At 41.5% G+C, this 140,916-nt stretch overlaps 8 protein-coding genes across 16 annotated transcripts; 3 read left to right on the top strand and 5 right to left on the bottom strand.

Moving 5' to 3' along the window:
- Positions 1–1,957: 1,957 nt before the first annotated feature.
- On the bottom strand, positions 1,958–20,782 carry osbpl1a (oxysterol binding protein-like 1A). Of its 4 annotated transcripts, XM_041040301.1 has the most exons (30): positions 20,507–20,782; positions 19,374–19,435; positions 18,497–18,626; positions 18,340–18,425; positions 18,160–18,234; positions 17,906–18,017; positions 17,663–17,748; positions 17,023–17,167; positions 15,897–15,964; positions 15,760–15,804; positions 14,286–14,359; positions 14,042–14,105; positions 13,831–13,932; positions 13,601–13,723; positions 13,369–13,450; positions 13,058–13,164; positions 10,226–10,388; positions 8,262–8,448; positions 7,354–7,429; positions 6,709–6,843; positions 6,462–6,559; positions 6,164–6,346; positions 5,937–6,044; positions 5,657–5,746; positions 4,474–4,600; positions 4,072–4,185; positions 3,850–3,973; positions 3,677–3,767; positions 3,138–3,158; positions 1,958–2,604 (listed from the first exon to the last, which is right to left on the bottom strand). In XM_041040301.1, exons 3-30 carry the CDS (start codon positions 18,618–18,620, stop codon positions 2,502–2,504), a joined length of 2,913 nt encoding a protein of 970 aa, XP_040896235.1. In that variant the 5' UTR covers positions 18,621–18,626; positions 19,374–19,435; positions 20,507–20,782; the 3' UTR covers positions 1,958–2,501. The 4 variants fall into 4 exon arrangements, with proteins under 4 accessions (XP_040896235.1, XP_040896234.1, XP_040896236.1 ...); XM_041040300.1 differs by lacking the exon at positions 19,374–19,435; XM_041040302.1 differs by lacking the exons at positions 3,138–3,158; positions 19,374–19,435.
- Positions 20,783–21,096: 314 nt separating this feature from the next.
- impact (impact RWD domain protein) lies at positions 21,097–35,586 on the top strand. 2 transcript variants are annotated; one of them, XM_041040549.1, is made up of 12 exons: positions 21,097–21,134; positions 21,225–21,295; positions 22,364–22,492; positions 22,591–22,643; positions 22,769–22,831; positions 22,990–23,075; positions 26,249–26,377; positions 26,489–26,583; positions 27,275–27,348; positions 28,790–28,880; positions 33,044–33,178; positions 35,292–35,586. In XM_041040549.1, exons 2-12 carry the CDS (start codon positions 21,248–21,250, stop codon positions 35,349–35,351), a joined length of 963 nt encoding a protein of 320 aa, XP_040896483.1. In that variant the 5' UTR covers positions 21,097–21,134; positions 21,225–21,247; the 3' UTR covers positions 35,352–35,586. The 2 variants fall into 2 exon arrangements, with proteins under 2 accessions (XP_040896483.1, XP_040896482.1); XM_041040548.1 differs by lacking the exon at positions 21,097–21,134 and having other exon boundaries at positions 21,145–21,295.
- A 3,133-nt stretch (positions 35,587–38,719) lies between these two features.
- On the top strand, positions 38,720–42,740 carry LOC121183090 (histamine H3 receptor). The gene is made up of 3 exons (XM_041039942.1): positions 38,720–39,236; positions 39,816–39,982; positions 41,670–42,740. The coding sequence occupies exons 1-3, from the start codon at positions 38,999–39,001 to the stop codon at positions 42,525–42,527; spliced, it is 1,263 nt and encodes a 420-aa protein (XP_040895876.1). The 5' UTR covers positions 38,720–38,998; the 3' UTR covers positions 42,528–42,740.
- A 12,075-nt stretch (positions 42,741–54,815) lies between these two features.
- On the bottom strand, positions 54,816–68,125 carry LOC121183089 (protein-glutamine gamma-glutamyltransferase K-like). Its single transcript, XM_041039941.1, has 14 exons — positions 68,072–68,125; positions 63,985–64,274; positions 63,707–63,898; positions 60,881–61,132; positions 59,855–59,973; positions 59,644–59,751; positions 58,107–58,284; positions 57,873–58,011; positions 57,568–57,760; positions 57,070–57,223; positions 56,626–56,910; positions 55,947–56,107; positions 55,710–55,846; positions 54,816–55,604 (listed from the first exon to the last, which is right to left on the bottom strand). Exons 2-14 carry the CDS (start codon positions 64,271–64,273, stop codon positions 55,445–55,447), a joined length of 2,367 nt encoding a protein of 788 aa, XP_040895875.1. The 5' UTR covers position 64,274; positions 68,072–68,125; the 3' UTR covers positions 54,816–55,444.
- A 1,974-nt stretch (positions 68,126–70,099) lies between these two features.
- rabggta (Rab geranylgeranyltransferase subunit alpha) lies at positions 70,100–95,111 on the bottom strand. 3 transcript variants are annotated; one of them, XM_041040914.1, is made up of 19 exons: positions 94,958–95,111; positions 94,619–94,754; positions 94,387–94,459; positions 76,183–76,219; positions 75,920–76,030; positions 75,520–75,644; positions 75,205–75,392; positions 74,799–75,056; positions 74,558–74,641; positions 74,336–74,418; positions 73,957–74,052; positions 72,775–72,880; positions 72,634–72,685; positions 72,455–72,543; positions 72,214–72,302; positions 71,993–72,109; positions 71,762–71,875; positions 71,525–71,612; positions 70,100–70,719 (listed from the first exon to the last, which is right to left on the bottom strand). In XM_041040914.1, exons 3-19 carry the CDS (start codon positions 94,428–94,430, stop codon positions 70,571–70,573), a joined length of 1,830 nt encoding a protein of 609 aa, XP_040896848.1. In that variant the 5' UTR covers positions 94,431–94,459; positions 94,619–94,754; positions 94,958–95,111; the 3' UTR covers positions 70,100–70,570. The 3 variants fall into 3 exon arrangements, with proteins under 3 accessions (XP_040896848.1, XP_040896849.1, XP_040896847.1); XM_041040915.1 differs by lacking the exon at positions 94,958–95,111 and adding an exon at positions 94,839–94,856; XM_041040913.1 differs by lacking the exons at positions 94,387–94,459; positions 94,619–94,754; positions 94,958–95,111 and adding an exon at positions 76,569–76,689.
- A 2,459-nt stretch (positions 95,112–97,570) lies between these two features.
- On the bottom strand, positions 97,571–103,437 carry LOC121183831 (GTPase IMAP family member 8-like). 2 transcript variants are annotated; one of them, XM_041041109.1, is made up of 7 exons: positions 103,413–103,437; positions 103,220–103,304; positions 101,274–101,993; positions 100,414–101,112; positions 99,207–99,986; positions 98,964–99,098; positions 97,571–98,874 (listed from the first exon to the last, which is right to left on the bottom strand). In XM_041041109.1, exons 2-7 carry the CDS (start codon positions 103,233–103,235, stop codon positions 98,654–98,656), a joined length of 2,571 nt encoding a protein of 856 aa, XP_040897043.1. In that variant the 5' UTR covers positions 103,236–103,304; positions 103,413–103,437; the 3' UTR covers positions 97,571–98,653. The 2 variants fall into 2 exon arrangements, with proteins under 2 accessions (XP_040897043.1, XP_040897042.1); XM_041041108.1 differs by lacking the exon at positions 103,413–103,437 and having other exon boundaries at positions 103,220–103,401.
- Positions 103,438–108,944: 5,507 nt separating this feature from the next.
- LOC121183467 (limbic system-associated membrane protein-like) lies at positions 108,945–113,803 on the bottom strand. Of its 2 annotated transcripts, none has more exons than XM_041040552.1 (8): positions 113,769–113,803; positions 113,491–113,577; positions 112,767–112,805; positions 112,370–112,660; positions 111,186–111,485; positions 110,761–111,042; positions 109,727–109,811; positions 108,945–109,623 (listed from the first exon to the last, which is right to left on the bottom strand). In XM_041040552.1, the coding sequence occupies exons 2-8, from the start codon at positions 113,519–113,521 to the stop codon at positions 109,461–109,463; spliced, it is 1,191 nt and encodes a 396-aa protein (XP_040896486.1). In that variant the 5' UTR covers positions 113,522–113,577; positions 113,769–113,803; the 3' UTR covers positions 108,945–109,460. The 2 variants fall into 2 exon arrangements, with proteins under 2 accessions (XP_040896486.1, XP_040896487.1); XM_041040553.1 differs by having other exon boundaries at positions 113,491–113,571; positions 113,769–113,800.
- A 1,810-nt stretch (positions 113,804–115,613) lies between these two features.
- Positions 115,614–140,413, top strand: LOC121183336 (capping protein, Arp2/3 and myosin-I linker protein 3-like). The gene is made up of 40 exons (XM_041040374.1): positions 115,614–115,728; positions 118,589–118,683; positions 121,694–121,744; positions 121,849–121,908; positions 122,820–122,941; positions 123,101–123,195; positions 123,527–123,597; positions 123,722–123,795; positions 123,872–123,947; positions 124,063–124,151; positions 124,741–124,835; positions 125,500–125,586; positions 126,191–126,300; positions 126,401–126,478; positions 126,601–126,677; positions 127,222–127,326; positions 127,506–127,575; positions 128,510–128,591; positions 128,724–128,820; positions 129,032–129,086; positions 129,642–129,814; positions 129,931–129,999; positions 130,431–130,524; positions 131,343–131,441; positions 131,539–131,658; positions 131,744–131,857; positions 131,956–132,131; positions 132,291–132,378; positions 132,487–132,606; positions 133,843–133,909; positions 134,240–134,427; positions 134,743–134,822; positions 136,392–136,568; positions 137,087–137,285; positions 137,381–138,122; positions 138,249–138,355; positions 138,529–138,655; positions 139,149–139,220; positions 139,358–139,465; positions 139,776–140,413. Exons 1-40 carry the CDS (start codon positions 115,671–115,673, stop codon positions 139,814–139,816), a joined length of 4,608 nt encoding a protein of 1,535 aa, XP_040896308.1. The 5' UTR covers positions 115,614–115,670; the 3' UTR covers positions 139,817–140,413.
- Positions 140,414–140,916: the final 503 nt, after the last annotated feature.

The raw sequence follows: 140,916 nt of genomic DNA, 5'->3' as shown, positions 1-140,916 counted from the left end.
TAAGCTGTGTGACCTTTTTAGTCTTTCATAAATTCAGTTTGGTGAGTTTTATTTTATATGGATTTAAAATTAAAGAAATAATAATACTATCAAAAGACTTGACATGCTCTCAATCAGAGCTCTTTCAACATGCATTAGGTTCAGGCTGCTATTCTACTTTTGACCATGAGATGGCGTGCTCCACCTAATCTCTCAGTATGTGGTGATATAGGAAGCTCTTACAGTGTCTCTAATGTGGCTGCAGTGCTGGTTTAACATGCCAACTGACATTTCTCGGGCACAGATTAAAATCATCCCTCCCCCATTTTTCTAAGACTCATATCAGCATCTCATCACAAAGCAGCACATGGTTTGTGATGGTGTGTAGATCACCACTGTTACCGGCTGAAATACAATGTAGGAAGGCAAGTTTTGAGGTTTAGATCTACGAGTTTGAAGGTTTGCAGATGCCAAAATAATACACTATGATTAATAATCTTATGTGATGATATTTTAGAACTATGGAAAGACCACAACAGTAATTATCTTTGGTTGTATTGTGATGATGTAAACAACATTTACGTTACAGATTAATCAATAAACTGGAATGTGCGCTTGCACATATTTGATTGGTGAGCGCTGAATTGTGTTGCAGCAAAAGGTGAGCCGGATTCAGCTGTGATTTTTAGCATCCATTTGCACTGGGTCCCCCACTGTACTAATACAAAGGCCCCATTCAAATTAATGCATGCATTATTTCACACAGTGCTGTTCTCTGTACAAACACAGCTATGGTTCAATGCTGATTGCTAACATACAAGTCAGTTGCGCTGGGAGACCTAATTACTTTGCAATAGATTGGCCTATGCTCTGTGGTTTACATCCTGGAGGTGGATTTGCAAAATTGACCCTCTTTACAACCAAGAAGCAAAAAACATGACCTTGTGTTCAGCATCTCTAGTAGCTGCCTCAGGCTGTTCCCTGTATGTGCCATCTACTTCAGCACTGAGCACTGAAAAGGTAACAGCTAGCACAAAAGGGAGAAAAAAGTGAATACAATAAAGTTTGTCTGTTATTATTTTAACGCACAAACTGTATTTAAGTCGCTGCACGATTTAATTATTCTTGTCCCGTATTTTTTGAGCCCTTTGCTTGAGCCTTTGTTGTTGCCTTTTCATTATTGATAGCTATGTGATATATATATATATTTAATTTTAGTTTCTTTCATTCACATGCAAATTTTCATTCACACATACCTCAATTTCTTTTTCAGCCCCTGAAATTGCTGAAACGTTTTAGCACAGTGCCATTCATTTCGTGGTTTCCTCTTATTGTTCCCTGATCAGAAGCAACAGCCTCCGTCACATATGTTGCTTCAACTGTGTGAGAGCGTGAAACAGGGCAATCTCTTATGTGCTAGACTTATGCTTCACATGTGTGCCACTGGGATCTTTTTATACAATTTATATAACTGCAAAATGGGAGAGAAAGTGGTGGACTGGGTTACCCTTTGTCTATCTGGTCTCCAGGTTGGGAGCTGGACACAGGCCTGAGCTCCACTCTAAAAAAAAAAAAGAAGAAAAAAGAAAGAAATCATCTTGTTGCAGAAAACATTTGATCAATTCACACATTATTTTCAGATTCCTCTGAAATTTTTGTTGGATACCTAACATAAATGGTAAAAGCATAATGAATACACTGAAGTGTTTTATTTAGGTTTGCCATAAAATACTATAATTCTCTACATGGAGGCGAAACGCATTAAAATTCAGTATTTTCTACATCATGTGAACTTATTGTTCTCTAGCCAACTTTGTTTAGTCTAACAGACTGTATGATACACACGTTTTAGATTTTCAGCAAAAATATTAATAAACCTCTTTACAAAACTTAATTTTTTATGTGCATGCTATAAAGTGTGGAGCAGAACAGAAACAGGATTCAGTGGACAAAATGATAAAAACAACCAAAACATATGTGCTGGTAAATTCTTAATGTCAATTTACAAGTGTAACAGTGATATAGAAAAAATACTTTTTTTTTTGTTTTTTACAAGGCAAAATCAGGAGAAATAACACCCACATCAACCTCATATTAAATGAACTGTTAGTGGTCCGAATCCAGAGGAAATGTGAACACCATGAGGTCATTGACGGCTGAATGTGTGTAAAGGATATATACAGATGTACAGACTCAAAACACTATTATGAACATTTAAAATATGACCGATGGACGCTAAAACCATGAACCCCTGTGCATCAGCACCTCTCCATTGTGCTAAAAGTCCATCGTGAAGAGAAACAATCAGGTTTCAATATAAATACAAATGTTACATTTCAAAGCACTGTCAAACAACTTCACATTTTAGAACTTTTAAATATTGATTATTGACAGTTTTAACATTTTAAAGTAGATTAAGGCCACGCAGTTTAAGTACACTGTTTTCATATTGCTTGTAGTTAAAGTAGTTGTTCAATTAAAAAAACAAAAAAAACAAAACTGTTCTGTGCAGGAAATGTCCATTAGTAAATGTCTGGTAGCTGGCTGTATTTCCTGTCCCAGTATCCACCAGAAAAGAGCCAGTCCTGGGAGTTGTTGTAGGGGTTTTGTCCCTGTTGAAACCACCTGAAAACACGGCAGACACACACTCAGTGACACCAGGTAGAGAATCATAACTCAAACAAATAACAGAAAACGAGAAAGGACGGTCAGCCATGCTTCATCACGAGGTTATGGGTAATCTGCACAGTAGCTGACAGCTTCTGTTGTTTGCTTTTGACTCACATTGACTTAGTATAGTTATATATTTTGTGCATAAAAGCAAGGAGGGGAATTATTCAGGGGGCGGACTCCTGTGGTGTTTGAGTAATTCCATCTAGTGCCAGTAAGTGGAGCCACCATGCTGCTGTGTGTGTGTGTGTGTGTGTGTGTGTGTTTGTGTGTGTGTGTGTGTGTGTGTGTGTGTGTGGGGAAGGGGGGTGGGGTGGGGGGTTATTAATCACATTGTCCCCAAACTGTGTTATCAGCTGTGATTCTCTGTCATATCTTAACAGAAAGTGGGACACAATCAGAGTTAAGATTCAAATCTAGAGACAGCAAGGTCACATGATCACACCACACATTTCAGGCACACCAGTGAAACAGCGAGCAGCTCTAACCTCGGGCCCAGGGCAGGACTCCTTAACATCAAAGCGAAGATGCAACAAAAGAACAAGACAAGTGAAAAAAAAATGGGCATTTAGCTCGAGCATTTCAAAGCAACAAAGGATGAAACAGTAAAGAAAAAGATGATAAAGTTGCAACACAATGAAAGCTGCAGAGTAAATGTAAATTTTGCCAGTTCAGATTAGCATTTTAAACTGAGGATAATCTGAGCTGATCCACACTTAACTAAAGAAACACTTTAACATTTTGAGAAATATACAAAGTTGTTTTATTTTTTGTTTTTGCTGAGAGATGGATGAAAATACTGACACCCCTCCCACACATGTCCATTAAAATATGAAGAAACCATCAGCTGCTGGTTAGCTTAGCTTAGCATATAGACCATAATCATCAAGCCTGACACTGATCAACGCCCCTGTCTTAATATTTCTTAGAATTGGTTGGTCCTTTCAGTGACAAAGATTACAATTACATTTATGTCGCAATGAGAAGTTACTGCAAACAATAGCTTTTTTTGTTTTTCAGACCTCACCTTGTTTTCCACTCCTCATCAGATTTGGAGCGGTTTTTGCGAGCAGCTCTTTGTTTTTCCTCAAGCCTCTTCTTCTCCTCACTGGCGTGATCTACGTGGTAATATTAACATTCAGATTGCTGTTGGAGTATTATTTTAATTTCAGTTCCAGTGGTGTTATTAACGATCATTACCGATGTCACCGTTCTCCATGGCTCGTATATCCGGTCTCAGCCTGCAGTCCGTCAGAGGAATCACTCCCTCCATCTCCTTATGCAGCTCGTTCAGCTGCATTGCAAAGGATGTGAAGCTGTACATCTGGAGTTAAAGAGAGTTTTGTTACGTTAAAACATTGCAGCACTAATTTTGAGATGACACTCATGTGAATGCATATAGTGTGCGTGAATCAGTCAGACCTGGGTAGAGTTGGCTGGTCTTGGTGCGATTCTCCACAGCAGCTGGCTGCCAGGAATCACCTGCACAGTGTCTGCAGCTGGTGAGGGAACCTCCTCCTGATCCTCACTGCAGCCCTACAAACAGAAATAATGATGCACTGACAAGCCTACATATCAATTAAGTTCTCTGCAATATGCATTACTACAGTGCATTACTTTATGTTTATTTATAGAATGGTGCTAGTTACGAATGTTAGCAAAGACCTTCTGATATTCATATCAGAAGATATCATTTTATTTGGCTTTATGCTGTTGGTCCTCATCCTTTCCATCAGTTCAGCCATCAAACTGCATTATTCACACCATGAATCATAATAACAAACTGATGTGATCCCCTGCTGTTCAGGAGAAAACGGTTCGTACCGCTTTGCTGCCCTTTTTCTCTTCTGCCCCCTTCTTGTCATTTTTCTTATGTGCTTCAAAGCCAGCAGGGTCAACAACATACAGGCACTCTGTCCATTTCCCATAGAGAGCACAAAGCTTCTTTTTGCTGTGGGGGAAAAAAAAACACACACATACACACACAAATAGCTTCAGGCGCAAACATTAGATAATAATTTCAGTCATTTTTAGCCTCAGAAATTCAACAGATTAAAATTTCCAAGCAAACAAAAGCTCTAAAGATCACTACAAGCTCTTTCGTGTGCGGTTTCATAGTGAAGTTAAGGAGAAATTCAAAAGCCTGCCTCTCAGGCTCAGGCGATATCGACATTATGTTGATGAAATACACAGGATTTACTCAACTCTCTGCTTGTTATCAGCATCTCTTCTTACAACATAGCTTCCCTCAGTGTCATTTTGTGCATCTGTATTTCTGCATATCTCCCAGTGAATCTCTGTATCTCATATTGCTTATTCGGTCTTGTTCTCGGGGTTGTGCACGCTGCTTGTGTCCAGTCATTCATGTTGAGTCACTGGCTCTGTTGTGTTAGAAACCGCGTGTCCTCCATTTTTAACTGAACCATCTGCTCTTCTTTGTTTTTGTAAGTGTGTCTGCTTCATGTTAGCTGCCTTCTCAATTAGTTATTTTTTAATTTTCATTTTACACTAAAGAACATGTACTTCAAGAGCTGGTATTGATGGGCAATGAATTATTAATTGGGTGAATTGTTAACTGATAATTTGCATGATGATTTGATTTTATAATGGGCTCTGGTGTCACACTTACAGAGTTAGAAAAGAGCTCAGTGTGGTGACCCCGGGCCAACCTAATTTACTTTGTAAGTCCTGATTCACAAATGAAGCATATTTAAACATCTTACTGATTCATATTTGCTCTGTGAGTATGAAGGGATATGGTTTGGTAGGCATCATATAGATAAATCAGCTGTATGACACTGACTGTCGTCCTAGCTAATACCTTATCTTGTTGCAGTTTGCAAATAAGTGAAGGTTAATCCAGCATGGGGTGTGAATTCTGAATTAAAGGCTGGCAGGCAGGGGATATTTCAAAACTGTCCTCATACCACTCTGTGGAGTATTTGTACCAAAGTGTGCTCATTATTTAAATGACTTCCTGAACATCGTGCACCGCTGTAAGCCGTACCTTTTATCCAGAATATACCCTTCAACTTTGTGCAGTTCTTTGCCAAAAAGGCCACATGGCTTGAAATTCAGGAAGCACCTTTCTCCAGTTCTAGGAAAAAAGAGAGAGCAGCGACAACATGATTTCTGCTGACTGAGTCATACCGCTCATCTGCTCTTCCGCCTGGTTGATCAGACTTCCCCAAAACATTTACATAAGCTTTATCTGACTTCTAGCCACGTTTACGATCAGTGTTCAACAGACATTTTAGTTACTGGCAGTTAAATTTTTGTTCTCTTACCTGTGGTTGATCACTTCTACATTTCCATACTGCTCAATCCACAGTTGGCCCACAATGATGTTGTGAACACAACATGTAGGATTTGTCCATGTGTAGGCTTCATTGTACCTGCAGAGAAAAACAACAACAACGTGAGGAGAGTGCAAAAGTTCAAAATGGTAATGTGTGATAAAGTCGACAGACCGCTCATACAAAGGATAAACTCTGATGTCAGTAACATTTCTTACTTGGGCAGCTCCAGCGTGATGACACCTTTCGGTTCAGCTTCCACACTCTTGCCCCAGAATTTGAGTTTGGGGTAAATGGATCCATGAAAGACAAAGTCTTGTTTCAGGCCCTCAGCGTGGAAGGCACTGACCGGTGGGTGGTGGCTCACCTGCTCGGATATGAGCCTGAAGCCCAGATCCTCTCTAGGAGACAGGGGAGACAAGGGAGGATCACAGATGTACTGAATGTGTGGTGAGTTAAGTTCATGTATTTTAGGATACAGTCAGTGTTGAACACAGGCTCTTCAGTCCCACTTACCTGACCAGTTCATAAGTTTCTCCCAGCAGGGGGTTGAAGGGTTTACCTGTCCGCTCCCACTGGGAGGCCACCGCTGACACAGCAAATGCAGCCACACACTGCCAGCAGCAGATAAACATAAAATCACGCACAATCTTATGCACTAAACTCACAAGCAAAGATATAATGCGTTTAAAATATGGCTATATGGTTATTTGATGCAATTTAAGTCATTTTCACATGTTATGGATGTTACACAATGTACAACCTTCATTCTCTCAATAGAGTCTGAAGAGGCGTTGGCCTGGTGGATGAGGTATGTGTGCTCCATGTACTCTGTCAGACGCTGCAGGAAACTGAGCGGCTCGTTGAAAATCACTGGCATCGTGATCTTGGACAGTTCCTGAAAGGCACAGAAAGAGGAACCGAGAGACACGTTTTCATTTACAGAGAGAAAGTAAAGTCTTTTCACATGGCAATCCTTAATGTGTAATATTCACGTTGACTGTTGAAAAGGCTCAAAGTTGTATCTATTGTGTCCTTCTCTGCAATAAGAAAAAAAAGCCTTAGAAATATAATTTTCAACTACAGGATTAATGAGCATAATAGGTTTTTGACATTCCATGTAAGGATTATGGTGCCTGAAGTCTTTCAACCTAATCTGGAAACACAGAAACCTACACACTCAACACGCTACAACACATTACAGCCACACAGTAATGTACTGTTCTCTAATAATATCTGATAATTCAGAATTAATCCTGAGGGGAACAGATACTTCAGATATTTCACTAAAAGCCAAAAATGTGACCCTCACAGTAGCACTGGGTGTCAGCGTATCATCAACGCTGACATCCATAAAGCTATGTCGTTAGCGTGGCTAATAAAAACAACATGCGAACATTATTCTCACCATTCCGATGCAGTTCCTCAGGATACTCCAAATGCTGAAGTCATTTCTTGAAAACATCGGCGCGGGTAAGCTGGTTCTAAAAGAACACGCACACATTAATAATGCACAGCTGTATTACCACTACAAGGCGTGCATGACACACTGACTTTGTGCTACTGCTCCAAAAACAGACACTTTTCATTAGAGTAAATATACCAGATATATAATGGTTGCAAGTGTCAGTTCTTAGTCAAGTGACTATAGTGAAGGAAAGCCTTTATTGTATTGTGTGACATACTGGAACAAATCAACACAGGTGTCAAAGGTGGTCAGCAGACTTAGAATCATCCATCAGTAGAACTTATTTCCTCTAAGTCTAACGGATACAGAGGATGAGCTAAGTCAAACTATGGTAAAGGTTTTATATGTTGGAGATAATATACTTAGAATGACAAAAATATCACGTATAAACCATGTAAGGATAACATGAGGGATTAACATAATGATTAAGTTCAAAATGCACTCCAAAGCTGCTTCAGGGATAAGCCAACATGGGATCATACTGCAGACTGATTATTGCATTACACTGTGACCTTATCAATATTTAACAGCCCCAACACAGAGCTCCATTCTCTCAATACAACTCTTCCTCCTGCCTTTATCAGGCTGGCCCTGACTCTAAATTATTCACAGTATGAAGTGGAAAAACCTGAGGGAGGACATAAAAATGAAAACAAAGATCTCTGAGAAAACAGAACTCAGCAGTTTGGGAAACATGACAACCTGACACAGCTCTTGGATATATTACAGCAAGAAAAAAAAATGCAGCAATAATAATCTGATACGATGAGACAGGCCCTTTGTTGAGTTCGTTCATCTTTTGATGAGAGGTGGATAAAAGCACTGAGGGGGCATACAGCGCAGCTGACCTATGCTTTGTGATCCCATTGGGCTGAGCCTCGTCCTTGTCGCCATGGTGATCCTCCTGCAACATGCTGGTGGGGCTGCTGCAAGGGCTGCTTAACATGACAGAGCCTTCGTCCTCCTCCTCGTCCTCCTCAAAGGAATGGCTGGCCACCGTCTCAAAGCCGCTCAGGGAGACCTCCGAGTCCGATTCTGACGGAGACGGACACATGGAGACGATTCAGCGTGACCACAAAACGTTTTCAAAGCCTGATTCCAAATGAAAAGGTGGCCAGCTCTCAGGTAGGATAAAACTACCTGTTTAAGCGCATGAAATCAAAAGAGGAACATAATAAACTACCTCAAGCACATGTGAATATTCTTCATAGTTTATTAGTAAAACCAGTGTCAACACATGCATGATTAGAGACACAAAGCGAAATGTCGCCGGTTTTAGCTTCTTGTAAATGTATCAATTTCTGCATGTACATTATGTTGGAGGGTTAAGTTTTCAACTGTGAAACCCTAACCCTGTTTAAAACCATACCGGCCCGAATATAACTATATAAGTAATATAAACTTTTTTTCTGGCAATTAGGTGTGAAAAATGTGGCTGTTGTCTTATACTCGAGAACTAGACTATTGCATGTTCACAACACCAGATATTCTTTTCGAATGGAGAGATTATCGCTGTAATGCGATCTGCTACAGAGAGTGTTGCATTATGGGTTGTTTGTAGCCTTAATGCTGCTTGGCTAGTGAGTGTTTTTAGTCTTTCAGAGTCAGTCAGCTCTGACAGTGTTTCAGTGGCCCAGGGCAACCTACAGGAGTTTCTGAAGACTCCTGTCAGATGTTTTTTTTTCTGCCATAGAGGAAATAAATTCATGACAACTGAAAAAGAGTTCCTAGCATCTCCCGTCGCCTTTACTGAAAATCTGTCAAACAGCACAGAATTTCAGCTGCCACGGATGATAAGCTCAAAAGACGTGAAAAATGAAAATGCTGAAAGTGTCAGAGAAACTTTCCCAACAGGACAACTGCAAAAATGTTATCTAAGGTCAAAAAGTCCTTTGGAAATGGGAGGCGGGGTTGTCTTATAATTAGTATGATACTTGATATATTAATTGATATTAATACCCAGTATTTTTTTCCCACTAATGCAAATTAGTCACTTAACAATCATTACCATATTCATGATGTGTAGCACTTTCATTAAAGCAGAAGGCAGAAAAATAAAACAAAAAAAAGATTATTTTTCTAACTTCTGCTTTATTTCTTTACATTGATTCTGTTTATCTGTTTGAGTATATCACATGTGTATGCCTTTTTCTTTTTATGATTACAGTTTAATTTGAATGTGGACTGCCTTATAAATCTAGAATCTTTTAAAAAATAATTAATTATTATTAATTATTGAAAACACAAAACAAAACAAAGCAAATTCACAATCATGCTCAGCGGCAATGAATACAGATCTCCCATGCAGCTCTGTTGTTTTGTATTAGCGTTTCACTTTTTTCAGCCTTGACATATCAGCACTAACTTCCTTTCTTCAGTAGTATTGTTTACACAGGATGTCAACACATTCGTATCAAATAAGGTAAAACCTTTTGTTTTTATCTGATTAAGTTTAGATATATAGAACAAAAAACAAGCGCAAACTCCAGCAAATGCAGAAAGTTCTGTTTTGTAATCATTCTGAAAAAAAAAATCCTAAAGCATGTTTTACTTTTTTTTTTTTTTAAATGTTACTACACCATGCAGGTTTTTCATAACAAAAAGCACTCGTGAAAATTCTTTTTCCAACACAACCAGGCAACACTGGAGCTTACGTCACGCTTGATGAGCGGCAAACATACCAAAGACATTCACCAGCAGGTAAAAGTATTCCAGTGTCCTATAGGTGAATGACAGAGCAGAGAGTGTGAGCGGGAAGCTCGTCACAGAATCTCTTGCGTCTCCTGACGAGTTTGATAACTTGTCAACTCACCAGACACGGCGTCGTGGAACTCATCCTCGCTGAGGGCACTCCGCGGTGAAGATCCCTTGACGACGGATTGCTCAAGTTCGTGGTGCTCCGTGGCCAGAGTCTGCAGTGCTTCGGAGAGGATCTTATTCTTCTCTACCTCCTGCTCCAATTTCAGACTGCACACCTGAGCTCGCCACACACACACGCACGCACGTACGTACGCACACACACACACAAAGACAAAGAAGGAGACTAATCACTCTAGAAACATAAACCAGCCTGAATTCTATCTTCCACATTTGATAACTGAATAAGAGCTCTCCTGCCTACCAAATTCTTATTCCAGCTCTCATCACAAACAGCAGACATATGTGCGTGACTAGACTGATTGCGATGGCAGTGGGTCTGCAAGTAAACAGCATGTTGACTGACTGATCCTCCCCTCCGCACTGTCCTCTCATTATCAGACCCACAGAGAGACACAGAGATGGAGCTGAGAGGGATGAGCCATGTTTATCTGTAATGGGGGACAGCTGCCCTGATGCTGCCGTCTCAAATGGCCTGTCAGAGAACATGATTCCCATGGAGGAGAGGGGATCAAATGACAGGTAATGGACTCAGATATAAACCATTACAGCCTCCCTTTTACAGAAGACATTAGTGTTGGTAGTATGAAGATGTACTGATGTATTTCTGAAAAATATCACCTCATTGTTTCCCCTCATGTGTGAATACAATGTTGGAGACCACTGAGGAGGCAGTGTTTTAATAAGAACTGTCAAAGAAACAAAGAAAGGGAAAATTTATGGGAACTTATAGTACACAAGATGGTAACCAGGACCAGAGCAGGCAAGTGGGGAGAAAGTGCTGTGTAATAAAGACTGCAGATCACTTCCCATTATTGCACAATACTGAACTTTAAAGAGAAAATTCCTGCTGCTCGGCTCCTCTACAGGTGGTGCTAAAGTGCAAGCCAGCAACATTAAGTGTCTTTCCTTCGCAGGGAGAGGGGTGAAAGAACAGGCCCCGTTGCCCCATTCAGACTGCATACCATTTTGTGTTGACAGAGATATACTGTACATGTTGGAGCTACTCCTATTGAACACAGGCCTATTCATGGTGAGCTCTGAGATTCTGCGAGCCTTTTATCACGCACTGTGCCTCTGCAGATCACAGTTCAAAAGGCTGCACAGCTGAGCAATTGAGGCCCGGCCCAGGTGTAAACCCTCAAAGCACTGGACTGGCTGTTAAACTGAGAACATTCAAATGGTTTCTGGCAGCCTCTGCGCACACCAGCAGCGCCGCCTCCTCTAAAGATCCCAGAGAAATTCAGCTTCCTTGTTTGTGAGATGAAGCCGTGTTAGTGAGTGGGAGGAGAAAAGCAGACAGTTCATATACACATCAAGACTTAAATGGATTTTTTCCCAACACCTAGCGTACGTTTTAATAAATCAGGCTTTGTTTTTACAATTCTGTTCATGTCTTAGTCTGTGTTAATATGTAAATTTCATGTTTTAGATGCAGAAAATGACATGCGTCAGGCAGAGTGGCATGTCAGAAAGGACAGCTTCTGAGTATTATCATGAGAAGGTGAACATGCCTTGATTTACATATTCAACAACTCAAGCGTGCATTCATCAACACATTAAAACACCGTGGTGCATCGAAAATAGCAGCTCTACTATTTATCAGTTTAAACCATCAGCAGGGAGTAGACAGCGACTAATTTTCATTCTGATGTGACGTCCAGATAAAAAGCTGGTTCAGACTCACTTAGATCTTCAGTGTTTGCAAACTAAGTTTGCAAACACTGCACAGCAGTTTATGTTGTGATAGCTAACCGTTAAGAGTGTATAAGGTCATTCAAAGCAATGTTGAAAATACATAAGCATGACTGATTATGGCAATAGTTGAGCTGGAGACTCTTTAACTTATTTTATGATTTTTGCATAAATATGTAATAAAATATCCTGATTTGTCAGTCATTTAATTTGCTGGATTACCCAAAAATGGACATTTGTGTCCAGGCGTTTTATCCATAAATAGTTTCTAAACTGATTTTCCAGAAAATTACAACATCTATTTGACAGTATAAGATTTCATAAACCATAATTCAGGATTTTATGCATATTGCCCTCCCTTATTGAGTACTGTTTGTCTTGCTGTGCCAAGTGAATCAGAGTGCTGCTGGGCTTGAGGCCGGCATAGTAAAACCCTGGTAGCTCAGTGCTGTTTGCCTCCATGCTGACATATAAAGTATAATACTAATGCAATTTCACAACTTTTTACCCCTGGAGGGATGTAATCTACTCACTGAGTCCTTTCATTACAATCAAACCCATTGAATCACACACAAAGAAAACCCATCTGATGGTTTATAATCACTGCGCTGAGCTGCTTTCAAAAGAGGGTGTGAATGGTACCAACGCTGTCTTATGAAACTTTTGTTTTTACATCTTATTCTTTAAAAAAACATAGTTATATATCTGAGGGTCACAGACAGCAAGCATCCTGTTGATTACCGTATTTATAGTCTGCATTTATAGCATTGTTTAAATGGTCAGTTAAATCAAATCACAAATTTTCTTATGTGGCCATGAAAATTGGTACACTTGAAAAACTCTATATCTTTGCATAAACAATAGCCTGGTTACAGAATCCACAGATGTCAAAACAAACTATAGAGACTTTTAAATGTTGCTGAAATCTATTTTACCTCAACAGAAGTGTTAGAGCTGAATATTTCCAAATATTAGCACATTCTTTATGATTTAAGTGAACATACATAACAGGATTAGACACACACACATCCGAAAAAAGACAGAAATCTGTCCTGGGGAAGCTGACACTTACCCCTTCCTGTCTGGAGTAGAGACTGAGACAGACACTGAGACTGGAACTGGTCTCACTGGTCAATGCACATATTTCTTGCATTTTCTGCAGTATGGTGGATGGAAAGCCTGAGGGGACAAACACACTGATGTAGGACTGTGACTGAAATGAAAAGGTTTTTCAAGCTGCTTAAAAACCAGAAAGACAGCCTGAAGTCAAGATGAAGGTCGCCTCTAACGACAGAAACAGATGGTGCAGACTCGTAATGTGTGAGTGAAAAACAACAACAACAACAACAAAATCTTAAGTGACAGTGAAATAACAGGTTTTACTTTCTGCCAGCCTCTCATTTTTCAGCATGGACAGGAAAGCTGCCACCTCCTTCTCCAGCTTCTTTTGGCTGGCCTCCGCTGCCTGTTAGCACGGAGACGAGAGGAGATTTGCAGATGAACAAAAGCAGTGCAGGATGGGAGGACCATGCTTTCGAGTTCAGCAAAAGCACTATATATCATTATATGATGCTTTGTTATGACACAATAATTATGCATTTTTTGTTGTTGCCACCTGTAGTGAGTCTGCTAACTCCCCAAGTGACATCACTTCCTCCTCCTCCTCCTCGCTGCCCTGCTCTTGGGAGCAGTAGTGTGTGCTGTAAGCCGAGTGCTCCTCCAGTGCATCCAGCCACGTCTGGAAGACAATCACACATTTTACTTTGGTTTGTCATGAGACCCAAACACATCAGTGATTTAGTTGGCAGCATTTTAGAATCCTGCAAGAGGAGAACTGAAACGTACTTTTCTCGTCGCCTCTGGATCGTTTTTGGGCGACACCTTGAAGTGATGCACGCTGTCATCAAAGCACTTGAGGGTAAAAAGGCAGTTATCTTTGGCCGGGATCTGGAAATGAGAATATCAAAAATAATGCCTTGTGAAAAAGTTACATGCACAAATTCAATAAATCAGTCAAAAAAAAAAAATGAGTGTGATTTTGTAAATGTTAGCTTACCAAGCAGTGGGCGTTTGTCAGAGACTTACAGCCTTGCCTTCTGGTATTAGAAGCTGCATCTGACCTTAATGTGAGAGAGAAAGAGCTGTTTTGCTGAGGCCTTTCTTATTTTTCTTATTTTATCTTCTCTTTCTAACAATTTTATCTGTCTAATCAAAAGTGTGTAGTACTTCCATTTATCTTATGAAGGTCTTTCCACATGTCTGATTAAAGGAGCACAAATGAAGCAGGAGATGGCACCTACTGTTTTGAGTACCAGGACAAAACCCCATCCTGAAGGGTGACCCAGTAGGAACGCCAGCCAAAAAATCTGGAGCTCTGCAGGAAGACAAAAAGGAAAAGAATCAGTAGTTTGATTTTAAATTACTTCTATTATAGTTCAGTGTTCTTTTTTTGGTTTGTTTTTTTTAATGGGGGCTGAGAGCGAGCACAGCAACTCGAGAGAACACATTAAGTTGGAAATGCATTCACGAATTTGACAATACTTATGCTGCATTTAGAAACACATTGCAAATGCTAAAAACACAAGCAGATACAAAAAAAAAAGCCACAATACACACGCATGAGTGAGCTATGTCTAGGTTTGTTCTCTCACTGATTAGCTCAGCGGGTAGTGAAAATGAAGTCGGTTTTTAGGGTTTCTCAAATCTGTGCAGACGTAATTTGGAAGCTGCCGTAAAGTTTCTGACTTTTAAATAGAATCACATCAACATCCAAATGTTAATTCTGGTCTCTCACCACTCCTGTAGCAAAGAGTGTACGCTACCTGCTCGGCACCAAACAACAGACAGACAAAGTTAGAAACTAGTTGTCAACGTAGTGGAACATTAAGCAGTAGAGAGCCAAGTATTTGCCTTAGGAGATGATGGAGACCAAAACAGAGCTAAACGGAGAGTAAATAATGGATTTACATTTAGCAACTGTTGCTTACATCTCAGCCATTTCAACTAAAAAGGTGTGAATCACATCTGTGCTTTTCTCGTGCAAGTCAAAACATGTGCTGTGAAAAACAAAAGGGTGTACTATCACACTACATGCAGTATGTTTAACAGTTTGTACAGATCAGTCCTTTAGTTTTCATGAGATTTTGCACAACAGCCTCCATCACTACATGTTAATGACCCTGCAGTATCTGAGTAAAGCCTGTACTATCTTACATTTCTGATTTGATCTGCATTGTTCTGCCTGGGAATCACGTCGCAGGCCAATGACCCATCACTGTGCTGACATTCAATAAAGCAGTAAAGCAATCATTACCCAGATCCAATTCCCTGTGTAGTGATTCAATACTGAACAAGGTCTGAGACACATTTCAGCTTCTGTGGACACTCAGAAAAATTTCAGAATAAAAGCATAGTTTTTAAATAAGTAAATTTAAAACCCTGCTGATGTTTAGAGTTTTTTTCCTCAATTCTTTTCACAAACGCAAAATAATTAATACAACATTCACACGCACATTGTACAATGTCTCATGTGATAGTAATCTTAATTAAAAACACATCGACAGGCCTTCAAAATAAGCCATACTGTACAACACCAATAAATTCACAAAAAGGTGCAAAAGGAATAAGGAATTAAGGAACATTTTAACTTTTATCTTGTGCAGCAGCAGTGAAGGAAAAACTGAGTATAACATCTCTGTTTTGCTTGTGTTTTCTAAATCTGCGATGGACAGTGTTCTCTCTCAGTCACCACAGATAATAATCCCCCGACTTTACCTTCCACAGGAGTCCTTCGTGTTTCCTGACATGGTGGGTCATACCCTGAAATGCAAAGAGTGAAGAAAGTAAAAAAAAACAAATCAAAGAACAAATCAGAGTAACTTTGGGAAGTCAACTATCAGCTGAGCACTCACTCGATGAACGCTGCCTTCAAGGACCTGCTTCATTGCTGTATCGCTGGCCAGGTCAAACACTGTCTGGCCTGTGAGTTACGTGACACACAGGACAAGTGGGGGCTTTAGTACAACAGAACACACACATACATAAAGCAGGGAAAAGTACTGCTTGATTGAACAACATCTAAAGGCTGGTGACAACTGTTATAAATACCAAGGAGTCATTTACATCTAATCCAGCCCCAGCTTGTGCCTCTCATGCAATCATTGTTTTTTTTTTACACTTTTTGCATTGATAATAACATTTGAGTCACAGAAATAACAGCTTTGTAGTAATAAGACTTTAACTTTTCTGCAGAAATGATAGCTGGTCACTGAGTCAGCTGCTATTTTTGTTTGGGTGAAGAAATGGAGACAGAACTTGTGAAATTAGTAAAAAAAAAAAAAAAAGAAATGAAATAATTTTTTTGGTATCCACTGCGGTCTTTGAAGCGTGTGGAGATGGAGATGTTTTATAAAAGGGTAAGGATGTGGTTATTGCATGTTCTTCTTATAGATACTTTTCTCACAGAAGAAAAGACTTCAACTAACTAAAGTCTTTCTGTTTGTGCTCTATCTAAAAACAAATAGATAAATAAAAGTGAAGGGGTCACAAATGCATAGTTTCATTTTTAAAAGAGGCCAAGTAATTTCCTGGAACAGATGGACACTGTAGAATTTATCTAAAGTTACTCAAACCGGATTAGCTAGTGCATTTGCTGGGGACTACTTTCACCTGTGGATGAATACTTACTTGGTATGCTAGTGAACACTTTACTATTTTTAGAATTATAGCTGCCTGTATGTGGGACTGACTCAAAATAAACTACACTGTGTCTGTTCATGATAATGAAAGGACAGGTCACCCAGTGTGATGCTGTGGCTCCATGGTGTGTTTTTAATTGTTTTTGGACGACCGTAGAGCTCTACGGCGCAGAGAAATGAGACACACCAGGCGCTGGCTACACAGGGAATACTTGGCAATACAACAAATTCATTGTTGGTGGGTTTGGCCTTTTCATGAGAAATATATCAGATCTTGCCAGCCTTATCCTCTGAAGACAGGAGTCATTCGTGGCTGCCAGCTCTGACTGATGCTTCTTACCATTCTTGTTCTTGATGTTGGGGCTGGCTCCATTCTTGAGCAGCTTCAGGGCACACTGCCTCTGGCCTCGATAGGCTGCACAGTGCAGCGGAGTGTTACCCAGCAGATCTGTGCAGTTGATGTCCGGAGGCTTCTTCCTGCTGAGCTACAGCAGGACAAAAACAGATGGGTTGTCTGGACCCGTATCCTGCAGGCCTTTATTATTCTGACTGAACCATGACTCTTTCATTTCTCACATGTTGACCAAAGGTTGGAATAATTTACTCCCACTGGTCATTTTATGTTTCAAAAAAGTCTTTTGTTCTCCAGAGCTTTTCCTAATGAGGTTTTCATTGCCAATTCTGTTGTTGTCACTGACAATCACAGGGCGTCGTTGACTCTAGACTTGTCGTGACTTGTGAATATGTGAACATGTTTGTGGGTGTAACTGTCATTTCAGATACAAATAAATCTGAAATGAATATAACACACAAAAACACTCCCTTTCCCCCAACACATTAACTGCATTAATTACCCCCAGATTAGCTCAGGACCTGCCATATTATTATTAAAGAGATTTAAGTTCAGATTAAAGCACGTCTGACACTGTAATTTCATATCTTTGGGAGTTTTACACCAGGTATCAGTGTCGAGCACTAACCAGCTGAGTTAGGGTTGAAAAGTCTCCTTCTCGTGCAGCTTCCAAAAGTTTCTCCTCCAGCTTTCTCTCCTCTGTTCGTTCAGCCGCTGGTATCAGTACAAGGATGAGGAGTGCAAGAAAAAAAATGCATGACTTCAGAATTTATACATTATATAAACAACTTGTATGTGTGGATATTAAAACAGACAACATTTGTAACAATATGCTTTCATGAAATTTCTTAGACGACAACATGTCTCTCACCTTCCAACATGCTTCTGATCTCTGCATTTTGAGTGACATCTTTGGGAATCTGTGCTGTCCCATTGATGACAGTAGCGCATGCATCATAGTGCAGCAGCAGCATGACAACCTCCTGATCAATACGTGATTGATTGATTGATTGATTGACTGAATGGATGAATACATGCATGCACAAAATCATACTATCAACAAAGAGATGAAAAGATTAGAAAAACTTAAAGTCTGAATGGAAATGTGATGGCTCATTAAGGTACCTTTCTTCCTGTGAAGGCGGCTTTGTGCAGCGGTGTATCTCCGATATTATTGGGCAAGTTAACATCTGCCCCCGCCTGCAGAGTGTAACAACGCACTCGTTAACCATGCAGTTATCTAAAACCTACAGTATAGTGTGATTGGATTTAAAATCTCCATGTCCTCAAACAAAGAAACCTTACCTTAAGCAATTCCTCCACCACATCTCTGTGTCCAAAGTAACAAGCCAAGTGAAGAGGGGTCCATCCCAGGTTAGACTTACTCTTACCTGAGAAAGCATTACACACTTCATTACGCCAACACTATGACTGATGTTATTCCCATGTGGTAATCATGTACCTTTGCAATTGATGTTGATGTGCGTTTGTTCCCTGATCTTGGACATGAGGAGCCTCTGAATCCCCGGCAGATCTCCATTCCGGGCACAGTGGAGGAACTGCTCCTCTGGCTCCAGCTCCTCCATGGACCCCTGCAGAGGAAACAGGCCACGGTACAAAAGATGCTTTTGATTTAACTCAATATGAATTGAAAAGATTCTTTCCAGCAGCTGTACGAGGTTTATGCTTCTTACTGGTAAGTTAGACAGATGAGCCTGATGGTTTATGAGAAAATATTTCAAGAAAAACACTGAAGCAAAATAAAATAAAAAAAAAAGCAGGGCTTCTGCAATTCTGTGTGCCACTTTCATAAAGTTAAGAGACTCACAAGAGACAGATTAAAAAAAAATCATCAAAACTGAAGCAGCAGAGTCCAGGATATCCTGCCTTTTAGTCTAAGTTAAAAAAAAAAGTCTCATGTAATCTCTCAAGTAATCTCAGACATTATATAATCCAGTGGTTTTTTTAGTTGTTTCTGTGATGAGAAAACTGAACCGGAGAAGCTGCCTAATTTTAAATTTCTTAATAAGACATCATCCTTGTTTTTTTTAGGACACATGAGGAAAAAGTCACATGAGTTTCTTTTATCAGGTGATGAGGAAAATGAGGAGAAGGAAATAAGAGTTATTACAAAAGGTGGCGGTCACCAGAGCAGCCTGACAGGAAGCAAACGAGTCCACCCACTCCACTTTCTACAGAGTCCACATGACTGTTCTGTACTTCAGAACAAAACGCTGGCATGCAGAGACAAAAAAAAAACAAAAAACGCCTGCTTTATGTCATGTGGCTAAGAGGAAGGATTAATGAACCACAATGACAAGAGAAGACAAATCACTCACTGTCACTCTGACGTCTGCCAGGCAGAGGGAGGAAACTGGCACTGAAACAGGTTTACCTGGGACTGGAAAGCATGTGACACTAACGGTTACTCAGCCTGTGTTTTAACTGACCACTTCAGTCTCACTGAAAGAAATTCAAGAATTCCCTCTACGCACTGTCACTATATGATCACAGTACTTGCAAAGTTGTGTCTATCATCAATATTTAAAATCTCTTTTGCATTTTTATTCATTCATTATATTGATTTTCTGACATCTCCTTTGACTCTTGTTTGAGTTATGACAAGTTTCACTTTTCAAACGTCAAAATGTCAAATGACAAAATGTCCCGCTCAGTACAGGCATACAGTTCTTCAATGACCAAATGTAAGTGTTCTTTTAAAAATGCCTGTTAATGCTCTGTGCTTAAGTAATGAGGGACAATACAAGAATAAGATTTTCTCACAAGAGAAAGCTATGATTCGAGAAAGGTCAAAACCTTTAACACAAATGTGTAGAAGGACATCATCTCACGGTCCCTCAGGCTTGTCTCACAGCCCTCAGGGGCCCAACCCCTAGGTTGGGTACTCCTGGAATGAACTACCAAACTATATATTAAATAGCTACAACAGCAAAATACCACTCACACATTGTCACGTCAGTATTAACAATCTTACAATGTTATGTCGAATAATGTGTCAGAGACAGGGGCAGTACTTTTACCTCTGATACTTCATACTTTAAGTTCACTTGGCTGATAATATCTCTGTACTTCTACAGGATTGGGATTAGAAATGCAAGATATTTACTTGTAATGGAGTATTTTTACATTAGTGTGTAGGTATTTCTACTTGAGTAAAGGACCTTTGCTCTTCCTCCACCACTGCTGTCATGTAACTTTACGTTTACTTTTCCAGATTCTGAGGAACAAACACAAAAAATTATTTTTACACATCCATATGTATATAACACGCACCCATTAAGTGTATATTATACAACACAATTTCTTGGCTGCCCCAAATCCTTCCACCTGCAGGGTAAATTCATGATTTAAATCAGCTTAAACTGAAGCCAGATTTTTGCCTACAGCAGCTGTGACCAGGTGACATGTGGCATTAGAAAAACCCATAATGAGCAGCGAGCCGAACACTTACTGCTTCAGCCTTGCCCGGTCCTGTGAAGTAAAATCCAGAGCTGCTCTCACTCAGGGCCTCGCTGCAGCTGCATGTGATGATTTAAGCCCCCTGAGCCGCTTCCTGCCGTTCCGCGGCAGCAACGAGCGCGCGGCGCGTCTCACCTGCGACTCATCCCACCGTCTGTCACGCACCGCACAGCTCGCATTCACCGAGACGACCGACGGCGAAATACCGCTGTCTGTGTCTCTCTGTCTCACACAAACACACACGTACACACGCCTCTGTTTTTTTTGTTTACACTGACATCAGCTGATCTCCGCAGAGCGGAACTCACCAGGGTACAGCCTTCGCGCATTTCAAAATAAAAGCTTAGAAAGTTATTTCAAACGCAGAACACTAAGGTTTCCAAAAAAAAAAAAAAAAAAAAAAAAAGAAAAATTCAGGTCGGGCGCACTCTTACACATTACCTACAGTTTAAACAGAAAGAAGAAAGAAAAAGAAAAATCAGGCAGTTGCTTTGTTCATTACTCAAAGTTTGTTGAAATACTTTGTCCCGTGTTGAGCGAAAACGCGACACCCGGAAGATAAAACACACGCACCCAGTCTGCTTTTGCCCTGGAAGCAGTTTTTACCTCCACACACAGAGGTTGGACTTCTACGTGCAGTTCATGTGCTTAAAGTTTGATCTGTTCTGGGTTTTTTTTTTTTCCACTGACTTATTTTCACGTTTCAACAGATGTTTGATGATGAAGTGAACAAATGGCCGACATCATAAATCCGGAGAATGAAGGAGATCTGCAGTCTCAAGTAAGCTGTCTTTGCTTTGACAGCCTCTCTGATGAAGTTAAGACAACCTGGCAAAGCCAAACTGCAGCGGTTGGCAGTTGCACCAGAGGTCAACTGAAGACAGTTGAATAAGGGTTTAAGGTGCAGCTCAGGCATCACTGGCAACAAGTCCAGACAATCTGACAGGTCTGAAATTAATAGAATGAAAAAAAAAAAACCTTTTTGGAATCATAATGATGGTATAATTAAAATGCACATCCATGAGCAACTGTGCACAGACCATAAAAATAAAGAGGAATACACACACGCACACTGCAGGTTGCTCCCAAGGTGCCTAGATTCATTAACACATACGTATTTGTTGTTTGAAACTCTGCAGGTGCTGCACTGTGCACAGAGGCCACACATCAGCACAGTTCACCCAAAACAGTTGCGGGAAAAAAAAAAGACAAAACATGGATACAGATTAACACCATCACAAACAGACATAATTAGACCTGGAGTTTAGTGTGTTACAACAGAGCTTATTTTTACCCTGTGTCTTCCCTCTTGTGCACTGACATTACATTCAGGTCACAGCATCCAATTTTCCAAAAAAAAAAAAAGAAAAAAAGAAAAGGAATACTCCACCATCTTTGTAAAAGCTCAGGAGGTTGTTTAACAACCTGTTCTTGGTATTTCCACAATTGTCAGGGACTCTTCTGACCATCCGGATGGAAAATTACTTCATTTGTTGCGGCTCCATTTCCAAAGCAGGCAGCCTGAAATTTTATTTCTCTTTCCTCATTTTATTTGACAAAAGAATAATATTAACATTCTACTATGTATGAAAATATAAAATGTTATTATGTTACATAGATATAGACAAATATAACTAGTAAGAAAACCTGTAAATTTTTTTTCATACAAACTGAGCACACACATATATGACAAACTGGTAAAATTAGTTAAACACATTACGATAGGTTGATGCTTTCAGTACATCACTGATCCAAATGTTAACTGACATGACTTGATGGAATAATTCATACTTGAGGTCTACAGATTCACACTGATGCTTTTACTTTGATGTGGCTTCCTCCCCTTTAGATTGAAGAGGTCGAAGCTCTGTCTTCCATATATGGCGACGAATGGTGTGTTATAGATGAAGCATCCAGAATATTTTGCATCAAAATATCCAACGACTTAGAGGAGTCGAAACTGACAGCATGTTTGCAGGTAGAGGAAAAAAAAAACAATCTTGCATATCAGTCACACATGTCTGTCCCGGCAATCTGTTTGAAATCCAGTTTATAATTTTTTGTCTTACTGGTCAGATAATCCTCCCGCCTGATTATCCGAGCGCAGCCCCGCCCATCTACCAGATCAAGTAAGTCAATTTGCCTTTGAAATTTAATCTTGAGGTGATCTGTTGAGCTGATAGAACAACATCCCACTCAAAAACCCACTCCTCGTCCTACTCAATAACTCTCTGTTTGTTCTTGGCTTTTGTAGTGCAGCGTGGTTGCGAGGACTTGAGAGGGCCAAATTGGCAAACAGCCTGGAAAACCTCTATGTGTGAGTGCTCCTCATAATTTCTGACTTGACGAGGAGGTACTGTTGAGTGATATTAGCCCCAACAAAAGCCTTTCATGATTGTTTCTAGCGCAGTCTCTGTTTCAGTCTACATCTTTCTGCGAATCCACCCTCATATAGAAATATTTAAATTTCAACAGGGAGCATGCAGGGGAGAGCATCCTCTACCTGTGGGTGGAGAAAATCAGAGAATTCCTGGTGGAGAAATCCCAGAGCACAGAAACAGGTGAGGTGTGAAAAATGAAATTCATGCTTGAGGTCTGCACTTTTATGAGCAATTTATAATGACTTGAAATGACACTTGATAGACACTTATCAGTGCAACAGAGCTTGTCATATAACAGCGAGTGCAGGCACGTTTTTTGCACTCATTAGTTTCAATTGACCATTTGTGAAGCCCCCCTCCCCTTAGTTACTGTTGCTACACCTGTCATGTGCGGTGTGCAATGATAATGGTGACAAACAGACTGCTTGAAATTCATTGTCATTTTTTAAACAGTGGGACTTTGATTTCACGCAGGAGTGAACAAAATCAGGCTTCTCATTTTTAGCCAATAACAAAATGACTGTAGCCCAGCCTGCTAATGTTGATGCTAACACTCCTCTGTTTAAAACTGTCTCTATCTGTTTGCAGTTAATTCACTTTAAAACAAAAACTCTATTAAAGGGTGTTAAAAACCCAAATGATGGATACATAATTATATGATATCACGCTAAAAGACTGAGTCTAATCTACTGGCGAAAAAGTCAGAATCCTCCAGTGTAGAAGACATGGAGATGAAGCCCTTGTCTTATAAAACAGTATTATAAATGATAACGTAATAAAAAAAAAATTCAATTCAATGTCTCATAAAGCTAAAAAATTGTCTCTACATGACCCTTGAATAGTTTGGATGCTCACACAAAGATAGCAATATTTAGGTGGCTCTACTGCCCCTCCTGTGGCCTTGTCTGACGGTGTCCTCCATCTAACTGCTGCTAAGATGCTCCTCCATTAGTGATACAAATATCTGATGTGGTCCAAAGTTGTGGTAAGATGAACACAAAGGCCTGTGGAGGCATTAAAAAAAGCCCCTCTGTGTCTGACTTTGAGTGACTGCACTGAATTAAGATCAGTATCTATGTAATGCCTTCTGTTATCTTGGCAGAATCTTTTGAGGTGTAAAAAGGGTAAAAGATAGCCAAAGTAAAGATTTTCTACAAGTGTCAGTGTGAATCAGGTTTTCTGGAGGGGACTGGTCTGTCCTGCACTATCTATTATCGAGGCAGACGGCCTCCTTTGAGCAACAAGCCTGAAAAATATTAACCGTCCTGCCCCATTGTTGTGTTGCATAAATCGTCTTCTCTCTGCAATTCATGTGGTAATAAGTATGACTGGTCGCAGCACTTTAGCTCAGAGGAGCGGGTTTGACGGCTTATTCCCATTCAAATTACAGGGACACGGTAGAGAGAGGGAGAAAGAGAAGGGGGGAGTGATAAGGCTGAAGATGCACATTTCACTGAAAAGGAAATGAAAAGGGGAGTAAACATGACAGTGAGGACATGAAAAGTAAAGAGAAATAATGGGACTGATGATGAAGTTTGCTTGAATGAGACCGGAGAGAAAAGCAAAGGATGATAAAAAGACATCAGAGAGACCAAATATTTGCTCACCTAAATATGAAGGCCCCCTTACTTCTTTTTTTTTTTTTTTTGGCAGATTGTGTGCTTCTTTCTGCGCGTGTATATGCATCGCTCAGTTTCACATTATTACAGCAAGCGTGTTAGATTTGTAACCGCTTCAACTTTGATCAGGTCATTTTCATTATGGCCGTCTAAGATGTAGCAGGGTGTCTTCTGCTGAATAAAAAAAAACCAAAAAAAAAAACCACCCATTTGGTGTTTATTCAGTCCTGAGCAGTGTCTGCAGGTATTCCTTTCAGGCTGAAAGAAAAGCCCCAGCTTTTACTGTGTTGCCTGAGAGGTATAACCCAGGGCAAAAACAAAAAAGTCTGCAAACCATTCACTGCTGCTCCTTCATCTCACCTCATCACTTCATGTGCAAGGTATAAAACTGAATTCAACTCTGATGAGTGATGGACATTTTCATCAACCCAGATCTTGTCTCATCTGGACTATGGTGGCTGGACAGCAACAGAACAATGTTCAGAGAGTGTTTAGTAAAATAGAAAATTGAAGTATGGCTGTGTCTGAAATGTGTGGCAGTGTAACCACTTTATAGTTCCTGCACAAATTTCACAATGCAACAAAAACATCCTGCTAACTACCCCACAATGCAACGCTCCATATTTTATAGACGTGAAAATTACAGTTGTGCTGTCAGCGGTGACGCAAAATGGTGACAAGTAGCAAGTGTGTGAAATCTCACTCTGCTGCTCGGTTCTGAGTAAACGATTGTGTGTCCGTTATATGGAGAGCAGTGAAGGGGGAGGGATTGATTTCAGACACAGTCAAAACATTTGTGACTCATTTTTTAAAGATTTACATCCTCAGGACAAACAACTGGGGCTCGGGGCTGAGAGCCACAGGAAGGCTGGGAAAGTCGAATAGTACTGAGGCACATTGTTTTTAGTACTTTAACAGGATTTGTTGATAATAACAGAAATATTTACAATATTGCCAGCCTTACCTTTTAACGACTCGAGCCTTGTTACTGGATATTTCTGCATAAATGCCTGAATAATATATCACACGGCTGATATTATCAGCTGGTGCGATATTGGCTTATCACATTACATACTGATGCTGATACATTACATGCTGCAGGAAAATGGGCACACCTGTTTATGATTTTGTGTGACAGATATACACAGTTCATAAACATGCATAGTATCAGCTCATTTATGCTGTGCTCACATGTTGTTTGTTTCCATGACAGCAGAGCACTAATTTCAGCTCACCTGTTGAGCTTTTGAATCTGATCCTGCTGCATTAGCTTACAGTGGAAGTTGGACATTAACAGCATCAGCATCATTAACGTGGCCTGTGTGCGCACTGGCACTTTTCTCCATGGAGGTTACTGTCGTGATTAACAGTCCGACAAAAATAAATTAATAATAATAAATCACACTCTGCTGAGGCAAATTTAAAGGATCTGTCCTAAAAATGATATCAGCAACTTCACTGGTCCCAAAAATCAAGTATTCAGATTCTAGAAATTCGTGTCAAACATTAAGGATTGTCCGTCTTTGTATAAATCGTGGGAGCATTTTGGTGTCAGTGTCAAGGTTATGAAATGGTAATTTGGTAATAATTTGTTCAGTAGATGTCATTTTAATGACAAGCTGCCTGGCCTGGCTGACAACTCTGTGCAGAGCTTTACAGGCACCAGGGTTTGGATAACAAAAAAAACACAACCTTTTCTGTAACAAGACATTTTTTTTACATGACCTGCTTCAGTGGCTCAACCAGAAAAGGTGAACATGACGGCTGAGGAGGAGGTGGATGATGATGATGAAGACATACCTGACTTCAGGACTCTCAAACTGAACACAGAAAATGCACATCTCTTCATGGATCATGCAAACGGTACCACTCACTTTATAAAGAATCTGAATCTGAATTTTGTTGCTCTGGATTCAGTGATCGACATTAAGCGTGACACAGCTCGGGTGTGATGTGTCACATTTTATCATGTAGATGAAGAGGTGCCTCCAATAAAACATGGAAATACCATCACAGACCGACGCAGCACCTTCCAGCCTCACTTAGCCCCGGTGGTGACTCCCAGACAGGTAGAGCACACAAATGACTTGTTTTTTTTTTTTCAATGTTTGTTTGTTTGGTTTTTATCACCAAACAATACAGCAAAAATGACATGGTAAAAAAATACAGCTCCTAAGTAGGACGAAGTCAGTGTCTAAACAGTTGCTTTAGTGAATGGCCGTTGATTTTCACATCAAAGTGAATGATTGGAGAGAAAACCAGCAGCCAGAGATCTGATCGAGTGTGACAAATGGAGACATGTTTAGGTGTGTAATCATCTTGTAAGGGAGCACCAATTTACCAAGACAACTGGAAAAGATTGGAGAGGCGGAGGAGGGAGAGTTTTAAACAAGAAGTTTACTGTTTAAATGTATTTTTAGCCTTTCGAACATTTTTCTATTAAATGATTAAATGATTTTCCCTCACAAACAGTTGACTAATGCTGTTTTGTGCATTAGTCAGCAGCGTCAGACGGCACGCTGACCTCAGAAGTTGTCATCTGCACAGATACAGCATAATTTTCAGACTCACTTGGTTTCGAAATCCACTTCCTCTCCTTCACATTAATCCACTCAGGCTTTCAGTACGAAAGAAGTTTATATATAACACTGTGCTGAGCTATGTCACAGGGTAGAATTCGTGTCAGCAGGTTTCATCGACAGTAAGGATGTACAAGCATGTGAGAGTCATGATGTTCCCCCTATGTGTCATGTGTCACAGGTCAAAATGGTCCTGGAGAAACTGTACGAAAACAAGAAGATTGCCAGTGCCACTCATAATATTTATGCATACAGGTCAGTAATATCAGAGAGGAACATTACATTATATCCATAGAGAGGCAGTGGGGTCCAAAAGTCTGAAATATTTTCACATAAACCTGGAAATAGTCTGAAAGTTAATGGATTCAGAAACATTTAAAAACACAAGACATTATGTAAAATGTAAAATGAAAAAGATTTTTAGATTATTTCTAGGTCAGCTATCAAATTTAAGCAAATATGGGGCTTTGACCGACTTGTACAAAAGGTCTCATTTTCCTTCCATTAAAGCCTGCTCAGATGACACTGGACACACTGGATCTGATCTGTTCGTCAGAGGCTTGTTTAAATTACTCAACTTGCAACCAGTGCTCACCTGTTATAAATAAAGCTGCTAAGTAAGTTTGCAGCAGATCATTGCTCACTAAGTATCGCTGTGATAGCTGGAAAAATGGCATCAGAACGAAGCGAAAGTGCCAGAATCAAATTGTTTTTATAAGCAAAGAGGGGGTTCCTCAGCATCAAATCATGACCACACTGAAGATGGAAGATAGAAAAGCAACTTTATCACAGATAAAGAATCTGCTTAAAAAAAAAAAAGAAAGAATGCATGAGTACGACCAGCCAAGGCACTGTCAAAAGAAGGCTGTCTTGTGGTGGTCTCAGAGGACCAGTAGCCAAGGAGTCCTCCACAGTTCCCTGACCTCAATTCCATTAAACATGCATGGGGGGCATTTGAAGACAGAGAAATCCAACAATTCTGTGACACCACAAGAAGCTCTTTGGCACATTGTCAGATCATGCTGGGAGAATGTGGGTCAGCAGGCTTTGCACAAACCTGGGGAGTCCATGCAGCTCGAGTAGAAGCCGTGATTAAAGCAAAAGGGGGACAAACCAAATACCAAGAGATTCTGAAATTCATGTACATTTTTCAAAGATTCAACTTTTCACTCAAACTGCTAAGCTGACACTGTCATTTGTCTGTCACAAATAGATAGATAGGCGTGTCATGGCTTCATAATGCATATTATGCTAGCACCTGCAGGTTAGTTTTATAGTTTTGTCTCATTAGTGGAGAAAAACACGAGATAAGTAAAGAGATTCAAGGCCTAAATGGCCCATTACTGCAAATAAAGGTTAAAAAAAAGCACCAGAGAAAATGAATTCTTTCTGACAGTACTGTGTATTATTTGAATAGATGTGTGTCTTACTGTGTGTGTGTGTGTGTTTTGTGTTTTCTTATGCATGTCTGCCCGTGTGTGACAGGTTTCTTTAGTGTGGTCTAATGAGGTCGATGCCGAGCGGCTGATGCACTGCCTGGGTGGTCATTACTCACAGGGAGGAGACGATGACATTTAGACCACTTTAAAAAACTTTCCAGTGAAGAGGCTGCCGGTGTCACAGCGTCATTCTCTGACCAAAACGCTTTAATGTTCTCCCGCCTAATGCCAAGCTGTTGCGATTCTGTCTGTTGTAGGATTTTCTGCGAGGACAAGCACAGCTTCCTGCAGGACTGCGAGGACGATGGCGAAACCGCCGCAGGGGGGAGATTGCTCCACTTACTGCAGGTTATCATTTGATTAAGAAAACAAACAGATGACGCGTTTGCCTGCAAACTAAACTGAGTGTTGCACTTGTTACAAAAAACAAACAAACAAACAAAACATGTCAAAGGAACTGATGAATTAATCAAGGCTGAACACGCAAAGCTTTTGCCCAGAATTAATATTACAGCCACATTGTTAAATTTGCTCGCTGCATCCAACTTAATTTGGGCTTTTGCATCCTTAATTGGCATCTGTTCTAAGCTGCCTTGTTCATTTTCACAGTCTGCATAATTTGGCATCTCCTGCGGCTTTTAAACTGGGACTAATGTGAATAAGGAGCTTTCCACTGACTCTGATAATATGCTTAAACCTCATGTTTTCTGTGGTAGCTCCCATCTACATTTCAAGATGTGTTCTTGAAACACAAGGTAATATGTCATATTAAACTATACATTGTGTGAAATAGATCAGTGGTCATAATGATAGAAGAAAAATACAACCAGTGGCGCATACTAATTGTAGATTTTACAACATAAGAGGGGAAATTTACACTTTTTTTTAATATTTACTGGTGCTCCAGAATAACTAAGCTAGTCTTAATGAAGACGCAGGTAACATGAAGGACGTGGTCACTGAAAAGCCAGTAAAACCAGTATTTTATAAAGATTAGTACAATTTACACTCAGCTCACAGTTTTTAGGTCCACCTAGCTAAAACTAATGCAGTCTTATACAACAGTTCTGCAAAAAATCCTTCCTGTTGAATTTTATTGCCTTATACTGAGAGGCATTTCTAATATTTAGTCCACCTCATTTATATCAGTCCAGGTACTAATATTAGTAACACCTAAACAGTGTACGGTTCAACAGCACAACAGTGTAGGGCCCAAAAACTGATTCAAAAAGTTGATTCAACCCCTCTGACTGTTTCCACAAACACTGAACATTATAACCATCGTGAAAGGAGGATTTATTGCAGGTCTTTTGCAGTGAACTGCATTAGTTTTAGCTTGGTGGACCAGTTAAGCTGCCAGCTGAGTGTATGCTGTGTCCAGTTAGTGTGTAGTATGAAACTGGGACACAGCATAAGAAACCACAGCCATGCTAATGTATCTAGGCACAAGGGTGCCAGGAGCTAAATGCTAACGTAACCCTGCAAACATGTTCACAGTGACAATGCTAACATGCTTTTGTTAAGCAGGTATAATGTTTACAAAGTTCACCACCTTAGTTTAACATGTTAGCATGCTAACATTTGCTAATTAGCACTAAACACAAAGCGCAGAAAAAATAATTTCCAATTAATGTTGCGATTGACTAAGTGATTATTTTTACTATCTACTATGGAAGAGTCAAAATTCATTCATTTCATCATATGAAAACATCACCAGAATGTGTAAATTTCCATGCTGTGCCTCTACAGGGAAATCTGGCCCCACAATAGTAATTTCACACAGTTATTAATCTTTTCATTTCACATATAAAAGAGACTCTTGTCAGTGGCTTGTGCTGTCAGATGGCACCATGATTCACACACACACACACACACACACACACACACGCTCGCGCGCACACACACACCCCCGCATCACACTAAAATGTGCAATTGTCCACACACTTTGTCTCCCCGTGCAGTTGAATGAAGGCCAGTGAAAAGCTTGTGACAAAACAAAAAGTTTGCTGTAATCAGAGCTCGGCGGTGACTTGTAGTAGTTTTGTCATACTCATTACGAGAGGGTGCAGAGTCGTGTCAGAGCTTTTCCAGATGAGATTTATGACTCAAGTTAAAGTTCATTCTCGGGATGACGACAGTTGCTTCTTCCACTGTAACCCTTTTAAAGAGATAAATCAGTGTGAAAGTGAAGTGCATTGGATTCTTGGTGTGTGTGTGTGTGTGCGTGTCAGAAACTGTGATCTGCTGCTCTGAATTCAGATGAATCAAGCTGTCTTTGACTAATACAGTGTTCCCTTCCAAAACAGTCAGCCACTTAAAAAACACTCTGCACAGTCTCTAATTTGCTTAAATTATATTAGAGATAAATGAGAAAAAAAGGCTACAAGCTTATGTTCAAACATTCTAAGTACACAATTACATATTTCCAAAGGCTTTTACACTTTTGTAAATCTATTTTTCATGCTTCTTCTTGGAGAGACCTCAGTACCAGGAATCATTTTTAGCCTTGTGCATATGTCAGGACTCTTCACATTAAAGCTGCCCTGATACATATTTTTTAGATTAACAGTAGATTAGGTGATTGTGTGTAATGTGGAAAGTGATGCCTGTATTGATGAACCCACGGCTGGTGAGAGAATTATCACCAACTCTGCAGGTGTCCTCAGCTGTTCGCAGCACTGTAGTGTCTTTCAGCTTCTTGTTTTGGTTTTGAGGCTTGCAAGAGACTTGTCACTGTTTTGGCTCACTCTTACAGCAGACAGAAACAGCGACTAGGTGGTGAAAACAGTGGAGAACTTAGCAACTGAAGAGCCGGATATTTCACCCATGAGTTGGTAGAGACCAAAAACAGAGTTAAAAGAGAGTGAATGTTGCATTTACATTTGTCAGAAGGCCAGAGACATGACTCCAAATGAATGCTAATGTTGTTCTGAGTCTGTTGGATGTGTAAAAATGAAACAGTTTGCCAACACAGCCAAATCAACTGCACAAAGTGATGATATGTCACTATTGTGTTTACAGTTTGTTGCATTGCCCTCAAGTGGCCAAACAATAAATTGCAGGTTTAAATCCACACAACCAGTAAACCCAGTCAAAACATTAGCCAATACAGATAAGTGCAAACTTCCTTTCATAGATGCTTTTGTTAAACACGTGGACATAAGAGCAGATTAAACTACTATCAGGTCACTTTCTGCCGCTGATTCACCTACTGTAACTGGACTGATAGCATCAGGTCCACTGTCTCTTCCTACTGAGCAACACACTGATTAATCTTCCACTTGTGACACTCTCAGCATACTGAGCAATTTCCATGAAGAGACCTCTCCACAAGGCTTTCTTCCCATTTCCTGATTTAGATTTCTGCTTTGTGCCAGTGAACGTGGAAGTGTGCTGTGATGAATAACGAAGGATCTGATTAATAGTGTCAGCAGCCAGATGTGGAAGAGTCCTCTCAAATGACAGATTGCACTCGTGTGTGTGAGTGTGTGGGGAAATGCAGAGCCAAATTATCCTTTTAATGTTAAAGGGCCAGTGTGTAGGATTTAGGACAATCTGTTGGCAGAAATGGAATATAATATTCATAATTATGTTTTCATTAGTGTTTAATCACCTGCAACTAAGAATCATTGTGTTTTTGTTAGCTTAGCCTGTCATATCTACATAGGGAGTTGGTCATCTTCCACAGGTAACAGGATTTTTGAGATGTTGCATGGAGTTGCTGTTGTAGGTCAAGGAATGGGCTCAGGGCTTAAGTTAGCTGCTTGTTAAAAAATGTTCTGCAAATGTTGACTCCTGTTTTGACTGCTCGGTTTGCTGTTCCCCATTAGAGCTGAAGGTAACTGAAGAGTTGGGTGATAATTATCTGTGGGTTCATTACAAGGAACGACCCCTTTCACCTACATGTAGTCATTTGATCCTGTGTTAATTTGGTGATTAAAAAAAAAAACAATATCTTGCACACCTCAAAGTCTCAGTGACAGGTTTATGGGATCAAAAAAAAATACTCTCTTAACTTGTGATCCACTGTTAGTATAAAAAATATAAATTAGAGAAGCTTTCATCGTTTTTACGCTATTGTTTAATGTACTTTTTAAGGTGACCTATTTTTAACATGTCTTTTATTGGTTTGAGGACTATATTTTTATGTTTGAACCCTGGAACCCTCCGGTTTGTTGTGTAAATCTAAGCTAAACATGTCCTGCAGCTATATATTGAACACACGGAGATGAAAGAGAAAGTCAATTTTCTCATCAAGCTCTGTGGGAAACGGCAAACTAGGGAAATATCCCCAAATTTTGGGGTGTCAGGCCAACAGCATTAGACAGCTGAGCCTGGAAGAGACATAATGAAAATTCATCTACTGTATCACATCTGGTGTGAAATATCTGGCTGCTTGAAAATGGCTGCCAGGGAATGGTGTTTTGTCACAATTTATTGTTTTTGTCTCTCTCCTCCCTCTCTCAAATTCACACTCATTTCACACGAACCATGTCTTTCTGTCACCACAGATTCTGGACGTGCGTAATGTCATGGTGGTCGTGTCTCGATGGTATGGAGGTATTTTGTTGGGTCCTGACCGCTTCAAACACATCAACAACTGTGCAAGAAATATTCTGGTGGAGGAGGGATACACTGCGTCCTCGGTGAGACACTCTCTGGGCATCTCACATACTGCTCTGTCATCTTCCTCTGACACATCATCAGTCAAATTTGAGACTTTGCTGTCGGTTTTCTGACGTTGGAAACCACCTGGTATCTTGTCATTTTATTGACTTACATCCTAATGCTCCTCCAATTATCTGAAAGTAAAAGACAGTGGGGTTTTTTTTCTTGCCTCTCTGACAACCAAAGCAGAGTAAGAAAGCCAGAGTTACTTCAACAGTGTCAGACAGTATATAGTTACAGGTTACAGTGAGACATGCAGCGTGTCTGTTTGCCTCGCATTGTGTTTTCACAGTAACTACACAGTAGCTGTCATATTAGGAATATTGGTACATTTGAAGTGTCTGGTTGTCACATGTTCAGGAGATCAAACACTTTCTCTTCGCTTTCAGCAGCCTGAAGTTAGGTCCAGTCTGCTTTGAAGTTGTCTTTGTGTTCTGCGAAGTTATTCCATTGATAACATGATTGACCTTAAAGCTGCGGCTGCCAAACATAGATTAAAGGTTCTGGAAACCTACTCTTAAAAGTATCGTACTTCAAAACCCCATCAACTCACTGTAAAAATCCACACTTGATTTCATTCCCATTCTGACAGCAAAAGCTCATGGAATTATTCAGAAACAAACAGGTTGGTTTTGGTTGGCCTAAACTGACTGAAGCCTGTCTACAGCTTTTTGATTGATGGGTATGATTGATGGGGCAGTGCCATCATTCAGGCCTGATAAATTTCTGCAGCTGATGCGATCAATGAAAAAGTTTTTTTTCAGTGACCTTAAAATGGCAGACTGGATCTCTGTGTGGTGCTCCTGAGCAGATTAAAAAGTTGAAATAACACAGTGACGTGATGTCGAAAGGTTACGCTGAGATCAGCCAGACTTCGCGGCAATCCACTCAATAACTGTTGAGCTATAACACCAATGTCCACCTGTTAGTGGCAATAGAGGTTAAGCCAGGAGATCACCAAAGTCACAGGGATTAATCGTCAAGGAACCAAAGACATTTTCTGTGCCTTTATTGATAAAATTAAAGAGATGGGAGAAAATAAAGAGATCTGAAAACACGCAACCAGATACAAACCAGGGATGTTGCAGTTCATGGTCGCTGCTTTAAACTCTTGGCTGCCAGAGCCTGCCCAGTCCATCCTATTGTTGATGGACTGCCCAACACTTTGTCATTGCCATCGCTAAAGTAATGCTGCTAACCAAGACTCTTGGAAAGAGGAAGTATTTACAGGGAAACAAAATAAGACCCAGAATTGACCCTTGTGATATACAAATTTTTGTCTATGGAGAAAAGTTGCTGCTGGAAACATTGGAAACTTTCTATTGTCCTATCTATTATATTAAAAACTGTACAGTGCTTCTCAGCAATTTACCGTATTCCTGTATTTTCAAGATAAAGGGTAAATAAGAAACAAGATAATAATTCTGTGGAAGAGTGAGTGGAGGCAGTGTTGCCATAGGTCAATGCAAAAGTAGATAAAATCTCTGAATACTTGTATTGGATTCAGGAGGAAAATGGACTAAGAAAACAGGAGCTGAACAACCAGTTTTACACAAGAGGAAAGGTTTAAAAGAGGAAAGGTTGCTGCCCGCTGTTCTGCAGCATATGATTTGCTTAATAGACTCCAAACAAAATGGAGAGGAACATTTTTTCAGTGCTGATAAAGGGCACAAACCGTATGAGTTATGAAGGGGCTGAATAAATATTTCTTTTAACGTTTTAATATTTCAGCCTGCTGTATGTTAGAGAATTATCATTTATGCATGCATTTTGTCCAGACAAGCTGTTAAAGTGTCTGTGAATTAGCAGCCCATATTGTCATAATTCAATAATTCAAAGAGGAAGTTGATTAGGTGTACTTAACAATGCAGCCTTTGATGCAATTGCTGGAATACCTTACAACAGTATGGTGTGTGCCAGTATACAATACACTGTAAATTGCAGATTTCAGTTAGACAGGAAAGCACAACAGGAGTGTTTATGACCGCTCAAATATGTACGGAAATAACTGTGGCACCGTTAAGCGCAGTGCTAATGTAATAGATAATTACGAACCCGTTCGTTTTCTAATCCTTTCCTCATGTTTTACAGGATGAAGCCACCAGATCAGGAGCGAAGACCAAGAGGCCAAAAAGCAAGAAAACAAAATGAACTTCAAGAGAAGAAAAAGGACTTTTACTCAAACGCAGCTGTACAGTTTCTGCTGTTTAATTCAGTGAAAATGTTCCTTTTAGCGGATTCAGATGCGTCATAATGGAGACGAACAGTGATTTCTTGCGGTTACAAATAATTTATTCAAAATAAACTAAGGAAAAAAAAAATTGTAGGAATTTTGAATTGTTATTTCAGATGGTTGCTTGATATTCATTAAAACAATCAAACCATGGAGATTTGTCCAGAAACTGTGACCTTGACTTAAGCAGAATGCAGACTATCTTCATATCCATCAACAACTTATTACAAAACAGCATAATCATCACACACTTGAATGAATGTTTTAGCTCAGGAGGAGACAGATGATTGATATTTTTGCCATCCATTTTAAACTCTAACACTCCATTATGTCTTGATGCCGATACAAACCCTGCTCTTGTAAGTGTTAAAGCTGAATCTGCATCTGAATGAAATTCAAACACAATTCATGCAGCGTTTCTGAGAAATATGATCTGACATCGCAGCTCAACATCATGATGTTCTGTGAGTTTAACTCAGACAAACACTCTCATGCGCTCACTCACAGAATTCACATGCCCATTTTTCCCACAGCATTTATCACTTGAAGCCTGCTAAATATTCAACTTTTCACAGTTTTCCCTCAGAGCATTTACCTCACATCGGCTCCTGTGGGGTTCTGCCTCACCTCTCGGTTTTTTGGTGTCACTCGATCCCTGGAAAGACACGATCTGCATGTTAACCACTCTAGGGTTGGCTTAAGCAGCAGAGGATGGCTTTCTAAAAATATCCAGGGCTCATCTGTGCACTTGGCAGTTTGGTTTCTTCTGCTACAACACAGCTATTGTGATGTAAAAAAAAAACCAACAAAAACCTGTTGATTTTATCTGTGTTCGGTATCTTGAGGGAATGGAAACTGAGAGCATGATCCAAGAAGGACATTTTATCTGAATGCTAACGCAATAAGCTGAGATTCCTGCAATTTCCTACATGTCTGTGTACAAAGCTGCCTGCTCATTTCAGCCATTGAGTGTAATTACAGCTAATTCTCTCAGCAGAGAGTTGTTTCTCCCTGAAAAGCTGTCAACACACTGAACCCATCGTCTCAACCCTTAATCATATCTTTAGAGGCTTGTGAAGAACTCGTACAGCTAAATTCATACTCCAGGCTGCGGAGAACAGTTAGTCCACTGAGGAGATTTCAGATCTCATTCATACAGTTGTTCCTGCTGCTGATTGTGATAACGCACCTTGGGAGAACGAAGTTAGACTTTGGATTAGGTTTGGATTATTAGTCAGACTGAAGAGCAAGCACTAAAGGCAGCTGCAGGTCAAACAGACTCGAATAACTCTGTCAAAATAAAATTAAAAAAAATAAAAAACCAATCTGAGGTCATTCTAGCCAACAGGATCTAGCTAGCTGACAGTGTGTGGTAGCCTGTGATTTCACTGTCATGGAAAGTGACACTGTGAAAGAAAATGTGACACGAAATAAACGTGTCAGCAGGGAATGGACTATTTTGAAAAAACGTATTTGAAAATAAAGACTATGATGAAATAAAAATTCTCACTTTTTTCATGAACTAAATTCTTATAAAAAAATTAAATATAACACTCTGCTGCAAGCAACATGTAATCATCAGGATCAGGAGGCTGACAGACCCTGATGTTTAGCTGAAATTAAACTGACTTTTCATATTGCAGCGACCATTATGGTGTTATGGTTACTGTCTTTTTTTTAAGAAAATACCTCATCTTTTGATGGGGTACTTGGGATTCTAGGCTAAAGAATCTGGACTAATACAATCTTGAAGAAAATCAAAAAACAAAGGGATCAGATGAAGGCTGTCCCTCATGTCCTCGACTTTATCAAGTGGACTTGTCAGGAACTATGACTTCTGACTCACTTGACTAAATCGCTGAACTTGATGCTTGGTGTAAATATCTATGTGCTGATGATGACCGGCTCTGTGGAGACACCCTGCTGCCTGCAGCTCAAGTCATTTCATCTCAATCTGCTTCAAGCGTCTGGACCACTTCAGCTTTTGATTGCAGACTTAAACCTTTGATCAGATGCTGCGCGGACAAAGAAACAAAACGTCAAGTGCGCAGAAATCACCCCGGTGAAGACCGGAACTTGTCCGGATTTTGACACAAATCTTTGTCTCAGAAAACACAGAACCGCAGAACATTTTAAATATAATTTACTGCGTTTTGTGCGGCTTTCACCGCTGCCTCCATCCACTGCCCACTTACAGTTACAGCAGCACACAAAAAACAGCAGCCGCTTACTGACGGAGCTGCTCTGTCCATGCAACGTCGGACATTTTAAACAGAAAAATTAGACGAAATAAAATTGTAGCCTAGTATTTCCACAATAAACGGACTCTGAGAGCACGGAACACACCGCAGCAGCGTCCCTAACATTAGCTGCTCCGGTCCTCTGTCTGTATCAGCAGCGACCAGAAATCGGCAATGAAGTCATAAGCTAGCGGCAAAATATGCTAATACATGCTAATTAGCGCAAACATCCAGGTAAAATAGTGAGAAATTTACTTACCGAAAAACCTGCAACACAGACTCCTTCGACGGTCGGTTAGTACAGTCCACACTACAACAAGCCATACTGTCACAAAAACCTATCCAAACATTGGCAAACAAACACGGACACTGCAGCCCCTGTTAACCGCTGCGGGTAGCCGGAGGCCTCTGGATGTAGCCGCCTAGCCCAGCCGATGCTTTAGCAAAGAGCTAACTGCCAGTTCCTGTCTATGGGCTGTCACTCAACGTAACCACGCCCTAATTTAAATGTAAGAATTTTTAGCCTAAATAACACTAAAACGGTTGTGGTACAAAAAACGTCCCCCCCAACACAGTGTTCACTGAGGTGGAAACTATCAACAGAGACCAAAAACAAAAAATGTACCAGGCCGTAAATGTTTTTGTGTGAATTGGTTTTGTGTGAATTGATGAATAACGGGCACATTGTTATTGGCTTAAAAAGGAGGAGCACAACCATATACATATTTCAGCTGTGTTTTCCTTTTTGGCTGCTTTTTAAGCCATATATTAGCTTTGAATATCATATGTTCTGTTGGGTATGGTGCTGAGAAAACAGTCATTGTAATTTAACAGCTTGTAAACAGCTTTTTGAATGCATAGCTTTAAAAAAAAAAAAAAAAAAAAAAGCTGACATCCTTCGCGCTTATCCAAGACGTTGCAGTGCGAGGTTTATTTTGAAAATACGACCGGATATACCTCTTATTTTTTCACTCTAGCAGTCTTGACACCTGTGACAAAAGCAACTGTGAGCTCCGCGGAGCCCGCACATCCAGCAGGCAGCACTATCAATAAACCAGCTGACCAGAGAGAAGCGAGAGCACCCAAAAGGAATACAGTTATTATTACCTATTAAAAAACTCCAGCTTGTGTGTCTCTGTATCACAGACCTAATCTAGAAAAAAAAGGAGATTTGGAAAAGTGTTTTCATTTAATCACATGTCCTCAGTCATGATTGACTCCTTGGTAAAGTGGAGCGAAGGTCTTGGGCGCGCAGCTGGACTTGTTCCTTGTCTCTGTGCGGGAAAATAAAAAAGGTCTACGATGATTTTGGCTTTAAATTAACAATGGGCGCTCATATTCTGGAGTCCAACTCCAGCGGCAACTTGACTCCTGCGGTGTCTGAGGCTGGGACTGTCCTCCCGGGCTACCTGGTGGTGATCCTATCGGTCCTTATGGTGACTCTGGTTGTCGTAGTGGTGGCCGGGAACGCGCTGGTCATCATGGCTTTTATTGTGGATAAAACCCTGAGGAATCAAAGCAACTACTTCTTTCTGAACCTTGCTATATCTGATTTCCTCGTGGGTGAGTTGGTGCATCTTTTATCTTCTTCTTTGTGTCTCCTCTGCCACTTCGCTCAAATCCTATTGTTCCTGCTCCTGCTTCCTATGAATGAAAAAAAAAACCAAAAACAACAAAACACTAAAATGCTTATTGTGCACGCCCCAAATACATTATAATTTTCCTACAATATAATTATAGTGAGTCACTATTGTGTCCAGTATCTTGTTCATGGGGACCTTATGTCCTTTCTGCTTCATTCACGTGTTTTATTCCCTTGGAGTGTGGCGTGTATTTGCAGGATCCCTCTATTTTATTTTTTTCACACGCCTCTTACTGTGCTGCTCTTATCTGCAGCATTAGACAAATTATAGCCTTCTCTTGAATGAAACAACCAATGCAGGCTGCTTTTGTTTCTAAAATGTCTGTCATTTACTCGCTGCAGGGGCTCTGTGTAAGTAACATGCAGTAGCCAGGTAATTTTTTTGTCACATCTAATAGAGCTGACATCCAGACTGTCTGGAGAGGTGTGATTGTTAATACTGTATTTGTTCTGGGACTGAATCATCACGCAGTGTGTGTGCGTGTGTGTCTCGTTTCCAGGTGCATTCTGCATCCCGGTGTACATCCCTTACAACCTGACAGGCCGGTGGATGCTTGGTAAAGGTCTCTGCAAGGTGTGGCTGGTCATGGACTACCTGCTCTGCACCGCCTCAGTCTTCAACATTGTCCTCATTAGTTATGACCGCTTCCTGTCAGTCACAAGGGCTGTAAGTACAGGCTGTGGAGGTGCTCATTATCTCACACACACACACACACACATACATGTAACGGACATAACTACCACAGTCAATTCTAAAATGTGTCATTTCCAGGAGCAGTTTCCTCTGCAGAGGAACATTACTTACATTCACAGCTTTATTCCAGTCCAGTATTCCAGTCCAGAGTCCAGTCAAGACAGAACTCGAACTGCCTGGTTAATCTGGTCAGTATAAATGGTCATTGCACACAGTAGCAGTCAACTCTGCAGTCTATACAGATAAATATAATTCAGTTAAAGGGACACTGCTTCATCTGACACATTAATTGTACTTGAGGTGTACGGCTCAGGCTGTGTCCGAAATCACTCCCTGTTTACTACGTAGTCCACTACTTTCAAGTGTTACGAATTCTGGGAGTGTATCCCCTCTATAGTGCCCTCAAAACTTCCACAGCCGACCAGAAAAAGTGGTGGACACATGCACTATCTTCTTCTAACTATTTGACCAAAATTACCAAAATTTCAAATCAACAGCTGATAGAGATGACGCAAAACAATGACAGTTAGTAAGAGTCCGAAATTACAACTGATTGCTCACTACTGAGTAAACTGCTGAGTGTCTGTTATATGAGGAGTAGTGAATGAGTGAAGAAGGAGGTGATTTCAGACACAGCCTCAGTCTGTGACAACAGCTGTGTAATGTCTCTGTGGCTCGGGAGAAGCTTTTCAAAGGCTGTGTCCAAAATTCCTCCCCGTTATTGCACCACATTTACCCTCCACCATTTTGTTTGTGTGTCCGAACCCTGAGCGTGTGACTGTAGCCACTATATGGTGCCCTGAAAAATTCCACAGTCAAATGAAAAAAGTGGTGTCCACGGTATGTACTGTACTGCCCCCCTGTCTGCTGACAATCCCACAATGCAATGCTCCACATTTTCTAGATGATTTCTGTAAAAATAAAAAGCTGTAAAATTATTTTTGACCAGTAATGAGCAGGCTTTCTGTAATCTAAAATGGAAATGGGGATTGCTGTGCCTTTGTAATGAGCACTCGAGATTGGGGGCCAGAAGCAGTTATTAGCATCATGAAGTGGCTCTATTTCATTATTTATCGACTCAAAAAGTGGATTTTTTTTTTAAGGTGGCGCTTTAACCACAGTCACATTAGCAGCATCCGTGTCTCACACTGACATAACCAGCTGCTGCAAACGCGGTGAGACGCGGTGATTGTTTCAGGCAAATAAAAGATGAAAAACTACAACACGGAAAGAAGGAGAGAGTGGTATATAGAGGAACCCTGCTAAATGACAAAGGTTAGACTGAGAAGAGGTGAAATGAAAATGGAGCAAGCGAGAAGAGAACGAGCGACGGGTGATGATGAGGGAGGAGTGGATCGGGAGAAACCAGATGTCTCTTTCACACTCTTATGTTACATCAATGAATGTGGCTCTCAGCTCAAACATATATAAGAGCCTCATGAGTGGGTTTTACTTACAGCATCTCTCTGCTGCTCTGAGGCAGCACAATACAAACCGGGCTTCATTTGAACAAGACACTCGGAGCAGAAGCAAGTGCATTTGTCAGGCGGTTAGTCCTGTGTGTGAGCAGCTGTGGCTGTTTGAGATGAAACAGAGAGTGTTATTGTTATGTTCACGGTTTATCACTGGGAGTCACACTTGTGCCTCTCTTTTGGCACAGGTTAAATACAGAGCACAAAGAAACATGACCCGCCAAGCTGTGTTTAAGATGGTGGCGGTGTGGGTGTTGGCCTTCCTCCTCTACGGCCCTGCCATCATCTTCTGGGAGGCAATCGTCGGCCAGAGCGTCGTCCCAGCCCACGAGTGCTACGCTGAGTTTTATTTCACCTGGTACTTTCTGCTCAGCGCCTCTACTTTCGAGTTCTTCACCCCGTTTGTGTCGGTGGCCTTCTTCAACCTCAGCATTTACCTGAACATCCATCGCAGGAACAAGAACGGGGGTGCCTGTGCCGAGGACGACACCAAGACTCAGAGGAACAGTAAGCGGCACAGAGACAGAGGAGCCTGGTCTGTGTTTTTTGTCAAAACTCGGAAGGTGTCATCCAGCGAGCCCACTGCTATCTCTGCAGTTATCGAGGACGACGACATCCTGTCACCCTCCTCCAGCGGGGACCCAACTACCAGTCAGATATTCATGCAGAGGGAGAAGTTCTCTCCTAACAGAAAAAACTCCAGGTTATTTCAGCACACGGCCTCTTGCATGGCTCCTGGCCACAGGACACAGGCATCACGCCTTTCCCGAGACAAAAAGATTGCCAAATCTTTGGCCATTATTGTCTGCATTTTTGGGATTTGCTGGGCTCCTTACACTCTACTAATGATCATCCGTGCCACTTGTAGCGGTGAGTGTGTGGCAAACCACTGGTACGAGATCACTTTCTGGCTTCTGTGGCTGAACTCTGCCATCAACCCGTTCTTGTATCCTCTGTGTCACAGCAGCTTTCGAAGGGCTTTCTCAAGGATACTGTGTCCAAAAAGACAATCAGTGCAGCCTCAGATTGAGGCTCAGTCGTGTTAGATGAACTCAATTACACTTTCATGCTCGACGAATGCAGTAACTGTTGTTGGTCAAACACTGTAAAAACTGATATTCTGTTTTTCCAGAAAACAAATGTGGAGTCTTCAAAGTTCAGAGCGCCTGAAAAGGAGAGAATAACCTGTATTTGTTTACTGACTACTGAGTGTACTTTTATCGCAGTGATGTTTTATATCATTTCACCAGAAAAGCAGGCGAGGGGCGGGGTAAGTCAGCAGTTACCTGCTAACACTGAACCTGGCCTTCATTTTAAAAAGGCATTCCTGGTGATGTTCAAAATGTACAGCACTATAACATGAGAGCAGCATTAAAACTTTTGTACAATAATATCTATGCCAAGCTAGATGGTTGTAAGTGCAGTATTTATTCAAAGACTTGCCTGGTTTATACCAGACAAACTACTACTTGACTTCTTTGTATCCTAGCTATGAATGTGTGTTGGTGTAAGTAGCCAGTGAAAGAATATGGCTGCAGGCTTTGTAACTGTACATTATTGGTAAAAATTTAAAACACAGGTAGTGATGGAGGAATAGTTTGACATTTTGGCAAATACATGTTTTTTTTAAGACTGTAAGCTCAATAATGCTCTCATGTCTTTGGACTAAACATGAAGCTAAAACCAGGAGACAGCTTAGCATAAAGACTGGAAACAGGAAAACAGCCTCCTGGCTTTGTCTGAACGTAACGAAATCTGCTTACTGGCACCTCTAACACGGTGCTCACACTAGCTAATTTCAGGCATTGTTCGGCCGCTTAGCAAATGGAACGATGTGCAAATTTGCCCGAGGTGTCACAGACAGAAGCAAATATGTGTACACACAAGTTGAAATTGTTTGGACTTTAGCAAAAAAAAAAAAAAAAATCTGTGCAACTCCCGAGGCTTTTAAACAGCTCGTACTCAGACAAGAAAAAGAGTTCCTGTTGAGTTCTGAGCTCAGTCAGAGGCTGAGCTGAACACACACACACAGTTCATTGGCTGTTCAACATAGTGAACTCAGGAATGATACAAGGCAAAAATTTGCTTCACATTTTGTCTGAACATTCTAAGGTTCACTAGTTAACACATTACAACTTGTTTGTTTTTGATCCCAAGAAGACACTGTGCCCCATATATAGTCTTAATGCTGAGCTAGCTGTCTTCTAGCAGTAAGTTAATACTGTCCGGACTAATACGACTGGCATTCTCATCTGACAATCTGCAAACAAGCACATGAGCGCATTTCCCAAAATGTCACACTACAGCTCTAGTGTTTTGTGAGACGCTAAAGGTTTGTAATTGTTTCTGGTTCTGTGAAAAGATAAGATAAGACTGACATTAGTGGGTTCAGGCAAGGTGAATGCATGGAGAAGAATCTTGTGCTGCATGTATCATACTCAGTTGTTGTCTTAGTATGATACATACCTGGCAAATTATTGTTGTACACAGAAAATACTGATATAATATTAAGGAATAATGATGTTGCTTTAGAAAAGACCCTCGAAAGCCCAAGTTTTAAGACTGCAGTTAAAATCAGGAGGCCTTGTTTTGAAGAATGCTGTCAAGCTTTTATCATCTGATAACAAGTACAAGATAAGTGAAAGGCGTGACTGAACTGTAGGGCTTTGACCTTTGTTACATATTTCCAGCACAGATGAACAGAATCAAAATATGTCCGGAAAAGCATCCTTAGGGATTTAAGACCGCCAGGAAACAACACTATCGCTCTGTGCTGTGGGAATAATGTGGGACATTTTACTGGAGAGAAAAAAAAACAGACCCTTGGAGACGGTTGAACCCTGGGACACACGTACTGTAGCATCCAATTCATGGTGTTGAGAGAAGAAGTTATACTAACTGGATGGCTTTTATTTTCCCTTCTTCAAGCCCACAAATTTAACACTATGTCTTGAAAGTCAAGTATAGTAATAAATACTGTACGGAAACAGAAATACAAAGTGTGCAGTGTGTGTAAACTGTTTAGATGTCAAGTTCATAAGTGCCATTTTTAACACAGGGACAGATGCAGAAGATCAGAGCCTTTCAAAGCATTTAGCGACTTCTGTGAGCAGCAGTTCTGCTAAACTGTGGAAACACCCCCATCATCAGATTTTCCATCTCTACGTCTTACTGTGAATACAACATGCCACATTAAGTGGCTTTTGTTTTAACAAAGTTATTTCTATTCAAACACAATCCAGTGAAAAAAAAAAAGATTTTTCCTTTTCAGCTGTCCTCTCTCTCTCTCTCTCTCTCTCTCTCTCTCTCTCTCTCTGAGAGCTCTTGAGGATAAATAGATTTTTCAGCCTATGAGGTGGTGTTGTTCTCTCACTGACCCCATTTAATAATAATGGTTTAAATGTAGGGGTTATTGCAGGTGTGGATTCACATTTTGTGCCTCAGCTGAAAAGTGAAAATGCTTTCCCTAAACAGATGCAAAAAAAAATTAAGACACATGAGACATGAATGTCATAAGTGCTTCTCAAATGCATTTGTGAGAAAGGAAATGGACTTTTGAGTCTATTTGTAAAAGCCCCCCCCCCCCCCCCCCCCCCGCCCAACAAAAAATGCGCCATGTGAAATGCGAAATGTGACAAAGTCAATTTGGAGGCATTTTTTTCAAAGGTCATTCAAAGATGAGATGAATAGACTGTGGTTTAGGTGACCTGTGCAGAGACGCAGGTGGACTTGCAAATAGAAAACAAATTGCTCATCGCGAGTACTGACACTGTTTCTGTGCGCTGTGGGAGACCTAAGAACCAATATTCACAGCCTTTCAAAAAGAAAATTGGAAGCGGTTCACATCCTTCTGGTTCACATTTGGATCGCTCTGGGATACAAATATGGTGACAGTAATATAATTGTTATTGAACCAAATATCTGGTGAACACAAAACACAGATGAAATCCTCGAGGACTGGAGAGTGAATACACAGACCTCTGGCTTTTTGTTTTGTTGAACAGATGATTGTTAGAGAGAAATGCACAAACCAGGAGCACAAACGTTTCTGCTTCTCACTGGACAAGACGACATGTGTTTCGAAGGTGATAAGCTTCAAGCAAACACAATCTATTTGGAGAAAACTGAAGAAATAGAACACACCATGAAATTCCCTTAACACAAGAGCTGAATCAAACACGACTTTTTTCCATCTTTAATATTAGTGTTGTGCAGCAAATGTTTCAGTTTAACTAGTTAATTGCTGAATCCATTTTCCTGATTTGAGCCAACAACGTCTTGAACTTATAAGTAAAAACTGCAAACTTGCGAAACAGGTGAAAAATGCTCCTCCTCAACTTTTCAACTACATGCTTGGCTTTTATGACCTTGAGTAAACTTGCAGATTCTGCTCTCTAAAGTAAGAGCAGAGTTTCCCTTCCACAGGGTTTGAGCTCATCTGCTCATTAGTGAAGTGGTGTCAGGCTGAGCGACAGCCAGAGAAGGGACACAGACAGGAATTGTCCCTCCAATGACACTGGAGGACAGTTTCTAGGAAATAAAATATTTGTTACAAACCATGAGCCTCAATTGTCATTTTATGACCACTGACAACAAATAATGATTTATGTTTACAGCCTACGGTCTACAGCCATGCTAACACCACGTTTTCTTTCAAATGTAGCACCAATTGTAACTGAGTTTAGAGAGAAAACTGGAAAGGAAAAACAGGAAAATGTGAATTGATGTGGTATTCTGTTAGTTGTTAAAACTAATGTTAAAAAACAAAACAATGTAGAAGACGTAAATATGGCCTTTATGTTTATGTATTAATTGAGGAAGGTTACCGCCCACTCATCAGTTCACACAGACCTGATGTTCTCTTCTGCAACTATTTTTAATCTCTTCAGTGGAGCGGAAGCTTTGGAATATCTAAGTCAAGTGCTTTATGTGCGTCATGAGCTAAACATTTATTTCCCTTGGGAAGAGGTAGAGACCAAAAACAGAGCTAAAAGATGCTAATATAACCACTGGATAACTTCTGTAACTACTACATATTTCTTCCCACTGCCCCCAGGTGGACAAAAAATAATTTATTGGAGGTTTAAGAAGTATAAGGTTTATGATTCACAATCTTAGTTTAGCACGTTCGCATGCCAACATTTTCTAATTAGCACTAAACATAAAGTACAGCTGAGGATACTGGGTGACAAACCACATTATCGAACAAATTACAATTTGGAATAGATTAGGAAGGTTGTTTACCAAATGAACAAATGTCGACCTCATGGTGGCGCCAGATGAAAAGTCGGAACCACCAAAGTCAAAAGGATTCGTATTCTGGGGGCCACCTATGTCCAAATACCACATTTCTGTGCGGACCGCCATAGTCATTTTTAAAGCCACGATGTTAGCATGGCTAAAAATACGAAACACAGATAAAGAGCTGCAGTAAATTAAAATTACCATTCCTGGTGATAAATCTTATTGCATTCAAGATGTACTGTCTATGGCTTGATAAAGAGTTATTTGACTAGAAACGTCAGACCACTTTAAAAATTGTTGCATCTAGGCTTTCACCTTTTGACAGGACAGAGGAGTGCGAGATGTTCTTGGCACAAAATCTTTTTAATAAATCAGCATTATTTGCTTTTGTGTCAACTGAGTACTGAGATAGGCATCGCACGCATATTACAGGTGGAGCAGAAATAACTGCAAATACCCAGAGTGCATGTTGTGCACCCTTTTATTTATCCATCAAATGTCATGTTCAGTGCCCTGCTCAAGAAACACAACAGAAAGAAAGTTTCTCTTCAGTCGAGCAACTCAAACTACTTCAGATATTACAGCACCTATCAAAAGGGTTGTCTAAGGGGTTAAAGGGCAATGCTACTAAATTTTGTTACTAATTTTTATGAAGCCGTACTTCAATTGACCCAGAAAATACCATTTCCAGTAACATCATTACTAGGTCCCTGGAAAAATGAGTTTTTCCACCTCTGTTATCTCCATCAAAGTTTGCAACACCTGGGATTTTGCACTTCGTTGAAAGTCATTTTCCAGTCAGGAGACAATTTACAGGGGATAAGGTTCAATGGGTAATTTTGATTTGAGAGCTCAAGCAAGTCAATCCACTAATGTAATACTCCTAATGCTGTCCGTTCTGCATTTCAGAGAAATGTTGTTCCCAAATTTAGACTGAACCACCCGAGAGTCCAGATAAAAGAAAAATAAAATAATAAGTATGATCAGGTTGCCAAGCAGTGGATTTGACAAACAAAGCCTGACACCATAATATTGCTGCTGATGTCTGTGGCATTAATATGCATTTGTCTCCATTTTGCTCTTTTAAGACTGAGAAACTACGTTTCTCTATGCTATTGTTTTGTTGTTTGTTATTCTCTTATTCAGCCAAAAAACACAGAGATATGACATCTGGATTTGATAATTGGTTATTTTTCTAATGGCACAAATCAAGTGTTATAAAGGGTCAGCCTTCTGTTCCTCTTGATTACTGTCTGAGACCTTTGTCTTCTGCTGTCTGCAGAGTCACTGCTTAAATGGGCTAGAGCCTGAAAACACAACCAGTACTAGTCAGTTTGTCGTCTTCATTTATTTTTAAGGTTTAAGGTTCTTAAGACGGATCTGTTGGTAGGTTCACAGTGACCAGGGAGGACATGAACACAAATGTATTATCTTCAGTTATGGTTTATCTTAAACAGTTTTCAGGTATATAATTATTTTCTGTGCCCTTCATAGTTCTATGTCTGCTAACCTCTGTCCTCCATTTTTAATCACTGTTGTGTAATTTGAAAAGAAGTAAAGTAGCAAAGTAAAGCTAGATCATTCTGAAACTTTGGCAAACTTCACAGTTTGACAGGCAGCTTTTTTTTTTTTTTTTTGAGTTGTGTGTTGTGAGTCTTTATCATAAGAAAACTGGATGTTTACACAAGTCTTCTTGTATAAGCAGCATAAACTGTGTGATAATCAAACCACAGCTGCAGCTGTCGTTCATAAAAAACTGCATGTGATAAGATAATCTATTTTAATATAATGACATGAGGGTCACACAGGGTTTTAAGTTATCAATCACAAACTTAGTGAACTAATTAAATTGTGAAAAAAACCAAACAAAACACAAGTTTCATGCCAGTAACTGCATCCACATTTAAAAGCCCTTCCTTGCTGTCTTCACCAGTGTTCCCATACAGAGATGAACTAAGGATTCAGTAAACTTAAAAAGCAGCCTGATGTGTTTGTGCCCTACATTCACCTGTCACCTGTCACTCACTGATGCTGTCATGACTGTTTTCCATTTGTAGCCTGATTTCTTTTGACCTCGTTTTGTATGCTAATCCAGCAGCGAAAGAAAGAAAAAAAAAACCCAGCTCACCCAGATGAGTATACAGAAAAGTAATTTGCCTGGCATGAATACACAGATGCCATTTAGGGTGATGACGCACCTATTTCCCCCTGCCTGGCATCTGTCCTGAGAAGTCAAACACTGAGGTGGAGGACGCCTGCTCTGACTGTGAAACATTGTGTGATCATAATCACCAGGACCAGTCTTGCAGTCTTTGACTGTCAGGCTTCATATTGAGATTTCTTGTTCCTCTGAAAATGAAACTTTTAATTTTAATTTGCACGGCGAGTTTTTTTTTTTTTTTTTTTTTGTCATAAGAACTTTATGTATTGTCTCAATGGTCTTCCATGTGTTTGGAAGTCAACAATTAAGTTGACTGATTACAATTTCTACATGAATGCAACCATTAAATTAAAATAAAAGGCACAAATTTCTTTTCTATTATTTTGTGCAACAAAAAGTATCACGGAAATATGCACTGATGGCACAACGGAAAATACATTTTGGGGCTTTTTCGTCCAATTTATGTAATGAAAGCAGAGGGGTTACTGATAAGTTTGTAGCCTAACATAGAAGCAGATGAGTTAAACAGCTCTTGTAACATGTTAAAAGTTAATAACTTTGTGATATTTCTGTTTGAGGTAATTGCAAGTCAGCACTGTCAGAGAAAATGGACAACATTCGTGCAGTCATCTGCTACGTCAGTCTCAGGCTTATCACCTAAGGAGGTCCTTGGCCTGATTTGATCTGATTTGGCGGCGTGTGGGGGGTGGGGGTGGGGGGCATGATGGGTACGTAAGCAATTTTAACCTAAATCCCGTCTTCTGTAACATACTGACAGACCAATGCGGTCAGATGTATTACATGCATGTTGCTCAACATTGCAGGAGGATTTACATCAGTCTACAGACAGACGCACAGCTACCTGTACTTTCACACATGTTCTCCATGACTCCAGACATTTCACACATTATATGCAAGGCCTTCATATCAGGTAGGATTTAATAAGGTATCACATAACCAACAGTGGCTTGTGACTGCTTTGGGTTCCTCCACTGACGGCCCTGAAGGTACCTGCTTTTCGAGCATAGAAGAAAACCATGATCCCTTAAGGGCTTGTATTGATTCCAGAGTCTGCCAGTCGAGACATAAATGTTGCTGTTTGGCGATGTGTGCAAACGTTTTATCAGTAAAGAACATATTGCAGTATCAAAGCGTGTACATCCCCCTCATTCTGGCACAAATGATATGAGGATTAGGACAGAAACAACTTTTGTGTCTCCCATTTCCAAAGATTTATGGTGACTTGAATGTATATTAAACCAGTCTTCTTGTCCAAGCTAGGGAAGACGTTACAATGTCAGTTTGACCTTTTCTATTTTCAGATTTTTCTGTTGTGATAATGTCACTGTCTTCCAGCTCAAAGAGAAGCCCATTTTCCACATTCTCATTTTGAGCATTTGTATCTCAATCCTCCATCCACAATTCCTTGCCTGAGGCGCCCATTTCATGATACAAACCACACAGAATCACTGGGGATATCCATCTCTGGGAGCTGTAAAACATATAGAGCAAAAAACAAATTAGGCTAATACACAAAAGACTGAAAATATGATCAGATTCTAATGTGAGCTTTGTGTATAAATTAATTTTATTTCAGTGGCAAATCTGAAATCTGCTTGGTGGTTGTGTTTTATCTGCGCTGCTCTGTCTCCACTTTCACTTGTAATCCACTTTTAGTGAGTGATTCCCAGACATCACAGAGGTTTGTAAAGTTAACGCCATCTGTGCTAATATCCCATCAAAATACCACCAACAGTATAGAGGACAGGTCTGAGTGAATTTGCTGAACAAAGTGCGACTGTTTTGCACAGAACAAATAACAATGTCATAAGTAAATTGGTTTATTACTCAGGAGAAACATCAGACATAAAGATTACCTCGGTGGCCATGATAAAAATCAGACCTGATCAAAGTCCAAGCAATCTGCCTTTTCATATCCTCCGCCAGTATCTGCACACAATCTGTTCACACACACACACACACACACACACACACACACACACACACACACACACACACACACACACACACACACACACACACACACACACACACACACACATTATTATTCAGCATTATTCTATTGTTCTATTAGAAGTGACAGTAAGTCGTTAACTTATATTCAGAAAGCAGACTTTAAATTGAATAAAGTGAACAACTGTGAAACAGACTTTTCACACAAAGCCCACTCAAAAGAGTCACAGCGCCATGTTTGGTGGTTTGATATACAGTTGGGGTCACTGAAGATTTTAAGGTTGTCTACACACAGTGAGAAGAAGAATCGCTTTGTGCCGGCTTGAATCACTGTCTCCCTGTCGAGTGAGCAATGAATCTGAAAATTCTGGCAGCGTAATCTAATCTATTTAAACTTCAGACCTGTCTGCTACTGGCCTTTAACAGCGCGTCCCATCAGATTACATCTGACCAGGAAACTTAGAAACGTAGAAAACATCACTGATACCTTTCCAGGTTAAAAATATTTCAACAGTTTTTGTTTATAAGACAGAGAAATTACATGATGTTGTACTGGCACTGAGCTGAGTCATGCCATGGTCAAGAGGCCTTGGGCTGATGTAGTGATATTTATATTAATATTTATAAGTTTCATACAATCCATTTGGAGCTCCCCCTGCAATGTTCTTAGAAACAAAATAAAAACTTACACTGTACCAAAGTTGTTATCGTTAACAAAAATTTACAAAATAATGAAAACTAGATTTGAAAAAACATTTTTGTTGACTGAAACTAAAATGAAAACAAACCTATTACAAAAAACTAAAGCTAACACTGAAACTAATAAAATTTAAACGGAAACTATCAAACTTGCTTTAAAAGCTAATTAAAACTAAACTGAAGTTGAGAGCTAAAAGTCAAAATAAAAATAAAAACTAATGAAAAATGCAAAACTATTATAACCTTGCACTGTACTGACATTCACTTGACAGCTAATTGTGTGTATAATGTGAAATATGTCACCTTTACAACTGATCTAGAAAGGCTGAATGACAGGGAACAACACTCTTCACACACTTCTTCACTTTTCAGCGGGGCTCAGTTGAAAAGTAAAAGAACACAAAGGGGTTCATTCCCACCTTTTCGCTCATTCCCATGGAGGTGGTGCGAGGGGAAAGTAAAATACTCTCATCCGCTTTTTAGAAACTACAATTCAAAATGCACATCATTATGTACAACACCAAACTCAAAGCACATCTCTGCAGGGGAAGCCACTCACATTAATCAGCACAAACCCCATCAGCAACATCTGACACGCAGCACATCTATGTGTGTCAGACATGAGAGCTTAATCACCTCTGCTCAGGAGGTGTCTGCCTCAAAAACTACTCAACAGCTTTTAATGAAATTAGGCTGTGGGCCAAGGTACAACGTAATAGTGTTTGGTGTGGACTAAGATGTAAAAGTAAAATTCTTCTTTTCCCTTTTAATCTTCTTCCAAACTGTTTCCACAAATTTCATGAAGATGATTTTTAAATTCTACTCAGGGTTCATTCATGTGCCTCTTTAAATTAAAACTTTAATTTTATGCACAGTTTATTAAGGTATTTTAGAAAATCACATATTGTGTCTATCTTCAAGTGTATTTGATACAGGTCCAGATGAACAATAAAAACATTATAACTGTTAATTAACAAATTTAGAGGATTTACCCCTGACAGTGGCATCCATTCTCTGCTGTGAGTCAAATAATATGCATCACATCTGCTTTTACCTTTGAAGTTTCTATTCCTGCTGCTTCTTTTGTGTTGCCCACATCCTGCCTGGCTATCATAAGTGAAATACTGGGGACCCATATTAACAGAGGGCACAGAGTCAGGATTTGAGACGCTGTTACAGGAGCACCTGAGAAACATAGCACATCAAGAAAACAGCTGGTGTTTGCCTCGCACATACTGATATATTTGTGGTTAAAGTCTTCAGGCAGACTCTATGCCCTGAGGAGCTGACCTGAACCAGGTCTTCCACACTTTCTATTCCAAAGAGGAGTTTAATAACATGGCTATTGGTCAGCTCCAATGAATTTCTCCATATATTGTGCAAGCACACAAGCCTGACACATACACAGTCTTCTGCACTCGTTTTGCATATTTACTCTACAGTATGTGCTCTGTTGACCACACAACTAGAAGCACCTGTACAATGAAATACAATCCAATGCAACAGTCTTGTAATAAATAATACCAAAATGAAAATGTGTTTTTGCTCCACAGCACAGAAAACAACAGAGAATAACCGATGAAAGTAACCTTGTATGTAGTTTTATATATAGTTTGTATTTAAGATTTTTTTGCACTCTACATGTTAACGCCCCACTGAAAACAATACACACGCCAGCATACAAACAAAAGTGTAAGTGGCTGATCCTGTGAACATCTATGAAACGTTAGGTGCTCAGGTGGAGCGACTGAAAAGGCTTTTGCCATCTCTGTTTGGCATTCGGACAAAAACAGACAAACACATCATTATGTTTGTGTTTTCAAACAAATTGAACACCACCCAAACACAGTTTGTCAGAAACTCCAACAGCGTCAATATCTGTAAACAAAAAATATTTTTGCCTTGGCTCAGTTGCCTCATTGCAACAGTCGCTGCATTGTATGTAGGAGGAAAGTAGGTAAATGAAATAAACAATGGCAGAGGGAGCTAGATGGAGATACTCATTATTTTGACCTGTCAATCACCTGTCAATGGCAGCAAACTAAAAATGGCAGAAAACATGCCCATGCCTGGCTTATAGCACAAGTCCTATCACGGATAACAGCAAGACTGTCACGACCCCTGCTCAGAAACTTTAATTTGTGTCTGATGATTTTGCCTCCTCCTGCGTCTCTTTAGCCCTGTCACTATCAGCTAAAACCCCAAATGCTGTCAGACAAATACAATCCTGTTTTTTGGGAGCATTGATTTTGTTTCCAAATTAACCACTTTAGACGTGGGTGGGAAGCAGGAAAATCTGAGTTCAGCTGTCACAGACCCTCCTCTGTCTGCCCACCATGTGCCTAAAGTCCAAAAGATAATCTGAATCTGTCATTAATATTAAATATTAACAGCATGAACTCATCTTACTGACAGGAACTGAAAAGACAGAGGCAGAGAGCAAAAACAAAACATGTCAATCTGACGGCAATTAAAGCAACTGTGACACCTGTGACGTAGGAGAGCTGATATTAGCCACTTAGCACAGGGGCTGATTGTTATATCTATTTATACCAAGCAAAACATTAATAAACACTAATAAAGTTAAGTAAACAAGAATATGGTTTTAACTGTACGCTAAGCAAACTGAGTTTATGCAAGGTAAGGTTATATGGAGTCAAAATATTACCTGTGAAGTTACAGGTGGGTAGCCTGTCCGTTAACTGGTTGTCCATTCAGAAGCTAAAAAACGCCAACACTCCCAGTCAGTAGGCCTAAAGTTAGCTCCACTGCTCTGGCTCAGGCGCATTTAAATTTGGCTAACTTTAATAGAACAAACTATTCACTCACCTTTAATGAAATGATCGGAGCAGATGCCGGTGGTGGTTGTTGTTCACCTTTAGCCTTGAGTTCTGCTTCCGCAACACCTGCACCCACGCTGCGTGGAGGCGGGAAGCCCTCTGGCCTTGGTGGCTCACTGTATCTGTATCCTGTAAAATTACCTCTCACCCCCCACCCTCACCCACCTCCCAAAGCAGTTCGAAATGGCCCAACCACTGCACAGGAATTAGGCATTTGAACTACTGTAGGATCTTATCTTTATTTTACCTTAGCATTGTTTTGCTGTTCGCCCTCACACATGGTGGGGGCGACCCTGTAACTACTGGCAACCACGGGGGATCCCATAGCAACCAAACATTCTGTGGCACTGGGCACCAACACCAAAAAAAAAAAAAAAAAAACAGTTGTAATGTTAATGTAATGTTAGGTCAATAAGTCACCAAGATACAGTTTTAATTATTTGTGTTGTAATGATACAAGAGCATTTGCAGCAGTATTTAGATATTTAAATAAAATCATCCTTATTGTCACACACAGCAACACAAACAAAATAAATACATAGCATGTATAAGTACAAAACATGACCTCACCATAGAGCCTTCATAAAAGCACACTTCTTTCATCTAAGCTGCCAAGTTGTCCAACCACTGCAACCACTGTGGGACTCTGGAAGAGTAATCATAGCTGCACCTTCCACTCCTGCATGTTATAGAACCATATCACAATATCTTCCACATTAAAATGCAAAACAATCTGATGTGGGGTAATACTGGTTTTCATAGAGTATGAAAGATTGTGTCTACTCTGAGATGAAATCAGAGAAAGACCACGTTTTTCTTAGATGTTTCATGATTAGTTGTCTGCCTGTGGTCACGGGTCATAATGAAATTCTCATGCAAAATAAAGCAGTGTCACATCTTTGTAAATTTAAATATAGGTTTTCCATATAAATTACATGGGAAAATTCTTCATTTTGGAAAAACAAAAACAAAAACATTGGGTTAGTGCCTGTATGGAGGAAATGACTGTCAACATTCATTGTAAAAATGCCTTCGTTTCAAATCGTTAAAGAGTGGCGTTGCTTTTTTCCTTCACAGTGATGTCAATCACACCATGAACCTGAGTGAGCTGCTTGCAGTCCAGTGAAGCCAGTAATTTCCTCGGTCCAGGCAGCGTGGGGATGAAGTGCTCCGTGAGAGACACAGAGGCATGGCTGCCAATATCTCTGAGGACAGGACAGGAAATGACAGTGGCATTCACAAAAGAGAAAGACAGACGAGGTAGTTAAATAAAAAACTGAACGCAATATAAAGTATATTTTTCTCCTCACCCATAATTAATCTTGCGAGCAGGTAGGAGGCCGAGTCCTTCCACGTGGAATATCACTGCTTTCAGGACCTGTGGTAGTGGGTTCGTGAATGAAATCTGTGCTGCCATCTTTTCTCCTACCACAGCCTTCCCGATTGGCTGTGTGACAACAGAATAAAGAGAGAAAACAAAGTCAGGTCTGAAATGATGCCTTTATCATTTTAACAGTAATATTTTCCTGTAAAGATGTTTGGCTGACCTTCAAGTTGAGGTCTGGGGTCCGGAGTCGGAAGCTGAACTGAGTGGCCAGGACCTGCTGTGTTTCTTTGACCCTGCCTGACAGTGTCAGCATCAGAGCGGCCTGGTCTATCAGCTGGTCCTTGTAGTCTTTGTGCTCCAGGGACCACTCCAAAACCGTCTCTGTAACAGGCCATGGCAGCAATGTCTGTTGAGTCTTGGAGTGCTGTGGCAATGTTGTTATACTTGTATTTTTTTAATTTCTCTTCAGTGTCACTTTTCAGTATTGTCTGATGTTAAATTTTAGGTTATTTAAACATAGTTAGCTTTATATTAATTCATCATGTAATGCTGCTAAAGCAGTAATTTGACATTTAGGGAAATACACTGATTCACTGTCACGCAGGGAGTTAGATTGATAGTCCCCAAGAGAGACTCTTCCTTTAAGCAGAGTAAAAAAAGGCATTATTCCTTGTTACTGTTTGTTTCTGTTTGCATACATTACTATAGAGGAAATACAATCACCGATTCACTTTTTCTACAATTCTTTTTGATTGTGATTGAAGCCTTTTCATGCTGCCAAAGGAATAAAGTTCCTTTATGTTGACAACTGCAGGAAATGACGAAAAAAAAAAAAAGGAACCCCAAGTGCCACGACCTCCATCTTCTTCCTGAAAACCACCCTAAAATCATCCACTCACCCTCGTTGGGCGGCACTTCCACATCTGTAGTGTCCTTTCTGACCGTGGCCTTGTGGACACCGGTGTAGTACATGACCGCCGCCTGGCTGTGCAGGGTGACTGTGCGCTGCTCTGAGCTGCGGTTTCGCAGCACGATGGTCAGCTCTGCATCCCTTCCCATTTTAGGACCTTCGCCATCCGTGGTCACTTCTATAGAGACGTCCTCTGCCGTGGAAGACGAATAGGCCTCTGCTTTGGAGCCATAGCGACAGGCTGTTTCTACAGCAATGCGTTCTTCCTCTGTGCCTGAGAATTACCAGAAACGTCAAGTTAATTCAATAAACAACACAGCAGTAAAAATATCAATGTAAAGCCCTTTTTGACAAGTGCTTTGTATCCCATATGAGGACTTGTGATCTCTGTTGAGTGAACATTTAAAAGTGTGTGTGTTGTGTTGGATGATACCTTCAGGATGTTTGTATAAGTGTGTGATGTCGCTGCGTTCATCAGAGCCAACGGCCTTTGTGCTGATGTTGTGTCCCACAGTCTTTTTCTCACTGTAGATTTGACTGAAGGTCCCATTCACATTTCTCTGCCAGTAGATTTTGTCACTGTTTACCTGAAGATGCACGAATGGGGAGAAACAGACAGAGAGAGAGAGAGAGAGAGAGAGAGAGAGAGAGAGAGAGAAAATAAAACCCTGAACAGACAGGGAAACTGTCACACATCTTTTTTTATCTCTAAGATATGGCTCATTATTAGCACACAGTACACGTGTAATCTGTCAACACAAAACAACAACTAAAAGATTACTTGGACGCTCCTGTAGGTCACGTATGTGAGGAAAACCTGCATTTCAGAAGTTTTGTTTGTGCTGCATTAATTCTTGTCCCGTAACTTTGTGAATGTGCGATTCAGAATTTCTGACGTGCTCTTTTAAGATAAGTGATGTGTTCCACAAACCTCAGCAAACACAAACGGACAGTCGTGTTTGAGGTAGACTTGACCATTGCGGACAGCTGCAAGAGAAGCGGGGCCACAGCGGAAGGTGCCTTGGCTGGTCTCCTGAGGTGTAGCGTCGACAGCTTGCCAGCCTCCATTGCCTGGAGGCAAGTCCGGGCGAGCCATCCAGCAGTCGTTCCACACATGGAAGTTCCTTCAGGAAAAGACCGGAAGGTCAGGCTTGATAAACTCCAGAGTGTTGCTCGTCATGGTGAGTGAAAGTGTGTTATGTGTAGCAGCATGACAGAGGCAGTGACAGAACACACCAGATAGAGTCGGCATTGAGGTAATCTATAGGCTCCAATTTCTCGTCCAAGTACACGTCTGTTGTCAAGGAGACGTCCGTGTCATGAGCTGAGCTGAAGTTGGTCACAGTTCGACTGGGGATGCCCAAACACCGTAGCACTGGGTGATAAAGCATCAGAGGTCAGTATCTGTGCGACATCACACGCCAATGAAGCACATATCAGAAAAACAAAAAGCCCAAATGACAAGTGTACCTGTTGTGACTACGCCAGCAAAGACCCAGCACTGGCCATACTTAACAGGGGTGCCGCTGTTTTTATGGTATTCCTTCAGGATTTCCACACTTCCACTCCAAACTGTTGGACTAGTCCCATCTGAATAGTCTCCTGACCAGTTTCCCTCCAGGACACCGAGGTCATCAGGGGAGTTGATCTGGATAAATGAGGAAAGTGTTGTTTTTTTTGTTGTTGTTGTATATTCTTCTAAGTCTGAAGCAATAAACTCTGTTCACAGAAAAACAGAAACCCTGTCCCTGCAGAAAGGGCGAGCCCTCCCTTTCCATTTGCCAATGTTCTCAGTAGCAACTACATTTGCTTTGCATGTGAGCAGAGGCTGGGGACAGGCTCAGTGTCTGTTGACAGACTCTAACAAGGCTATACTCTCTCCTCTGACAGGAACACGTACAAAGTCACAACAAAATTTGCACAATCCTAGAAGAGCTGGAGATATTTCACAGGATTAGGGAAAACTCTGATCTGCTGGTGGAGCTAGAGGAGGAGTTTGAGAATCACCCTGTACAGCACCTGCACCAAATTGTAATTGGCAATACGTCAAATAGCTGTAGAGACATTTCACTAAAAATAAGTAATGGAATCAGCCACATTAGTGGGCGTTATTCTCTGAGGGCCATGGCGGTCTGTTCTGTATTGCATGCCAATCCACCCAGTGGTAGCTGAGACATTTCAGTGAGGACTAAAGTGGTGGACCGACAGAACGATGTTGCCTTCCCTCAGCCCTTGCTGCTTCCATGGCTAAAAGTGGCATGATTATGTCAGTAGGGAATATTTAAACATTGCAGAAAGTTTTCTGTCTAAATGCCCTAGATCCTATGATGCTACGGGCGTCCTGCTGACACACTGCTGTGATGTGAGGAGACTGTTATCATGGCCAAAGGTGGCTGAACATATTGAGCAGTGTGTAAATGGCCCATAAGGAAGAGAAATATGAGTGTAGGTAGATCATGTGGCTTCCTTGTTTCCTAGGTCGTGTTTTTCTTTGGCTCATATTATTGATTCATTGTTTTCCGTTTGATTTTGTAATCCTCACCTTTCAATTCTCAACACATTCCAGATCATTCACTTCCTGCCCTTGTGTGTTTCCCGCCTGTGTGATTGCCTGCTCTGCCTTGATTCGTTTCACCTCTTCCTCAGTTACCCTTCCCTCCCAGAGTATTTAGTCTGTGTGTTCCCATCTCAGTGCCAGCTTGTGTTCTGACCCTGTGTCAAGTTTTCCAGCATTTTTCCGAGTGTTAGTTGCACTGTTATTTTTCTGTTCTCTGCCATGTCTTACCCAGACCTTGCCTTTGCCTTCAACCTGCCTGTTTTATATGCCTGATCTCGACAGAGTGCTTGTGTACTGAACTGTTTTCAAGTAAAAGCTGTGATTTAATTTTTTTTTTTTTTTTGTCTTGGATAGAGATCCTGTCTCTGAGTTGTTCTATTGATTCGTTTGCCTGTTTGCTCCAGTTGTTATAGATCAGGTGTAGAAAAAAAAGAGTTAGTGCAGCCTCACCATGGCTGAAATGATTCGCACCACATTAACCGGGTCTCCCCAACCGGATGGAGGAGTTCCACTCTTCTCCAGGACAAAGAGGCAGGCCTCTAGAATCCCATCATGGAACTGGACCCAAAACAGAAAGAAACACAAGGTAGGCAGGGTAAGCCAGTCAGTTTCTGCTACTCAGTTAAAACACATATGTGGGGAGATAACAGAGCCCAGTCACCTGGCCATAGTTCCAGGTCCTCACTCCAATTTGATTCTCTGTGCCGTAGTAGATTCGTCCAACATCATTGAGGATGTACTCCTGCCTCTCCTCTTCAGAATCCATGAACACTGTGTCATCTGACAGAGAGCGAGAAAGCACAGCAGCTTTAAAATTGGAAATAATATAAAATCCCTTTGAACAGTGGGTAAGCTGTCTAAACTCTAATACATGGCCTGGGGCATAAGCTTCAGCTTTTTTTTTCAGTCTGTTGAAAATCTTATCAGTAATATGTCCCTCGTTTCTCTGTGGTAAAACCAGTACAGGTAGAACAAAACACTCCACAGTACAAAAGCCCTGCAGTAAGTGTCCTCCTGGTAAAGTTTGTATTTTTTATTTTATTTATTTATTTTGACTTATTAAGCAAATGTCTTTTCAAAGTATTATTATTCTCTTTGTTTATGGAACAAATTGTGAACACAGTTGTGATCCTGTCAAGATTAAAATCTTGTAAGTTTGACAAGGAACTTGTATCTCATGTATATAGCATATCACTTTTTTTTTGATACCACTCTCTCTGTCACTGTCTGTCCATTAAACATGACTGGTTAGCTTATCTTAACACAAAGACTAGAAATAGTAAGGGGAAAAAAGTAACCTGGCTGTGTTCAGCGAAAGCTAAATCCACCTACCTGCACCTCTTAAGCTCACTGATTAATATGTACAAAAACTGGACAGTAAAAACAGTTTGCTGGTTTGCAAAGTTCTTGGCTCTGAGCAGTTCCCAGGCAACCAGTGGAGGCTGCGAGAAGTTACTGCTCCTTTGTATGTATTAAACAAATGTGACATAACATGTTAATTAGTGAACTTGATAGGTGGATTTTGTTACCTTCAGACAGAGCCAGGTTAGCTGTTTCCTCCTGTTTTCAGTCTTTGCACTAACCTCATAACACACATACATTATGCACTTCAACAATATTTTTGTCTACTACAGAACAGTAATGATATAACTGTTTTTATATCACTTTAAAAAAAAATCTTGTTTACCTTCACACCAGGGGTTGAGCAACATGTAGATGTCATTAGCAGGGTCATGTGAGGAAACAGCCTTGCCGTTTGCACAGTTTGTTTCCACTGTGAGTTGATATCGGCCAATGGCCACTGTGGGTGGAGAATTAACTGACAGCTTTATCCTTTTCTCATCCTGTGTCACGACAGCAGCCTCCCAGCGACCATCCTCCAACTCTTCCACCAAAGGGATGATGACATGGGTACCCTTTGCCACTGCTGGCAGTGGCCCTGAGGAGACATGCATGACATACGTGTGAATGTGGCTGTCTGTTGTTCATATCATGCCCAAACATTATTTGTTTTATTATTTGTTCACCACAGTTCACCTTCCCACTTTTAATGCCACACCTGGATTCCTACCTTGGTGCGTATGTTTGAATAAACAGAAACCAAATAGAGAATTCAGAATGTACCGTCCTGGCACGGTGTGCACACGCACACAACATGTCATGACAACATTTGATTTCAGTGTACCTGTTCTATAAATGGAAACTTTGCTTAGACAGCAGGCTGCTGTTCAGGTTCAGTGTCACTGCACTGTTTGCCGTGAACCATACCGATGTCTAAAGTAACTGTGGGGTTTCTGCATGTACAAAAACACAGTGGATTCTATAATGAAGAAACTCACAATTTCAAACATTTCATAAAACTATTTGGAAAAACTCAATTTACACCTAAAATAATGAGCTTTCCCGCTGAAGTGAATGTGGATAACTACAGCTCTGCCTGGTTTTTATGCTCTATCCTCAGTGGGTGTGACTTTGTCTTTATTTGCTGTGTTTACAAATTACTTAACAAGAGCCAAGTCACAATGCTGCAATTTCACCATGTGAACTTAATTTTGGACAGACTGCTGAGTGTGTGCGACAACTGGAACCAGAACGTGCCTCCATAGAATGAGTAAAGTGAAAGAAAGAACCATTGTGAGGAGAAACGCACGAGCTGCTGCATTACACCGACCAAGAAACAGAACATAAAGGAAACGCAAGGACCTTGTGCCAAAGTCAGGTTAACATTTCCCCTCAGTACTTTGACAAAGTCGTGAAAATGAATGGTTAAGTAGCCAAGATATTTGCTGTAGGTATTCATGGTTCCCAGAAGATGTCACCTATTGATTTTCCTACCGACAGTTAGATGAAAAGATTGATATCACGCCAGCTACAGCCAGGAAGTTACTGCTCTTAGCTAAGGAATAAGAAATAGACATCCTGCTGTAAAACCACAAGGATCTTTACACTTTGTGTTATGCACAAATTAAAGAAATGCAACCTGCTACGTTTAACAGTGAGCTGCAAGCTAACCAGCTGCTGGCTGTGGCCGTATATTTAGCCCACAGTGTATTATCGATCCTCTCATGAAATGAGCTGAATTCATGCAGGGCCCTGATGTTTTTCCTGACATCAGGGCCCTTCATCCGCCACCCACCCCAGGAAAAACTTTCCATTTTCAGCCCTGCAACAGGTAAGAAAGACAGAAAGACTAAGAACAGCAAAATTGTGCGGACAGCAGTTCAGTCTGCCCCAGACTTTTAATTCTGAGGTATTATAAAAATTGCTCCCTCTCTGAGCTGTTAGCTGGGCTTCAGACTTGGAAACACACAGCAAACCACTGTCCAGCATCACAGTGTTGACTTTCACTTGAATTTTAAAGACAGCAGATTGAGCTGTCGTGGGGCTCGCTTCTCAGAATAAACAGTTTGGACTGAGCGCATTGTAGTGTAGGCACAGCTGAAAACAGTTTGAACTGAAGCATGAGTGGGAAAATGGCACTTTCCTGTTAGTTTGTTTTCATATTAAATATCGACCATTTGGAGAGTGTAAAAACTTGTATTATCTGCAGCTGATACTGTCGCCCTGCTTATTGCTGGTATGACAGATGGCTTTTAAAAATGACTGGATAATTATCTGTGATCAGTGCTATTATTTTGTTAATACAACATATTGTGGACTTTATACGTTGGAACAGCATACATTTTTTTCTCTGAAGAAAACAATACAGAATATAATTTGGAAAAAAAAACCCTGGCTTTTTTTTGGTCACTTTTATTTGGAAAATAGCAACCACTCATTAAACTATGCGTTTCTCCTCAGTATTAAGCAATAAGCACATGGTAAAATTTTCATTCCTAATTTGGATGCGCAGCTTTTCTGTCAAAGAGACAGTGTAATTGTTGGCTTCAGGCTTTACTTGTTATCACACACAGCTGTAATTGTAGGATCTATATTGGTTTGTGTCCTCTCTGCCTTACAGCACTCAATACAATGGCAGAGGGATCAGAGACAGAGGAACACAGCTGGTGGACTGAGGCTCAGAGAGCTGGTAGTGGCTGTGTTGGTGGTGAATTTTCAGCAAACAGGATTTTTAGTTAGAGCAGGACTGATGACCCGGCATCTGTACAACGCTCTATCTGGAGCATAGCAACTAGTTACCATAGCAATAGCAACCAAACCCCCCAAAAAAACTCTCTCTCTATATAAATATATCTCTCATACATGAACGCAACAAATTGTATATACTCCACACACATGAGCAGCCAAATGAACAGCATATGGCATGAGCATGAAAGCAAAACTTCATGCTGGCACATCTTGTTTCCTCCCACAGCCCTGAACCTATCCTTCCTCAGCTCTGCACTGGGTATTTTAGAGGGTCAGGGAATCATGTGAGCGTGCTTTGGAGGCTGGATTGTGCCTATTAGTCTCTTAACATCAGAACATTTTATCTTTATAATATTATTCTGATGCTATTAAAAAGCCAAAAAACATGATGACATATGACTCAAATGTAAGGGCTCAGACGAACCTGTTTTAAGTTCAAGGTGAAGCTTGTCAGTGCTGGGGTTGAAAGGCCGAGACAGGGTAATCCACATCTGGAAAGTCTGCCCTCTGCGGATAATACACTTGTCACTTTGGTAGAGATTTGTGTGATGCTCCATGCGGTTCTCCCCTGATTTGCTTTTCATCAGGTCTATTGATTGCACTTTGAGAAGAAGTTCTGTGAAAACAAAGATATGAGAGAGGAAAGTCATTTATTTTGTGCGACAAACAACACGATTGTGAGCTCTCCAGGATGCCAGTTACCATCAAGCTCGCTGTCGCCAGTCATGGGCTTCTCGCCACTTATCCCGTCCTCCTTATCCAGCTCATCAATCCCTGTGACCGAGGTGTTTGTGATATCATCATCATTTGGCTTAGGACAGCAGCACGGACAGATCTTTCGCAGCCACTGCCGGCATGCGCTTTCTGTCTGAACATTTTCCTCTTCTGGTTGTTCTTTTTTTTCATCTGTATCGTCCCAAAATCCAAAAGTGACCGATGGAAACCGACCCACTGCGTTTCTGTCTCTGATTGACAGCGTCTCTACAGGCATCCTGAGAAAAAGACAAACACAGTGAGGAAATCCAGGGCTTTGTCACTGATTATGAACTGGTTCCCTGAAAGATATCACCAATGTAATACATGCAGCTCCAGAGTCTTCTTTTGTAGTCACTTGACTAAACTTCTACTGTGAACTTATCTCAAATTTAATCCACCTTCTAAATAGTCTAGAAGAGGAAAAATTAGATTTTCCGTAAATGGCACAGCTGAATGTAGCATCACCTCTAATCTGTCTTATCAACAAACTGTTGTGATGTTGGCTGACAGCCCCATTACAGATGGCTCCAATACATTTTTTAATTAGTCTGAGAGTGTGATAAATTTCTGATTTGAGTCCTTCGTGTGTTGGCAAATGCAGTCTTCAGGAATATACGTCTGTTGGAATGAATATCACAAAAGAAGCATATAAGATTTCTGTTTGCTACCTAGTGAGTGACAGAGAAAATTTCAACTTATGATGCAGAAAATCTTAAAATTTATGTATTTACTACAGTGGTTCCAAACCTTGTCAGTTGTACCACAGCCCTGTCACATGAACACTGCTCCTCATGTTTCAGATGTGCACATTTGAACCTTATTTAACACTAGAAATTATGTGAAAATGAATATTGTTTTAATAATGTTTGAATAAAATTAATCTGTTAGTGGTTTGGACAAGTTTGCATTTGTACTGTAAGAGAAGCTGGACACATCAACCATTTATACATTAACTACTAACTACTTTTAGCTATTTAGCTTTAGCTAACTATTTCAGCTATTTATTCCTTATTTTTTACCGTCATTTTTCAATTTCGCTATTTCAACTTTTAGCTGATTAAAATTGTTTCACCATTTGTCGATTACATTTGGCTATTTTAACCGTTTATCAATTTATCAATTACATCTAGCTATTTCAATAGTTTAAGCACGACTTTTAGCTATTTAAGCATTTATCCATTTACTTTTTAAATGGTTTACCTAGATAAAGCTAAAGCTCTGCTCTCGTTTGCTAACTAGTTTTCACTCACTATCAATTGCAACACTTGGTGTTCAGGTTTTACAGGTGATTATATGGATATATTTTTTCAATTGAATTGTAATTTTTGCTTTTTCAAATAGTTGACATACTCTGCCATCTTTCCATGTGCATACATATTGTGAAATTACTGTACAGATATTTTGATGGTGTAACTGCAAAGAGGAACTGATCATATCACTTGTGCAATTCTCTCACAGTAAGAATAATATATTGTTAAAAGTACTAATTTCATCCACTAATATTGCTGTTACACAGAGAATAAATCATACAGCTAATCTTGAATTGGTCATCCTTGGTTCTGTACACACACAGAATTATCCCTCATGGCAGGAAGCAGGAAGGATGCTTTGACTCTGTGATACCATCAGGACACATCTGGAGCTGATTCACTGATGCTGAATTACAGTCTGATTTATGAGTCACTGAAAGCATCCAGGAGGTTTTCTGGGGAGGTGAGCACGTGCTCTGATTTACAACTGTGCTACAAAACAAATTCGTCTCTCTGTGTAAAAGTCACCTCTGGACCACGGAGATTAGAGTCACATTTCTCAGGTGAACTGTCCAAGATTAAAAAAAGAAGGCACTTGAATTCTGCTAAACTTAAGTAGGGCAAGATGCTTTAAATCCATCCAATTTCCTCCTGTTCCTTTTGCTTCTCCTTTGCTCACCTCACTCTGCTTTGAGTTGTATCTCTGCTGTAGCAGTTCCACCCTCAAAGAATCCTACGAAGCCAACGAAAGCCCTTCCCACTCTCACTTAACATTCCTCAGCAGCAGTGACTGTTACCAAACAGACTTAGATGAAGCAATAGCAAGACTGGCGACAAATTAACTTCTTATTCATATGCCAATGAGGCTGGGACAGTGAGTACAGACAGATACTGTACTAAGTGAGGGAACGCCTCTTCTCAGCTCAGAATAGTGCATCATATTTACTGCTGAGAGACGAGGTTAAACAGAGCTCAACAAAACAAGGCGCATTAAAAAATATATCACAACCTATAACTACATGTGCATTAAATGACAACTTCATATAGTTTGTCTTTGTCTTTAGCTATAATGTCAGAATGTTAACATGATCACAATGACAATGACTTATGGCAGAAGTTTTACCACTTTAGTTTAGCATGTTACCACATTAATGTTTGCTTAAAATTTGACATGACAATACTTGATTATCGGCAATAAAGCTGCTATAGAAGATTAACTGGCAAATGTTTTCATAATCAATTAAGGCAGTTTTCTTCACCATGTGGACAGGAGGAGTCGGGGATCGAACCTCCAACCCAGCGGACCCATGCTACCACCTGAGCCACAGCGACGTCCTCACAATTCATCCTGACTAAACTAAACTCCTGTCTGAACTAAATTTCAAGTCAATCTATCTCATAGTTGTTGAAGTATTTCAGTGTGGACTAAAGGACCGACTGGCCGACACTCCCATCCTTAGAGACATTTCATTACCAAGGCTTAAAACCGTCAACTAAATGTTTATCTGTTTTAACCTTCTCACTAATATATTTTCAGCTCAAAATCACCACATCTATTAAAACTGGGAAGCCTCAGTGGGTTGCGAAAATTTATTGCAGGGTGGGTCCTCATAAACTGTTAACAGTGAAAATGAAATCCACCATAGCACCTGCCCCAGGGCCAAAAATACAAGGAGGGGTTGAGGAGGGAGACTGCAATGAATTGTGTTCCGTATGGTTGAGATTAGAGTCTGCTTGCAGGGTATCTCAGACCCAGAACAGCGACCCACCCACACAGATCAGCAAACCCCCTTGCTGCTTTCAATAATCTATTAAATAAAACATAAAATGCTTGCACTGCACCGACACAGCGAGATGAGGAGGTACAACGCTCACCGAGCCTGCACAGCGGTGCGAGTGAGACTGTGTGACATGTTGTGGACGATATGACGCCTGACAGCTGAACCTGCTAGGAGATGAGATTTTCATCACATCGTCATCTGCTGTGTTACATCCTAACTACTCAAAGCAGACTTTATCTGGCTCCCACTGGACTGTGGCACATGTCTAAATGAGTGCATCCAGCATGCAGTACGAGGCCAACTCTGTACAACTAAATCATACATACAGGTCGAGTAAATTGGGTCAGATGTCAGATGAAGTGGGCCTAAGTTCACTCCCACAGCAGCAAATATTCCCACACCCCACTATTCATCACAGCTGAATGTTTTCCTCCAGTAGGGTGATGAGCTACACTCATGACCCATTTGCCTTGGGGCCACTCATCTTGAGCCACTAAGAAAGAAACAAAGGGACCTTCACTGATGTCGAGTTCGTATCCAAAATAAAGCAATCACAGGGCTCAATTTATGACGCCGACTTTGTATTTGACCCTGAGTCGAGTAATGTAAATGTCTCGTTGCTTTCACATACATCAATAATGCACTATGACATACATATCAAATGAAAGGGCCCGGAGGAATCTCTACCATTCATGGGATGGAGTTTTACACAAACATATAAAATACTTTATAGCTGTCTCGTGCAGTCGCGAGTGAGGAATGAAAATCAGTTCAGGAAACAGATCGACATCATGGCATGGAAGTAAGACAGCACATACCCAGCATTCTTTGCACCTGTCCCCTTTTTCTATAGATCAGTTGAATTACATAAAGTTACTTACACTTCACACAGTGGACGGAGAGAAAAGAATGACTGCGAATGCAAATGAAACTGAGCTAGTTAATCAAAGACCTAAGTGTCAGGCTATAAACAGACAAGATAAACAGCTGATTCAGACTCACTCAGTTCAGTGGCAGAAGGAATGTGACAATGCAGACTGGTGGAAGACGTCTTCTGTTCGCTGCTACAAGTTCAAGCCTCCTTTAAATACTTGTCAGCTAAGACAGAGAGGACACGCCTTCCTGCTGCACAGACAGGAGTCGGGGTCAGGTATTATTTTAAAAAGCAACAAGTGAAAGCATTTAGGTACGGTGCAAGCAACCACTTAAATTCTGCAGGAAAATATTACAGGGTTTTTTGTGTCATCCTCACTATATGTTGTGCAGTGTCCCTTAAAAAAGTAATACACAACCAGGCTGGTAGACATTACTATTATTATTATTATTTTACTAGTAGTACTGGAGTCCCATCCCCTGAATTCACTAATTAATTTATTCATTCATTAAACAAACTCTATTTTATTCAACTGTCCCTGTAAGCTATAACCGTGTAACAGTGAGCTATCGTGCACAGTACCAGAAAGCTGAAACTGAAGCAGCTAAAAGGAATTTAGCCACGATTATTTATTATTATAACTGTTCACACCCTGTGCTCATAATAAGGGCCTATAATTCAGTTAAGAGGTGAGATTTAGTCAGAGTTGGCTCACCCACTATGTGGGTGGGTCCACACCTTGTTCACAGGAAGGTTTGACTCTCTGTAAAAGGGAGTAGGTGTCCACCTGCTTTTGTGTAAAATCTCTTAGATATGACAAGAGCTGGATGACTGAATTATCTGAGCTTTCCACACGGACTGGTCGAGTAGGTTTTCACTGAGTTTCTCAACTGTGTGAGAACAGCTCTGAACTAAAGTTGCCTAATTCTATTGCCTAATTTCAAGGGGGATAATGAACAACTGCCAAATCTCGGTAGAAGTATTAGAGAAATATTTTCGTGACGCCATCGGAAATGGAAAAATCAACACTGACAGAATAAATATCTTGTACAGATATTCATGGTGCTCTGATGATGAATCCTAATGACTTTACAGAACCCCTGACTTTTCTCCAGCACCACTACAGGTTAACATTTGCACTTTTAATTTCTTTGAGTGAAATGGTTCAACAAGTATTTTGTTTGGATTGTCTTTTAATTTGGTAGCCATTCATGATCCCCTGAAGAACTCAAATTTGTTTTACACTTTGGTTTAACAATATTATGTCGTATTAGCAGGCTATCACGCTAAATTAAGATGGCGAACAAGGTAAATATTAGCAGCTAAACATTAGCAGGTTAGCATGCTGATGTTAGCATTCTATTAAATACAGCGGTGCCTAAAGCCATGCTCACGGTAGAGATGGGAAAGAAGAGCGATGTGAGCGTTCAGGTCATCAGGGCGTTTGTATGACTGCGGAATTGGTCGTGTGAGGGTTAAAATATCGTGCACTGACAATATAAACATCATATATAATACAAAAATCCAATATGTAAAAAGTTTCCCAATTGTAATTACAACTTGCAAGTTGACACAAATGCTATTTACAAGTCAGAAACTCGTAGTGACAATAACCCCAATGTGGCACGATATAGCGTTAGTATAACCTCACAGAGGTGCTAGCGTGGCTGTTGACTTTTAGCGCTCTTTCTCTGTCGGTTGCAAATCTGAGTTTGGGGAAAAGTGGAGGCAAAAAAAAAAATTATGGTGTTTTTCCTTTTCTGGCACAAGATTGTTATTGAAAAGTGTGGTATTTTTCAAATTCCATTTCACGTCAGTTTTTGTTTGTTTTTGGTCAGGCACTCCCAAAGGACATGTTTAGCACGTGAACATGCAACAACATCAGAGTAAAACAAACATCAACCCAATAAATCGCGAAGCCAAATCCATTAAATGAACAAAGACAGTGATGTAACTCGTTGTGGCACTGACACACCTTTTTACACTGATAGTTTTTCTTACACAACAGAAAAACCACAGAAGAAGCTCATTGGAAGGCAGTGACACAATGTGTGCTGTTTTATTACTGGATCTGTGACATACTGTGCAACAGTATATTATCATATATTAAATGCTTTACATAACCTTTTAAAAAAATGTGCATGATAACGATGCGATGCTCTGATGATTAGTACTAAGCTTTTTATTTTTTTTTTGTAAATTAAACCGTTTTAAAGCTTATAGAAGCAATAAGCCAGCATTTCTGCACGCCAATCCATATACAGTCAATTTACTCCATTACTAGGGTTTCTGCATGCATTTTGGTGTGTTGTATTAAGGACATCCGTACGCACACACAATTAAAGAACCGCAACACTGGTTATGAAACACTCACACACATAAATCTAGACAGTTCACTGACGGTGTTAGAGAGGTTTCTGAAATGTGCCCTGAAGCATGAGGCTTTCAGACCCTGTGGGGTTGCTGTGATTGACATTCTCCCAAACAAGTGGAACAAACAGAGTCGCACAACACTTGAAAAAAAAAAAAACACCCACTTGCTCTTTCACAAACAAACACACTTGAGAAAGTTGAAGGACAATTCAACGACAGGACAATGGTGGCAGTGATTCCTGCCCTCCCTCTGATCAGAGCAGGAGGTCTGTCACTGAGGGCAGCAGCTCAGCTAACTCCGACTCGATGTTGGCTGTCTGAGTGACAGGGTTGCCACGGAGATCGAGGCGCTTCAGCTTGGGGCAGGAAGCCAGGGGCTGAAGATCTGCCAGGGCAGAGATTTCTGTACATTTGGGTTAATGAAAAAGACTTCCTGAGCGCTGTGGTGAGTAACATTAGTAGCAATGCATATAAAGAGATATGACTCGTATATTCATAACACGTGTGTAAAAGCAAGATCTACATGTTAAATGTGACACTGTGATATTAATTATTTTTTTCTAAATACAAAAAATTGACGCCTAAATTTACATTAGAGAGGAATGCACTGAAACTCTAATTCAGCTGTCATTACAGCTGTCATTAGAAAAAAAAAAAAAAAAAAGCAAACCTTGAAAGTAGCCTCAGTGCCATAACCTGCAGACCTCATTAATTCCTCTGAAGTGTGTCGGGGGGGAAGTGAAGCATGAAAGGGAAGGAGTCTGAGTCGATGATGTGCTTGTAAGTGTCTCTTCCCCTCTTAATGATGTTGTTTGTTTTGTGAAATTGCAGCGCTGGTTTTGCTTACTCAATCTCTACATAAAGTTTCAGGTAAAAACAAATTATTCACGCATTGAGCTGAAGAGTCTTCTTAACGCGGCAATTTCCCAAACCCTGTAAACACCGTCCTTGTGTGTAGTGCGCCTTCTGCATCACACTCTTCACACTCCATCAGCTGCTAGCGCTCTTTACTGGGGTTGTTTTGCAGCATTGAGGCTTGCGTACTCAGAGCAGATTCACACATTTCTTGAGTCACTAGTACACTGTGAGAGCATAGAGATATAAACTGATCCCTATGACACCGGTGCTGCAGGGTTGACACACATCCAGAACAGGACATTCTTCAAACAAACAGACTAATGATTATGAATCTTTGATTTTAAGGATACTGTTATTCTTCAAGGAGACTTCCTCCAGTCTGGGAAGGCGATACAGTCCCTCCAGATTTTCTATGGAGTTGTTATCAGCCTCCAAGACCTGCAGGTGTGAAGAAGAGGTCATTTAAATGCAGAAAAAAAAATTAAATCAATTTCAGTTTCTTTCCTGTTATCTACCAAGTGTGGGACACACAAAAGAAGAAACAGAAACGCTGTTCACGTAGTGGATTTGAATCGCAGCTTTATCACCTCTAAGCACTGCAACATAGCGAACTGAGGAGGCAACCGCTGCAGATGATTAGAGGACAGATTGATATGGGTGACCAGTAACAGCTGGTCCAGGTGGCATAATGTGGTCAGGTTCTGTTACACAGGACAGAAGAAAAAAAAAAATGAGGAATGACTTTTCAGAAGTTCCCTATATAGCACACAGGATTCAAGATGAGCAAATCTGAACTCCTGTCAAAATGCCGAACCAACCTTGTCAGAAATGCTGAAGACGCGCACTTCAGCATATTCCATTTTTAGGATGGTGTTTTCAATCATAAACTTGCTGCACAGGTCACTGTAATATGCAGAGCGCATGGGATCCACTTCCTGAGGGAGAAAGTGAAAGCATTCACTCAGTGATCTCTCACTGTTTTCAGGTCAGTACCAGCAGTACCAATGACTATATAAATATATATATATATGGTGCTCACTTTCAGTGTTTGGAAATGAGCAAGTGTCTCCTTTTCATATCCCAGTGGGTCTAGCGCCCTCATCAGGAGGATGATGGTCAGTAAGCACCCTGCCAAGGCAACGAGAGCGGTTCAGTGGCCACATGAAAACATCACGATCAGCAACAACAAATTACAGTATTGTGTGTTTATCTGAAGTTGATGATCTCGCTCTGTGAAGAACGTGGGGTCATGTGGATGTAATGAATTTAAAGGCGCTCACATTTATTGCGCGGCTCCAGTTCTTGTAGCTGATTGCATGATTGTAGCTCTGACTGTAACACTGAGGTCTTTTCTACTGAGAGTTCACTCCTACAGAGAAACAGCACAGTACAGCTCAGTTCTTACTCCTTAAAAAAAAAAAACACCACCCAATGTGCTGCTATTGTGCTGAGACAGTACCTGAAAAGCTCCTGATCCGTGGCAGAGTCCCGACAGTAACTCTCAGTTCGACCTGGGGAAGTTAGAATAGCGTAATGTGTATATATTTGCAAACCGGTCAATGATAGAGCATGACCTGCAAAGATACTCTATATGTATGACCTGTGTAAAGAGCACAGTCTCTGTGAGTGTGTTTTTCAGTCCAGTGCACGGTCAGATTGTGTTCGTTGGTGATGTCGCTTATCGTTCCAGGTGGAAGATCACAAATCTGAGTCAGTATTAAGGTTAAAGGTTAAAGGACAAAATGAAGATTATTTATTCCACACGTAAATAGAAGGAATTTTCCATCCATGATGGACTGGCAAAACATTAATTTAGACAAAGTAGGCTTTAATAAATTAATTTAGATTTAGAACAAACCAGTAAATTGTCATCACTGAACAAGAAGCGTTTTTCTTTTTTCTTTTTTAAACAAAACTGAATTAAAATATAAATTTTGAAACTAATCAGATTATTCCAAAGAGAAAAGTGTCCACTCTGATTCAGTAAAGTTTCAGACTGCAGGTTGATGCAGTTTTCTCACACAGTGTCCACCTACAGTCCCTGAGTGAGCGAACACAAATGACAGGTGCGTGGGCTCATCTGGGAAATGTCAACATGGAATTATGAATATAAATATAAATGAACGGATGAAATCACAGCAGCTACTGAGCTTGCATGTCAAAAGATCCATTTCCATCACAACTCAGAAAACTGTATCCTCCGACGAAGACCAAGTGACGGGGCTGAAAGCTCCGGAATCGGCTTGTGAACGGACCTTGAGTCCTTGTGGTTGTTTTAGCCAAAATATTAAAACCCACAATCTGTAATTAATTGTAGAAATAATCTTAATAATTCTTTTATTTTCTGAAAACAGAATCAATGATGTTTTCATGTCCACATTTTGGAATGAAACCACTGCTTTTCGCTGACCTCCAGCCACAGGGAGCTCATCCTGTGAGCAGCAGCTGATCACCTTCCTCCTAGTTCAGCTGTCTTTCTGACTAAACTTGGCGTCTTTTGTCCCTTTGTCACTGAGCCTTGATAAGACATGACAGGAAGTCCTGCTGCATTTTCTAGAGGCGCACTAACATTCCTTTGTGATGACACAAAACTTTGGGATGTACTGGAGAGGAACATTTTTTTTTTTTCTGGTGCACGTACCACAGCACCTTATCAGCATGTGGTATGCGTTAAATGACAAGAACAGAATGTTAAACTACTATCCTGTTCGATCAGCAGCGCACTGTGACAGCCAACATTCATGTCTGTGGGTCGATTCTGAGTCACACAGGGAAAGGATACCCAGACAGGGCTGTGTTTAAAGCGCGGGTGCACGCTCCTCCACTCCACTCTCTGAGGCTGACCGTCAAGCACCAGGAGCAGGCCGACCGTCTGAGCCTGACAGACAACAAGCAGGAACAAAGGTTGTGAGGTCAGATCAGGTCAGGATGCTACATGGACATTACACTACAGTTGCTTTTTTTTTGTCAATACTGAGTTCATGTTTTCAAAACTCTTTACAAAATCTGCACAAAAGCAGACACTAGACCTCATGCAAGAACATTTTCATACTCATACTAAACTTCTCCTGTGTTTTTTTTTTTTTTTTTTTTGAAAATGTAAATGAGAATTTACAAACAAAAATGAGAATGCTTTATTTTATTAGGATAAATAAACATACATTAACCGGCCTGGAGAAGGCGACAGCTACTCTCTCCTCATCCCGACTGGCATACACACAGCTTATCATCTCTTCACGCTCCGCTGTTAAAATGACAGAAAACTTAAGATTGTGCAAGTCACACATGATAAAGGATCCTCAGCAAATACAGCAACTATTTGCATGCACAGGGAACCTGATATGTACTTTCATACATATAAACACAATTACAGACAGACATACCTCTACCTAGCAACCACCGATAGTAGAACCAAGCACTCTGGTCGTTGGGGTCAGTGAAGAAAGCGTTCTGTACAAGCTCATACTCTGAAAAAATTAGTTAGATGCTGAATGTGATGAATTACACATCAGACATACCTTGCAAAGCACTACCATGTACAGTCACTGTAAAGCCTCACACTGCCCACATCTGGTGATACTTGGTATTGCTGACATTTATCTGCTGAGTTGCTGTGAAGTTTACCTTTGAGTAGCTGCTCTTCACAGACGCGATGGGAGTGAGTTTGTGGAGAAGGTGGAGGGGAGGTCTGGGGAGGCTTGCGGCACGGTGACGGGGGCTCAGGAGATTCTGGGTGGAGAAGCGGCAGCAGGGTGCTGCGGTAGTGCCAGCTGGAATAGTTGGAAAAGTTGGAGCCAATAAGACGATCAGTGAAACCCAACTCCTGATCCACGGGCACACCAGACATCTTCACAACCATCCTGCGATAATCCCAGCAATGGACTGATAGAAACGGGAGAGTACGGTGCGACAGAGAATAATTAAAGCACGGAAACAGGTCAGGGATGTGCCATATCTGTATAAACAGACAAGACAATGTCTCCACATCCTCCATTATCTTGCTTTTGCCTTTCTCTACTCCATTACTCACAGTTGCGGTCGTCCAGGCTGAGGCAGCGATCACACAGGCTCAGCTCTCTGGCCCAATCCGGTCGAGGCAAGCGGACTGAGACCCAGCCTCGGTGGTGCCAGCTGCCGTAGGACTTTGGGTTCACCTTCAGGCAAGACTCCAAAAATGACAGCTCAGCCTCGTAAATCTTTTGCATTTCATCCTCGTCCCTGGCGCAGACATTGAGAAACAAAACCATTATTCTCCTGTGAAACCTGAGATGATTTACCCACCAAAAAATGTAAAAATGCCGTACTCTGATTCTACAAATGACAAAATAATGAGTCATGATTTTACTTCACAGTCTCCAGGTGCATTAGGATCTCTCTTCTGTAGTTCCAGAAGGTTGCAAAGTCAGGATTGGCTGATAGCAGCTGCTGGGTCAGCTGGAGAGCCTCATCATCCAAAATACCCTCCTTCCTCTGTCATACAGGAGACAGTGAGGGGTGTGAGGAAAGTAAACGCAGTGGCAGACAGGCCAACAGACATAGCGTCAAGAACGTAAGAGAAATGAGTGCAAGAAAGCTTAAACTTATTAGTTGGTGAAACTATTCACTAAACACAGTATGACACTTGCAGATAGTTAATAACATCAATTTATTGTTGGCTTGGACACTTTCACTTGATTTGGTGACAGTGAGAAAAACAGAAAACATCATCAGACTTATCCTGTAAAATGTGCGTCTTTCTAACAGACCTTAGAAAAACAGGCATCTCGCGCAGTCACGTATATCTTCAGTTTCTTCTCTCGCTCCTTTCTTTTCTCCTCCTCCTGCTGGGCTGTAGATTTAATCTTCAGTCGTCCATGCTGTTAAATGCAAAAAGAGCATATACAGTTTACTCTGCTGCTGAAAGGTTACTGTACATCACAGGCTGATCCATACGCAGTATGTATTTTGCATCAATGCAGCGGATATGCCTTCACTTCAAAAGCATATGAGCAGATGATAAATTTCTTACCATCCTTTCTGTCTGGGAAGGAGACTTCTTCAAAAACCTGTTTATATTGGCACATGAACGGTGATATTCAGGGTTAGGCCCGGTAACGTTTACGTGACACAGACACACAGAGAGAGAGCCGACAGACACAAAAGTTAAGACAAGGCGATATTATGAGCTCAGCCGCTCCATCGTTACCGGTACGTGTGCATTCAGCCCTCAATAAAGTCAAAACACTAAAAACGATCAGCCTGAGTCTGAAGTTAGCTAGCTAATTAGCTCCGCTGTCAGCAAGCGACACTGGGCCGGGCTCATTCAAATTCCATTCACACAGCACAGAAAAACCGAAAGCTGCCACACAAAATGCGTTTTGACTACAGATAAACACTGAGCGCCGCTCTACTTACCATATAACACACGCACCTGGTTGTCTACTCGGCTTGTTGTGTGTTTTTTCAGAGTGCAATTTGATTTTGCACGTCACTATCAGCATCTGTAACGACTACAAATTTGTTTTTCTTTTCTTCCGGCTCCTGAAATCTGCGTCACGGGGACTGGTCTGCGGAGAGGCGCGGTACTTTGCCGCCATCTAGTGGAGAAGATTGCGAACAGCAGCGCAAACATACACGAAATTGCTGTTTAAACTCACAGCCAGTGTTGTCAGATTAGAGGTTTGAAAACATTGGCTCTACTCACGCTGAGACAGCAGAGATCTGTGAGTTTGTGTGTATTTGTATATTATTCTTTTATTTTGTATTGTTCTAAAATGATAAAATTATATTGTTTTCATTTTATATTGTTGTTATTCTCTGCTGTTGATATGTGTGATTCCGTATATTTTTTTTGCCACTTTTATGTATATAGAGTATATTTATTTAATTTCTGATAACTTTCATTTCTAAATTATTTTGGCAATGGCGGAGTTTGAGATTGTTATAAATATTGTTATAATAAAACATGGCTGTTCATGGGTTAGGGATAGGGGTAGGGCACTCGGAGGGGGTCTCGCCCAGGGAGTAATTCAATGAACCGCCACTGCTGAAAAGGATAAGGTAGATGCAGCAAACGTATGTATTACACTAACTTGTTAGTTTAAATCAAGATTTCTGAAGTGACACCATGAAGATTATATTTGTCTCGCAGTGGTAAGTATTTAGTCTGATGATACTGTTAAATGCCAATTTCTTTTCAGGGATCCAAAGTGTCAGTGAAAGATCCCAGCTGTCTTTCAGTGTCAGGTGTGCATTTCACCTGTCCGCTAACTGGAGCTCTGGATCAAAACTGGATCAAAATGTCAGGTGAAAATATTCCCTACAAGTACAATTTGAATTTTGAATCAAAGACATTACAAGTGAGGACAAGTTGGCTACAGCCCTGCTCAGATGCCACAAGTGCACAAAACTTTTTAATAAAAAGATTCTAAAGTGACATGCTTTGATATCATTCTTATATATCCTGTATAACATTTATCATTTTAAGCTCAATATATTCAGATAATACAAACATTTAACAAAAAACATTTGTCCGGTAAATTGAAAACCTTTGACCTCACACCTCCAAAATCTACTCACTTCATCTTTGAGTGACAGTGAGCATTTGCGCAAACTTTAAAGGACATCCTTCAAAATATTCTTCAGATGTCACATTCGCCCAGCATAAAATTAAATGTATGATCACAGCGACCGTGACCTTTGACCTCTGACATCCATAATCTACTCAGTTAATCTTTGAGGCACAGTTGACATTTGTGCAAAGTTTGAACGCGTTCCCTCAAACAGTTCTTACAATATTGCATTATCATACAAAACATAAATGTGGTCATAGTGACCTTGCCCTTTGACCTTTGACCTCCAAACTCCTTTCAGATCTGCCTTAAGTCACAGTCAACATCTGTGCAAAGTTTGACAGAGAGACCTCAAAGCGTTCTTGAGATATCGCACGTGGATCAATCCAGGAGGGACAGAGGGAGGGATGGACGGACGGATGAATGGACAACCCGTCTGGCCTTGGCTATCGTCGGTGTGGAGGCATAAAAACATAAACCATAAAATGTGTGAAGTATTTGTCTGAATGGCAGATCTCAACTGTGTGACATTTCCAAATAGTAAATTAGAAATTAGAAATTAGTCTTCTACATTGGATTATTATTTTTGTTTCCTTGTGTTGTCGACATTTATTTGCGTTTCTTCCTCTCTTTTATGTATGTACAATAACTATATGTTAAATATTCTGACCATGGGAAACCTACTGTGTGATTCTCTATGAAGAGCCTATGATAGCACATAACTAAAGAACTAAAGAGTTTAGTTTTTTAAAATCAACTTATTTTAAGAAAAAAAAATACAGCTGTACACTGTGCAATATTATGAAAAAGTTGGAACAAATTTTTGTTACATACAAGCAGCTGAATAAAAACACTAAAACCTAACGCCCCTTGCTTCAAATGATCAAACTGTTAGAAAAGCTAAATAAAATGTTTTAGAACTGTGAAAAAGAAGTTGCTTTTTGCTTGACTGATATTTCTGATAGTTTTGGAATGGTTTTGTAAAGTTCTTACTTTTAAAGAATATGTAACTCTCTAGCTTGGACTTATTTTAAGAAAAAAAAAAACACTCACACAACATGAGACCACTGAGTGCATAATGGATGTGTATGAGTCTACCTAGTCAGGTGGAACAGTGAGAAAAGTCACTGTATTTTGTAAGCACTCACCTGAAGTTGGAATATGCTGTGCTATGATTTTATCCTGGGGAAGAATAAAGTATCTATTAATCTATCTCAGTTTTTGACTGTGGCTGCTGGAGATCATCCCAAAAACCTTAAATATTAACTAGTCAAGACAGTCATTCTTGTTTTGTATCAGTAAAAGCATCAAGACCATTGTTTTTTTTTTTGGGGGGGGGGGGTTGTTATTTATTTATTTATGTATTTATTTTGGGGGTGGGTGGGGGGGGGGGGGTGTCCCACAAGAGCAAGCACTTGGCGACAGTGGCAAGAAAAAACTCCCTTTGTTAGGAAGAAACCTTGAGCAGAACCAGGCTCTGTGTGGGTGGCCATCTGCCTCGACCAGTTGGGTTTAAAGTGGGTGTGTGTGTGTGAGGGGGGGCATAGCATAAAGGGGAATATGGGGATGGGGGGGGGGGGCATGGGGATGGGGGGGACATGGGGATGGGGTGGGTTAGATTAGGTTTTTGGGTAGTGGGGGAGATCTCAGACTCAGAGGTCAGAGTGAGGTTAGGTCCCCCCCGGTTCTTCGAAAGAGCCGGAGGAATCGTGTCCACAAAGATTTCTTCTTTTTCTTTTTCTGACCTTCTTCCAACTGAATCTGCAGATTTGTTAACTTCTCCATTAATTCATTCTTAAATTCCCTGTCTTTCTTCTTGTCATTCAAAACCTGCTTGGTGAAGCTAAAGCTGTCCAGCAGCTTGCACTTTTCCTCATGCCACTGTAGCCTTTCCTTGTCCAGGTCCTCCTGCGCCTTGACCAACTCGGCCCTGAGGCTGGAGGTTACCTGCAATTGCTCATCCAGGAAGTGGGACCTTTCCTTCTCCAGTTCATCTCTTTTCTTCTCCAGTTCCTGTCTAAACTCAGCCTTAAGGCTGGAGATGACCTGCGATTGCTCATCCAGCATGCGGGACCTTTCCTTCTCCAGTTCCTGTCTAAACTCAGCCTTAAGGCTGGAGGTTACCTGCGATTGCTCATCCATCATGCGGGACCTTTCCTTCTCCAGTTCCAGTCTAAATTCAGCCTTAAGGCTGGAGGTTACCTGCGACTGCTCATCCAGGATGCGGGACCTTTCCCTCTCCAATTCATTTCTTCTTTTTTCCAGGTCCTGCGTAAACTCAGCCTTTAGGTTTGAGGTTATCTGGGATTGCTTATCCAGGAAGTGGGACCTTTCCTTCTCCAGTTCATCTCTTTTCTTCTCCAGTTCCTGTTTAAACTCAGCCTTAAGGCTGGAGATGACCTGCGATTGCTCATCCAGCATGCGGGACCTTTCCTTCTCCAGTTCCTGTCTAAACTCAGCCTTAAGGCTGGAGGTGACCTGCGATTGCTCATCCAGCATGTGGGACCTTTCCTTCTCCCATTCCTCTCTTTTCTTGTCCATTTCCTGCATAAATTCGTCCTTAAGGCTAGAGATTACCTGTGAATGTTTCATCAGGATGCTGCACCTTTCCTTATCCCATTCATTTCCACTTTCTTCCAGGTCCTGGATAAACTCAGTTTCTAGGTTAGAGTTTATTTGCGATTGTTCATCCAGGACGCTGGAGCTTTCCTTCTCCAATACCTCCCTTTCCTTCTTCAGGGGTGGCAAAATCCTTGTAGCCCATGGTGTTGCTGCAACCTGCGCTTGCGTTGTTGTTACATACTGTTCGTTGGTTTCCACAGCAGCTTCTTCTTCCATCTTCAGTGCAGAGTGTTTGTTTATCTGTACTGCAGGCTGTTGTGATGCCACATACAATGGAAAGCGGGTTAGACGAGATGGAGGTTTTTTGTTTGGTTTCTTCTCTTTCGGGGGTGAAGGATAGAAAGCCATACTGAGCTGCTGTAATGAATTCAACTCAGCCACCTGCTGGAGATTGCTAGTTTTCCTGAGGCTGATTGGCTGAAGCCTTTGCTCCATAAAATGCAGCTTTTCAATCTTTGCTGGTTCCATTGATGGTGCTTTTCCAACAGTCTTGTCCTTTTCACTAAGAATTTCTGGAATCTTGTCTTCTGCGTCTTCCACTTGTGGTTTTTGCAAATAAGATTCGATTCTCACTGGTTCATAGCGTGGGGCCAAGCTCTAAAAGTGTTCTATAACAAAGTGAGTCTATATAAGTGTCAGAGATCAAAGGCACATAAAGTGATGATGTCATGCATCATGACATCACTGTTTCCATGCAATCAGTGAGTCTGTTGGTTCTGCTGGTTTCTGAATGAATTCATTTCTGAAGGATGCATTTTGTGGTTATTTTGAATTGAATTGCATTATATCAAGAGGTGTTTCAGTTCTTTTGTCCACCCTGTTTATATGTACAAAGGTGGCTACACCTTGTCTTTTCTTCTCAAGAAAACTGACTTTCACTCCTGAGGTAACAGTGGCTTCCACCTTGTATAACTATATATAAGTGTATTATACTGTTTATGATCCTTTTTCATATGCATTTCAGTGAACAAATAAACAGTTTATCTTGAAATATGAGCTGCCTCAGTTATTACTGGTGTGCAATAACTTTGCATTAATATGGAGAAATGTATAGTGTGGTATGCTGTTGAAATGTCCGTCATTATTTTCATTTTAAAGGTGTGAGGCACCTGGTTCTGTAACGATTTTCTTGTGTTACTGAATTTGATACTCATAGACTATGAGTATGTTTGGCTGTAATGTGATTTGTGTCATAAAAATGAGGGTTATAGTTGGCTAACTCTGATGTATGAGTTTTAAGTTCACAATCAGAGTATAACTTTACAATAAGCTAACGAGCCCACTCTGTACTGTCTTTACAGTAAACAGTAAAACATATCTTTCTATTCTGAGTTCGCTTTTTCAAAATATTTCAGGTCTCTTTACTGACATGTAGCTCAGCACAATGATACAACATGCCAAAACCACATAAAACCACATAATGAAATAAAGATGTTTATCTACAAGTGTCCTGTTACCCATGTTTTGGTTTCAGGCCATATAGTGTGTGGTCAAACGCTTGTTGATCCTTGAGGGAAACAGTCCCAACAAGGTCAGCTGGAAGTCTCCCCAGTCCCACACGGCTGACAACCCACGCTCCGCTCCTGGTACTCAGGTACACCTGCGGGTCGGGTCAGACCAGAGAGGATAAATGTGAATGAGCTTGTCATCTTTTACACTTTCAGCTTTAAATATTTTTTAATCTTACAGTCAAAGGTAGAGTTGACTTGAGATAAAACAGCACTGCTCTATTTGAAATAGACCCAATAGATAGTGTACTTAAAGTACTTCAGTACCTTCTCAGCAACTCTACTGATGTCCACAGCAATATCACCTCCAGAATTTCCAATCCCAATCACCACCACTCTTTTCTCCTGCATCCCTTCTGCATTTCGGTATTCCCAGCTGTGGAAATATCTGATTTCAAAGCTCTCAATACCTGGAATGGATTAAGAAAAAACATAATGTATCGTCCATGACAATATATCTATTATTCTTTTACACCTTGTTGTATCCTGACTTATGTGGCGGTGGAGCAAGAATGGAAACAGGATTCCTGGTACCTTTGAAGTCTCTGAGCGGTAGGTGAGGCTGGGTGAAGTGTCCAGTACAAACTAATACTGCATCAAAAACATGAGTCTACCTCTGACCCCCTTCCCTCTCTGTCTCCACTTCCCACTGGCCTGTCACAGTAAAGTCCGGAGTCTGCCTCACGCTGAGCACAGTAGTCTGTCACACACACACACGCCCTAGAGACACTGTGGCAGGGGGCTTCCCTAGAAGGAGCCCGGGGAGCTGGGGTAGATCGGTGCCTTGATCAGGGGCACCACGGCCATGGTCGCAGAGGTGGGTGGTCGCGTCTCCCCCACCTCTTCACCTTCACCACCACCCATATCCATTGTGCGTATCCCTTGTGGCTGTGGTTGGTCGAGGAATCGAACCGGCGACCCTCCAATCTCCGGACGCCACAGCCGCCCCCAAGATAAGTTTATATTGCAATCCTGACAAACCAGTTTGTAAAAACTGAAAAATGTAAACACCCTCACCATCAAATTTTTAGCTATAACCAGAATCTATTATTATTTGTGTCACATTATTGAATATATTTCTCTTTTGGCTACATGTTAAAAAAACAAAAATTGGCTGGTCATTTTATTGGCTTCAAAAACAAAGCTGAAGACCACTAACCTGGAGGTGTATGTGTCGCAGCAGACTGAATGCCTGAGCATACAGGAGCAGATACAGCAGCACCTCAGAGTGGTGCATGTTGTTAGGGAACTCAGCAGGAGGAGGGAAGTCACTGAAAGACATCACCTCTTTGGAGCTGTGATCACCACCGACTCATAGGTGTTGGCTCGTCCAGGCTCTGGCTTCTCCTAAGCACGACACGATCAACAAAACCTTAATGCTTCATCTGAAACCAAACAGAAAGAAAATAAATCATAATCATGTGCCACTACAATAATAATAATAATAATAATACATCAAATTTGTATAGCGCTTTTCCAGGTGCTCAAAGACGCTGGACAATGAAATATAAAAAAAAAAAAAAGAGAGAGAGAGAGAGAGAGAGAGAGAGAGATAACGTTAACTGAAGTGACAAATGGCAGAGAAATGACGTGGTTCAGGGGAATGCCAGAAGAAACAGGTGGGTTTTGAGCTGGGATTTGAAGGTCGGTAATGAGTCTGAGTTTCTGATTTGCTGAGGGAGAGAGTTCCAGAGGGTTGGGGCGGCAGCGGCGAAGGCTCGGTCCCCCAAGGTTCGGTGCTTGGTTTTACAGCATGAACAGTGTCACACACTTATCCTGTAACATTTCCCAACTTCAGAGGACTTTTAAAATATAAGATTATTGTGGTGCCTGTGGTGACAGTGACAGAGCATGTAGATACAGTACATTCATTGGCAAAAGCAAAAGTAGGAATCTGATTAGTCAATAATTTAAAATTTGATAATAGTTTTTTTAAATTGTATTATTAGAGTATGAATCAACAGCTCTTGATTTCCAGTATAAGCTGTGATCAGTCTTGTAAGGAAGTCTATCATTAAAAGTGTGTAATTTCGTGTATATTTTTACATGTGTGTTGGCGTCCCATCTCAGGTTAGCATTTCTTATTTAAATAAACAATTATTCAACATACTATATGCTAAGGTGTTAATATGACAAACAGTTTAAAAAAAAAAGAGAGGGATCACTGACTCACTGACTTCATTTTCATTTGCTGCCACTTACTCCTTCACAGTTAAACATTTATAGCTTATGGATAAAGTGAAAATATGACCTCTTAACATACAAATATTCATACAAAAAAAAAGCTTTGTCCTTCACCTTAAATCTCCATAGACCTCCAATGTCGTGGCTGCTCTCAAAGCAGGTTGGCTCCAGACCTTCTTCCAAAAAGGCCTTGATGCTGGTTAGACCTGAAGGACCGGCACCGATCACTGCCACCTTCTGAACCACACTGGAGAAGAAGCACAGCAAACAGGGATGGAAACTGATCTGAGGTAGAGGCTTGACCTGGAGTAAGAAGAAAGGTGCAGGAGGACATTAGTGTGTGACTGTCTCCCACTGTCTCTCAGTCTCTGATTTGCACCAGAGTGTAGCTTTTTGAAGGTGCTTGATTCAATCAAGATAATTATGTACATTTTGCTTTGACAGTATGAAGTTTAATGGCCTACACTGACCCAGCTAAAGATCTGTCTGATCAAACAAGTATAATCAAACAAACATTTAATAAAAACATTTGTCCGGTAAATTGAAAATCTGCCGGTCATGTTGTTCAGTGCCAAGCTTTTCTAGTGGAAACCCTGAATTAAAAATTATGAACGTAAGGCTCAGACGGCGTCACCAAACTGTTGGCTTGTGCCTACACCGTTCAGAAATTGAATACCAAAAACTAACACTGAAACAATAACATCACGCACAATATTAACAACTTACTGTATATTAGCAACTTGTTGTGGGACTAGCTTCTTTCTTCTTGCTTTTTGCTTGACTGATATTTCTGTTTTGGAATGGTTTAGTAAAGTTCTTATTTTTAAAGAATATGTAAGTCTCTAGCTTGGACTTATTTAGACATGAGGACTGATGAGCCAATCAGAGGCAGAGTAGGGTCGCTAACACCTCAGGTGCTAGTGGAGAAAAAAAAAAAAAAAAAAAAAGGTGGTTTCCAATTGAATCGGTGTTTTAAACTACTGGCAATATGACTGCACATTTAGAGGAGAAGAGAGCCTCATTTTGAATGTTGGTTTAGTTAGATTGTTAATGTAAAGAGGTGGACCCATGTCTTGCTGATGACTATTGTGATCACAGTAGTGTGTGTGTGTGTGTGTGTGTGTGTGTGTGTGTGTGTGTGTGTGTGTGTGTGTGTGTGAGAGAGAGAGAGAGACAGGGAGATGCATAATTTTTGTTGTTTTTTCTGTAGACATCAATAATGACTGGTCAGACCTGTGGAGTGCTAAACAAACACAAGACTTCAAATCCAAGAACCCCTGGTTGGGATCCAAAAACAAAAAATTGGGTAAGTTTAGGTAGATTGCTGGTTAAATAACTAGGTAACTTCTGAAACTGTGTGTGTGTGTGTGTGTAAAAGGACCGTGCACACGTACAGCTGTGGATACAGTAGTTAGATTGTTTGTTTATGCTTCACAGGATGTCTGGTCTGTAGCAGTGTTAACTCCATTGGAATCAACAAGGAGCAAGGTGTATCACTCTCAAGAGAATGGATGAACTTTGAAATTCAAGTGTCTGGCCATGAAAGCAGAACAACAAGTCTGTCAGTTTTGAGAAATAAGGTGAGGAAACATACGTTGTCCAAGGCCCACGCTCAGGCTGTGAAGGTGGCAGAGCAACAGAAAGAAGCTGCCATTGAGAATGCAATGGAGACCATGACTGAGTCCCACATGAAGAAAGTAGAAAATTGAGTATACCCACTTCTCCATGGACCACTACACCACTGGCACAAAGGTACATCCAGGACTGCTCTGTGCTGTGTTTCTGTAAAACATGGCTCGGACCACAGACCCCAGACGAGGCCATAACACCGGCAGGCTACGCTGTTTACCGAGCCAACCGCAGCGCGACGGACAGCAGTAAAACTCGCGGAGGAGGCACAGCGATCCTCGTCGAACACTCCTGGAGCACCGACAACACGGTAATATCACAGTCATGTTCCGAAGATGTGGAATATATCACCGTGATGTGCAGGCCGTTTTATCTGCCCAGAGAACAGCAGTGTATCATACTGAGCGTGGTGTATATACCCCCCTCGGCCAACGAGGACAATGCACTGAGGGAACTACAGGACATGATAAGCAAACATGAAAACACACATCCAGATGCTGCTATTGTTGTGCTCGGAGACTTTAATCACTGTGATCTCCGGAAAAATATCCCAAAATCTCAGCTGGGCCAAGAACACCACATCGGTAGTGAGAAAAGCCCAGCAAAGACTGCACTTCATCAGAGTGCTGAGGAAGGCGGGACTTGGACGCCAGCCGCTCATCCAAACCTACAGAGGACTCGTTGAAAGCATCCTCACCAGTGCCATCACAGTATGGTACGGCAACACCACGCTGGCTGAGAGGAAGTCGCTTCAACGAGTCAAAAAAGCTGCAGAGAGGGTCACTGGATGCAGCCTTCCCCCCCGTGGACTCGATCTACACCGAGTGCTGCAGACGCAAAGCACAGAGCATCCTGAAAGACAAACATCATCCAGCTTGTGCTCTGTTTCAGTGGGTGGACTCAGGCTACAACCTGAGGCATCAGTGCCCAGAGAGCCCGCCTCCACAACAGCTTTTTCCCAGCCACTGTCAGAACAGTGGCACAGGACATTAAGGAGGGAAGAAGCTACTACATATCATAACCCTGTCAGTGTGCAAAAAACCCTGTCAAAAGTAATCTGTTATCACTATGTGCAATATGTCCCTTTATTCGCCATGTGAAATATTTCTAAAATATTTACAATATCGCCATGTGCAATATGCCTGTTACGATCACCATGTGAAACATCACATACTGGAAGTGACAGTGTGCCTATATTAGGCACCTAATTTTCTTAAGAGTATTTTAAGTCTACTATCTTGCTCTTCTTTTCAGAATCAGAAAAACTTTATTAATGCCCGTAGGGAAATTCTTTTGTTACGTACACACTCCCAAATGAAAATGAAGAAGAAAATTACACAGAGAAAGATTAAGATATACATATAATTCAATATCAAACAGAAAATATAATAAAATAAAATGTGGTTTAACTGTTTAAAAATGATGTATACACAGTATACATGAGTCTTTTTTTTTTTTTTTTAGAGTTTTGAATTATATATGCACAAATATTCCAATGCACATGTACTGCAATGTATCTGTGCAAATGGCAAAACTCTATTCTATTCTATTCTATTCTATCTATTAATTTATCTCAGTTCTTGACTGGCTGCTGGAGGTCATCCCGAAAACCTTAAATATAAACTAGTCAAGACAGTCATTATTGTTTTCAATCAGTAAAACCACTTTATTTTTGTATTTATTTTGGAGTGGGGGTGGGTGTCCCACAAGAGCAAGCACTTGGCAACAGTGGCAAGAAAAAACTCCCTTTGTTAGGAAGAAACCTTGAGCAGAACCAGGCTCTGTGTGGGTGGCCATCTGCCTCGACCTGTTGGGTTTAAAGTGGGGGGGGGGGCATAGTGTGAAGGGGAATATGGGGGGGGACTGCATGAGGAGGGGGGGGGGGGGGGGTTAGATTAGGTTTTTGGGTAGTGGGGGAGATCTCAGACTCAGAGGTCAGAGCGAGGTTAGGTCCTCCCGGTTCTTCGAAAGAGCCGGAGGAATCGTGTCCACAAAGATTTCTTCTTTTTCTTTTTCAGACCCTCTTCCAACTGAATCTGCAGATTTGTTAACCTCTCCATTAATTCATTCTTAAATTTTTCCTCCTCTTTGTTCTGGTCATCCAAAGCCTGCTTGGTGATCCTCAAGGTGTCCAGCAGCCTGCACTTTTCCTCACGCCACTGTAGCCTTTCCTTGTCCAGGTCCTCCTGCACCTTGACCAACTCGGCCCTGAGGCTGGAGGTTACCTGCAATTGCTCATCCAGGAAGTGGGACCTTTCCTTCTCCAGTTCCTGCTTAAATTCAGCCTTAAGGCTGGAGATTACCTGCGATTGCTCATCCAGGATGCGGGACCTTTCCCTCTCCCATTCATTTCTTCTTTTTTCCAGGTCCTGCGTAAACTCAGCCTTTAGGTTAGAGGTTATCTGTGATTGCTTATCCAGGAAGTGGGACCTTTCCTTCTCCAGTTCATCTCTTTCCTTCTCCAGTTCCTGTTTAAACTCAGCCTTAAGGCTGGAGATTACCTGCGATTGCATGCGGGACCTTTCCTTCTCCCATTCCTCTCTTTTCTTGTCCATTTCCTGCATAAATTCGACCTTAAGGCTGGAGATTACCTGTGAATGATTTATCAGGATGCTGCACCTTTCGTTCTCCCATTCAGTTATTCTATTTTTCAGGTCCTCTGTATACTCAGTCTTTAGATTAGAGGTTATCTGCAATTGCTTGGTATGGAGGTGGAACCTTTCCCTGTCCCATTCATTTCTTATTTTTTCCAGGTTCTGTGCAAACTCAGCCTTTAGGTTAGAGGTTACCTGTGATTGCTCATCCAGGAAGCAGGACATTTCGTTCTTCACTTCCTTTGTTTTCATTTCCAGGTCCTGCATAAATGCGACCTTAAGGCTGTTGATCATCTGCAATTGCTCGCCCAGCATGCGGGACCTTTCCTCCTCCCATTGCTCTCTTTTCTTCTCCAGGTCTTGTGTATTTACGGTATTAAGGCTGGAGGTTACCTGCCATTGCTTGTCCACGATGGAGCTTTCCTTCTCCCATTCATCTCTACTTTCTTCCAGGTCCTGAGTAAACTCAGCCTTTAGGTTAGAGTTTATCTGCGATTGCTTATTCAGGATGCGGGACCTTTCCTTCTTAGGTGTTGCTGCAGTCTGCGCTTGCATTATTGGTACATACTGTTTGTTGGTTTCCACAGCAGCTTCTGCTTCCATCTTCAGTGCAGAGTGTGTTTTTGTCTGTACTGCAGGCTGTTGTGATGCCACATACAATGGAAAGCGGGTTAGACGAGATGGAGGTATTTTGTTCGGTTTCTTCTCTTTCGGGGGTGAAGGATAGAAAGTCATCTTGGATACTGCATATCTTGCAGGCTGTGCTTTTCTAACCACTGTAGGTTTTACCAGTGGTGTTGCTGCAGGCTGAGGCTGTGTTGTAAACTCAGCCTTTGGGTTAGAGTTTATCTGCGATTGTTTACCCAGGATGCAGAACCTTTCCTTCTCCCATACCTGCCTTTCCTTCTTCGGGAGCTGCAAAATCCTTTCAGTAGGAATCAGTGCACTTTTGATTTTAGGGTGTGATGTTGCTTCAGGCTGAGGTTGTGATGTTGCTTCAGGCTGAGGTTGTGATGTTGCTGCAGGCTGAGGTTGTGATGTTGCTGCAGGCTGAGGTTGTGATGTTGCTGCAGGCTGAGGTTGTGATGTTGCTGCAGGCTGAGGTTGTGGTGTTGCTACAGTCTGTGGATATATTGCAGGCCGTGCTTTTCTAACCACTGTAGGTTTTGCCAGTGGTGTTGCTGCAGTCTGCGCTTGTGTTATTGTTACATACTGTTTGTTGGTTTCCACAGCAGCTTCTTCTTCCATCTTCAGTGCAGAGTGTTTGTTTGTCTGTACTGCAGGCTGTTGGAATGGAAAGCGGGTTAGACGAGATGGAGGTTTTTTGTTCGGTTTCTTCTCTTTCGGGGGTGAAGGATAGAAAGCCATAATGAGCTGCTGTAATGAATTCAACTCAGCCACCTGCTGGAGATTGCTAGTTTTCCTGAGGTTGACTGGCTGAAGCCTTTGCTCCATAAAATGCAGCTTTTCAATCTTTGCTGGTTCCATTGATGGTGCTTTTCCAACAGTCTTGTCCTTTTCACTAAGAATTTCTGGAATCTTGTCTTCTGCGTCTTCCACTTGTGGTTTTGCAAATAAGATTCGAGCTCTCACTGGTTCATAGCGTGGGGCCAAGCTCTAAAAGTGTTTTATAACAAAGTGAGTCTAAGTGTCAGAGATCAAAGGCACATAAAGTGATGATGTCATGCATCATGACATCACTGTTTTCTGAATGAATTCATTTCTGAAGGATGCATTTTGTGGTTATTTTGAATTGAATTGCATTATATCAAGAGGCGTTTCAGTTCTTTTGTCCACCCTGTTTATATGTACAAAGGTGGCTACACCTTGTCTTTTCTTCTCAAGAAAACAAACTTGACTTTCACTCCTGAGGTAACAGTGGCTTCCACCTTGTATAACTGTATATAAGTGTATTATACTGTTTATGATCCTTTTTCATATGCATTTCAGTGAACAAATAAACAGTTTATCTTGAAATATGAGCTGCCTCAGTTATTACTGGTGTGCAATAACTTTGCATTAATATGGAGAAATGTATAGTGTGGTATGCTGTTGAAATGTCCGTCATTATTTTCATTTTAAAGGTGTGAGGCACCTGGTTCTGTAACGATTTTCTTGTGTTACTGAATTTGATACTCATTACATTTATGTTTGGCTGTAATGTGATTTGTGTCATAAAAATGAGGGTTATAGTTGGCTAACTCTGATGTATGAGTTTTAAGTTCACAATCAGAGTATAACTTTACAATAAGCTAACGAGCCCACTCTGTACTGTCTTTACAGTAAACAGTAAAACATATCTTTCTATTCTGAGTTTGCTTTTTCAAAATATTTCAGGTCTCTTTACTGACATGTAGCTCAGCACAATGATACAACATGCCAAAACTATAAACCCAAATGTTACTTTGAAAAACTATTTCTCATTCAAGCAGCCATGTTACTATAGAGATATATATAGAGATCTGAAGAATGACGGCGGAGAGAGGGAGTTTCTTGTAGCAGAAACAGTTCTTACGATATTGCATTATCATACAAAACATAAATGTGGTCATAGTGACCTTGCCCTTTGACCTTTGACCTCCAAACTCCTTTCAGATCTGCCTTAAGTCACAGTCAACATTTGTGCAAAGTTTGACAGAGAGACCTCAAAGTGTTCTTGAGATATCGCACGTGGAACAATCCAGGAGGGACAGAGGGAGGGATGGATGGACGGATGGACAGATGGATGGACAACCCGTCTGGCCAACCCGTCTGGCCTTGGCTATCGTCGGTGTGGAGGCGTAAAAACATAAACCATAAAATGTGTGAAGTATTTGTCTGAATGGCAGATCTTAACTTTGTGACATTTCCAAATAGTAAATTAGAAATTAGAAATTAGTCTTCTACATTGGATAATTATTTTTGTTTCCTTGTGTTGTCGACATTTATTTGCGTTTCTTCCTCTCTTTTATGTATGTGCAATAACTATATGTTAAATATTCTGACCATGGGAAACCTACTGTGTGATTCTCAATGAAGAGCCTATGATAGCACATAACTAAAGAACTACTAGTTTTTTAAGATCAATTTATTTTAAGAAAAAAAAAACACAGCTGTACACTGTGCAATATTATGAAAAAGTTGGAACAAATTTTTTTTACATACAAGCAGCTGAATAAAAACACTAAAACCTAACGCCCCTTGCTTCAAATGATCAAACTGTTAGAAAAGCTGAATAAAATGTTTTAGAACTGTGAAAAAGAAGTTGCTTTTTGCTTGACTGATATTTCTGATAGTTTTGGAATGGTTTTGTAAAGTTCTTACTTTTAAAGAATATGTAACTCTCTAGCTTGGACTTATTTTAAGAAAAAAAAAACACTCACACAACATGAGACCACTGAGTGCATAATGGATATGTATGAGTCTACCTAGTCAGGTGGCACAGTGAGAAAAGTCACTGTATTTTGTAAGCACTCACCTGAAGTTGGAATATGCTGTGCTGTGATTTTATCCTGGGGAAGAATAAAGTATCTATCAATCTATCTCAGTTCTTGACTGGCTGCTGGAGGTCATCCCAAAAACCTTAAATATAAACTAGTCAAGACAGTCATTCTTGTTTTGTATCAGTAAAAGCATCAAGACCATTGCTGTTTTTTTTGGGGGGGGAGGGGTGTTATTTATTTATGTATTTATTTTGGGGGTGGGGGAGGGGGTGGGTGTCCCACAAGAGCAAGCACTTGGCGACAGTGGCAAGGAAAAACTCCCTTTGTTAGGAAGAAACCTTGAGCAGAACCAGGCTCTGTGTGGGTGGCCATCTGCCTCGACAAGTTGGGTTTAAATTGTGTGTGTGTGTGTGGGAGGGGGGGGGGGGGGGGGGGGGGGGCAAAGAGGGAAGTGGAATATGGGGTGGTGGTGGGGGTTAGTGTGAAGGTGAATATGGGGGTGGGGGGGGGGGTCCAAAGCCTGCTTGGTGATCCTCAAGGTGTCCAGCAGCCCTCACGCTGCTCTAGCCTTTCCTTGTCCATCTCCTCCTGCGCCTTGACCAACTCAGCCCTGAGGTTGGAGGTCATCTGCGATTGTTTATTCAGGATGCATAACCTTTCCTTCTCCCATATCTTCCTTTTCTTCTTCAGGAGCAGCTGCAAAACCATTTGAGTAGGAATCAGTGCACTTTTGATTTCAGGGTATGATATTTCTTCAGGCTGAGGTGATGTTGCTTCACGCTGAGGGTATGATGTTTCTTCAGGCTGAGGTTGTGATGTTTCTTCAGGCAGAGGTTGTGATGTTGCCGCAGGCTGAGGTTGTGGTGTTGCTACAGTCTGTGGATATCTTGCAGGCTGTGCTTTTCTAACCACTGTAGGTTTTGCCAGTGGTGTTGCTGCAGGCTGAGGCTGTGTTGTAAACTCAGCCTTTGGGTTAGAGTTTATCTGCGATTGTGTACCCAGGATGCAGAACCTTTCCTTCTCCCATACCTTACTTTCCTTCTTCGGGAGCTGCAAAATCATTTCAGTAGGAATCACTGAACTTTTGATTTCAGGGTGTGATGTTGCTTCAGGCTGAGGTTGTGATGTTGCTTCAGGCTGAGGTTGTGGTGTTGCTACAGTCTGTGGATATATTGCAGGCCGTGATTTTCTAACCACTGTAGGTTTTGCCAGTGGTGTTGCTGCAGTCTGCGCTTGCGTTATTGTTATATATTGTTTGTTGGTTTTCCCAGCAGCTTCTGCTTCCATCTTCAGTGCAGAGTGTTTGTTTGTCTGTACTGCAGGCTGTTGTGATGCCACATACAATGGAAAGCGGGTTAGACGAGATGGAGGTTTTTTGTTTGGTTTCTTCTCCTTCGGGGGTGAAGGATAGAAAGTCATCTTTGCTGGTTCCATTGATGGTGCTTTTCCAACAGTCTTGTCCTTTTCACTAAGAATTTCTGGAATCTTGTCTTCTGCGTCTTCCACTTGTGGTTTTTGCAAATAAGATTCGATTCTCACTGGTTCATAGCGTGGGGCCAAGCTCTAAAAGTGTTCTATAACAAAGTGGGTCTATATAAGTGTCAGAGATCAAAGGCACATAAAGTGAAGATGTCATGCATCATGACATCACTGTTTCCATGCAATCAGTGAGTCTGTTGGTTCTGCTGGTTTCTGAATGAATTCATTTCTGAAGGATGCATTTTGTGGTTATTTTGAATTGAATTGCATTATATCAAGAGGCGTTTCAGTTCTTTTGTCAACCCTGTTTATATGTACAAAGGTGGCTACACCTTGTCTTTTCTTCTCAAGAAAACTGACTTTCACTCCTGAGGTAACAGTGGCTTCCACCTTGTATAACTATATATAAGTGTATTATACTGTTTATGATCCTTTTTCATATGCATTTCAGTGAACAAATAAACAGTTTATCTTGAAATATGAGCTGCCTCAGTTATTACTGGTGTGCAATAACTTTGCATTAATATGGAGAAATGTATAGTGTGGTATGCTGTTGAAATGTCCAACATTATTTTCATTTTAAAGGTGTGAAGCACCTGGTTCTGTAACGAGTTTCTTGTGTTACTGAATTTGATACTCATTACATTTATGTTTGGCTGTAATGTGATTTGTGTCATAAAAATAAGGGTTATAGTTGGCTAACTCTGATATATGAGTTTTAAGTTCACGATCAGAGTATAGCTTTACAATAAGCTAACGAGCCCACTCTGTACTGTCTTTTTCCAAAACAGTAAAACATATCTTTCTATTCTGAGTTTGCTCTTTCAAAATATTTCAGGTCTCTTTACTGACATGTAGCTCAGCACAATGATACAACATGCCAAAACTATAAACTCAAATGTTACTTTGAAAAACTATTTCAGGAAAACCTGAAAGAGGAAAACAAAACATTTCTAAAAACAAAAACCAGTTACAAGCGCTTCACAAAACAAATCAGTCATTTGACAATAAAGGAGAAAAATATAAAAGGTAATTGGTCAATTAATAAAATGGTTAAAATACTGACAAGAGTTGAGTGGGATAATCATCATCATCATCATATGTGCGTAGCTTGTGTTCACACAGAGTAAATTATTATTATTCTTTTTTATTATCATCTTATGGGTTATGAAGTGTGAGGATATGAACAGCTTTAAGATTAAACTTATCCTCTTATTTCCTACCTCTGGTGCATTGTTGCAGAGTCTCTCTGAATTTCCTTCACCATGGTCTCTTCTGAGGGGAGGGTTGATGAGCCTGCAGGGGAAAAAAATCAGATCACATCAAAATACACAGACAAAAACCTAGAGAAGAGAAGAAGATTTCTACTTGTGCGTTATGGTTTTTTTTTTTTGGCATAGTTGTAACTACTGAGGTGCACCTCTTTATAAGTGCAAGTCTAAGAAATGTACACACCTTGTTTATGGCGCTCCCATAAACAAAGACCACACTGGACTCACAGAACTCCTTCACGTTTGGTTTCACCTGAACACAGGCTGAGATGATCCGAGCCGGCAGGTCGTCATTCACAACAGGAATCCGTGCAAAAAATCTGCCACAAGAACACCACCAGCACATCACAAACTTTACGTAATGACCACACAGCGTCCACCAGCGTGATGTTTGTTCTGCTCACACTTTTATACTGTGGGGTGTGATGAAATGATGGCCCTTTGTGTCGTGCACTTAAAAATAACCAATGAAAATTTGACCACATAATGAAATAAAGATGTTTATCTACAAGTGTCTTGTTACCCATGTTTTGGTTTCAGGCCATATAGTGTGTGGTCAAAGGCTTTGTTCAGGTTCTGCAACATCTTGTTGATCCTTGAGGGAAACAGTCCCAACAAGGTCAGCTGGAAGTCCCCCAGGTCCTACACGGCTGACAACCCACGCTCAGCTCCTGGTACTCAGGTACACCTGCGGGTCGGGTCAGACCAGAGAGGATAAATGTGAATGAGCTTATCATCTTTTACACTTTCAGCTTTAAATTTTTTTTTATCTTACAGTCAAAGGTAGAGTTGACTTGACATAAAATAGACCCAACAGTTAGTGTTCTTAGAGTACTTCAGTACCTTCTCAGCAACTTTACTGATGTCCACAGCAATATCACCACCACTCTTTTCCCCTGCATCCCTTCTGCATTTCGGTATTATTGCAAATGTGACATGTAATACTGTATATTATGATTCCTGGTACCTTTGAGGTCTCTGGGCGGTAGGTGAGGCTGGGTAAAGTGTCCAGTACAAACTATTACTGCATCAAAAACATGAGTCTCCCTCTGACACCCTTCCCTCTCTGTCTCCTCTTCCACTGGCCTGTCACAGTAAAGTCCGGAGTCTGCCTCACGCTGAGCACAGTAGTCTGACACACAAACACACACATACAATGTTGAATACACTGCTCTGTATCTCTATGCTAACATGAATATAGCATGGTATTTATATTGCAATCCTGACAAACCAGTTTGTAAAAACTGAAAAATGTAAACACCCTCACCAACAAAGTTTTAGCTATAACCAGAATCTATTATTACTTGTGTCACATTATTGAATATATTTCTCTTTTGGCTACATGTTAAAAAAACAAAAATTGGCTGGTCATTTTATTGGCTTCAAAAACAAAGCTGAAGACCACTAACCTGGAGGTGTATGTGTCGCAGCAGACTGAATGCCTGAGCATACAGGAGCAGATACAGCAGCACCTCAGAGTGGTGCATGTTGTTAGGGAACTCAGCAGGAGGAGGGAAGTCACTGAAAGACATCACCTCTTTGGAGCTGTGATCACCACCGACTCATAGGTGTTGGCTCGTCCAGGCTCTGGCTTCTCCTAAGCACGACACGATCAACAAAACCTTAATGCTTCATCTGAAACCAAACAGAAAGAAAATAAATCATAATCACGTGCCACTACAGCATAAACAGTGTCACAAACTTAAAATTTGATGATAATAGTTTTTTTTATTGTATTATTAGAGTATGAATCAACAGCTCTTGATTTCCAGTGTAAGCTGTGTCTTGTAAGGAAGTCTATCATTAAAAGTGTGTAATTTCGTGATCTGAGATAGAGGCTGGACCTGGAGAAGGAAGAAAGGTGCAGGAGGAAATTAACGTGTGACTGTCTCTCCCTGTCTCTGTCTTTCAGTCTCTGATTTGCACCAGAGTGTAGCTTTTTGAAGGTGCTTGATTCAATCAAGATCATTATGTACATTTTGCTTTGACAGAATGAAGTTTAATGGCGTACACTATCCCAGCTAAAGTAATAGCTATACTAAAACATCACGATCAGCATCTGTGAAGAACGTGGGGTCATGTGGATGTAATGAATTTAAAGGCGCTCACAGTGGCGGTTTTTGGCACGGGCGAACCGGGCAGCCCCATCACATGGGGGGCGGCACAACCACGTGAAAAAAATCTGCGCCCGCTAACATGGACTGTATAAAACAGGCTGCTAAGCGATTTTTTATTACCTATCATATTACTTTGTGGGGAATTGGCAAATTGGCGCCCCCTGCAGCTGCAGGCGCCTCTGCTTGCTGAGAAGGCACCATGCTCAGAAGCTGTGTGAGGAGGGGAAAGGGGAGGGGGGCGAGGGGGCGCGGGGGACAGTTCACCTCTGTGTCTGTTCCAAATGGAACAGACAAGTCTGGGGGGGGGGGGGGGGGGGCAGCTCACTGGCCTTGCTGTCATCAGTATCAATCACTCAATAGGGGAGCAGATTTCCTTAGAGTTTAGGGTTGGGGTTGGGGGGGCGTTCGGAGGGGGTCTCGACTGGGCGCTCACATTTATTGCGCGGCTCCAGTTCTTGTAGCTGAATGATTGGTTGTAGCTCTGACTGTGACACTGAGGTCTTCTCTACTGAGAGTTCACTCCTACAGAGAAACAGCACACTCAGTTCTTACTCCTTAAAAAAAAAAAAAACACCACCCAATGTGCTGCTATTGTGAGACAGTACCTGAAAAGCTCCTGATCCGTGGCAGAGTCCGCATCTGTAACGACTACAAATTTGTGCTTTGGTTTTTTTTTCTCTTCCGGCTCCTGAAATCTGCGTCACGGGGACTGGTCTGCTCAGAGGCGCGGTACTTTGCCGCCATCTAGTGGAGAAGATTGAGAACAGCAGCGCAAACATGCACGAAAGTGCTGTTTAAACTCACAGCCAGACACGGTGTTGTCAGATTAGAGGTTTGAAAACATTGGCTTTACTCACCCGTGAGTTTGTGTTCAAATTAGAGCTCGACTGGTACATTTCTTTGGCTAATACGGCTAATAATATGTCAGCCGATGTTAATTGATCACAGATTTATCAGTATTGGCACACATTTCTGATAGTTTGTTGTTAATAAGAAAAAAAAAATCAAAAATATTAAACGCAGGACACAAATTCCAGTTATATTTGAGGTAGGTTCAAAACAGTCTTGCCCTTACATTGTTCAATCATGGCATGCAACCACACACAAGTTGAACACATCCCCATAAGAGAAAACAATAATATTGAGTTTGGTGATTAAGTGATTATTTAGAGTTGTCGTTAAATTACATACTTTACAAAGAAAATAAAAACCATTCATTGGCTTTCATTTGTATGATGAAGACATCTGACATGAACAAATGTTATCGGGGCTTAGCATAAATCTGTCTTCGGTTGATTTGCTATCTCATTTGGTATTCTTAACTTTAGGCCATACCCTCCTCTGACAGGTGATAGATACAGAAAACATGAGAGGAAATGGGTTTGTCTTCTGAAATACACAGATTTACACCTGAGACAAAAGGAGGAAACATCTCCATCTCATCACACTGAGTTTAATGAAAAGGCACCTAAAGTATAGATTTCTTTTATTGCCCAGCAGTTTGATTGACACTTTAAGCAGCATTTGTTGTGCCCATCTAATGAAGTAACATGATATATATTCTCATCTCAAAATGTCAAGGCAGAGAAGACCACGATTATTTTTGTACCACTGACTCTACGCCTCTTTCTCTAAGAAAGTCAGAAGCCTTTGCCCAGTCACAGCAAATAACAAACTGCATGTTTGGTATTGTACATCCTAAAAACAATATATTGTGTGAATTCATGTACTTTCACGCAGGTCAGAATTCATAACTACAATGTAGTTTGCTTGTTTTTTTTTACCAGGAATATCTGTTGTTCATTTTATTGTAAATGTGAAAACAAGAATATGTAAATCACCTAAAAAAAGAATAGGAAGTTTAGTGCAGTTTAATGATTAGAAAGTCTTATAAGTAAGCTGTACCTAATATACAGTGTTGTCCCCCAAAACCAGACTGTTCCTCTTCAGTCACAAGCTCACTTCTCTAACTTCCAGACCACTGCCACCCTCTAAGTACTGGATCATATTATTACATGATGTTAATTCTTCCGTGATGTTTCACATAGGCCTGACCTTTCACATAGAGTGGATTTTCTATTACACCAGTCTGTTGAGACTGCTCATTGAGAAGTGTCAGCTTCTATGCTGAAGTCCAAGTCGTCATGTGGTAGCACAGATCTGTACCCTGACGTCTGAGAGAAGTTCAGGGTCAGGTTGTTCTCTTCATTTGTGCGGATCTGCATCGTTGACAGCCAACACAGAACTTTGTCAAAGTGGCTGGTGGGTTTTTTCCTGTCTGGCAAAGACTCGGCAACAGACAGCGGTGGACTGTCTCCCTTCACTGGAAATGAAACAAAAGACAGAATTTGACAGCGGTCTTGCTGAGTATTAATGTGAATTCTAGAGATAATGTTATAAGTTTGTACGTACAGCTGGGAATCAAGCAGTCTTTGCTGCCCTGAAGAAGATTTATGGAAATCAGTATTTCCTTATTCAGCTTTTCGATTTCCCGGCTGATTTTCGCATCTATGGTTTCCTCCTTCCTCTTCGTTCCAGTACCCCTGGCTTTGATTTTGTCATGTCACCAGTTAATAATGATCGTCAAAACCAAAGATTAAAACAATCATATATTTGTATAATTTAAAAAGACAAAAACAAACTTGTAATACTCACTCAGTGCCTTAGGTTTAGTGCTGGTCATACTTTTCCTGATCTCAGCTTGCAGCTCAAGGAGTGTTTCCTTGAAGCCAATCTTCAGCTCCAGCTCTCTCTTCCTGTACCCGTGCTCCAGTCGGTGCTTCAGCACGTTTTTGATCTGCATCCTCCTGAACTTCTCATCAATTCTCAGGTGGATGTCTTTCATGTCTGGGCAGAAGAGCCGGCCGCTGTTACCTGCCACCATTTGCTCTATCTTCTCAAACAGCTCGGTGACCTGTCTCAGATCAGTTTTCTTAATATTGTTCATGACATGGTACTTGTTCTCACACTTGTCTACCACCCAGCGTAGGGCGCCATGCTCCCTCTCAATGTGCTCCTCTACAGATCTGTCTGCCAGCTTGTCTCCGTATGTGAACAGAACCATTGTGTGTTTCCAGACGCTGGCATCAAAGAGGTTCATGTGTTCCTCCAGGGCGACCATTTGAACATCTGTGAACACCAGGTCCAAGGGAATGACCAGCAGAATAGCATGAACCCCTGATGGGCTCAGTGAAAGACCACTGACAATTTCTCTATCTAGGTCTTCAGTGCAGCGAGATGCCTTCCTCCTCCAGCCTGGGGTGTCGATCACCGTGATCCGTCTGCCAGCAACTTCCCCCTCCTCCACCCGACAGCGCTCATTCTCTCGAGAGGGAAACACCTCTTTATGCAGGAGGTTATTTCCCGTTGCGCTCTTTCCAGACGTCCTCTGACCGAGCATCATTATCCTCAGCTCCTGTAACTTATTTGTGGAATCTGAGAAGAAAACAAGTGTCATTACAGGGTGACAGGTCTTTGATCAGACTGTAGCAGGTGTTGATTCAGTTTATAGTTAATAGTTTAGTAACAAACCTACAGTTCAGAAAAAAAAAACAGGTGTAAATCAGATTATCAAAAGCAGCTACACAAGTGAGTCACCTGTTATATTGGCTAGCTGACTGATGCTGAAGTGGGAGAAACACTTAATAACACACTATGGTATTAGAAATGCCCATCGATCACCTCCGACAGTCTCAACAGAAGCTGAACATTGTGAATTTCACCAGATTTGTATTTACTGCAGCACTGTTGTCTTGTATTTCTGTGATTTTTTCCACCCCTGGTATTTATTCACTCCCAGACTGTGGAGACAGCGCTCACTATGCCTGACTCTAATCCTAGACGACTCTGAACCGCACTGTACCTCTGAGGGTTTCTGTTTTGGCCTTGACTTGACTTTCCCTCAGTCTCGCTCTTTCTTCCACTCCTCTTCTCCTTTCGTCGATGGTCACAAATATCTGCTCATCAGGGACAAAATGGCCCCAGTTGTTTCCAGCCACAGTCCCAGTGATCTTCTCCAGCAGCTCAGCGATTTGAGTGCCATCATCAGCATTCTTGTTATCAATGACATGGTATCTGTTTCCACATAGTTCAACTAGAGACTGTAAGGCTTCTCCCTCTCCTTCGATATACTCTTCTATGGTATGTGTTCCCAACCAGTCTCCTCTGGTGAAAACTACTATAGTGCGTCTCCACACTTCTTCCCCAAGAAGCTCCACGTGTGTTGTCACGGCATCTAAGTGTTTGGCATTGAAGGATGCGTCTGCGTCTATCACCACCAGGAAGACGTGGGGCCCAGGGGGGCACAGAAACATGCTGCGCATCAGTTCCTCTTTTATCACTTCAGGAGTGTTAAGCGCAGGGAAGCCTTTCCACCAACCTGGCGTGTCAACAACAGTTATTTCAGTTTCACCCACAAAACCCCGCCGGGCCACCGAGTGTGCTGTTCTTTTCCCGTCTTCTTGCTCTTTGATTCCTAAGACGGTGTTTCCTACGGAGGTTTTCCCAGTGCCGCGGCTTCCCAAGAGAATCATCTGGAGTTTTGGGATGGGTTTCATCCCCTCTGTTATCAGAGAAAACAAAGCTTGATTAGCCATGGAGCTTACTAAGTACATGGGGCATTTTTCAATTTCAATTGTTAAACTGGTCGCTGGCTGTAAACATTAATATAGGAATATGTAACACGGGACGTGTTTGTTTGAGTGCACCCACGTTCACACTCACCTGGAACGAGCGTTTTCATGTGTTGCTGCTGTTCCTCGGCCCTCCTCTGTCTCTTCTTTGCCCTTTCAGTCACCTCTCGTTGCTTCTCCTTAATGGTGGTAAAGGTCTGTTCATCCACCTTGTAGTAACTGCCGTTGTTGTACCAAACCATTTCATCTATCTTCTCCAGCAGCAGTGTGACCTGTGACAGGTTACTTTTTTCCTTGTTATTAAACACATGGTACCAGTTCCTGCACCTTTCTATTAACCACTTGAGTGAATGTCCCTCGCTCTCGATGTGCTGCTCTATTGTCTTCTCCCCAAGGATATCCCCACAGGTGAACAGGACCATGGTGTATCTCCAAACCCGCTCCCCCAGGAGCTTCATGTGCTCCTCCACGGTCTTCCTGTGCTCCACAGAGAAAGCTGAGTCTACAGGGATGACAAGGAGAAAAACCTGTGGTCCGGGCGGACACTTGGACGCGTTGAGTTTAAACCTTTGTATGTCCACCTCTGGGATCTCTTTGAGGGAGAGAGAGCTCCTCCATCCTGGAGCATCGACTACAGTGAGCTTCCTGCCGTCCACCACTTCATGTCTCACTTCAGACTGAGCCGTCCTGGTTCGGCCACACTCAAACCTCTCCTGTCTCAGTATGGTGTTTCCAGACGAACTCTTGCCGGCCCATCTCCCTCCAATCAGGATGACTCTGACCTCTGAGAGGGTGATGCTCTTCTTCTCCCCTGAAGAGCAAAGGAAAACTTGATACGCAGAAATGAAGAATGACAGTTTTACCAAAATGTCATGTTTTCGAAACCTTTGTGAAACAGCCTCCTCGTTTTGATGATAATACATTTTGTTATGATGAAATTGGTTTAGAAACTTTCATACAAGGAAGTCAGAAAATTTCCTGAAACTGAGGAGGAGAAGGCAATCCCAACCAAAACTAAAGTGACAAGGTTCTCACACCGGGTGTCTGTGCTGGTTCAGATGACTGACACAGGAGTAATGCTATGAAATGCTAGGAATGGTAAACATGAGCTTGTGTTGTCCCTCTGGGTTTATGTGGCAGGTATTTTTTGACTTTAATAATCCCTTCAAGAATAACAGAGATGTGAGACCTGAAACCTGAGACATTTTTAGAATGACCCTGAACAACAACAGATCGTTTTAAGGCACATAAAAAGAAGCTACAGGGGGAAAAAAAAGATAAATGAAATCAGCTGAGAATGACTCACGACCTCCCACTGTCACTGCTGTGCTGTGTGAGTTGTGATAAAAATATGCAAACGAAACAGAAAACGTAATGGCTGACAGAAGAAAACCTACTGGTTTCTATTAGAAACACCCAGTTAATCTACATCTAAAACTACAGCCTCAGAAGTTACTGCAGTGTAAAGTTACAGTGTCAACAGCAATTAAAAATATTTCACGAGTGTCATTTTTGCAGGGCAGATACACTGGAATACATCAGGAATTACAAGGCGTTTTTCCTCCTCTCTAAGTGTTTACAGGAATCTGTGGGTGTGGAGATTTACCGTAAAGGAAGATGGCACCTGGAACTCATACAAGATCCAGTCCAGCTGGTTTTGATCTAGGATCTGTCTGCAGGGTTTGTTGTAGTTATACATAACATGAATGCATGTTTCTATTTTTTGACCTTTACTGATTTGCATTAATATGTGAAGTACAGTAGTAGTAGTAGTAGTGAAGTTTGACATTATTTTTCACTGTTGCTGGAACAAGCTGATTTCATCCTAGACCAGACCTGTGTGTTACACTGAACATTACATGCTCTAAGTTGAATAATAAAAACAACCTTTAGAAAAAAACAAACAAAAAAAACCAAAACAAAATACAGAGTTCTTGTGACGAATAAAATGCTCAAGCTTTAAAGTATTGCATCTCTAATTATGTTAAACTATGCAGCTACCGGTTAATCTCCAACAGTATTTCTCGATTAACTCACCGAGGTTGTTTTCCATTTTTCCTGGTTTCTTCTCACAGCTAAGTTACGACCAACTCATCGTCCCCAAAGACTCAGCGGAGGTCACCTGTCCCAACGTAAAAAAATACCGTTTGAAAATAAGTATTCAGGAAAGCTTAACTGCCAGTCCACACAGCCTCGACTGTATGCAATGAGACAACAAAACAAACCATACTTTCAGTAAGTATCCCTTAGGCGGTCTCGCAGAGTGGTCCAACTGGTTTTAGTCAGGCTATTTCAGAGCTAATATCGTGTTCAAACATGTGACCTGTGTGCAATGTACCATGAAAAAAACAGCATATCAATTACAGTGGAGAACAAAAGTCTGCAGAAGACAACATGGCTTCACACGCCTTTTGGAGTCTGGTTTCTAAAGTCTGTTACTGTTTGTGCTTCTTAGGACTTAGTGAGTTTCAAAATCAATAGAAAAAAACCCCAAAAACTTAGTTGTGGAGATTTACCACCAATGTTTTAATGTACATAAGTCTACACACGTCACTGTACATATACTAAAAGGTATGGTAGGGGAGTGTGTTTTGACTCAACTGCAACAACAAAGTCTTTCAAACACAAATGTCCATGATTGACTGACTGAGTGATGAAGTTATTCTATTGTTTTCCGAAGGCAGCTTTCCCGCTCGTCACATTCCTTTATGTGTACCAGGTGATTTGTATTGTGTAAACGCAGCTTAGTGAACTCTGCAGCTCCCTGGAGGAGTTGTGAAGGCTGGAGATATGACTGGCAAGGGGTACCAGTTCTTTACGGTGGTATCATTCAGGCTCTGTTAGTCAGTATATTGTCATAATGATTTATTTGTAAGAACCCAATACTTACTGGTGAGACGTCTCCTTTGTCTCAGACTCAGGGCCAGATAGGGAACAGAGGTGTCCACAGTAGTGGTGGTAGTGAGGTTCTGGGCAGAAGATGGATAAAACAATCACATGGACGGTGAAGAGGCAGAGGAGTGGCCCTGAACTTACTGTCGGCCTTACAGTCTCAGAGTCAAGTGAAGTAGTAGGTGACTGAACATATATAAAGAATAAAAATTCATTTATATTTCATAAACTGCTTGTCACTGAATTTAAAATTAGGAATTACTGATGACTTTAAACGGTTTATGATGAAGCCCAAAAGTGACCAAACCCTTCAAGAAGTGATAATAGTGGTGAAATTGAAGTAACTGGGTTATGTAAATAAGGTAAAAACTGATATGGATTTAATGATATTACAAGTTAGGAAGGGGCTCAAATGTAAGAGCAAACAGGGCAGATGAAGTAGAGCGACCCCGTCCTGTTTTGCCAGAAAGAGAGACAGTACTGCTTGTTTGTTCTAACTATAGACATGAGAGAAATTCACTGTATTTGATTCCATGATCAAAAAGCAGACAGACATGAGATAGCTCCACTCTACTCTGACTGTGGGGGACAGGCTGTCATGGGCATGAAACAAAATGCCGTCTTAAATGATCAAAGGATAAGAAGTTCATTATTAATTAATACAACAATAAAAAAGGATGAATTAATAACATCCTTTAACACATGAATCACATGAAAATATAATGATAAACAGTTAATAAAACACAGATGGCTTGAATTGAACAATTAAAATAAATAATGTAGTTGGTAAATAAATTTGAGAATAGAGTTGTTCAAACGGATCAATTAAAGGTATAAGATTGAGAAATCTATAGTTTTTGTTTATTGAGAGATTATGCTCATAAATCCACTTTCTATCATCAGTCTTCAGAAAGCTGAGTCTATAGTTATGGCGAGGAGAAAAACCTGTGGTCCGGGTGGACACTTGGACGTGTTGAGTTTAAACCTTTGAATGTCCACCTCTGGGATCTCTTTGAGGGAGACAGAGCTCCTCCATCCTGGAGCATCGACCACAGTGAGTTTCCTGCCATCTCACTTCAGACTGAGACGTCCTGGTTCGGCCACACTCAAACCTCTCCTGTCTCAGTATGGTGTTTTCCAGACGAACTCTTGCCAGCCCATCTCCCTCCAATCAGGATGACTCTGACCTCTGATTGGGTGATGCTCTTCTTCTCCCTTGAAGAGCAAAGGAAAACTTGATATGCAGAAATGAAGAATGGCAGTTTTACCAAAATGTCACATTTTCAGTAACTTTGTGAAATGACATTTTGTTATAATGAAATTGGTGTAGAAACTTTCATACAATCTATCAGTCTAAAATTTTTCTCAAACTGAGGAGGAGAAGGCAATCTGTCAGGTGAAGAGAGAAAATCAGCAAAACTAAACAAGCGGATGTTTCTGCTGCCAGTCCATCTCCCTCCAATTAGGAGGAGTCTGACCTCTGACAGGATGATGCTCTCCAAACGAAACTTGACGTAAAACTAAAGTTTTTGACCAAATGAGAGATCCACCGATCGAAATGGCATCTTTTCTGGAGCTTTCAGCAGCAAATTGGTGTAGAAAGTTGAATGAGACGAGAACAATGAATTTTCTCACCCTGAAGAGGAGAATGTATTCTCAGGACAAGTCCTGCGCTGATCCTGGTTAAAGTGGTCTCTGACGCCTGTAAAGATCGCCTGTAATAACCAATTAATAATTTAAGCATATAACCTCAATGGTTTGAATCATGTAGTATTTAGATCTACTTGCTCATGAAAAATGAGGTGTGTCTGATTCAGTAGCTTCAGCAGTAATTTCAAGGGGTCCTGGGGTGAAGAAAACTGGGGACATCCCTCAGTAATCTGACAGCTAAAATGAGAAAATCACTAAAACTGGAGTGACAAGGTTATCACACAAGATGTCTCTGCTGCTTCAGATGACTGACATAAGAGGAATGGTTTGATAAACTTGTGCTGAAGTTTTCCCCTGGGATGTTGCGTCAGGTGTTTTAGATTTTTTTGGTTTCTCTATAAATTTCATTGAGGGATTGAATCAGAGGAATAACGGTAGTGTGAGACAAATCCATAACTGTGAAACGTTGACATTTAACTTACTGATTTTACCACCACCCTGCACAGCAGCGACTGTCTGCAGCGAGACATCACTGCTGCACAACCGCAGCTCAAGTGGTTTAACAATGCAGCCTAACTGGTTTCACTCGAACACCACCATGCGAACTCAGACGAATGCTGAAGAGAAGAGCTTCAGTGACAATGAAAAACAAACATTTGCTTTCAAAGCCTTTCTTGTCTGATTTCTGTGAGCAGACTATTTTGGACCATGTATGAAAATTAGCTAGAAGAAGCTAACTCTTGCATCATTGAACAAAGCGCTGAGCTGATAATGAACACAGGAAGAAGAACCTGTCGTCCTCCATTTCTTTGCAGGACAGCTCATGCTCCTTTGTCAACATTACATGCCATTCCTTAAGTAACTGTATTGTTGGTGATTTGAATTCTGACTGGGTCTCTTTAGTGATGTTTGTGCAGAGGGCAGCAGATTTCCCATCAGCCTGTCTTGTTATGCCGGAGGGCTGCTGTATTAATTTTAATCTGTGTTCCAACCACAGCCCTATCACCTCTCTGTGCCAGAGCATATCAGTGGGAACTGACACCAACATTTTCCTTAAACCCATGACTTTTTTTTTTTTAAACAGATTTTGGCAGGCTGACTGTGTCTGTATGCATAATTTAGGTGGCACTGGATGATCTTGTGTTTTGTGTGTGTACTTTGTTGCCCATTCTTTTCTTGTCTTACACGCTGACTTATACTACTCATTATAACAGCCCCCCAGGTAAATTCCTCATAGATATAAGTAATGTTCTCATTGCTTCGACCAACATTTTGAACATTATCAGAAATTAGTGCATTTGATTTTTATCAGAATTCCTTCTTAGCATAATGAAAATAAAATGAAAAACATGCATTCTAATCAGGTTCCTTTATCCACCCTCAAGGTGAAAAAAAAAAACAAAAAAAAAAACTGTAAATAAAATGGAATGAATTAAATCAAATCCCAAGATATACTGCACGCTCTATACACATGTATTTATTTTACAGGAATGTGCTTCATTTAAATCACAAAAATATAAGATGAGTCATGTAATTCGTTATGCCAAAATAATTATCCAGACAGTTACAAAATGGTTTTGGTCTCTCTAAATCATAGAGACCGTTTTGTGACCAAACCATGGGCATTTGAGCTGCGCTATCTTGGACTTTAGTGGGAGTATTATTTCCATATGCCGAAGATGCAATTACTCTACGGGTCAGCCGGCCGAGAACCCGGCCTAAGGCTAATCAGCTAGGCTAACAAGCTAAGCGGCAGCTACATCCATCACACGACAGTCCCCTAGTCCGACCCGACTAGCTCGACCCCGTGTAACCGCGACACACAGCATACAACAGAGATCATAATGTTGCTTCTGTTTTAAACATGACTGTTTCAGATAGAGAGGTTTTAGGTGGAGCTGCAGGGTTTGGTGGAGTTGTGGGGGGAAATTTATTTCTAGCCTATTATGTAACTGTGAAACAATCATTATAATTTCATATTAATAAAATATATTAAAACGTTAAAACATTATTATTATTATTATCATCATCTGACTTTTTAAACAGAAAAAAATTGTAGCCTAGTATTCCCGCAAATAAACGGACTCTGAGGGCACGGAACACACCGTAACAGCGTTCCCAACATTAGCTGCTCCGGTCCTCTATCTGTATCAGCAGCGACCATAAATAGGCAATTAAGTCATAAGCCAGCGGCAAAATATGCTAATACATGCTAATTAGTGCAAACATCCAGGTAAAATAGTGAGAAATTTACTTACCGAAAAAACTGATACACAGACTCCTTCGACGGTCGGTTAGTACAGTCCACACTACAACAAGCCATATTGTCACAACAATCCGAACATTGGCAAACAAACACGGACACTGCAGTCCCTGTCAACCGTTGGAGCTAGCCGGAGGCCTCCGGATGTAGCCGCCTAGCCCAGCCGATGCTTTAGCAAAGAGCTAACTGCCAGTGCCTGTTTATGGGGCTGTTACTCGACATAACCACGGCCTAATTTATGTAAGAATTTTAAGCCTAAATAACACTAAAACGGTTGTGGTACAAAGACGTGAGACAAAATGTAAGACCAGGGACAAGAGGAGCAGACAAGACGACAGGGAAATGACAAGGTAATGGGCAACAGGTGAAACCAATTAGGGCGGGGCAGACAATCTCAAAGGCGGGAAACAAGACAAAGACAGGAAGTAGAACAAGACAAGATACAAAAGGGCAATGATTTCAAAATAAAACAGGAACTACAAACAAAACTTAAACTAAGCAGGACTGAAAATGTCCACAAAAGAGTTCTAAGCATAACAAAAAGGGTTCAGAAAAAAGCTCCCTTAGGGACTAGTCATGACATTTTTGGCTGTAACTCAATAATTCATACACTAATTATCACAACATTTTAAATAAATGTCTAACTGGATGCAATGATGAAGTGATGATATTTTATATCCAAAATTTGAAAGATCCACTTCCCATCATAATGTTCTGAAATAAAGGAGTAGGTGAAGCATCCAGGTTTTAGAATTAACTTAACTTGTAACTTCTTTGCAGAAACATGCCAACAACTTAATGTTCCTTTGTTGTTGCTCTTCCTGCAGTATTCCCAGAATCAGTATGTGAGTTTGACTCTGTGTATTTTTGTGTCTCTCAACAAACTTGCACACAAGTTGACACACAGCAGACCAAGAGCAGCAAAGCTTCAACAAAGCTTATCAAAGTCAAGTCAAATCAATTTTATTTTTATATCCCTGTATCACATATTAGATCATTCACTGGAATCATATGTTAATGTAGTGATAACTTCCTTTTCCCCAAAGACATACACGTAAAACCTTTTAGTAAGTTCCTTTAAAGTTGTCACGAAATATATTACATGAGTCTGAACAGACATGGATGTAAACTGAAACTTGACTGGTTGGCAGACACAAAATGCAAGCCGGTAATTCTAGTTTTCTTTGTGGTTGTTTTTTGTCTCTTTGTACTTGTTTTGTCTGTATGTGGTTGTTTTGTGTCAGTCTGAGAATTAAAAAAATTTAAATACAATAGAGTGGAAAGAAGATTTATTTATAAATATCTGTGCTGGACCTGTTTGTATTAGTGTACTAAAATCTTGTGTGAATCTATATGATTTGTACCATCAGCAAACAGAGGCATCTTTATAAATCATAAGCAGAATTGGAACCTGGACCTTTTTGACATGTGACCCTCAAAAACTTTCGGTATGCTTCAGGTGAGAGGGATCCTTTAAGTGCCAGGATATAACTGCTTATCGAGCAGACTGGACATCTCCATCCAGGACAGGTCCCACTGTACTTCTGTCACATCCTGCTTGGTCGCAGGAAGCACCTCTGCTGGCGCATCCAGTTTGGAAAACGGCCAGCAGCTACGAGTGCAAAACCACTGAGACCTTCAAACAAATACAATAAGCTGTGAACCATTTGCTTGACAATCTATTTGAAAGTGAGAAGTAAAGAGATTGAGATGAAGATTTTATAGATACTGTAACTAACCTGTAGTGCCAAAGAAGCCAAACAGTGAGAGGAACGAGGAGCAGAAGTACAACCCCAAATGAAACAACGATCCATTTCCAGGAACCTGATGAAGACAACAAATAGTCTTAGCTTAAATGCATCAGGATCAGTCAGTAACTGTTATATCAGAAAACTACATCACTACTGCTGCGCATCCTACAGTCTAATTTCTGTAACCAAACCAAGAAACCTTTCAAAACATTATTACATGCTCATGTTATTTTACCCAGTGCAATAAACAGCTAAAAGAAAAACTGGACGCTATAGTTTAAAAAAACAGCTGAAAAAAATTTAATTGTCCCCTTAGATTTCATTAGTGTAGAATAAACACACCTAATCTCAATTAGACACTTTTCTAGACAGTTGAAAAGATATAAAAACAATCTCATATCTCATATGTCTCATATTTTTTGTGGGGAACATCAGTAATTGTAGCGTCTAGTAGAAATACAGTAAGAGATATGCCTAAAAACCTTTAGGCATCCAGACCAAAATCTATTTATGAATAACTTACTATTCCACCTTGGAACCTGAGAGCTTATTAGAAAACGAGAAACCCATGACATTTCATTTATGTGTTTCTCAGCTCCTAATAAGCCACTGAGTCTGGCAGTGTGAATGTTTATAACAGGATTTAGAATACTCTTCATCTCTGTTTTATCAGTTAAGTGGTTCAGCATTTCATTGGAGGGATCTTCCTGATGAATTTAAGATCTTGAGGTAAAGACAAGGCAGGAGGAGAACGATGTAACCAAAAAGCTGTCCTCAGTAATGGCCAATCAAGGATTGAAAAATGGTTTATCAGCCTTTAAGCCCTTGTGAAATAATGACTAATTAGAAAGCGTTACTCTTTGCTTTTCCCAATAATTATTATCTTCGAGTATTTCCTCCTCAAAACCAGTAAATGAAGACTAAACAACTGACATCTTTCACTAATGTACTTTGACTGATATTACACATAGCAGAATGATGATGATATTGGTCTTCAAATGTGATAAAGCCATATAGCTGACCTCTGTCAGGTCTGTCAGGTCTCACTGACAACCAGCTCCCTGGACTCTCCAGCTTTCTGTCCTGGGATGCACACTTGTAGAGGCCTTCATCTTCCTGTGTCACATTCTTAATAGTCATCTTTATTATTCCGTCTGAACTGGAAGAACTGGAAGTGTCAATTTCTGCTCCGTTTTTAAAGAAGGTTATTTTACTGTGGTTTCCTGTCCGGTGCTGACAATACAAGACAACTTCACTGCCCGTAAACACAGGGAAGGCCGGAGTCTTCAGAATGATGTTGCCATCTGTGGGACAAACATGGACACAATTACCTTTTTTGAAATGCAGTCACTCATACAACACAGTGTCTGTCTGGATCCACGTTTTGCTTTCTTCAGCGGCTTCTTCCCCAGTTTGTCCTCTAACATCACTGTTACACAAGACTCACAGCTTACTGTGATGCTGACTGCACTGCTGCGGCCCTCAGTGTGCTCACACCAGTACAGTCCGCTGTCCTCCCTTGTAGCATTGAAAACGAGTGCTTCAGACTTGTCCGTGTTGACACCACCCCCTGGTGGGGAATTGTGGCCTCTGACGGCTTTGGTCCTGTCTGTACGGTCTGAAGAGAAATGTTTCAGCTTCCAACCCGAGGAGTTCGTCTCAGAAGTGGGGCACTGCACGGTGAAATTCTCCCCTGTGAGCATCTGTCTGGTGTTGGGAGTCAGAGACAGAGAGGGAGGAACCAGTTCTGTAGGAGTGAGATGGACAGAGAGAAAGAGAGAGAGAGAAAGAGAGAGAGAGAGAGAGAGAAAGAAGAACAGAGGGCAATCTGAGATGCAGATTTTTCGGACTGTAGCAGTTTCCTCTGGTGGCAAATGATTCTGTTTTAAAGTTTGAGATCTGATTACTGTAAAAAACCCAGGGCGATCTGTGAGTCTAATGGTCACATGGAGCCATAATTAATAAAACCACATATCTTTCCAAATACATAACTCACTCAACAGTACCACTGAAGAGCAGAGGTGGCTGGGGCAGAGCTTGTGCACTGTATATTGAGATATCAGACACTGCACAGTGTGTGAGCATGTTAGCATTTAGCACAGCCTCACAGAGCTGCTAACTACTTGTATGACTCTTAGTCTTGTTTTAAAAAGAATGCACAGTATATTGGTAGAGGTAGTTACTGGACTGGTCTAAAGCTGTGATATGGGTTGTTTTTACGCTGCTGTAATACTGTAAGTGTTATTTCTATTTTAGGATTCAACATTTACCCAACAAATGTTCTGATAATACTGAACACAGGAATTAAAGCAATTAAACAGTAATTGAGATTAAATTCCTGTGCTGTTAAACACAGCACTGAGCTCATGAAGGCCAAAACTTACAGAACCTCAGACAGTTTTCAAACAATTTAGAATTAGTATGATAATGAATATATTAATACTATGGCTTCAGTGGCGGTTATAATTTTTGAGGTCAAACTAGCATAAAAGTAACTGCTGGTATGTGTCTCTGCATTACGAGTAATTCCTGGACCGCACAACCTTTCCGCTCACGTGTTGTCCGGTGCATATAGCAGAAACCTGATGCCACGCTGCAGAGGTTGCAGCTGCTGCTGCTGCTGCAGCTCACCTGACACACTCAGTGCGACCGGTTGGGTTTTCACCCTGGTTTTGTTCTCCCAACACTCGGCTTGGCATGAGTACTCGCCCGCGTCCTCCCTTGTTACTGCAGTGATGAAGTAGCTGTCACCGGAGACCAGGTGCCTGGGGTTCAGAGCAGTGTGTGGTTGGGACCACCTGTACCACTGGTAGCGCTTCACATAAGTGGAATGTGACTCCACTGTACACTGCAGCAACACAGACTCGCCGAGGTAGATGTTTGACCCCGGGGGCCTCACAGATACATGGGCCACTCGACACTCTGCAGGAACAAAGAAATTTCATCACAGCCTTTTTCATGCTTTTGTCGAATATCCTCTGAGTGTTTGTCAGATTCTTCATGTGTTTATCATCTCTGTCATCTCTACCTTCAACTGCAGCAACTTGGAGAACAAGTGTGGCAACACCTGAAACACATAAAGATTTCTGTTTTTACAAAAATACAACTCATATCATCATATTCCACAACTTGTGCCTGTTAGTTTACTGTCTGCCATGTCAATCAGGAGTAAGATGTGTTAACCCAAACACAACAGGCAGCTCAGATGGTTTGCTCCCACCCCTGCTAAGACATTGCTTTGAAGACAAAGCCACATTTTCTTACCTAGCAGACACAGTCACATTACTGCCACACAGTGTGACAGTGAGGAGAGCTTCCTGTTCCTTAATGAGACTGTTTAGACGGTTATCATCCCCATGGGAACAGAAGGAATGTACACACATTTTCTGTATCTTCCTGTTTGACATCCATACCATCCGCACAGTACTACTACAGTACAGCTACACATTTTTGAACGTAACTCATGGCAGTCACGGATGGAATAGCAAACACGACGATTTGGCAGCCCTGTCCAAATCATTTCCATTAGCCCTATTCAGATTCTGGCTGGTGCACATCATTTTAATTTTGCACTGTCTGAATCTCTCAGCTGCAGACTAAAAGCTCAGTAAAATTTATAGCTCTACATACCATACTACCGATAGCATCAAACAATAGAACGCAGCTTTGGGTCAGCAAGTGTGCAAGTGTGCTCGGTAGAGGCCTGTGTGAGGATTTTCATCAGTCAGTCAGGTTTTATCTGTGATACTCACCCAGCAGTGCGGAGATAAGGACGATGTTCATTCTGTTGAGGATTTAATGTCCAAAATCAGATGTGCAACTCCTCTGTTGTTCTTTATCTCAAAAAAGAGAGAGAGAGAGAGAGAGAGAGAGAGAGAGAGAGAGAGAGAGAGAGAGAGAGAGAGAGAGAGAGAGAGAATGACAATAATTATGATTTTGAGATTTTCATCACTTAAAAATTTCTGAAGTCCTGGTGTTGTTTTCCAGAGCAGGTTTTATTTAGAAGCTACAAGACAGAGAATAATAGTACCTCTTAAGAGGAGCTTCGACTGTCGACTATCACAGCAAATTACTGACAGAGATGATCATCTTGGTGGAGACTTTTCCTTCCTCTGTTAAGTAGCTAACAGGCGGAGCCATCAGACAGCAGGTTCCAGGGACAGACAGAAAGACAGAGAGGTGAAAGTTTTCAGTACAATCAATTTACATTCAACAAGCAGTTTTACTCTTCCTCTGTAAAAATCACTCGTGAACTCACAAACTTCCTGCAGATGTGGGAGTATTTATCATTTTTTCACATTTTTAGCTGTTAGTTCTGTCTGTTTTGTGCATCCTGCCAAAGTAGAAATCCATTTATTTATGCATCTCTACTTGCTGAAGTTGTTGGTTGTTTAATCCCATCCCCTTATTTTTTTGGCCTATTTATATCCTCCTTTTTCTTTCCAGTACTCGCTGACTCTTATTTTGTCTTTGGGGAGCATTTCATTTTATTCAGTATAATCCAATCGGTTACAATCAAATAAAGTTTTGGTAAATTAAATGAGGGGAATAACAAACCCCAGTCAATTTGTTTCTAGACACGCTAGTGGCACAGTCCATCACTTTGGTCCAGGCTGAAATTTGGTACACACATCTCTGTTTCCTACAGAATGAACTGTGATAACTTTTGTAATACTATATCCACGGTGTCCAGAGGAGAAATCCCTCTGACTTTGGTTATCCCATGACGTTTCGTCTAGAGCCACTAGCAAGTCAAAGACCTATTTCCTCATAGCTAAGGTAATTGGTCATGACTCAAGTGATACTTACTCTACAACTGATGCAAACTAGTGGCTTATTGATGGATTGTTTTTGCTCTTATCCTGCCATGCTTTGGTGTCTGCTGATGCCAGGTCAACAAAGCAACTTCAGCTAATAACATTACCTCCCTGTCTACAGCATTTTTCTTCAGGAAAAAGTGCTTTGGTGTAGGATTTCTTCTCCAGTGTGACTGGCTGCAGTCATCCTGGTCAAAATGGGCTCGGCAAACACAACGGTCTGCAAGGTGCAGTGTACGGATAGAAGGGTTTTCATCCGTTTGTAGCACAGATAGCCACAACTTCAGCGAGTTCCTGTCCCCCAAAGGTAGTCTATGAAAGCCTTTCACAGTCTTGAACCACTGTTTGTTGTTTTTTAAGCTCTCTCTAACTCTCACTGACGTTTGCACTGTTGTCTTCCTGCAACAACTCACCTCCCTGTCTGTCAGTGGCAAAAACAAGCACTCTTAGAGGACGTACTTTAACATGGACAGAGGCCCCCCTTGGATAACACTGCAGCCGTTGCTCGGTTGCTGGCTATAGCATTCATGCTCAGTATTGGACTGATTCCAAACATTTTTGTTCCTGTTAATCACTTAGACCCAAAAACATGGGAAAATAGAAAAAAAATATATACCAGAATTATTCTTTACATTTATCAAGTACTGACAGAGGTTATCAAGTAAAACAGTATCAGTCTAGTTTGAGTTTTCGTTTCACCTCATCAACTTTTTTTTAATTTACCGCCAAACTACAGCGTGTTTTCTGTTGTTTATTTATTTTTTTACTTGGGTGTGCTCTGTCCTTTCAACTACAGGTAACTACAGCCACCTCATTATCCCTCACTGATCCCCGCCCTCTCCTGCTCATCCCTCCCTCCACCCCTCTGTCCCTCCCTCCACCTCCCGTCGCTCCCACATCCAGCCTCCCAACATCCACGGGGTTTGTTCCAGGAAGCGCGTCGGGCAGTCGGATGCTCTGCTGGAATGCCTGGGAGAGAGACCATCCTTTCTGCCCGTTTCTGAGAGAGAGAGAGAGAGAGAGAGAGAGAGAAGAGGGGGAGTCGGTGGGGAGGAGGTGGAGGAGAGCAGCAGGAGGAGGTGGAGGAGGGGTGGCGATAGGAGAGAGGAACAGACATGGCTTCTAAAGAGATCACTGCCTCTGGTTTCGTCAGTGTGAGCAAGGATATCACAGGTGGGTAAAGACTGCCTCTTGGTTATTTTGCTCCCTGTCTTGTTGCGGGTTATGACCGCGGTCGCCCGCCGGGGTGTGTGCGTTCAGGCTCGGGATGCTTTTCCTCCGCGCGTCTGGCGGAGGCTGCGACCGAACAGACGCATTGGATGATTGTCATGAGCTGCACCTTTGCATTTGGTCCCGGAGCTTTCCGGGGCGGTTTTTTTTTTCTCAGTGCATGTGAATTAGTTAACGTGCATATGAATAATTTACAGTGCAGGGAAATATAGCGTGCTTTAAATCTGCCTCTCGGGGATGATCAGGTAATAAAAACCCCAGCCTTAGGCCAGAGAGGAAAAGGGGCGTTGGGGAAATAACGGTGTGCACTCAGGGTGTCTGATAGTGTTTTGTTCCTTTCACATATTTCACAGTGTGATTCCCCCCCTTTCTTTAGACCTGAACCCTTGAGTATTTTATCTTTGTTTTTCTGCAGCCTGACCAACCCGAGCGATGTAGTGATTGCGCGCGTGCGTGTGGGCGCGCGTGTGTGAAAGTGAAGAGAGAGGGACCGATAAAGGCAGATGTTCACCGTCTCTTGCCAATGAAAAATAAAAAAAAACATGCTCTGGACAAACCCAACTGCGAGACAGAATGCACAAATATTTATTCCAGCAACAGCTCGCACATGTCAAAGTCACGGCACTGCCTTGAATTGAGTATCGTACGCGCGCACAAAGACACCCGGTGCGCACATGCTCAGGGTAGCAGGGACTCTGCCGCTGTGTTAATTACTCCTAATGGCTCTATTAGGAGCACCGTGATGATTAATCCAGTGGAATCCCTGCCTCTTCGTTCAGTCACCTGCCGGGCGGCAGCTCCGCCTCCTCCTGAACCTGCCTGCACTGACTGACAGCGGGGCCACCGTGGCCCCGGTGGCATGCAAGCCGCACAAGGTCACCTGAATGAGACTGAAGAGTCCAGATCTCTTCTCTGGATGGACTATTGTCAGTGAAGTGTTTGGTCTGTGCCTCAGTCTCCAGTGCTCATTAATACTCCACTGACTCCACTGATGCAGAAATGATCATCGTACAGCAAACTTGCACCAAAATGAATCATGATAAATTATGTTTTTTTTTTTTGTTTTTTTTTGAATATCTGTGTTTTGGGGCTTGCAAAGTAGCTTCCCTTTAACATGCCAGCACTAACATGTTACTGCAGTGTACATTTGAACAGTGGTGAGAGAAGAACTAAGATCCTTTACTTAAGTAAAGGGTTGCTTAACTATTTTATTTACTGATAGTGATTTAATCTAATACAATTAATTTGACATGACAGATAAACATAATGATGTAAAAGTGCAATATTTCTCTTTGAAATATGGTGCAGAAGTATGAAATGGCATAAAGTAGAAATACTCAAAGTAAAGTACAATACATGATTAAATGTACTTAACTCTACTTGAACTTTGCCTCCCAAAAAAGACAGATAAACACCGCTCAATAAAGAGAAAGGCTTGCTTTACTATCTGGTGTGACTATATCAACTCCAGTGCCAGATCCCACCGTCCCAGCTTTGGTATCGATTTGCCCATAAACTCGTCAGTCGGGATGCAGTGCTGCCACAGTAATGGAGAGGCTGAATCACGTAATTCCTGCCAGCTACTGCGTGTTTCTGTGATAGTGTGTCGGCGCCGTGTGTTCTCACCCTGTGAGTAAGACGCTTCCTCCGGCGCAGCAGGCAGGTTACGTGCTGTACACAAGTCAAGGGTCACAGCAGTGACAGTGATGCTGCCTGACAGGAGCAGTTCTCAGTGAATCAATGATACTGATGCTCGGATGTGTCATGTTGCTCTTCAGAAGCGTATTGTGAGAGATTCTGATGATACCACAAGATGCTGCAGCCTCGTAATTGTATTGTAGTGAACTGAGAGGAAAACTATTCTCATATTGCAATCGTCAATTTGTGATTAATACATGAAATCCAGGGGCCTTCACACTAAATGCCACTGTGTTTTGGAGCACAACTTAAACCCTGCTTCGGCTTTACTTGCCAATTATATCATTTTGCACTGAAGAGGTTTGTAACTTATTTATAATCATCAGTATACAAACAGGTGCAGAGTTAATTGGATTATTTCATCATCTGAAATGCCAGGATGGGTCTGTTCAAATGACAAGCCTGACGTATCCCTCAGTTATTAGATGAAGATGTGGATACAGGCCTGTCCAGACAAAGGTCAGGATGGTTTACTGTCCAGTTTGATATGGACTAAGTTGATTTATTAAAATGACTGTACTGGGTTTTTGTTTTTTTTCATCTTTTACCAAAACTTTTACTTTGAATTATGTGCACTTCGCATTTGTTTCAACCATAGTCCTTCATATATTGTCTTCACCTTGTAGGCATTTTCAATACTGAATGAAAACGAATGTGTTGACACAAGTGATCCTGCAAAGTAATCCTTCACAGTGAACATTGTGTCTGGTTTTATGCCCGTCAAAGTGATTTTATTGTTGTGTGGCAGTGCAGTGCATACTTTTCAAATTGGTGTAGATTTACTGTACATTTGCATTATCGCCAGTTGATAGCATAAGCTGACAATAACAAAAAAATAAAGAAAGAAATAAATAAATGCAGACTTGATTTTATCTGTGATGGATTATCTATCTCTATATGAATAAATGAGTAAAACCGGTGGCTGCTGGGAAGGTAGGGACACATTTAAAAATCTAAAAGACAACAGCATGGTTTGAAAAATATTTTCAGTAACAGGAATTTTATTAAACTCTGTGAAATGTGCAAAAATGTTTTGAACGAGTGCCGTGTTTCGTGTGTACTTTTCTAACATTGTATGTCTCTGTGTCATGGTTTTCATCTGCAGAAAGTATCAGGAAGATTATTGATAAATCATCTATCAAGTTCATTCGTGGCATTAAGCTTGACACCAAAAATGGCAAAACAGAGGACAGAATACTGGTAAGTTGCTGCTCTCGGTCCTCGTCACTGAGGGCTGGGCTGTTTTAATGGGCCTCTGTGTTATCGCAACACTGGGTTGCTGATGTAGAAGAACACCTTAATCCTGCTACGTAAGCAGTCTGATGCATGCATCATGTATGTACGGTGTATTTGATGTTAACTTCTGCTGCGGTGTTAATGGATGTTTGCCACAGTGTTGATATCCGTGACAGCAGAGGCAGAAGCTCTCCATGATTTAACAGTGAGCGCGAACCTCTTGGATTCTGCGGTCACTTACTAACTGCATTACGTCTTCTGCCTCTCTTCTGTGACTGCTGTTGGCGGCTTGGCAGGATGAATATTGGATAGACAGTATCTGTGGGAGCGGCTGTGGATTCCTCTATGTCTGCAAGCCCCTCGGTGGAGGCAGTGGGGAGCGGAGCAGCACACAGCCTTTGATTCTGGGGTGCTTTCATCAGAGAATATGGGACAGAGATATAAAATCTCTATTTGAGTGAGTGAAGCTCCGCCAGCTATCTGGATAAAATCTGGGGCAATAAGCTCTTACACTATGGACCAGAACTTAACACTGGGCCCTGGACGAATGCCAGTGTTTGCAAAATGCAGTGGACTCGTGTATGTGCAGGCAGGCACACGCCTCATGCATGCTGGAGCTCATCCACGTGGGGAACATATACATACAGCGTAGAGCAGGTTTTATTGATTGAGCTCTCTTTTATGTGCTGCAACTAAACGACAAAGGAACATCTTATACAAAACCCAGTCCAACTGCAGTGAAGTCAGTGTAGTTTTTGCACTGTTTAAAACACTAACAACTCCCGTTGCCCCTCCTGCAGTCTCCCATTGAGCCAATGAGCTTTCATCTCCAGCCGAGCAGTCTTCTTCGCCTTGGCAGAGGAGCTCTTCCCCTCAATGGATGCTTTAATGATTCATCGTGTGGCAAGGACAGGCAGATAGGAGAGTTTCTGCATGTACAGCCTTTGATATTCAGGCACTTTGATATGTCTATCTACCAGAAACATCTTTCCAATAATCTCTTTCCAATCCATGTCTCATTTGCTGCTTCCTCTTAAAAGCTGAACTGAAAAGCCAGAGTCCTGGCTCCTGCTGGGTACATATGGACGACGGAAAACGAGATTGGAGTTTGATAAAAATGCGCTGGGTTAGGATTTTGTGGAAAGCCGAGCCTAACCGTGTTTAGGTTTTGTGTTTGTATTCCATAGAAAGATCAGGGTTGGAGCTAAGAAGATGGATGAGTCGAAGCTTGCTTGAGGCTGTGATTGGTGGTTTTGCTCCGTCACCCCAGGTTTCATGAACTGGATGATTTCTCACAGAGGCTTTGCCCAAACTGTCAAACAAGAGAAGATTAGAATATGTTCCAGCACTCCTGCATAATTACACACCACAATAAGCAAGATGTGTGTGTGGTCTCTCTTTTTGATGCGGAATACTTCAACAAGTCTCTCTCTCTCTCTCTCTCTCTCTCTCTCTCTCTCTCTCTCTCTCTCTCTCTCTCTCTCTCTCTCTCTCTCTCTCTCCCTCTCGCTCTGTCTGCCTGTCTCTCTCTCTCTCTCGCTCCTGCTGCATCAGCATGATTTACTCCTGTTAAACACTCTCTCTTAACTACCACCCGTGACCCTCAACTCATCACCGTAATGTGATACAATCTGGTCTTTTTAATCAACTCCTTCAGACGGCCATTGAAGTGAAACGCAGATCCTCTTCTCTCTCTCTCTCTCTCTCTCTCTCTCTCTCTCTCTCTCTCTCTCTCTCTCTCTCTCTCTCTCTCTCTCTCTCTGCATCTCACATGCACATTTTGAGTGACTACATTTCAGACACCTCACTTGTTGTGTGGGTGTAAGTGGCTGTCAGTGTGTGGTTCTGACAGGCCTGTGTCAAGCTCCTTTCTCCAAAAAAACACAACAGTGCAGTGGGAGAGCTGTAATTTAATTACTGCTTTTCATTGGGGAGAGACACATGGAAGGTTGTGGGGAGGGGGCTTGTCCTCAGGGACTGTTTTAGCAGGGCAATCAGATAGAATGGAGTAAATGATTGGGAGTGACGGAGCAGAGGAGGAGAAGAAAAAGAGCAGAGGGCAGTTCTCAGGGGCTGGTGGAGAGCAGCGAAATGCCAGAGAATCACTACTCTTTGTTTGCTTTGATGGAGAGAGACACTGACGTGTTTTTTTTTCCTATCAGTTACTGCTCATGAATAAGAATCAGGGCAGAATCAGATTTATCCAACAACTGCATGACACAAATGTTTCCATGCCGAGAATAAGTGGGTACAGGCACCACTGCCGTGTGTGCTCGTTGAGATGGAGATGCACAAATAAGCTCTGGGATTGCTTTCAAATTGCCAGTCACGTCCAAACTCCCATAAACTTTGCATTGCACTAAAAATGATCCCACACATCTTGGACTGCAGACGCTAAATTAGCCACGCTACCGTGGCAAAAATGCTAATTTGGCATCCTGACCCAGCACGACCTGCATTTCTATGTCTGGAACAGATGCTACAGCTTTAAATGTAGAGCAAGATACATTTTACTACATAAAATGGGCGGTTCTTCCCTTTAATTTCTCATATTAAAGGTCTGGGGGAAATGCTGAATGATCAGAAATGATTGCCTGTGGAGCCCGAGGCCACAGTGTATATCTCAAATTAAATATATGAGCCACTTCCATGTTTTCCCACAGCAGAAGTAATGTAATGCTAATGAAATCACATCTCGTATTTGTGAGAATGTGATTAAAACGTTGCAACATGCCGTCATTTCTCAGCCCGTATGGCAGTATGTTAATCTATTAACGTTAGACAACGTGTCTCTGACATGGAGGGCTTTTAGCTGAATCAATACATGAATATGGAAAGGACTCCTCATTTTCCTCTCATCATTACCATGGAAACTCCTGGGACAATTTTCTCCCCACTGGGGAGTGTGACTGTGCAGTGAACTCTGCCACAATCTTGATTCAATTTGCTTTATTCCCCCCCTTTTTTTTTTCAGGTCCTCACAACATGGCGTCTCTATTTCCTGGCTCCAAAAATTCCTGCTAAGGTACTTTTTACCACCCTCTCCAGATAATGTGCAGTAAGAAGCTTTTCTTTAACAATGGCTGAAATCTTTCTCTTTATCTTTGTCGACTGTATCTGTGCTCACAGGTAGAATCCACGTTCAACTTCTTAGAGATTCGAGCTTTGAATTCCCACCCTGAGCACCAGGTGATTTTTCACATTCATATTGAACTCTGTGTACACACACCTCGCTCCACCGTTGCAGCTAAGTGATTGTCTGTACAGTTGTATAATGGAGCGGTTACGTCACTTTGGCCTTCAAGGGATGACAAAAAGCATGTAAAGTATTCATCAAAACAGCCAGAGCAACAGCCAATGCTTAGTAAGTGTTTCTCCTCTGTTTTAATAGTGATGGATAAACAGCTTAAGGACTGTACGAAACTTATTAGAGTGGGAGGGAGAGGAGGTCAGAAAAAGGGGGAGGGTTGTATATTTTTTCCTTTCTGCTGAAGGAGGCTCAGTCTGAACTTTTTGGGACAGCCTGGGCAGGTCTTTTAATATTTACTTGACCCAGATTTTTATGTTCATCACCTTCATTTGTTAGGATTTCCCCATCACAGTAACTTAAAGCCAAGTGGTAGCCATTGTCACAGGCTCTGTATTTGTGTCCACTATTATCCCCTTGTTTTGGAGACACTTTCCTAAACCTAGATTTTACTGTAGTGTATCCAGAAATGTCATGGTTTAAAAAACATAGAGTCCAACAAGGCACAACCTAGAACCTAGACCTTCATTGTCTTCATTGATTGCGCTAGGGATTTTTCCCATCAGAGTCAGCTAGCTAATACTACCAATATGTCTTGAGCAATGTTACAAAAAACACATGTGGATCTTTATAGACATTAGTGATTAAATGTTACGTCGTTTCAACCGTCTCTTTAATCTGCATCGTAACCAAAAAGTTAAATAAACGTGTCATATAAATTTGGCTTTCATTACAATTTAAGTTCAGCCTTTAATTTAGTATCTCTTTCTTATAAAATATAATGTTACTGCAATATTCAAAAAGTCCCTCGCCACCTCAGTAATTTTCCGTTTCCGTTCCATTTTCTTTGCAGGTTATCATCGACACTGACAAGTCCGGCTACTCCCTGAGATTCGAATCACGCGAACACCTCAATCATGTGGTCAACCATATTAATTTCGCTCTGTCTCGAATATTCAACAACTCCATTTTTGCGTAAGTGTCACCGTCTCGCAAGAGAAAATCTGAGTAAATTGTGTCGCATCTGTGCAGCGGTAGATTATCAGAAACTTTAAAGAAGAATGACCTTTATTTATGCAATTATCGGAAGAGAAATGATTCCTTACAGTATCTGCGTTTCTTTTATCTTTGCAGCCCTTCCATCTGTCATTCAGACAGTGACCTTTCTGAAGGCAGCAGGAAGTATTCACCCAGCTCAGAGACTTCAGTGGAAACCCAGAGGGCCTGTGGTAAAAGAGACATTATCATCAAACATGGGAATTTGCACACATGCATACATGTGCAGTCACACACACAGAGATATGGGGGGGCACATGCACACCACTTGGCAGGCTCAAGAGGAAGCTGGCTCGCACACGCCGCAAATGGTCTTCCAGATGTTCTTTTTAAAGAGCTCTGCCACACAAATAAAAGATTGATTATGTAGACAAATGTTTCGGTGTATATTTTCCCCTCTTTTCTCTCCTGTTATCGCTGAAGGAAGCAGCTGCTCACATCACGTCGTCTCAGATTCTTTTTGTTTTTCCCCTCCTGTTTTTGTCTCCCGCCTGCCTCTCTCAGGAGGCTTCTCGGAGACCTACGCCGCTCTCTGCGACTATAATGGCATCAGCTGCAAGGAGGAAGTGCAGTGGGTAAGAGCTGTGGGGCTGTGCCTGTGTCACTGTGAGTGCTTTAGAGTGTTACGTACAGCACTGTGCACAAAATGAGGGCGTCATATGCTGCAGCAAACAGGCTCATGGGTAATGTTGCCCCTAGGATGTGGACACAATCTATCACTCCCAGGACAACCGAGAGTTTAACCTGCTGGACTTCAGCCACCTGGAGAGCAGGTGAGGCACGAACGGCAGTCAAACACTGTTCCCTCCAAAATATGTCAACTCATTTACCTCAGTTCATCTTTTCCAGGGACTTAGCAGTGATTGTGGCATCAATGGCGTACAACACCTGGTTTACTAAACTGTACTGCAAAGACCTCCGCATAGTATGTGTAAACTTCTCTTCTGGTTTACTTTGCTGTGTCTGTTGAGTCACTGGTTAATGGTTGAAGCAAAAAACTGGTGAAAAGTTTAGCTTCAGTGTTTTCTTTCTTCTTTCAGGGGTCAGAGGTCACAGAGCAGGTCCTGCATACAGTCAGCAAATCATCCAGTCTGGAGGAGATCACTCTGGAGAACGCTGGGCTGAAATCGTAAGTTTCGATTCCTCCCGCACCTCTCTTCGCTCTTCATTAGTTCGGTCTGTTTGCTTAGAGGAGCCTCTGCACCAGTTTTACAAATGAAGCTTGATTTACTTGTCACAAAGAGTACCACTCAGCCTGTTAAAACAGTTGTATAATATTTTCTGTGGCCCCTGAAGGGAACTTTCTAAAGTCTGAACAATAACCATCAGGATGTCAACAGCGTTATGTCTTTTAATTTTTAACTAAGCCTGCAAGGAGTTTCAAAGATAATGGGCATTGACTAGTTAGGGAGGGTTTAATGAGCCACACTTTTGAGTTGGATCATGGAAGATTCAGAGTTCTTGGAGCTTCACCAACATCATGGACTTAAAGGGGCTCTGTGGAGGTTTTCCTGTAAATAAACAACAGCTATGTTTTACTAGGTAACAGTCTTTGTTGGTGCATTGCTGCATAGCGTGATGCGTTACCACCACCTGTTGCTCAGTGGAGCTGTGTGTATGTTCATTTTATACCAGACAAACAAAACAGGGACATGCTGTTAGTTGTAGCCCTAATGTGCTTGTGTGTGTGTGTGTTTAACTGTGGACCCACTTCACAGTGACTTCCCTCAGAAGATGTCAGCTGCTCTGTCAGAGAACCCTGCCTCTGTCATCCACTCCCTCAACTTGGCCCACAACTCACTGGACAACCAAGGTACAATCAAACGTCAGCTTCGCCTTGGTTGTTTTATTTACTTTAGCTGCTTTCAACCCCCCCCCCCCCTCCATAAACACTTAAAAAGGTAGACGGGACTCAAAGGCAAAACATCCAACACACTGGTCTGTGTTTTAGAGATACATTAGCAGAGCTGTTCCACTTGAATGATAAAAAGCATGTAGTTTAACCAGGTTTCAAAACATGGAGCGAGGATCTAATGCTTCCCAGTTGAAGAGTATAATTTGTTTGGGCCTGTGTACCCAGTTAATGCTCATCTCAGAGCAGCCAAAGACAGCCAGGAACGGACCTGGTTTTATCTCTTTATTAGGTACCCCAGAAAACCATCAATACTTGAAGCAAATACACAAAACAGGAAAAAGCAAAAATAAATGTGTAGTTTTGGAATAGTCCCACATTTCAATTTTCATATCGTACCTCAGCATTTAACTCTGAAGCCCATGCATCTCTGAGATTATAGGTTGTCAGAAGTATTTTGAAGCAAATGTTGCCACAGAATGGGACAGTTAACGTCCAGAGTGACGAGGCAAAAGGAAAAACATAATACAAAACACAAGTTTGTGGTAACGAGGGGGCCTATGTTCAATGTAATGTCTTATTTCCAAGTAACAAATGATTCTGCGACTCCATGTTCACACTGCAGGTGTGTCCAACTTAATACAGCAGGTGTGTCGCCTCAGCAAAGGACTTCGTCTGCTCAACCTCTCCAAGACCTCACTCACCTCCAAAGGTTCGGGCCCTTCCTGCTTTATTTCACTCCTTACTCCTTTGTAATGTCAAGAAAGTGTGATCACAGTTTTCAGGATTTCTTACAGCGCAAGACAGTAATTCACCAAAATCAGGTGGATACAGCTGCAGATGACTGAGCAGCTCTCAGAGCTCGGTGTAGAATATACTGTAGGTTAGAGAATATAAAACTGACAAAGCTGCACATAATTCTCTGCTTTGTTCCATGTTTTGGCCCTGCTATGACTCCATAGTGACTTACGATGTCTTGTGCCGCCCTGCAGGCAGCATGCCTCCTGTTACTGTCTCATCTTACCGTGTACCCAGTGGAGAATTTAAATATTAGATGGAAACAGGCAGATACTATGCGCTGCTTCCCACTACATCCACTGATACCTGCTGCTGCTGCTGCTGCAGATGTGCATGAATAATGTAAGGACACAAAATGTTTTGAGAGTGTTCTCTGTCTTTTAATATTGTACCATTTTCTCCCTCTTTCTCTCTGTTTTTTTTTTCCTTTTATCCATCTGTACCCCCAACCCCACCCCTTCGCCTCTCTCCCTCCCTCTCTCTCTCTCTCTCTCTCTCTCTCTCTCTCTCTGTTTCAGGAGTGGTGTCTCTCTCTCAGGCTCTGTGCTCCAGCGATGAGTACTCCAACTCTCTCCTGCACCTGGACTTGAGCAAGAACCCCGGGGTCCTCTCGGGGGAGGATGCCTCGGTCAGAGAGCGCAACCCATCTGGAAACAAAAACAAACATCGTTCCATTTTTACCCCACTTTTCCAGCTTAGCGTAATGTTCCTCTCTCTCTGTTTTGCAGAACTTGTATCTCTTCTTGTCTCAGCCCAACTGCCTGGTCCATTTGGATCTGTCAGGCACAGATTGCTCTGTGGACTCAGTGAGTATTTTAATGGCTTGGGATGATCGAATGTTGATGTACAGTGTTAAAAAAAAAAACCGCATCTTTCCATGTACAGTCCTCAGCCCAGATTAACCGTTTCCACCCTGTGTCTCATGCAGCTATTTGGGGCTCTTCTGAGGGGGTGTTGCGCTGATCTCTCCTTTCTGAATCTTTCCAAAAATTCCTTCTCCCACAGGTTAGTCATGTCTTTAAGATTGCCTAAACAATAAAGGCTGTGGAAAATCCAAATCTGGGAAGATCTCATCCTTATTTCACCTTAAAGACCTCATCTGTTCTCTGTCTCCCTCCCTCTTTTTCGCTCTTTCGTTTCTTGCCAGTCATTATCTCCATCTCTTGCTTAATGGGAAATCAGAAATGAGCTTTGTGGGAATCACTGAAACATTGTGTTTCCTCTCTGTGGGTGTGTCTACTGCCGTTTAAAACCAGAACTCTTGGCTCTGTCTGCATAGATAAGACTCATGAATATTTAAGCAGAGCTATCTATCATTTGACCCCACTCGCTCCCCCCTCTTACACCCAAGCAATATTCACTTCATTTCTCATTCCATGACAGTACTCTGCACTCAGCACTACACTCATATTTACCCAGCATGTCAACAATGTGACTTCATCTCTTCTGCGTGGAGAAGCTCATCCCCATCCAACTCTGTCTTTTATCTCTTCACTTCTATGACTCCTCTCTTTCATCTCCTGTTTTTTTTTTTTTTTTAATCCAATAGGAAAGTGAAGGACACGCTGCCGTTGTTCCGTCAGTTCTTCAGCTCGGCCTTCAGCCTCACTCATGTCAGCCTGGCCTCTATGAAGCTGCCCCCCGATGTTCTGAGGTGCTCGCCATGTCGCATCTTATTCCCTATCCAAATCTGCTCCCTTTTATCCAAACTCTCCTTCAATGAAGGCATACTTTAAGTATATAGATATCCTCTGCTGAGCTGACAAGGTGATTATTGCTTCCTCTCCCCGTCTTTTCTCTGACACTCACTTTCTCTTCTTCCTGTCTCAACAGGGCTCTTCTCACAGGGTTAACCTCCAATCCTCATATCAGTGACCTTCATCTGGACATCAGTGGCTGTGAGGTAAAAGCTCATCTGTATATCTGTAATGACCTCTAAGTTCAAGTTAAAGGGATAGTTTGTTTTATTTTCTCCTGAGTTCCCTGACTGACTAGAATTTAAAGCTGCGATTATCAATATTTTTTTAATAACAGTGAATCAAATGATTATGTGTAACATGACGGGAAACTGCTGACCATGTTGCACATTCATGAGATATTTATTCAATGTGTGTAAAATCCCACCTACTGCTAAACTACTGAGAGCTACTGGCTTTATTATTGATGTTTCAGACCACACACCCCTGCACTGCACTGCGGGAGGCTCATGGATAAGAAAAATCTTTGATTAACATACAGTATGCTCGCTGCCAAACACCAAACAGCAACCGGACAAACGAGCATGTCCCTCATGAATTGGTGGAGACCAACAACCGAGCTAAAAGAGAGTGAATTCTGGACTTAGCATTCACCAGGTGACCAGAGACATGACTCCACATGAATGATAAATGTTGCTCAGTGAGGGCTGGATGTGTAAATAGCTTACTGCTTGATAACATGTGAGCCATACCAACTTGTTGCACTGCTCCAAATGGCCAAGAAAGTCCAGTAATGCAGGTTTAGGGCAGAAATCCCAAAATATTAAAATACTCAATATCAAGTAAAACTGAGGAATTCAAAATGTTCCTGATGGGTGTATTTACTTGTGTAAGTAATAGAATGCTTTGCTAATACGTCGCAGAAAGTGTCTTCCCTACCACTGAGCAGAGCTGCTGTGGATCACAAGCAAAGCAAACTGATCAACAAACCTCCAGACTGCTTGCAGAGCCACAAAATAGGCATCCATAAATTTACCTCACTCAGGAAAAATAGAACAATTCCCCAAAGACTGAACCTAAAATGACTCTGATTCATGCCTGTGCACATGTTAGTTTTCCCTTTTGTCTCTTTCTCTCCAGCTAAAGTCTGCAGGAGCTGCTATAATCCAGGAACTGTTCCCCAGAGTTTCCTCCATCGCCACTCTGGATATCTCAGACAACGGTACAGTGGCACGCTGCAGCACATTTCCCTGTGACCTTGACTTTTTGTCCTCGGGCGGGCGATGTTTGAGTGGGCTGTTAATGGATCAAGTCATGTCGAGCTTTATATCCATGTGCGTGTGTGTGTTGACAGGTCTCGATGCAGACTTGCTCACAGTGCTGCCAGCCCTCTCCAGACACCCCTCCCTCAAACACCTTCATCTGGGAAAGAACTTCAACATCAAAAACAGGTGCTGCCGGTGCTTTTTCTTGTGTGTGTATAGAAACACGAGCATGCGTGCACCCCATGTGCCAGCTTGAATATACGTGTCTCTGATTTTACTTCAGTTTTCATAAGCGGTTGCCGCTCCTCGGGCAGACAGCTCGCTAGCAGCAGGAAATGACTTGTGCCGGCTCATCCAGCCTCAACTCTGTCTCTGTCTCCACGGTTTGTGTCTGCAGGGTTCTGGATGAGGTCCTGCAGAAGCTGGTTCAACTCATACAAGAGGAGGAATGTGTGAGTTATAACGCAGGAAAAGTCATAAAAACATACTGCGAGATGCAAATTTTAACAGTTTGCGGGCACTGGTTTTGCTTCATAACAAATCACCCAAATAATGTAGAAATATCATATTCTAGCAGGAAAAAAGAAAAATAAAGATGCTGCATTTCTATTCTGGTTTCCTGGACACATCATTTTTGTTTTATGTTTCATTGTAGATGCGTCACTGTATCACTGGTTCACCCTGGTTACCCTTGCGGGTGTAGTGTCTAAATCACTACACACACACACTGTGAATAATTCATATATACAACATGTAAAGTCATGTTGGCGTGCAGTCACATCACTCTGCGGTAAATTTCACGACTGCACTTTATCCTCTTGGCTTCTCTTCTCTCTTCACAGCTCAGTTTTTTTTCTCAGCCTCATTTATTCCTAAATATCACACACACACACACACACACACACACACACACACACACACACACACACACACACACACACACACACACACACACACACACAAACACACATGCCTCTTTCATGCTTGTTTCCCCTCTTCCTCTCCAGGCTCTGCAGTCTCTGTCCCTGACTGACTCACGCCTGCGCTCCAGGGGCACCGTGCTGGTCAACGCCCTGGGCAGCAACACCTGCCTCAGGAAAGTGGACCTGAGCGGGAACAGCATGGACGACATCGGAGCCAAGATGCTGAGCAAAGCCCTGCAAATCAACACCACACTCAGGTGAAGGAAAGAATGAAGAAAGAGAGGATGTTTCTGTTTTCTTTTTCTTTTTTTTTCTTGCAGTGTAACTTGTGCTCTATATGGAGGTTTGTATTCAGTGCAACTTTGCCCTGCAGGAGTGTGACATGGGATCGCAACAACACCTCCGCAGCAGGATTTCTCGATGTGGCCCGAGCGCTTGAACAGTAAGAGCATGAAACCATCATCAACATGTATTTTATATATGTACACTGGAATCTGGGCAGTAAATAAGAGGAGACCTTATACATCAGCTGAGAGAAGCGTAGATTTACCTTCTGTTTTAGAACATTTAACCACGTCGAAATTTGCAACGTGAGCTGAGCGAATTGTTGCTTTCCACTTTACTATCTTAAATGGTCCAGACTTACCTTCAGGCTAAGGATGACATGGTTACAAAGATCAAAGTATTACTCACCCGTTGCACGGCACAGGAGGGATATTTTGGGATGAGCTCTGTCCAGTGGGGATATTAACCTTAACTAACCCTTGAATCTGTAACCCACTTTACTTTCTCCTTTTTACTCTTTTACTGTCTCCCTCAATAACAAGACCCCTCCTCTGCTCTCCCTTCCCCTTCTTCTCTTCCCTCTCTCAGTAATTTCACCTTGCAATACATGCCTCTTCCCCTAAGTGACATCAGCCAGGCGTACCGCAGCGCCCCCGAGAGGACAGAGCAGGCACTAACCAAGGTCGGCATCCGAGACCAGCCACTGTCACTCTGTCACTGTCAGGAAGAAAAAGCCTAAATACAAACAGATGAAATCTTTATGGTTTGCAACAGAACATCAGAACAGAACATATCTTTAAAAGCCGGTTTTACTTCTATTTGCATTTTAAACATTCATTCGTTGAGTCCTTTTATCATTAATGACAGAGGAGAAGTTTTTGGGAAACAAGGCCCTGGGAAGATGAGTGTTCTCTACAAAGGTTCTTACATTTTTTACGTGTGTCTTGGAAATGACACAAAAGAAATTTTATACTTCGGAAACAGCTTAAAGTACAGTAAGTTCAGCAAAAAGAAAAGGTAAAGATCCTTTACTTTGATGCTGCTGCATAGAAACAAATAAATAGGTAGAAATAGAAAAACAGTTCTCCGGTCTCCCACACCTTTTTCCATCTAAGTGCTGCAGTCATTACTGTAATTATTGCTGTCAGTATGGCGGCAGCTTCACATGAGGAGGAGAGGTTGGCAGAGGTAAAGTAGATTCACAATACGCGGCCATTTTGGTCCAAATCAACATCTGTTCAGTTCATTTGTTTTTCTTTTGTGTGTGTGTTTTGTTTGTTTTTTTAACTTAAGTTTTATTTTCTGTTTTCAAAATCCTCAGTTAACAATGAAAAGTAAATGAACAAAAACATCTGGGAGACGTCTTTTAAACTTGAGAAGGTTTTTAGATGGATTCGTTTGTTGCTCTCTGCTACAATCTGCCTTTTGCATTATCATCTTGTCTTTTTTTTTTTTTGTCTTTGTGGTTCCTTATTTTCACGACTCTCTTCGGCCTCTCAGATCCAGCGCGCTCTGGTGAGGAACAACCAGACCCAGCGCTTCTCTCAGCGACAGGCTCTGCGGCTGCACCAAGGCCTGGTCACGAGCACCGCCGAACAGGTAGCGCTCGTTTGTGTACGCTTTACCTCTGTGTCGGTTTATGAGTGTTTTATGTGCTTTGCTGCGCATAACGCTCCCCTGCCTGTCTGTTTCCAAGGTGATGGAGCGCCTCTGCGTGCGCGTCCAGCAGCAGGTGTGTGTGTTACGAGGTGTCGGGGACATGGAGGAGATTCAAGCTGCTAAACAAGTGCTGAAGGAAGCCAGGAATTCCCGCGCTGTGAGTGATGTGAAATGCACGAGTGTGGTATTCAGTTTAACGTCGCGCTGAATTTGAATGAACCCTTTCTCTCCGCTGCTCCAAGCTCTACCCATCACTGTGTGAGCTGGCTCATGTGCTGTCTGTGGACGGGCCGGTGCGGCAGAGACTGGACTCTCTGGCCGGTGAACTTGCCAAAGCTGCAGATAAGGAGCTGCAGGTAGATGACACACACGCGCGCGCGCGCACGCACACGCCTCCTTTCACGCGCGATCCGTAACAGATGAGTGAGTTACTGATAACCAGCGTCCGTTGCAGGTGATCGTCGACTCCATGGTGTCTCTCTGTCGCGAGCTCTGTCCTTTGTCTTCTTCTGCGGCAGAGAGATTGAGTCCTCCTCTCTCGTCCGTCTCCGAGCGCGTGTCCATCCCTCGCTCTGCCATTCGGACAGCCCTGATGGAAAGAGCAGCGCAGGACATTCACAGAGCCTTAGAGTAAGTAAGGGATGTAGAGAATGAAAAGGGGGGAGAGCAGCAGTAAGAGGTTGCAGCAGTAATTCTGAATTTGATAAGCGGGTTATTGATTTGCTCTCACGTTTACCAAACCTTTTCCTGTCCCTCTCTCTCCATTTCCTCTAACCCAATCTTCTGCAGAGAAGTGAAGCTGTCAGTGGTTTCCTATCTGACCAACTCCATCGTGGACCAAATCCTCCAGGAGCTCTACTCCACCCATAAGACCCTGGTAAACACAAAGCAGTTACTGTAAACATTACTGTCTGTGTGTGTGTGTGTGTGACAGATGGAATGAATGGGTGTTTGTCAAGAGGTTTAAGAGTGCTGTCTGCTCCAGACCCGGCAGGTGTCTCACCTCAAGCGGTGGGAGGGGACGTGTGAAGACGGGACAGGGTGGAGGTTTAACAAACACAGAGACTCTCTGGACATCACAGACGAGGAGCTCGGCACCAGCATAGTGAGTGTGGGCATATGAAAACGTGTGTTTGTGATTAGTTTGTTTCAGTAACGTTTGTCTGAGACAAGCTTGAGATGAAGGGAACAGGAACGAGGCGTTTCAGTAACATCTTATCCACACATACTGCACATTGTCCATTTACAAATTGTTCATGTTGTAGTATTATAGTCTAAGATATAGGTTAATTTCCTTGACAGTTGCAGGCCGGTCGTCTTCTGTTGTAGTTTTTGCCTGCAGCGGTCTCTGTGTGAGGGCTTTCTTTCTAGACGTATTTTAAAGAGATTAAAGTTGCTGAGGTCTAATATTATCTCTTAACATAAGAAATAAGGATAAGAGTCCAGAATATTATATTTTTTTTGTACCACACTGCTTCTGGCATTTGTTTTGTTCCTTAGAGTCCATGTGTGTAACTTTCCATTTTGGAGTCATATTGTATTAGGCTCTTCCTCCTCTCCCTAGCTTCTTTCTCATATATTATTCCAGTCTTCCTCGGTTATCTCCAGGCCTAACTCTCACGGTCGAGTAGTTTGCGGAGTCCTGTGTTATACCGTATAACCACGATATTAGATGTTCACCCTTAATCTCTGTGCATATTTTAACTACATTAGGTTCACGTTCCTGCGCTTGTTTCCCATATGACTTAAAAACCTGAATACTACCACTAACACAAACACTGGTTCACTTTTGGCAAAAGTGATGGAGCGCTGATGGATTTTTCCTCTGGGTTCTGGCATTTGAAACGTTACACTGACTTTCTTGACAGGATCACTACAGCTAAAGGTCAAAAATTTGAAAGGTCCCAAACTCCTCCACTGGAGACGTTTCAACAATGACGTGTTGTCAGTTCAGTTGTGTTCTGGCCTTTAGCAGTTTTTCACTGATTGGCTTGATTGAAGCTCAATATTCAATGTCTAAGTTTCAAAAGATCCTGTAAGTCCTACACCACAGGCCTGTGTGCATTAGATTTGCACATATCGAGTTATCTTTATACATATGTGATACCTGGGTTGACGGGCATATCATTTTTAGATGTTCAGTTTGTGAATCTTTGCTGGAAATGTATTCAGCGCTTTGCTCAACATGCGTTGCTTGTTTGAAGTAAAGTGACCTCCACTGACAAAAGCACTGATTGGCCTAACTGCCGCGGCTTGTATCATTTGTGATCCTTACATGTTCACTTGTTCCTACTTGTCCCTCAGCATGTGAATACCTGTCTTTTCTTCTCTTTTCTCCCAGGACACAATAGCCATTAAGAAGCGCAGCTCAAGAACAAGACGAATACGACCTGTCTCCACCAGACTGAGTGAGTTCTGCGGTATATCCTTTTATCCCCCCCCTCTCTCCCCTCTTTCCTCTATCGTTCAGGCTTCATCAGTGTGTTTTCAGTTGAGTCTTTTTCTTCCTTTTCCCGTTGCTGCATCTGAGAAGTCTGTTAATGTCTGTTTTAATCCTGCCTCAGCCAAATCTGAGTCAGTATATCTCAGCGCGGTCGCTGATTGTTTTAAATGTGAAGACTTTGAAGCAGAAATGATGGCTTCCCGCGATTCCCCCATCTTCTCTCCTTGACTGTGCCTTCTGGGTTTCTTGCCCTCACATCCCCTATAATCCTTTCATTGCTCTTCACTTCTGTCAGGCCTGTGTGACGACTCCAGCTCCTCTCCGCCCCCCTCTGTGCCATCGTACTCATCGCCGCTATCCCGCTCGGCATCCTGGGAGGGCCTGTCAGAGCTGCCAACGCAGGGCCTGCCTCTCCATCATGTGACGCGTGTTCGGCCCAGACCTCCACGGAGGCACAAAGGAGGACACATCCCTGCTGAAACAGTAAGGCGGGTTTGTTTTTTTTATACGTAGTAATCTGGACTTTACAGAATATTACAGTATATTGTTACATCTATCTGTCTATGCATAGTTCCCCCGTTTCTTAATGTTCGTGCTTACTGGCAGTGATTCCTGGCTTTGTCAGAGGTAATCTATACAAAGTGGATGGCTGCAATTGGATTATGTCATCTCACTGAAGCCCTGTAATCCATTTGTTTTATTGCATACGGAACATTTACAGATGAAATCCACTGCAAGTAAGCAGAACTCCCTAAAAAGAGTTTAAATGTTTGCTTGTGTGTGTCTGTGCACGCGCAGCACTGCAGTGAAAACGGAGGAATAAGCCCCCTTGATGATGGACTCCCAGACTTCTATACCAAAAGAGTTCTCCCTGACAGGTAAGAGTTTCTTTAGTGCTTCCACTTGTTCTTCTAAAATTCTTGCTTTCCAGTCAGTCGTTATTTTCCATTTATTTCACTACGCTTTTAAAATCAACGTACAGACTTCAAACTTTCTTGAGATAAATAATCAAACATTTTTGTCACCTTTGCTGTGAGTTATTGTCGTGTGGTTATACAGCTGTGTCTGTATCTGCTGAGCAGCGACCTCTTCCAGTAAATCTGAGTTGTCAGAGCCTCCTCGAGTGCAGCAGCGACGAGATGAGTTTTCTAAATAGCTGCAGTCCTGGACAAAAGAATAAAGGCGATGAAATGTTGATTTTTGTGTTTTACCGAAATGAAAAGTTAAAATTCAGTGAAAATGTTGGCTATGCTTTGGGAAAAGTCAGCAGTGTAGTCAAAACAAATCTTTACCAAAGGTAGCAATAGGGGAATTACATAAAATGAGTATATATAAAGCTCCAATAAGAGGATTTTCCATCCATTGATGATAAAAATTCCCATATGAGTATTTTACAAAAGCGGGGGAGACTGTCTCAGTAGACAGCCAAGACAGACAGAATATATAAATAGACATATTAGTATGCTACTATAGTAAGTGAGTGTGAAAATTGTGGAAACATAACAGAGATGAAATCCGTGAACAATGCCGACTCTTACTCTTTGTCTGCATTAACCTGAATCCACACTTGTTCGGTATACGCCATTTTAATACAGTTTGCACATGGTGTGGTTTCTATTTGTCCAAAGTCATGTTACAAGATCCCAAATCAGTGAATGTTTACATTTATGTTTGCAGTGTCCGGTGTTAGATGCCTTATTTTAATTGGCTTACGTAGAAGCGTCAGAGTGCTGTCTGTCTTTGAAGTAATCTCATGGCAACGTTCAGCTTGTTTTACTCGGCTGCTTCTACATTCGGAGTTGGTTCTATCATCCATCATCTTTCAGACCATCAATTAAAACTTGAAATTTTTTGCTCTTTGATGATTAGTGGAGCTGGAACCGGTTGTTTGGAGCTTCGTGAGCAGGATTGGTCCGCTGGTGTCTGCATGTTGTTGATCAAAGGAAGATGTTTTTTTTTTTTTTTTAATTTGACGTGGCTGGGGTCTTTAGCAGCTGGTGATTTCATTAAATGTGTAATCAGTCTGCTTTGGAAATGATTGTTTTGGTCAGCAGTACTATAAAGTACACATAGTTTAGAATTAATGAGCTGGAACAAACAGAACCAGCAGTGTGACCCTTTTAAAATACAGATGCAGCAGTTGGCTGAGCCTTTAGGAACAGTGGCCACAGCTTATCAGAATAATGTTGCTTCCCTTCCACCCCGCGGATCATCAGGTTAAGTCAGTGCTTTTAATAAGATTACATTTTTAATACAATATAAAAAGTGCACTTAAGATAAATCACTGTGTACTGTGTACTCGCAACGCTCAAAATACAGAAGCAGGGTGGAAAAACACATGCATGGCTGAGATGAGACAAGCAGAGATGACTCACGTGCGGACACACAGGATGATTGTTTTGGACCAGACTGTGTGTTTGACATTCAGCCTCTCTCACCTCTTTCAGTCAGCTCTCCTCTCTGCACAAAGCTCACTCTCTGAGGAGGAAGAAGAGGAGAAACATGCTGGCCATCTTCGGTTTCCGTAAAAACCGCAACCAAACTCTGTCCAATCAGGGGCCTCAGGAGTCTGAAGCAGAGATTTATGGAGATGGGTGTCATACTGTTGCTACAGCACCCACAGGGTTTGTGTATAAGACACACACACAAAACGCACACACCACATAATCCATTATTGTTAAGAAAGGACTGGCCTTGAGCACATAACCCAGAGCGCATGTGATGAACAAGATAACAATACACATCATAAAGGACTCGTTCAGTTTCTTTCCTTCTATTTTACATCTTCACATTTTCTTCTGGTTATCTTGGTTTTTCTGTGGACAGTCAGCAGCACTGAACTCCACAAAGACTCCAACAAATATCGCTCTAAATCTCCCCCTTTTCTTTGTTGATTCGAGAAATGGCTGATAGCTGCCAAAGCGCAGGCAGGCTGATACCAGAGAGTGTACACAGATGTCGATGACAGCCGGTGGCTCCGACTCTGGATCCAACAGTCAGCCAAATGATTAGAAATGAACACGCCGCATGTCAAATACAGATTAGGGTAGCAAGATGGCTGCCGAGGAGCGGAAAAGTGATACTTCCTAATTACACTGTTCTCAAAGCGTATTACATCTTCAGTGTCTTCCACTACTTTTAGGACAGCCACAGAGAACGTGTACACGCTCCTCCAGCCTCCGAGGTCCACTGCCAGAGCCGGATCTCCCGGCGAAGGGGCTGATGGGAAAATGAACGATCACCTGGGGAAAAGTGCACTTGTTCTGAGTCCGCCACCAGTGCCAGTCATCCCTCACCCCAGCGTGGGAGGAAGCAAACACCCCTTTTATTCTCCCAGAGAGGTACAGTCAGTGTGACCCACTACTGTTACTGTCTGCGCTGAAAGTGTTTGCCATTTGCACTCATTCTTTTACCTTTTCTTTTTGTGTTTTGACAGAAAGCAGAAGGAGACACTGTGTTTGATCAGCCGGTGGAGACAGACAAGTACTGGGCGGACGATAAACAGAGGACAACAGAGGTGCTGCAAGCAGACAAGCAGTGGATGGAAGCGAAGCAGAGCGATCAGCACGTAGAGAGACAGCGGTTTGACGACAGGCTGCAGGAAAGAACTTTTGCAGAGTCGCGAACCAACGACAGACAAACAGACAGGTACTGGACTGAGAGCAGACATCCAGACAGACACATGGACAGACAGTGGACTGTTGACAGACATACCCAGCGGCAGATTGACAGAAAGATTGAAAGACAGTGGATGGGTGGTAGGCAGATAGACAGGTCATGGTCAGAGAACCGGCCAATGGACATACAGGTGGACAGTCAGTGGGCTGAGAGCAGACATCAAAGCAGGAAGACGGACAGACAAGTGCAGGCGCTTCATTTGGCTCAAAGGCCGCTGCCTCCGTATCCATCAGACAGGACGCCCTCGCCAAAACAGGAAACCGATCCTCTGAAAAGCACAGAGGTGGCAGCTACAGACTGGAATCAACAGGACACGCAGGGAGACAGACACATGTGTCCCGACACTGGTGGAGGGTTTACAGAAGGATGGAGAAACAGCACAGGAGGAGGTCGAGCTGCTCCCTCTGCACCTAAACCCGATCCCCCACCACAAAGCAGTAAGCCCAACCTGTCCAAGCTGCGGCAGAGACATCGGCTGGAGAGCTCAGACGCTCTACCAGGTACTTCACCGTCACCTCCGGTTAGAGAGGAGATTTTAGCTTTGCAGAGAGTTTTTGGCTGTGATCTGCCTCAGTGTGTAAACAAGCCACAAACCTAGGTGACAGCCACCTCTTTTTAATTTGTAGGTACAGAGGAGGAAGGAGATACAGAGAAGGATCCTGCAAAGATGGAGAAGAAGGAAAGAGAAAAAAGAAGAGATTCGGAGAGCCAGCCTCCTCCGATTCCAGAAAAGGTGTGTAATTTATAGCCAAGGTTTGTCCCATTTTTTGCTTTTAACGGATAAAAATAATTTCCCTTTTGTACAGTATTTATAAGCCCATTGGTTACTGTAAATCAGGAGCAATTTCCATTGTTTTATTTGTCCTTGTTGTTTGTTCACTTTTCTTGTTTTGATCCGATGAACAGCCAAAGACGTCCTCGTATGTCACTTTTCCAAAAGAATCAGCCAATGAGAGGAACTTACCTCCTCCTCCTGTGCCACCTCCTGTTATAAAGCCAATGCACGGGCTACCAGACAGAGCTGCGAGTCAAGGTACCTGCACTGAAAAATACACACAATCAACTACAAGCAACAGGTTGCGAGTCAGAAAGATAAAAAAAACAAGATGCAGCGTGTTAATTAGTGAACTGTTCGGCAGATTTCGTTACACTTGGACAGAGCCACGCTAGCTGTTTCCCCCTGTTTCCAGTCTTTGTGCTAAGCCGAGCTTTTTGGCTGCCGACGCTCACTTCCTGTTTACAGCACAGACATGAGAGTGGTATCAGTCTTCTCATCCAGCCCTAGGCAAGAAAGCTAATTTCCAAAATGTAGAAAACTTCCTTTAAACAAAGCATTAATAACCAATAGTAGAAGCAGCAGCTGTGTGCGTGTGTGTCTATAGATGTACATCTGTCTTTGTGAGGACCAAATAAAGCATAGACCTTAAGGAGTCTATGCCTGTTTTGAAAAATCCAAAATATCTGTTGCTCCTATCATGTGGACTTATGTGAGCATTTTCCTGTTTTCTTTCATACGTGTGGTTCAGGTGAAGAAGGACTGAGACCTCAGGCACCAGCGAAACCACAGAGAAACAGAAAGGCCATGTCTTGTGACGCAGGTACAATTTCAACAGTATTTTATTTCTGCACACTACATATATTTGTGAATGGAATATGTGTATATATGTTGATTTGTGTGTAAAGCGTCTATATATCTAACTGTTTAATTTGTGTTTCCTGTCCTCACTGAACTCAGGCACTGACAGGGAAAGCCCTAATAACGTTGAGAAGCCCCCAAATCGCAAACCCCCTGTGAAAAAACCTAGACTACCCCAAAACAGAAATAAGTCACTGGACTTGTCTGGTACATGTCTCTCTGTTTTTATTTATGTTTGTGTGTGTGTGTGCAGCAGAGGTTACGAGTCGTGTGGTAATCAGACATTACATGTTACTGTTGTGGGTTGTAATTATTAAACAGATACCTTTAAAAAGATTAAGTTCAGTTGAAATATAACAATAATAATGCAGAGAATAACTTAATAACTTTCTGATTTGATGCCTTTACAGTAAACAGTTCATATCTGTAGATTGCAGCTGAAAAGATACTGCGGGGATATTTTTATTTATTTATTTGTTTGTTTATTTTTTGGTAACGGTCCTGCTCGTCTTTACAGACAGCATCAACACAGCACCTGGTCACAGCGAGCTGTTGTGATGCCGAGAAATTCGCCTGCCGCTGTCCAGCCGAAGTGTTGTCATGACAACCGTGGAGCATTTCATCCAACGAGGAAACAAAGAAAAACATCTGAGGAGGGGTCCAGGGGGAGAGAGAATGTGTAACAGTGCAACACGACAGACATCACACAGCATCGGTCACTTGCTTCTGTTGAAACACTCACTTCCCTTATTGTCACCTTCGTCCCTCTTCAGCTTCACCCTGACTGTGTTTCTGTCTTTGCTTTTTCCTCTCATGTGACAACTCGCTGAACTTTTTTTTTTTGGTTTGGTGGCTTCAGTATTTTAACAGTATTTGCTACTTTAGAAAACCCAAATGATCATCGTCTTTTGTGTCGGTGGACGGTGGGCCGAGCGCTCCAACATTGTGGCTTTGCTAGACTGAAGAGAAAATGTCTTTATTAGAATGTGGTTTCTTAAATCTGCAATGCATTTTTGACTGCTGATACAGTTGATTGCCTTGGTTGACACTTGAAAATGAGTTGCTTCTTATCAAATGAAACTTGATGATTTATATCTAGTTTTGCTTTCAGGAACTGAAAGGTAATATATTTTATAGAAAAAAATAAATATTATGTATGAGCACCCTCACTATATGAATAAAACACTAATGGAAAAAAACAACTGGCTTTTACTGTGGTTGTATTCTTATATATTCTTATTATTATTATTATTGTTAATAAAACTTCTCTATAAGATATCTAAAACAGGGAAAAACACTGATTATGAATCAAGAATTCTCATTATTTATAAGAATGATTATTTACTAAAAATTCTTTGTCTGTACTTTTAAGGATTTTTCAGTTAAAATATACTTAACACTGTATTATTAACACTATAATCACATGACTACTTGTATGTGAAAGGGTTTGCTGGGAGTAACAAACCAACAGAGAATCATCACAGACTACAGTTGGAGCTTTGCAGCATTAATGCTTTGAGTCTTTTGGCTCACTCTCTCTGCTCTCATAGCATCGTTTTCCATCGACGGCCACAGCATGGCAGCTGTTTTCACCAAAACAGCTTTAAAAAACACACTGTACACCACCTTATCAGCTCCGGTCAGCAGACAGATGAAGT

This window comes from Toxotes jaculatrix, chromosome 6 (assembly GCF_017976425.1).
Source record: "Toxotes jaculatrix isolate fToxJac2 chromosome 6, fToxJac2.pri, whole genome shotgun sequence".
NCBI lineage: Eukaryota > Metazoa > Chordata > Actinopteri > Toxotidae > Toxotes > Toxotes jaculatrix.
This window is presented reverse-complemented; position numbering and strand designations above follow the sequence as displayed.

Bases quoted from the DNA above. Each gene is read 5' to 3' on its own strand.
- LOC121183831 (XM_041041109.1), bottom strand. The intron at 99,987-100,413 runs GTACAGTGCGGT...TTTTCTTCTCAG, and splicing joins CAAAACAGAAACCCTCAGAG to ATTCCACAAATAAGTTACAG. The intron at 99,099-99,206 runs GTGAGTATTACA...ACAAAATCAAAG, and splicing joins CACTAAACCTAAGGCACTGA to CCAGGGGTACTGGAACGAAG.
- LOC121183467 (XM_041040552.1), bottom strand. From the start codon at position 113,521: ATGAACATCGTCCTTATCTCCGCACTGCTGG. The intron at 111,486-112,369 runs GTGAGCTGCAGC...TCACTCCTACAG, and splicing joins GGTCGCACTGAGTGTGTCAG to AACTGGTTCCTCCCTCTCTG. The intron at 109,624-109,726 runs GTTAGTTACAGT...ATTTGTTTGAAG, and splicing joins TGGCTTCTTTGGCACTACAG to GTCTCAGTGGTTTTGCACTC.
- LOC121183336 (XM_041040374.1), top strand. From the start codon at position 115,671: ATGGCTTCTAAAGAGATCACTGCCTCTGGTTTCGTCAGTGTGAGCAAG. The intron at 123,196-123,526 runs GTAAAAGAGACA...TGCCTCTCTCAG, and splicing joins GGAAACCCAGAGGGCCTGTG to GAGGCTTCTCGGAGACCTAC. The intron at 134,823-136,391 runs GTAAGAGTTTCT...CACCTCTTTCAG, and splicing joins AAAAGAGTTCTCCCTGACAG to TCAGCTCTCCTCTCTGCACA.
- LOC121183090 (XM_041039942.1), top strand. From the start codon at position 38,999: ATGGGCGCTCATATTCTGGAGTCCAACTCCAGCGGCAACTTGACTCCT. The intron at 39,237-39,815 runs GTGAGTTGGTGC...TCTCGTTTCCAG, and splicing joins TATATCTGATTTCCTCGTGG to GTGCATTCTGCATCCCGGTG. The intron at 39,983-41,669 runs GTAAGTACAGGC...CTTTTGGCACAG, and splicing joins TCCTGTCAGTCACAAGGGCT to GTTAAATACAGAGCACAAAG.
- osbpl1a (XM_041040301.1), bottom strand. From the start codon at position 18,620: ATGGAGGAGCTGGAGCCAGAGGAGCAGTTCCTCCACTGTGCCCGGAAT. The intron at 18,018-18,159 runs GTACCTTAATGA...CGTATTGATCAG, and splicing joins CCGCCTTCACAGGAAGAAAG to GAGGTTGTCATGCTGCTGCT. The intron at 6,560-6,708 runs GTTGTACATTGT...TGCTGCTGGCAG, and splicing joins ACTCTATTGAGAGAATGAAG to TGTGTGGCTGCATTTGCTGT.
- LOC121183089 (XM_041039941.1), bottom strand. From the start codon at position 64,273: ATGCCTGTAGAGACGCTGTCAATCAGAGACAGAAACGCAGTGGGTCGG. The intron at 61,133-63,706 runs GTTCGTCTGAGC...ATGTCTCCTCAG, and splicing joins TCACCTTGAACTTAAAACAG to GGCCACTGCCAGCAGTGGCA. The intron at 59,974-60,880 runs GTAAACAAGATT...GCTCTCTGTCAG, and splicing joins GCTCAACCCCTGGTGTGAAG to ATGACACAGTGTTCATGGAT.
- rabggta (XM_041040913.1), bottom strand. From the start codon at position 76,654: ATGCTGATAGTGACGTGCAAAATCAAATTGCACTCTGAAAAAACACAC. The intron at 72,686-72,774 runs GTCATACATATA...TAACTTCCCCAG, and splicing joins AGACTGTGCTCTTTACACAG to GTCGAACTGAGAGTTACTGT. The intron at 71,613-71,761 runs GTGATAAAGCTG...TCACACCTGCAG, and splicing joins CTATGTTGCAGTGCTTAGAG to GTCTTGGAGGCTGATAACAA.
- impact (XM_041040549.1), top strand. From the start codon at position 21,248: ATGGCCGACATCATAAATCCGGAGAATGAAGGAGATCTGCAGTCTCAA. The intron at 26,584-27,274 runs GTAGAGCACACA...CATGTGTCACAG, and splicing joins CGGTGGTGACTCCCAGACAG to GTCAAAATGGTCCTGGAGAA. The intron at 33,179-35,291 runs GTGAGACACTCT...CATGTTTTACAG, and splicing joins AGGGATACACTGCGTCCTCG to GATGAAGCCACCAGATCAGG.